Consider the following 144,179-nt stretch of genomic DNA (forward strand, 5'->3'; position numbering starts at 1 on the left):
GGTAGTTTTTTTCCACAGAGTCTCTTTATAACTGAAAATTAGAATACAATTTTGTTAAGATTGATTGCTGGAAGTATGGCAGTTTTGATTTCCAGACTGAAGAGTTCAAGTATAGTACAACTAAATGAAGCATTAACATTGGTGACATTAGTTTGTAAAATTTGAACTTGTAGTTTATGTCCTAAACTCTGTTCAGTTCTGGTGAAGAACAGAAATTGTGATATAAGCTAAATTTCTTGTCTACTCAGGCCAAGAAGAACTCAGAGCAATGTTTAAGGCTTATCTCTGTGGCACAGTTCCACAACTTACTGGATGGTCAATATTCAAAATAGAAGTGCTGAACTCAGAGGTGTAGGGAGGGGAACCAGAGCCCAGGGAAAAATGGTGCCCAGGCTGGTCTTCCTCACCTCCCTGCAAGGCCACGCCCCCCTCCCAGGCCCAAGTGCTTTAGAAGCCCAGACTACACACAGACCCACTAGCTCTATATGTTAATAAAGGTTGGGGTTTTTTTTAGCAGGCATGGTCCTGCCTTTGGGCTATCTTTTAAGTTATGGTGAGTATTTTTTAAAGTATGATTTTTAACTGTAATGTAGATTTAACATGTTGCTGCCGCCCTGAGCCCTTCTGGGATGGGCAGGGTATAAAACTAAAAATAAAAATGAATTAATTTTTTTAACAGCATACCCATGAACCTTTGCTAAATATGCTAATTAATAAATTTGCATATTTAGCAAAGGCTCATGGGTATGCTGATAAAAATTTTTAATTCATTTTTATTTTTAGTTTCACATCCTGCCCATCCCAGAAGGGCCTAGAGCAGCAACAACATGTTAAACCTACATTACAGTTAAAAATCATACTTTAAAAAATGCTCGCCATAACTTAAAAGATAGCCCAAAGATAGGACCATGTCTGCTAAAAATACAATATTAATGTACAGAGTCAGTGGGCCAGTGTGCAGTCTTGTTTTTTGAGGCACTCGTACCCGGCAGGGGTGTGTGGTTATGTGGAGGGCCATTTTGCGCTCACCCACGGCGCTTGGGAGAAATGTCCCCATATGTCCCCATTATAACTATGCCACTAGCTGAACTAAGTGTATGAGTCTGAACTCGGTAGTGTGTGTGGGTTGTGGCTTCAGGGACTCACAGTGACATCCTAAACAGAATTACACCCAAGCCCACAGAAGTGAATAAGAATAGAAGGGCGTAATTCTGCTTAGGATGGGACCTCGAATTATCAGTTACATTTTCTTTGTGTCTGGCATTCCAGTCATCTCCTTCTTCCAAACTGAATTAAACTGAAAAACACTGAAGATATTGTTTTTATTGTTTCTCATTGTTGGCATTTGTAACTGTGGCTATCCTTAACTTTGCTTTAATTAGCATTTTGATTAATTGTGAGAATTCTTGGGAGGGGTAGTAGGACAGTTACCCACCAGTAGGACAGTTACCCACCTGCTGAATGATTAATTTGCCTCTCAGCTGCACAGCAGTATGTACCTATGCTTTGCTTCTTAAATCTTGTTGCATGCCTTGGAAAGGCAGAAGTTTTGTGAATCAGATGCAGCGGGTGGACACTTGCCGCCCTAATCTTTACCTTTTTTTGCACTGCTTTCCCTAAGCCATGAGAACTGCTTATTATTACCACTTCAAATTGAAAAGGCATACAATTTGGCTAGTTAACAGCATGACTTGAACATCTATTGATTTTAAAGTTCCCTGCAGTCATGAAGACAAAGCTTCTGCATTTAGCATCTTGGTATCATAGACTTCTTGTTAGTGTAATTTTGTCTCATTGATCAAGACTGGGTAATTTGTAGGGATGCTTCCTTATTGATTGCTTGAGTTGACAGATTTCTTTTCTCAAAGACTTGGGCTTAGGTTCTCCCTTTCCAGTTAAGTTTTTCCTGTTTCTTTCTTTTAAAAAACATGTCTTGCTTGGCAGATTATTAAAGTCCATATCTGCCTGGCAAAAATTGGGATAAGATGCAGGTAGTTGAGGGCATCAGGCCCTTTAATCCCCAAATAATGCCCCTCTGGCAATTAGGATGCAGAGAGTAAAGTGGGATGTTTTCATTCATTTTAGTCCAGGGGGGATTGGCCATGAGACCACCAGGAAATGTCCCTCCCAATTTGCCTGTTTTAGTCCCATCAGATCTGGTGGGTCTAACAAGATCTGGAGAAAGCTGACGTTATAGGAGTTATAGGAGCTTCAGGGCTCATTGAGAAGTTGGTTGGAGGAGGCAGAAAGTACAGTCCTCTTGCTCTCTTCTTTCTTCCTGCAGGCTCTTCTGCCACTTAGGGCAGGCCCTCTGCTCTGCCAGGCTGTGGCCTTTGGCTGGTACTCATCCATATCAAGCACTGATGCTAGCTTTAGTGTCATTGCACACAGTCTCTTTATCTGGCTATTTATTCCTTGGACTGCTGTCAGATTGCATCTCAAAGCTTATTGAGTCCTGAAATAAATAAGGCACTCCTCATCCTTGTAATTGTGTCTCTTGGCACCCTTTGGAGTATGACACCAGGCAAGCAGCTGCCTTGCATGGCATATTCTCAGTATCATTAAGAGAGTCAGAATGGGGAGGGGGACCCTCTCTCTAGAGCAGTGGTGGCGAACCTATGGCACGGGTGCCAGAGGTGGCACTCTGAGCCCTCTCTGTGGGCACGCGTGCACAGAGTTCGTCATGTGATAATAGTGTAATTATTTCAGGGAGATTATTAGCATTAAACCTAAGACCTAGTTTTGGGGAAGCAGTGTAGGTAACCCTGTTAAGCGTTGATAAACCCTACTGATTTTCACAAAAGCATGATCCTTTACCTGGGAGTAAGCTTGGTTGCTGGCAATGGGGTTTGCTTCTAAGAAAACCCTCCTAGGGTCGTGATTCACCTATTTGAAGCGTTGCACAGTTACTTCAAAGCAAAGCCGCTGACTACCCCCAAGCTTACTCCTGAGTAACGCGCACCTTGGAGCCAACCGTTTTTTCTATACTAAAACGTCAGTATTCAGGTTAAATTGCCGTGTTGGCACTTTGCGATAAATAAGTGGGTTTTGGGTTGCAGTTTGGGCACTTGGTCTCAAAAAGGTTCTCCATCACTGCTCTAGAGGTACAGACCCTTCTCAAACTCTCCTGCAGAAGGCAAATTGAAAGGAATGGTATCAGTGAAACAGCACAGCGCTCTTGCACAATATTCAATCATGTCAACAGAGAACTTACTAGGAGCTGCTGCTGTAGGATGGCATCTGAAAACATGAGATGTAATCTGTGTGGTCTCCAGTTCAAATCTTGTTTCCCACAAACTCAGTAGGGGGGCTAAGGAAAGCCATTATCTTTCAGCTTCCATTGCCCAGCTGTAATACAGGATTGAGAACTCTGACTGACCGTTCAGGGCTACTGTAAGGTTACAGCAAGGTAATATGTCTGAAGCTTTTAAACAGTGAATGTACTGTACAAATGCTATTATTCCTAATGGATTGTGCTCCTTATAAGTCGTGGAGGGAGAAGCCATCTAATTTGGATTTTCTGCTTCAGACACCAAATGCCTGAGCTGATCCTACAGGGATTTACAAGCTAACCTCTCACAGATCATCCTTTCAAAAATGACTACTATTAGAAAGTTGCAGCCAATTATTTGGTTAGTGAGTTCAAATCTGCATGTGAAATTCATCACTCTTTCCCCAGACTCTCCCATTACATGTATTTCTGTCACAGCTCTGAGAAAGCAATGCATAATTCTGATTCAATGTCTCCTCCCCCATCTCTTCTGCAGTACATATTCTTCCCTAGGGCTGGCACCTTTTCTCTTGCAAGACTTCCATCATTAAGTAGCTGCATGCTAAATGGCCATTCAACAGGTGCAGCTTTTCACAGCACAAATATATGAGAATAATTTTTGCAGCTGTTAAAGGCACCAAAGGCATATATTAGAAAATTACATCCCTAATTTTTATACCTACAGACATATATAGACAGGCTGACTTATTTTTAATTTATTTTGATATTTATATGCTACTTTCTTCCTCAATAGTGAACCCAAAGGTAGAATTCTCCCCTCATCTGTTTTATCTTTACAGCCACCATATGAGGTAGGTTAGGTTGATAAATACTTACTGGCTCAAAATCACCCACTGAACTTCGATCACAGAGAGATGAAATGAAATGAACTGAACTGGGTCCTTGGTGCTACTGTGACACTCTAACTGTTGAGCTGTACTGCCACAGTGAAATGAGGATTGTGCCTTTTCAACATATTTAATTGTCACAACTGCATAAAGAATGATATTATAACTATACAAAACATATGCTAATGGTACTTTCTATGCCAGGCACTGTTAACAAAGGCTGGAGGAGAAAAGGAAGGATGGAGTCGTTATAGAGATAGAAAGGCTGAGTCACACACAGTGCTGCACTTCTGGGTCTTAACTTAAAGCCTCTATTTGTGGATTGTAATGCTGACAGGAAGAGCAAATGGTTACAGAAGAACATAAGAAGAGCTCTGCTGAATCAGACCAATGGTCCATCTAGCCCATCCTGTGGCGATCCAGTTCCTCTGGAGGGCCAACAACAGGGCATAGAGTCCAAGGCCTAGCCCAGTGTGGTAAGTTCTAACTGGTATTTGGAAGTTTATTGCCTCTGAACATGGAGGTTCCCTGTGTCACCATGGTTGTAGCCATTGATAGATCTATCCTCCATGAGCCTATCAAATGCCTTTTTAAAGCTGTCCGGGTATGTGTGGCCATCGCTACATCCTTTGGCAGCAAATTCTACATGTTGGTCACTCACTGTGTAAAGAAGTATTTCCTTTGTCCTGAATCTATGGCCCATCAGCATCATTAGATGCCCTTGAGTTTGAGTATTCCATGCAGGCATTCTTTTAGGCTTGGCCGTGCCTTTCCTGATTTGTGGATTGTTTTCTATCTGGGCTTCAATTGGTGTGGCTTTAAATAGTTTTGAAACATCCTCTATCGATTTTACTCTCTTGGGCTTATTTATTTACTTCATTTATACTCCTGCCTCCCCCTATCCCCACCCCCACTAATTGGAGCCTAAAGGGTTCTTCTCCATTTTCTACTCATAATAGCTCAGTGAGGTTGGTCAGGCTGAGAGAATATGTGTGGCCCAAGGACACCCAGCAAACTTCCATGGCAGAATGACCTGTAGTAGGATTCTGAGTGAACTCTTTGGAATTGCTCTGTAACTGGCTGCATCTACACAGTGACACTTTACCATTGTGCAAACACTGCTGTTGCAAATGCATTTGTAGCTCCAACACAACATTCTTGTAGCATCTTTCACTATGCTTTCCTCAGTTATCTTCTTACCCCTGACAGTGAGAGGAATATTGGGTGTGAAGATGGAAGCTGACTATTGTTGGCTTCACCCACAGGAATGCCTCCAGTATGCCCCTGCTAAACCAACAGGGCCAGTGACAGTGCAGGATTGATGGTGTGGTACACAGTGCTCATCCGGGTGCCCCGGGGGCTTCAGTGTCTACCCTAGGGTTCTGCAACCTGCGGCTCTCCAGATGTTCCAATTGGCCATGCTGGCAGGGGCTGATGGGATTTGTAGTCCACAAACATCTGGAGCGCTGCAGGTTGCAGACCCCTGGTCTACCCACTGGTATTTCCGCCCCTCCGCCAGAATAAGTGACCTGGGGAGGATGAATTCACTGGTGTATCCCTGTGTCACATCTAGATCCAACCCCCGCCCCTTTGGATGGAGTTGTCAGTATCATATTACTCATTTCAGTGAAGCTTACTCCACATAAAGTGTTCTTAGGATAATTCTAAGTGTTTTCTAACAAAGCCTGTTTGTTTAAGAATGCAGTCCTAAGCCTAGTTGCATCCTTCCAAGCCCAACAATTACCATAGGCTTAGAAAGATTTCGATTGGACAGTTAAAATCATATAGATGGTAGAAATGTTGGAGGTCTCAGCGTAGGTACATATAGTTGGTAGAAATTTTAAAGGAATTTGAAACTAGAGCACTGCAACAGTGACAGATAGCTATCTAGTATTTGCTTAAAGATCACCAGGAAAGGAGAATCTACCACCTTTAAAGGTAGTCTGTTCCACTGTTGAACAGCTCTTACCATTCAGAAGTTTCTCCCAGTATTTTAGCTGAAATCTGCTTCTTTTTAATTGGTATCTATAAGTTCTGTTCCTGCCCACTGGAGCAAAAGAGAACATGCATGTTCTGTCTTCTGTGCAGTAACCCTGCAGATACTTAAAGGTGGTAATCTTTTCTCTCCTGACACTTCTCCAAGCTAATATAACCAACCGTTTCAACTTCTCTTTATGCCAATAAAGGCTTGCTTGCTTGAACTTCTCTTCTCAGGACTTGGTGACCCTCCTCTCAGGCATATTTTAAGACCTGCATTACACAGGAAATTAATAACAAGGTCTAAACCGTAAAACACTTTTTAGTTTAAAGGTGTTAAGTATGAACTTGCACATGGAACGGATCAATCTTGACATCTGTTCCTGGTAAATTAGTAGAATCTATCATTAAAGATAAAATTATAAAACATGTAGAAAAGCAAGACCTGCTGAGAAAGAGTCAGCATGGCTTTTGCAGAGGCAAATCCTGTCTTACAAACTTACTAGAGTTCTTTGAGGGTGTAAACAGGCATGTGGACAGGGGTGAACCGGTGGACATTGTCTACTTGGATTTCCAAAAGGCTTTTGACAAAGTTCCTCACCAGAGACTGTTGAGAAAACTCAGCAATGAAGGAATAAGAGGGGAAGTCCTCCTATGGATTAAAAACTGGTTGAGAAACAGGAAACAAAGAGTGGGTGTAAATGGGAAGTTCTCACAATGGAGAGATGTAGGGAGTGGTGTCCCCAAGGATCTGTTTTGGGACCAGTGCTCTTTAACCTATTCATAAATGACCTGGAAGTAGGGGTGGGTAGCGTGGTGGCCAAGTTTGCAGATGATACCAAATTATGTAGGGTGGTGAGAACCACAAAGGATTGCAAAGAGCTCCAAGCGGACCTTGATAAATTAGGTGAGTGGGCTCAGCAATGGCAAATGCAGTTCAATGTAGCAAAATGTAAAGTGATGCACATAGGGGCAAAAAATCCAAACTTCACATACACACTACAGGGGTCAGTGCTATCAGTCACAGACCAGGAAAGGGATTTAGGCATCTTAGTTGATAGTTCCATGGGAATGTCAACTCAATGCATGGCAGCTGTAAAAAAAGGCAAACTCTATGCTGGGGATAATTAGGAAAGGAATTGAGAATAAAACTGCAAAGATTGTCATGCCCTTATATAAAGCAGTGGTGCGACCATACTTGGAGTACTGTGTTCAGTTCTGGTCAGCCGCGATCTCAAAAAAAAGGATATTGAGGAGATAGAAAAAAGTGCAGAGAAGGGCAACAAGGATGATTGAGGGACTGGAGCACCTTCCCTATGAGGAGAGGCTGCAGCGTTTGGGACTCTTTAGTTTGGAGAGGAGGCGGCTGAGGGGGGATATGATTGAAGTCTACAAAATTATGCATGGGGTAGAAAAAATGCTGACAGAGAGAGATTCTTTCTCTCTTCCTCACAATACTCACGCAGGAACCAGGGGGCATACATTGAAAATGCTGGGGGGAAGAATTAGGACTAATAAAAGGAAACACTTCTTCACGCAACGTGTGATTGGTGTTTGGAATATGCTGCCACAGGTGGTGATGGCCACTAACCTGGATAGCTTTGAAAGGGGCTTGGACAGATTTATGGAGGAGAAGTCAATTTATGGCTACCAATCTTGATCCTCCTTGATCTGAGATTGCAAATGCCTTAACAGACCAGGTGCTCGGGAGCAACAGCCGCAGAAGGCCATTGCGTTCACATCCTACATGTGAGTTCCCAAAGGCACCTGGTGGGCCACTGCGAGTAGCAGAGAGCTGGACTTGATGGACTTTGGTCTGATCCAGCTGGCTTGTTCTTATGTTCTTATGTTCTTAAGATATGGTGGCAATAAAATTGTGTCGCTGTTCATAAGGAGATATATTTTTTAAAATGCAACCTTGCCATTAATGTGGCATGTAAACATGAGATCTTTCAGGAAAGTTTGCAATAAATCAGATTTGGGAAAGATTATAACAAAGCAGGGAAAAACAGGGAAAGTAGAAGATGATGTTGTGTGAATACCGGCCCACTCCCTCAGAGAAGGAATCTGAATTTAGCTATTCACAACTGAAGCCCGATACATTAAGTACCACTCTGTGCCAGCTCTATGATTTCATGCAAGTAACTTTAGATTGAAGCTTTTAAGAATTTACATGTATACTTAATTCTGTTTGATTCAACCATCCATGTGCTTTATCTACAACTCTGATAATAATACAACTCTTTGCCTTGCTGGGGAAATATACCATCAGTTTATTGGGTCAGTTGAGCAGGCAATTGAGCTTGGCTTGGGAAAAACTGGCATAACAGCCATTGATCAGTGGAAATATTTCAGCTTAATAAGAAGAGAATGGTTTCCTGTATCCCTAGGAGCCTTTTTTATCGCACTCTGTGAAACTGGCAAATTAGAGAACTAAACAAATGCCTGACAAGGAGAATGTGAATGAGGGATCAACAGTGGCAGGATAGGATAGGTTCAGGGCTGCTAACAGCAACAGTAAAAAAACAACAATATTTACCGTTCAAAGTAAAATCAAAAGAGATCAAATTTATGTCATGATAAACAAAAACATTTATTCCCATACAGCTTCTTCAATTTACAATTTTATCTCCCAATAGTTATAATAGGTAACTGCCACCGACCTTTCACCCTCCTAGCTATTTGTGGCAGGCTCAGGCAGCTTCCTAACTATGCTGGGCAGATTTTCCCGCCTGCTTTGATGGTGGCATAAGAGGTGTTTTATGCTTGTCTCCTCAGCCTTAGGAACTCCAGAAAGGTGAAGAGAGCCTTTTCCCTATGGCAAATCCCCTTTTCAAGACACCCGAGAACTGAGGCAAGTTCAACAAACAAAAGTACAATTTATTGAACAAACTAGATGGGATCAGGAGGTATATCAGTGGGTGGAAATTAGGTCGGCATTAACTACACACAAACATCAGTTTTGGCACAGGCACGGTTCTTAATCAAGATTTATAAGTTTCTTCAGTTGCTTAGATGTTATGAGAGGTTCTTTACTTTAAGGTGGTACAGTTAGATGTTACTGGCCAATGGATTCATAATGAGTTTGGGTTCTAACAGGCTGGTACCCTTTCTCACAGTACACATACAGTCTTAATGCTGTTAGCTACCCTCTGAGTTGGCTGGTTGCTCCACCGATCAGGGTGCTTTCATGTTCCTAGGAAGTCCCCACCCACTCTGTTGTGATAGCACCTTGTTCCACTGACTGACTTGCACTTTTAATCCTCTGTTTTACTGTGCAATCTGTCACAGTAACCTTGCCTCAGACTCCAGAAATGGGCAAATTGGGACACTAAAAATAGCCCTTGAGCAAGCTGACCCAAGAGATCCCTGTGGCTGAAGTCATAGTGACAATAAGTGTGTAGTAAACTGTTTGGAAGGGGATAGCTATGGGATGCACATGCTAGCAACTGAAGTCCCATTATTTTATCTTTGTTTCCCAATAACTGCTGAATTGTAGTACTGTTCAGAGTTTTACCTCTTGTTGCCTGAATAAATAAAATTCCAGTCAAGATCATAATTGCTCTGAGGGTCTGTGGTTTGGGATGGAACACTTAATGGTCTTGGGTGTAACACTGTCGTTATTGTCATGGCCCAGATTAGAGCCGAGTGTCAAGCCCCGGATCTGGAACTAAACACAGACTCCGAGCTTGCAGTTTGGAAGATCTTTATTTGCCAGCCATCAGTGCTAGAGGGAAGAAGCTGAATTTACCAAAACACTCACACAGTCCCAATATATCAATCCCACACCCCTCCCACATCCCTAGCCCATAATACTATGCTCTACAGAAGGCATGAAGGACAGGAATGCAGAATGTGCTCAAGGTCAATGGCCAGATATGGTACCGTTATCTCGGGTGCTGCTACCTAGTTACCTAGGAAAACGAAAGGGTCCCATACCCCACAGAACTGCTCTGCTTGCTGTCAGGCCCCAGCCTGACACCGAGCTGCCTTCATGGCTCTGTCAGCACCACAGGACTGCTTGGCATATTGTTGTTGTTGTTGTAGATTTCACAGCTGCCAGATCTTTAGCTGGTTGTTGGTCTTCATTACAATTCGAGCCTCACCCAGAAACCTAGGAAATTGTAATGTATCGGCGTAGTATTTGTGCAGATCCCAGCAGGGCTGCCTTCTGAATTTGATAGATGTTAATGTTGTCAATTCGAAGATGTTTCAAGTGCTGCCCTAGTGTTTTTGGGATGGCGGCCAGCATGCCAATTACCACTGGGACAACCTCAGCTGGTTTGTGCCATAGACGCTGAAGCACGATTTTCAAATCGCGATATCTAGTGACCTTCTCGTATTCTTTTTCAATGACCCTGCTGTCACCGGGGACTGCTATGTCGATGATGGTCACTTTCTTGTCGTCGATCACGGTGATGTCTGGTGTATTGTGTTTCAACACTTTATCCGTTTGGATTCGAAAGTCCTACAGGATCTTGACCTTCTCATTTTCCATTATTTTCTCTGGACAATGTTCCCACCAGTTCTTAGCTGTTCTTATGTTGTAATTCTTGCATAAATTCCAGTGGATCATCTTGGCCACTGAGTTGTGTCTCTGTTTGTGCTCAGTCTGGGCAATCTTTTTGCAGCAGCTGAGGACATGATCTACAGTTTCATCAGCTTCTTTGCACAATCTGCATTTTGCATCATCTGAGGATTTTTCGATTTTGGCCTTGATCGAATTTGTTCTGATGGCTTGCTCTTGGGTGGCTAAAATCAGGGATTCAGTTTCCCTTTTCAGAGTTCCAGTTGTTAACCACAGCCAGGTCTTTTCGTTATCCATCTAGTCTTCGATTTTCTCCAGAAAGTGGCCATGCAGTGCTTTGTTGTGCCAGCTTTCAGTCCCCATTTTAATCACATTTTTTCTGTATTCTTGTTTGGTTTTCTGGGTTTGCAGCAAATGTCTGTTCTTCACTTCAATCAATGCCTGTTCTTGACTTTCCTTCACATAATCGGTCAATGCATGCTTCTCCCACTGTTTGCTGTACTTGCAGTAAGCCCCTGCCTCCAGATTTCTGGGGAAGGTATAATCTATCAGTATCTTGCGGACTATTGCACGCAGTTTCTTGCACATCATCATCATCATCATCATCATCATCATCATCATCATCATCATCATCATCATCATCATCATCATCATCATCATCATCATCATCTATAATCGTGAAATACCACTGACTGACTCATCAACAGAACTCCAAAACCACTGAACTTACAAAGTTGAAATTTGGCACACCGGTTCATTATGTGGTTTAGGTGCTCACTAAGAAAGGATTTTTCAAAATATTCAGTTTTACTTGAGTTATTACATATTTGCTGTTTTAACTGCTCATCTCTGGCCATCTGTGCGAACATTCTAAGGGCAAACCAGCCCCTCAGTCCACAGACATGCTGCACGAGCATTCTAAGGGTGACAGTTACACACCACAAGCTTCAACAAACAAGCTGCAAAAAAGCATGCTGAATGTCACCCCGAAGTGAACAGATAGGCTGTGAAAAAGTACTCCTCCACCCACCCTCATGTTAACAACACCGTTACAGCCAATACTATCAACATACATTACAAACCACACTATCACCTTGGACTACTAAACATTTGTCGGGTTTTGCATATAGACATCAGATTGATTACTGTGGAGACAAGTTTACTGCTCTTGGCCTCCGATCACCCTGTGCTTGGTGTCATGCTCTGAAGTGGCGGGATGAGTCCCCAGGAATGTGCTGCAGTGGCGGTACAGTCCAACTCCCTACCCTTCAACCCTACCCTGAACCTCTTCACAGCCTTCTCACTCATCAGCATCCAATGGCAGAATGCTTCCTTTCTGCATCCCGAAAATACAACAGCTGCTTCCACATGACGTCTTTTGGAGCCCACCAGGTGAAAGAGAGCAATAACACATTGCATTAGAAAAAGACAACTACAGGAAGCTGCTGCAAAATATGCGAAAGCAAACTCATCAGTCCACAGACAGGCTGTGAGGAAATATGCTGCATGTCACCCCAAAGTTCACAAACAGGCTGTAAAGAAGTATGTTGAATGTCACCCCGAAATTCATAGAGAGCCTGTGATGAAGTATACATAGCGAAGCACGGGTGCCCTGCTAGTTGTTGTTGTTGTTGTTGTTGTTGTTGTTGTTGTTGTTGTTAATTAAATTTCATAGACTGCCCAAACACAGAAGGGCATAGCTGTCTTCTTGCTGCTAATGGTCTTCCAGACAGTGGCTCACCAGGAACTTCCCAGTCAACTAGACATAGTATCTTCAAAATTCCTGGCTGGTAAAAGTTGGTCCATTATCTGTGACAAGTACCACTGGAAGTCTGTGACAAGCAAAGGTCTTTTGAAGCTTGTCACATGTTGTAGCTGAGGTTGTGGAGTTCATTGGGTGGACTTCCATCTGCTTGTACGGGCATCTACTATAGTCAAGAACATCTTTCCCAACAAAGTGTCCTGCAAAATCTAGATGTATCTGAAATCAAGACTTTCCTTGCCACTTCCATGGATGTAAAGGTGCCATTGCTGTTGCCTGTTGGTGTTATTGAACACATTGCTTGTTCTAAATCTTCATCCAAGTGTGACCACCAGATGTAGCTGCAAGCTAAAACCTTCATGCGAGAGATTCCAGGGTGGACTTCATGCAGTTCTTGTAGAAATTCTGTCTCCTTGTAAAGGAATAGCAACTCAGGTACCCCACAATACATATCCATTTTCTACACAAGTCACTCATCCTTCCCCAACAGGGACAAATTGCTTCTCCAGGATTCTGTGTGGGCCAGTCATGTAGAATGAACAGCGCTACTTGATCCTGCCTGGTCCAGACTCTGGTTCTAAGACGTTTGTACTGGGGTTTGATCAAGGAGGGGAAAGGGGGGAAGGGGGAAAGGAGGAAGGAAGGGGAAAGGGTCAAATTCAGTTAATTATTTACTATTCATTTTACTACAAATATCATCTTCTTTCGAATCCTTCCAATCAACCAAACCTATTTGTTTCTTTGTCAGACTCATCCTTTTGCCACTAGGTGTCACTATTCTATTCATATCTATTACACACATGCTCCTGTAATAGATCCATGTTGGAATAACCACCCGGAATTTTAAAAGAATGTATCTGGGAAAATATTGATCTTGAATTACGGGAAATCAAATCCCAGCCATCATTAATTTTTTTCTGTGAAAAGGTAGTTTAAAATGAATTTAGTTTGAGTGTCAGCCCTATCACAAGGCAACTATGTCAAGATTGTACTAAATGTGATGTAGAGATTCAGATTTTTTTTTTAAAAAAAATCAAAACAGTGGTTTGATTGGACAATCAGCACAGATTGTCACTTAACTTAAAAGTTACAAATATTTTAGATCAATAAAAATTAAGTGTTTAGCTTTGGCTGGATATAGTGTGTGTGAAAAAACATTTGGAGAATATATGAACTGTGTGTGTATATATATCAATAGAATACTTTCCTATACTACTGTCTTTGTATGGAGCTAGGCAGACTTTACCCTTTCAGATACCACAATGTTTTCTAAAAAGCTTATTGCCTAAAAGAGCTGGTTCATTCCACTGCTATATCTAAAGTGCATACATCTATTCACCTTGTAACACAGAAAACTAATTATTTCTACAATGGCTTTAGCCTGTATTCACCCCAGGCATTAGGAAACAAACAGACCAAATCCATCTTCCAAATCTTTTCTGGCTTCTGACCAAACAGACACATTTGAAATATGATACCAGATTAAACAATTTCCTCTTTTTTTCAAAGGAAGCTCCTCCAGTGGATTGTACCAGATGTTCTTCGGGATGTTGCATCCTTTACTGAACAGTCTATTACATAGCAAATGAAGCTTGTTTAGCAAAAATTAATACAGTCATAGTCACAACCATGTACCAAAGATGTGTGTGACAGAGGCCAGAATGCCACGAAGTGGGGAGGGGTGGGGTCAATGTGAATGAAAGAGTGTTTTCATCCAATTGTGCAATTTTCGAATCATGGGCTTTTCTGAGGCAATTCATAGTTGGCCTTAGATGATCAGCTGAGTGCTGAATGTCTGATAATCATGTCTGCTGCAGTTGACCTGTTGCTATAGGAACATAGCAGAGTGCAGTCACAGTTTTGTGGGCTTACTCTCATTCTCTCCTTAGTTGGAGAAGTGTCATGGAAAGCAGTGTATAACATTATTCTTACTTTTTTCTCTCTTTCTCAGCCATATCCCTGCTGAGATTTCTTAGGATAAACAGTGAAGCACTGAGACTGTGTAGTATGCCTTGTGCCTTGCTTCTGGCAGGGGAGAGAAAAAGGACAGTGATGGTGGAGGGAAGGAGAAAACGAGTAGGAATGCTGGGGAGGAGTGGTAGTGAAGGCTCAAAAAATAATTCATTGTTTGCTTTGTTGCCCTTGGCCCAAGACTTATAGATGTTATAAAACCAGGCCTGAGACTTTTGGGTGGTTATCACTACATTCTAGACGTTAAAGGTCAAGAGGGAAAATAAAAGAACACTAAAAAATGCTTGTAACATTCTTGGATTATAAAAGTTACACTTCATGCCATTGCTGTCCCCAAAGTACAAATTGTTTTATTGCCTTGACAAACCATACAAAGAATAGCAATGCCAGGCCAATTAACAGCCCCATTCACTTGTATTTTGCTTTGTACACCTGTCTGGAAATCCAGCAGTTAAAGCAGGACTTTGAAAAAGCATAGTGATTTGAATGGATTAGTCTTACAACACTTTAAAGGCAAATTAATTTATTATGGCATAAGATTGCATGAGCCAGAGGCACTTCATAGTTGCGTGAAGTGTTATATTCAGCTAGCAGTGATATCCACGAATATCCACAAAAATATATGCCATGATAAGTTCTTAATTGCTGTGTAAAGCTGTGATGGACTGCAGACAAAAGTGTGATTTTAAAAGTGCAGATCTGTCAGGAGCCTTGTTTACACTCAGAGTGTGTCATATAGGCCACAGAACAGGGAAGCCATCTGATTGGCTGAGGCAACGCTGTACTCTGGTCACAGAAGACTTGGTGTCACTGAGAAGGAGGAGGTTAACTCCCTGACTGAACCATCTGAGAGGTTTTTGGAGTTGGAAATTCCTGAAGTAAAGAGCTGTTAACCTTTGCTATGACAAAACATTATAACTCTGAGGAAAGTAGCGGCAAGCAGTGTGTTACTCTGTCTTGTCTTACTGTGTGACAGCCCTGTGTGCTGTGGGGGGAAAGCAAATTTACACAGACTAGGACCGTGGTGGCGAACCTTTGGCACTCCAGATGTTATGGACTACAATTCCCATCAGCCCCTGTCAGCATGGCCAATTGACCATGCTGGCAGGGGCTGATGGGAATTGTAGTCCATAACATCTGGAGTGCCAAAGGTTCGCCACCACTGGACTAGGAGAATTGGTGGTTAGATTATTGAGGACTTTGACTTTGAGGGGCACATAGTCTGTTATATTGGGTTTTGCTTTGAGTTTCCTCTAAAGAGAGTGTTTTATGTTTTTGGGGGGAGGGTTTTATCTGTGAGGGCTGAGTGAGCGTACTAAAGTTAATGTACCAAGCTTGATATAACTCAGTGTGTTCAATCCCTAAACCAGAACATTTTAAGTAACTGTACTATCTGAAGAACATCTCTGGTTGTTTCTGCACGGTCAGCTGAGCGGGGATGCATCAGTATAGTTCACGCCAATGCACCTCCCCAAGCCATTCACATGAATGACCCAGCTGGCTCCACAGCTGGCGGCGCAGCCTTCACATGGGCTGCCCTGCTCCCAAATGCCTCCTACCTCCTGCCACCTTCTGTTGCTTTGTGGAGGCCAGGGAACATGCCCCCATGGCCAGAGAGACACCTGGGCATCTGGGAGTGGTGTGGGAAATACGCCAAATCCCACCTTGTGCCGATCACTCGGCATTGGATGGAAACCGGCATTTTCCAAAAACCTTGCTCAGGGAGCAAGGTTCAAAAACAGCTGGGGGGGGGGGGAGAGCAACACTGCACCAATTTGGCAGTGGCACCTGTGCGAAGGCTCCCCCCCGAAAACGGTGTTTTACTGGGCCGAAATCAGTGATTTTGGCCCTTGTAGAAACGGCTTAAGTTTACTGAAACTGACCAGACTAATTTAAACCTATACCTGACAGCAAACACTGATTCTCTGCTGTAGATCTCTGTTGTAAATAGATATTTCTAATGTCTCATCCATTCCTTTCTTCAAGTTAGTTATCTCCCATTCCCATCTCTTGTTAAATAAACTTTCAATCTGTTTTAAGTTTTATATCTCTGCTTCAGTATTATTATTTTGGTGTGCCTTATAACAGGGGTTTGCCAAGGAAGTTTTTAAAATAATGGGCTTTCTTCACCTTTTCGGAATATAACAGGGCTGAGGGAAAGTGCTTCTTGTCATCAAATGCTGCCATTCCTGAAGCACCACAGCCCCTGACAGAAAATAGGCGGGAAAAATCTGACAAGCCTGTTCAGCAAATTTTTTCCCCTGCCATGGTGAAATTGGAAGGGGTGGGGGGTCCATCACAAAAACATTTTGCTGTTTTAGCATCAACAGCAGACTAACATCCCTCACTCCCAATTTCTGCGCAGTGTGAGGCAGGCCAAAAAGATTCCTTGGGATGTTGCATTTTTGTTTTTCTCTGACTGGTACATTGAGCAAAGGCACTGATTTCATCCCTTGCTCCCACAATGAGGGTATTATAGTGTGGATGTTGATTCAAAACAATATTCAACAAAGACAATCTTGTCCTACAGGGACGTGACTCAAATGGCCATCTCAAGGCACAGTCAGTTGTAACATATAAGTATCTCTAAATACAGTAATTTTATTTGCCACCCTATTCCCTTCTGTGCTGAAGCTCCCTCATTTCAACAGGACGGTGTATTTTTGCTGTACCCTTGAGATTATATTCAAGGGTTCTTGTGTATTTTGCTTTCTCTCTGAATCATTCCCTCCAGTTTGTGTATCAGGTGAATATGCGATGTGTCATGTGGCATACAAATGAGCCACTTTAGCCCAATCCTCTTTGATTGTATTTTTCTGGACCATAAGGCAAATTAAAATGAACAAGTGCCAAGTGAGTTAATAAAGATGTTTAAAATAATGTGAAAGATTTGTGCAAAAGAAGTACTGTGTCCACATCTTACGGAAAAATGGATTGCATATTTAATGGGGAATATAGGCATTCCGACACACGTGTCTTTTTTTATTTTGCTGATGCCGATATTTCAGTGAACTTAAACCTTATGGATCAGTGTCACATGATATTTCATTTAATTCAGAAAAACAGAGTCTGCAGTCATTTTTTTATTTTCTTCCTGCTAGGAAATGTAAAAATAGCAATGGTGTATTACCCTATTTTCTGCAACTGAAAGTGAGCAGATATTTGTAGCCATCTCCCTTCCAACCAAATGTTCAGATTGCATTCTGGATTCTCATATACACACAAATAACACAGTTGCAGCATGGGAGACAAGGTCAGTGTGTTGTACCTATGTTCTTATGTAGAAAGTTTTTCTGAGATCCTGCAGAGTTGCTGTCAATAGATAATGTAAGTTTAAGGAACCTTCATATTTTGCTCGGTAAACCGAACGTTGGCCTTTGAGTTTCTCTTTCCTCGGATCATGCAGAAAATTCTTTTAAAGAACACTTCCTAAATAACACTGTCTACTATCTGCAGCCTGCAACATCTGCAGGAAAACATGCCCTGCGTGATTAGCTGGAACTGAATCAATGCCCTCAGAGAGAGGGCAGGATACAGGAGGACAATATTACAACTTAGGTTTCCTGGATGGAAGTCTGGTCAAACCGGTGGTGTACATTCTTCTGGGGCTATTGTTCTTATTTTCTTATTTACTTGTATGGCCGGACCATCTGCTTGCATACTAATTTTCGTTTATTCCGTAAACAATTTCATAAACAAATCTCATTGTGATGGTGCTGCGTACACTCCAACTGTGCACTTCCTTACTTTTTCCCATTAATCTGGATTTCTTTTATCATTATATAGAAGAGTGACATGTTGAGGTTACTGTTATACTGATCTCTTAGCTGGAATGTTTTAAACATTTATAAAAAAGAAGGTTTACTAACAGGAAAAAAAAACATTGGGATTGCAAATGGATCCTAGCATGGTCACAGCAAGAATATGGAACTGAACATGATCTTTGGGTATCTAAGTTCAAATTCTTGTTTGGCCAGGAACTGAATGGTCAAATGTCTTCATCTCAAGTCTACGTGTAATGTGACAATATGATTATTTCTGTATTTAAACATGGATCTGCACCAGTCATATGGAACAAGTGGAAGGGTATGGTTTGAAAGCGTAAGAGTGCCTTGTTAAGGTTCATCATGGCTTATTTTCCCAGTTTGCTTTTCAAGTTATATTTCCTTTATCTAGGCTGATATTGTTAGGGGTGGTGGGGGTGGGGGTGGTGGTGGTGGTGGTGGTCCAAGACTAGTGGTTCAGAAAGATGAGATGTAAGAAGAGGAGATATTCAGCACTTCTCTGGCTTTCTTATTTTGATTAAATTATGACTTCCTCTCTTCTTTCTCAATGATGGGGCAGATTTGGGTTTCAACACATGAGATCGAATCCAGTGGAACATTTTTACAAACAGACACCAGTGCAGTACCACCTTACATCTGTGGCTCGAGGCATAGATAGAGGCTATAGTATGTGTATGTGAGCTGCCTCACACAAATGCTTTTTCTTGTCACCTAACTGTAGCCCAGTCAGGAGGAGTTGCTTGTTGATGCATGGAATGAGCAGTCAGGCACCTTGGTGAGATCTTTGACCATAGTCTGAGATCTTTAAAAGAAAAAGATCTTTATTTACAAAGATACAATCTCAGTTCACTAGAGCCCAAAGGCACTAGGAAACTATATTAAAACTTTACAGGGTGTCACAGAACAAAGAAAAGAAGTAAAAACATGAGACTAAGTTGTACAGTCACTGGTGTTACCTAGGTGTTCCAATCCCTGAAATGGACACACATTCACTTGAACTTTGAAAAGTAGGGGCTGATCAAGACAGACATCGCTCCATCTTCCCCACTTTTTCTTCAGTTCTTGGCTTGCATGCCTCTGAAAGGGTGACCAGACCTTTTAACCCCCTGTCCCAGCTGGCAGAGGTTTTCTTTGGCCTACCAAGAAGATGAAATTTGAGTCCTCATGTAAAGCTTTGTAATTTTCCTCCAATAGGGCTTTAGTGAATTATAATACAGCAGGGTTCGGGTGTATTCCTCTCCAAAACAATTCAAAGGGAAAGGTATGTATACTGTGGTATTCATGACTATGAGTCTCTTAAAAGATTTTAAACTATAAAGGTGTAAAGTCTTCAGATCCAGTTGTTTTGTTACACTAACCAGTTGACTAAACTAGCTATTTTGCTTCATTCTCTGTATCTCCAATGAATAGTATGATAAACTGCATGGTAAAATAAACTGCATGCATGCATGCATAGTAAAATAAACTGCATGGGTAATAGACAATAAGTTGATTTGTCAATAATAGATCTGCCCTGGGAAGATTTGTCTATTTAAAGAATATAGCCTTACCTCACATCTGAATATCCTAGTACAGGGAAGAGGATGGATTGTGAAACATAACAACCTGATTTGGCCAAGAAATATTATGTAAAAAGAGAAATATTAGAATAAAAAGGGAGCGAGAATAAGGGGTCCTCCAAGCCTGCCTGCCTGACCACACAGAGTATAGAACAGGGGTAGGGAACCTGCGGCTCTCCAGATGTTCAGGAACTACAATTCCCATCAGCCCCTACCAGCAAGGCCAATTGGCCATGCTGACAGAGGCTGATGGGAATTGTAGTTCCTGAACATCTGGAGAGCCGCAGGTTCCCTACCCCTGGTATAGAAGAAGAAGTGTTTGGATTTGTATCCCCCCTTTCTCTCCTGTAGGAGACTGTAAGGAGCTTATAATCTCCTTTCCCTTCCCCCCCCCCTCACAACAAACACCCTGTGAGATAGGTGGTGCTGAGAGAGCGCTGTAGAACTGTGACTAGCCCAAGGTCACCCAGCTGTGTTGGAGTGCACAAGCTAATCTAGTTCACCAGATAAGCCTCCACAGTTCAAGTAGCAGAGCAGGGAATCAAACCGGGTTCCCCAGATTAGAGTGCACCTGCTCTTAACCACTACACCACGCTGGCTCTCCAGCTGGGGAAGAGATTTTGCAGTTGGGGAAGAGATTTCGAAAACTGATTGCCTTGGATACTGGAACCAGAGGTCAGGAACACTCTATGAAGATCTAAGTTTGCTGGTTGTGGGGCTTGTATTCATCTTGCTATGAGATTAACAGTGACAGTATACTTTCACTGAGTGTGAAATCAAAGGATTTTCACACACATACAGTCTTAAGATTCTGATATTCTGTTCTTTTTTGACCTGCATTGTCTGCTTTGAACTTTTCAGTCCTCAGAGAAGAGAAGGAAACACAATATTATCCAAAGGAGGGGTTGTTTTGACAATTAACAAAAAAGGTTAAAAACCACAGACAACACCCAGCTGTATGCTTAAGTTTTAGCATTAGTCCACCCTGGCACGATGTCCACTGTGAGATGGATCAAAATGGGAAAACATGGGCTACAACATGCAAAAGGGCAACTATATAGTCAAAGTCAAGGTACTTCATAAGGTTACCATGCAAAGGAATTCACCAAAGCAGTCATTTTCATCAGGGGAAATGATACCTGGAGATTATCATCCTTAAACATAGTGTAGTGATTGGATTTTCAGATTGGGATCAGAGAAGCAGATTTATTTGATTAATCTATAATTTTATTTGTAGGTTGCCCTTCTCCTTCCAGGTTCTGCCATGGAAGCTTGCTGGGTAATCTTGTCAAGTCATTTACTCTCAGCTTAATATCACTGTGTTGAGGATAAAATGGAGGAGAGGAGAATAGTATAGTACAGGGGTAGGGAACCTGCGGCTCTCCAGATGTTCAGGAACTACAATTCCCATCAGCCTCTGTCAGCATGGCCAATTGGCCATGCTGGTAGGGGCTGATGGGAATTGTAGTTCCTGAACATCTGGAGAGCCGCAGGTTCCCTACCCCTGGTATAGTATGAACTACTTTGGGGTCCCCATGGGAAGAAACGCAAAGTATAAATGAAGTAAATAAAACTAAATAACATTGAAGACCAGGAGGGCAGGTAACAGGATGGCTGGTGCATGGGAACGAGAAAAGGAATCAAGGAAAGGGGAGATGATTTTGGCTCTGCCTGGAAGAGAGAAAGAGGAAATAGTGTTAAGAAAGGAAATACAGGGGGAAATGAAGTGGTCTCCAAAAGTCCTTTTGAGTTCCCTGCTACTTAACAGCCAAATAGAGAACAACCCACAACAGTTTTCAAGTAGCTACAGTTTTGTTTGGTTCTGCTGCAGTTGAAAAAAGTAATCTAGTGCAGGCATATAGACAAATTAGGAAAATAAACTATTGCTGGTAAGTCACAAAATGTGCCAGGATAGATGAGTCAAGAAAAGAGTGTAATAAAGGAGTCTGTGTCTCAAATTCCCCTAACTGATATTTGTGCATTAATCAAAATAATTTCAGCTGATTCACTTGTGACATGCATCTGCAAAGAAAAGTACTATTGTATCCAAGATACACTTTCTTTCTTGTAAAATGAGTCAAAGGTTTTTAGTTCCATTGTTAAATGGCCAACTGCCTGCAATCAAAATGTAAACGACAGGACAATGTTAAAGAGTGTTCTAGTGTAAACATTTATTTTTGTGATGTGATGCACAGGGACCTCATTTTCACATGGGTAGGGGTTCATGCATGCACCCATTAAGTGTAGGGATGCCAAAAGCCTGGAGGAAAAAAAAATCCCACCTGTTTAATAGAGGCTCAATGGGATTATTACCAGGTGGTGAAAAACTCCATGGTATGAAAAGTTTCAACTGCCTATTTCTACACATGACTCTGACATGCCCTGAGCTCAACTTTGGTGCGGGAGGACAGGATAGAAATGTAATAATCTTTCCCTGCACTTTACCATGCCAGTCAAATGTTGCAATCTCTGCCTCGGATGTGAGTGGGGAATGAAAAGAAACTGATGAGCAAATCTGAAACAGGAACATTACATGGTATGCATGACTTTCAGGCTTTCATCCTCATTTGGGTGAAAGCCCAGTTGAACTCTCTGTGTGAGAGTGTACTTCAAGTACACATGTACAAACTGGCCTGCCAGAATATAAAGCATGGATTGCTACTGTTTATAGGCTGGATGTAAGATCATAATCTTTGCCATCTGGAGAAACATATTTGGTTGTTAGTATTTTAATATGTACTAATTTAAATATATGTTAGCTGCCCTGAGCCTGGCTATGATTGGGATGGGCAGGGTATACATGCAATAAAATAAAATAACATTAATAAAATACTTTCCTATTAATGTTTGCTTCATCTTGCTGGAGGTTCTGTGCACTGCCACTGAATTCTATCACTTTGTAATTCTAGCAAACTGTAACAAAAATGTGCTAAAATAGCATCCAACCATTTGACCATGACTTGCTCACAGCAGAGACATCAGATCCTGATTAAAAACACAAAATGAGCATGGGTTTGTATCCTTAAGCAGGTCAGATTCATCAACTGGATTCTGCAGGTCTTAGAAGAAGAAGGAGAAGGAGAAGGAGAAGGAGAAGGAGGAGAAGGAGAAGGAGGAGAAGGAGAAGGAGAAGGAGAAGAGGAGGAGGAGGAGGAGGAGGAGGAGGAATAGTTTGGATTTATATCCCCCCTTGGCTACATAATGTGATAAACATTACAGCTACAGAGACACAGTGTGTGAAATACTTTTTTCTGTGATACACCTCTGAAGATGCCAACCCCAGATGCAGGTGAAACGTTATGAATAAGATCCACCAGACCATGGCCACACAGCCTAGAAAACCCACCAAAACCAATTACAGCTATCTTTTCCCTGAGAGTTCTTGACAACCAGGTCAAACTGATCTTTAACTTCTTTCTCTATTTTTGGAATCTACTTTCCATCTCTCCGCTCCTGCTGCATCCACAAATGCCCCTTACCCAAATGGTGCTCCAGCAGCACACAAAATTTAAAACAATTCCACTAATACATAAAATATAACTATCTTTAAAACTCAGAATGGTATCAAATTTAGGCTTATAAAAAAACCTGCCCAGCCCAGATCACACATAAATCCTCACAGGAGCCCTTCAAGCACGGGCAACTTTGAGATAAGTGAATAGAATGAGTTTCAGATTGCTGCATCCTTTTTGGCTATCTCAGCCTTTCTTCCTTTTTCAGTCCACTTCCCGAAACTGTTTCTGTGAAAACCATTTATCTTATATCGAGATTAGATTACTGTAATGTGCTCAACAAGGGGCTGCCCCTGAAAAGTGTTTATAAATTTCAGAGGGTGTAAAATGCTGTAGCAAGGACATTGACCTGGTTGTTGAGATCATATCACGCCACTCCTTGCCAATGCATGTTGGCTCCCATTCTGTTTCTGGTGATGGTGTTAAACTTTAAGGCTTTATATGCTTAGGGACCAGTATATCTGAGTTCTGAAGAACTGCCTATTCCCTTATGCATTTACTTGACTGTGGTTTCCTTTCAAGGTCCTACTTCAGGTGTCCTGCCATCTGAAATTAGAGTGGCAATCTGATCATGGCACCAAAACCCTGGAACTCTTTCACCAGGGAGATTCACCTGCGCCCCCCCCTCCCCCCCGTTGCCATCTTCTGGCCGGTAAAGACTTCTGTTTTGTTTGGCATTTCCTCAATGACTCTGCATTCTCACCCAAAGCTTAAATATTATTTTCATGTTTTAGTATTAGCTAAGTGTTTTAGCTCTGGTTTTGTTTAATGGGGTATTTTGATGGATTTAATGGTTTTTAAGATGTTAAGTTATGCATGTTTTTATTTTGTTATCTGCCATGTTGTCCCTTATGAGGGCAGCAAGGCAAATTAAATATTTTGTTAAATAAATAAATATATTTTTCCCTCTCAGGGCTTTATGAACAAAACCTTTAGTAAGACTTAGGCTGTCTCAGTAAGAGGCAAGCAGCTGTATTTTCTCAGTTAATTTACTTCCATTAATTTCCTATCCAGATTCCCACAAATCAATAGATTTTCAATTAAACCCTCAAAACATGTCTTTCTCCTTTGATCCAGCCAGAAAAGGGGGAAAAACCTGCCTTCTGTTTCCTGCTCAGTTAATGCAGCTCTGTCATTTCTTCTCACTCAGGGATAAACTGGCTACTTCACTTACAAGGAAAATTCCTTGTGGACCACTGTCTTCGAAATCTGCTTGTGAGCTGTGCCAGCACTGCAGGGGCAACTCATATCTGACTTGCAGTGCCTCATGATGGATGCTGGCTCAACTGTTGCCTCCTTCCACACTGCCACCATCTTTGGCACCCGTGGCCAGTTCTGAGCTGAGTGGATCCTGCAGATCTAGCTTGGAGTCAGCATCCAAGGCCATTTAAGCTTCCTAGAAAATTCCTCTCCTTGCATCTTCTTGGAGGAAGGTGTTGTGTTCTAAAGAACATGGGAAATACAGCTTTTCTAGACTTGGTACAATCTTGTCAAAATGCAACTCTGCCTCTGCCTAAGATCCCATACAGAGTCATGAATGAAAAAAAACCCTATCTGTTTCTGAAATTATATAAGCAGACATACAAGTTTTCAATTCACACTGCCTTTCCCAGGCCCCAATCCAGTGTCTCTGCAGCAGTGTGTTGTTCCTTGCCCCTTCTTGGAGCACAATACTGTTCTGTCTCATGTATGTCTACATCAATTATGAGTAGAGCTCAAAATAATGCTTTAAAAAACCTTTAGAAATCATAGCATTGGTGTCTGCAAATGTTGATAGCAAAGTTAGTGTGTCAGGCTAGAATCTGGGAGGCCCAGGTTCAAATCCCCACTTTGCCATCAAATATATCTGGGTAATCTTGGGACAGTAACACACTCTTTCAGCCTAATCTACCACATATGATGGTTGTGAGGAGAGAATGTGGAAGGGAGAATGATGTATACTGCCCTAGAAAGACAGAATAAAAAGTATTCGGTATATAGATGATGACCCTTTGCAAGAAGGATGAATGTCAGCAAGCAATTATTTCACGCATATTCCACCTTTCCTTTGCCAAGCACATAACAATGCTTTGCCATTACAATTAGTGGCTGATTGCAAATGTAAACAACATTTTAGTCAGGTCCTGAACATTTCATTTTATTGTTATACTGCTTCTCATGCAACAGCACATAGGATGGGGTAAAAAAAATTGTGTCAAAAAATTGACATAATACTGAATATGGTTGAAGTACACACGTTTGCCTGGGAGAAACAGTCCGATCCCCTGCCTGTTAACTTTGCAGCTATCTCCACTGAAATCCACAAACTTTTCTTCAGTCAGATATGCTGTGCACAGATCTGCAATCACAGCCTCCGTGAAATCCACACGTCTGACTCCTGAGTAAACATAGCTATGTTGAAATGACAATTTTGGAAAGAAGGGAAAATTTCACAATTCCAACTCTCCCTGGGTGGTTTTCGGAGTTTCTCCTCCACTCCTATTTTCTGGGAGACAGCAACAAAGCTTGCACTGAAAGGCGATAATTGGTGCTTAAGATCCCCACGGATCAGCGAAACAAGCAAGGTCCCTACCACAAACCCTCGTAAAAATTCTGAAGAAAAGAGGGAGGGGAAGTGGGACCAGCCTTCCTCGATTGCAACTTCCCACTCTTTCAAAAGTGGCGCTGTAGCTCTGTTTATAAAGGTGAATGGATCTTACACTGACACTTTTAGTCGGAAAAGTAAACGGATGAGATGCCTGGTAATAACTTCCCTAAAGTTTCAAGGGAGTGGGAGGAGTCTGGGGGCGTTGTGAGCTCTCGGAGCCGCTGCTGTATCCACAGCAACGGCCGCCGATTGATTCCAAATGGGGCTGTCAGCGCTCGCCTTGTTGGAAGGAGGAGATAATTGCAGGGTTGGCGCGTCTCCTTTGGTTGTGCTAACAAGAACTTGATCTCGAACTACAGAGCGATTTGCACAAAAGGCGAAGATCGACTGCTAGGAGAAGCAGACTGGGAAAAAAATCCCTTTGTAGGTAAAAGCTGTTTTCATTTCTGTTTATTGCGGCGGGAAACGCAGAGACGCGTCTGCTGCTCAGTCAAAACAAAACAAGAGCAGCTTCTCCATTTCTTTGTGCAGCTCGAGCACATTAGCAGGTTTCCTCGCAAGTAAGCGCCTGTGCTAATGCTTCGTCCTAAACGTACCCTGCACTGTGGCTTGGTTCCGTGCTTGTTTAATTAGTAATGCCCTACTGACTTCTGTAGCAGGGAGGATTGCAACCTTATACGACCCCAACCATTGCTACTTTAAATTCGCTTTCTTCTGCCTGAGCCATCCGCCGGCACGCTTCAGTTTTAGCCCTGTCCTCTGGGTGGAGACCCCGAAGAGACCCCCCCCCCTTTATTTTGCTAAATGATTTCAATTAACAGCGTGGCCGGCTGTGCTGAGACTGCAGATAGTAGACTAGCCTGGCAGGCTTTCCCCACTATTTTTTAAAAAATGTTTCCCCAGTCTGTGAATTCCCTTGGCTGGCTGATCTGATGAATGAAAAGTGGAACGTTTTTTGTTAATTAATGAACTGCTTCGGGTCTCAGTGCTCGGGAGATATTGATAACGGGAGGATTTAAATGCTTGATAGAATCTTAAACAAAAAGACATTCCTTTAAACAATCTATAGCTTTGGTTTCTTGGATTTCCCTTCTTTTAACAGTCTTAAAACATTTGCAAGTTGCAGCTTGGCTGGAGGCAGGCGGGATGCAAATGTATCTATGCAGATTCTGCGGCACAGCCCCAGGCGACACAGCCCTGGTGGGTTTTCCCCTTGCAACGCTGCCGAGTCCTCAAATGACTAAACACGGGAAACCTGCTGCTTATGTTTTTGTTTATCCCCAACAAGTGAGAAGCGTATTTATAGTTGGCTGTGTAATTTTGTGGCGTGGAAAGTTTCAATTTTGTTCAGCAAGCAGCATACCACAGTTGCAGGCGTCATATCTCTTCGGGGTTTGCAGAGGATACATTTTGCAGAACGAACAGCGACTGTTTAGGCAAGAGGAAAGACAAATGCAGAGTAGATCCACAGAAACACCTGGAGGGAAACTCGCGTGACAAAAACGGGGAAGGGGCGACACTTTAGCGATCTTCTTCCTGTACCCTTGGTACGAGCTATATAGCCTGCAGCGCCTGCTCTTGGGGTGGGATGGCTGTGCACTTTTCATCCTTCATCCCTCTTGATGGAGACCTTGAGGTCTTGCAGGGGCTGGTGCTGTTGGAGAGCATCGTCAGTCCTTCGGATGTCAACCGACAAGAAAAAAATTGCCTGGTTGATGTCTTATTTTTCATTTAGCACCAATTTAATGTGCAGAAATCATGGCAGATACATAATTGCCTACCGCACACCCACTGGTTGTTGAAACCGTAGTAACAGTGGTCATTTGAAAATTCGGCAATTCTTTTGATTTGTTTGTTGCTATGAGCATTACTGGATATTATGTGGACCTCCTTGTTTGCCACCCAGCAGTAAGAAGAAGAGGGTGCAGATCATCCATCTCCTCAAAAGGTCATCTCATAACTAACTTGCCTCTACATTAACTCCAGTGTTACGTGCCATAGACTCACCTTTTCTCTCTTCCCCAGTCAGCTCTGGAAAAAGGAGTGACTTGCAGTAAGGAAGACTGGAGACAGTGGAAGGATGTCAGAGAGCTCAAAAAAGGGCCTGGCCTTTCTGAGTTCTTTGAGAACTCTTGAAAAATGTCCATCTTTTCAAGCAGTTAGCAGACCTAGTTTACAGAATCAAGTTGAAGGGGGTCCCTGTATAATTAAACAGTCACCCCAGAATAGTTCAAAAGTAGCAAATGAAAGGGGCTTGAGGGACTTCCATAGAAACATCTTTTGTAGGTTAATATGATTACCGGTATATTAATCCTATGAATGACATACAACAGGGTTGGCTTCATAGAGTGTAGTTTTTGCATGATGGAGTTTACTCTCAGTAGTTTCTCCCCCCCCCCCCTTCTTTTTACTTTTTCACAGAGGGATTTACTTTGTTACAAACTACATATCTGGACAAAGGTCTATTAAAAAATCGACTGAAGACTAGCATGCCAAACAAGAAAGGTACAGGCAGAGGCGTTCCTCCCATTGGGCAAAGTGGGCAGTTGCCCTGGGCGCAGCCCTGTGGGGGGCGCAGGTTTGCTTGTGGGATTTTTGTATTTTCAGTTTTTTTCCATTTTTGGCCTGCAGAGGGCTCAGTTTTTAGGCTAGCAGCACCAAAATTTCAGGGATGTTTTGGGAGACTCTCCTGATGCTATCACCCAGGTTTGGTGAGGTTTGGTTCAGGGAGTCCAAAGTTATGGACTCCCAAAGGGGGTGCCCCATCCCCCATTGTTTCCAATGGGAGCTAATAGGAGATGAGGCTACACCTTTGAGGGTCGATAACTTTGGACCCCCTGAACCAAACTTCACTCAGTCCTGGTGGTGGGCCTACTAGGAGAGTCTCCTAAAGATACCCTTGAAAGTTTGGTGCCGCTAGCTTAACAATGATGCACCCCTGCCAGCAGGCACCCCCCCAGAATTTCCCCAGATTTTCCTTTTAAATCCCCCTGCCCTTGACATGGATTTAAAGGGAGAATCTGAGGTCCCCAGTTTAAACATTGTAAGTGATGCTGCTGTTGTTTCAGGGTGGGGAAAATCAACCCCAAAATAGCATCACTTTCCAATGTTGTTTAAACTGGGAACCCTAGATTCTCCCTTTAAAGGTAGATTTAAAAGAAGGAGAGATCTGGGCTCCCTAGTTTAAACACCATTGAAAATGATGCTGTTTGGGGGTGGATTCCAGCATCACTTGTTTAAACTAGAGAGCCCAGATTCTTCTTTGAAACATTGAAAGTGATGCTGTTTCCCCCAATTGGGGGTACTGGATACAACACCATAAAATGTTTTCATAGCAGTAATAAAACATTTTGAAAGCATTTTGAAAATGTTTTCAAAAAATTATTTCTGCTGTGTGGCATGGCTTATTGCTGTGCTCAGATTTGTGAGTTGGGGCATGTTCTATAATGTGATGGTGACTTTGAAACAACCTGGTGTAAAAAATCATTGCTTTGTCACAGTGGGGTAGGGTGGCTGACCATGGGGGACGCCAAACTCCTGTTTGCCTAGATACGCCACTGGGCGTAGCTACAAGGGGGGTGCGCGTTGCATTGGGCACGCGCCTGGGGGGGGCATCAAACTCAGGTTTTGCCCAGGGCTCCAGTTTGCCTAGTTACGCCACTGGGTACAGGGATACTTTTTTTCTTTAGAAAAGGGCATATTCAGATGAGATTGTAGCAAGTAAAACATACATTTATTGTAAAATGCCATTACAAAATTGAGACTGTATGTTAGTGACTGCCCAATGGCTTCTAATAATAACTTTGTTTGAGTTCATAAAAATCCTGTTAAGTATTCTATTAAGTTCACCTTTTACCCATGAAACATCCAGAGATGATTCATACATGCATGTTTATCACCCAGTGTTTTGTCAGTTGTCTCAGTGAAATGCCTGAATGATCTCTGATCCACACATGCAGTCACTAAAGATCTATATTCATATATCATTGCAAGTAAAAACAGAGAAAACCAGACCTTAGTATAGTAGAAATAAACTGGCCTGTCCTAATCCCTAATTTGCTAGTTTTCTATGTGTAGAATCTCTTTTTAATCAGAAGTGCATTGGAAATGTGATTCTTATATCAGCACTTTCTGCTCTACTACTTTGTTCTACACTCATGTAGACTTGACCAGTTGTTGATGATTAGCATAAAATTTAAAGGCTGCATCAGGCAAATATTGGGTTTATCCATAGTTTTCCTTAGGTACAAAAAGAAGAAAGGTGGTAGAAAGTGCCATCAAATCACAGCGGACTTATGGTGACTTCAGAGGGTTTTCAAGGCAAGAGACATTAGGAAGTTAGGGTGTGCAATACAATAATGTCCCAGAGACAATAACTGTCAGTTATTATTTCCAGGATAAATGGATTAAAGGATGCTAGTGAATGTTGAACAAAAGAAGTATCTGGGCAGGGAATAGAGTGAAACACTTTTGAGTCTGTAGTAATGGGAAGATATGCACTGATCTCTTGGACTGACCCAAGGTAACTGGGAAATTTAGATTGTGATTGCAGTACAACCCTTGCACATCAGAAAGCAGATGTGCTTGTTTACTGGATAGATGTTCTAGCACTTGTTTTATCTTAATAGAATCTGGACCTGTGAGATACTGTTTCCTGCACTGGAAATCCCAGTATCTCTAATCTATTTCCTGCATTGATTTTGAGAACTCTACCATATCAGTTCAGCTTGTTATGCTTTTAATACCTCAGTATTAGAAGTGAATGCCACACAAAATCTGGTTCTTAGTACTAGTTTGAGCATTGGTGTTAAAAACGTAGGGTTGTTTCCGCTAATCCTGTGCAACTATATTACAAAATTAATGTGTCTGCAATTCAGAGTTCTGTTAAAAAGCCCAAGAGCAGGGTATACTAAAACTTGTGCTGTGAGTATCCAGCCACAGTGAGGTTTCTAGCTTTTAAAACTATCCTTTGTTTCCTGTGCCCTCAACAGATATTTCTTCTGTGAACACTAGTTAGTGCATGTCTCTTTGCTAATTCCGGGTGGATCTATAAATTAATCTGTAGAATCAACACAAAATAAGAGTTGGAGCTCTTTTAGGTACTAACATCCATTTAGTTCAGCATAAACTGCTTATGACTCTGAAATTGACTCTTAATGCTGGAATAAATGCCGTTATTCTTTAAGGTGCCACTAGTCTCAATTTTTGGTTTCATCATCTTATAATGTCTGCAGATAAGGCTATTGTTAATAATTTTCAGGAAAGATTATTAGCAGTATATTTATTAATTTTATTTATTTATTTGATTTGTATACCGTCCTCCCCCAAAGGGCTCAGGGCGGTGTCCAACATGAGTTATAAAAAATTAAAAACAGCTAACAATCATCAATCAATAAATAAGAACCATAAATTATAGATGGCTTTAAAACTCCCACTCCTCCCCCTTACTTGTACCCACGGGAGGCCAGATGTATATTGGCGAGATGTCGATATTCTCCCGGCTGGCCAAATGCCTGGCGGAACAGGTCCGTTTTGCAGGCCCTGCGGAAACTCTGTAAGTCCCGCAGGGCCCTGATCTCACCTAGGAGCCTGTCCACCAGGTAGGGGCCAGGGCTGTAAAAGTCCTGGCCCTTGTAGAGGCCAGCTGGATCGCCTTGGGGCCAGGGATCACCAGCTGGTCCGCCTCTGAGGAGTGGAGGGGCCTAGAGGGGCAGTACATGGAGAGACGGTCCACCAGATACGCAGGTCCGAGGCCATGAATGGCTTTAAAGGTCAGAATCAAAACTTTCAACATGATCTGGTACTCAATTGGCAGCCAGTGTAGCTGATATAGGACCGGTGTAATCCGTTCCCTAGATGTAGTCCCCAAAAGGAGTCTGGCTACCGCATTTTGCACGAGTTTCAATTTCCAGATCATGGCTAAAGGCAAGCCTGCGTAGAGCAAGTTACAATAGTCCAGTCTAGAGGTGACCGTGGCATGGATCACAGTGGCCAGGTCCGGACGGGAGAGATACGGGGCCAGTTGCTGTGCCTAATGTAAATGGTTAAAAGCCGCCTGGACTGTCCGGGTGACCTGGGCTACCAGCAATAGAGATGGATAGTATAGTATAGTCCTGAGCAGAGTTACAGTCTTCTAAGCCCATTGATTTCGGGCAAGTATAACTGTGAATCACAAATGTTGGAGGGGGGGCATCATTTAAACCATATAAAACCACACTTTTATCATCATGGGATAACTTTGTATCTCATCACACATGTACAACCAGAGACAAATAACAGTTTTAATTTTAAAAACCTGCACATGTTATCACACGTAAATATTACTGGTTGAGAGACTACTTGTGATGTACTGGACTTAAAGAACTATGAAACAACCATCCTGAAAATAATTAAACTTGAGTTCAACATGATACAGTCCTGAGTTCAACATGATGCAGTCCTTCTGATCACATTTCCTGAATTTTAAAAAAGTTTGTTTTAATAGTTGAGAAGTGCATAGTTTCTATTAATAAGATCATAGGTTTGTGGGTTCTCTTATCTAAACTTGGACAGAAAGCAACAAGTTTTCTCATCCTTGCAGCATTATCTACTGAGATGAGGCTTGGAACTTCATAGGTCAGGGATATTGTAGACTTGTTGAGATAATGGGAATCCAGCATTCTTCATTTTAGTTCTTCTTCTATTAGTTGTTCTCCATTCTCAACCACGAATAAGCTCCAGCCTTTTGTAAGAGATTTCTGTCTCCAGATAGGGCAAACAAACAATAAAACTGGCAATGGCAGTAACATCAGATATTTTGAAGAACATTCTGAAAGCCACTTTGTAATTTTATTCTTGCAGGCTACTGCATGGATTGAATGGTCACAGTTATCCATTCCGTATTTTGCTTTAACTGTATTCAGTACAAATGGCTAATGTTCTACACTGTCTATCCACTGACAGGGCATGGCAGGTGGCAGTCCCACTTACTTTTTACCTCTTGGGCAAATAAGAAACTCATCAAACCTAATAATGGATGACATGTTGGGCCAGTATGTTGTATTATTAAAGGTTCATTGGAATGTATTGTGCCATTAGATCTGGAGATTTTCATATACTTTATATATTAACAATTTTCTTGGATGGTTTGAATAGACATTTAGTGGTACAGTGGTTAAGACTGGTGAACTCTGATCTGAAGAACTGTGTTTGATTCCCCACTTCTCCACTTGAGCAGCAAACTCTTACCTGGTGAACTGGATTTGTTTCCCTGCTCCAGAACATTGCTGGATAACCTTAGGCTAGTCACAGCTCTTCAGAATTCTCTCAGCCTTACCTACCTCACAAGGTGTTTGTTGTGGGAAGAGAAGGAATTTGTAAGCCGCTTTGAGACTCCTTTCAGGAGAGATAGGTGACATATAAATCCAAACTCTTATTCTTCAACTCTTCTATGGTATTTGTATTATTTATCTAGAAAGGGGCTCAACTGGTTCACAAAACCCCCTCAAAATACAATATAATAAAAGAACAAAAGGAGAAAGACGTCTGGCTGATCCTAGTCAAAGATCTTCCACAGAGGCTAAGAGCCAGAAGCCTTTTGACTTATGGCTCATTCCGCACAAGCCGAATAATGCACTTTCAAACTGCTTTCAGTGCTCTTTAAAGCTGTGCGGATTGGCAAAATCCACTTGCAAACAGTTGTGAAAGTGGTTTGAAAATGCATTATTTTGCGTGTGTGGAAGGGGCCCTATGACTCTGGCCCTGCCCAGGCTTTAAGTGTCCAAAACTCATTAAGTCCAGGCCCAGGTAAGCTGCTAGGAGGGAGATTAATTCACAACTGAAAAGACTATCTTCAAACCATCTGTCTTGAAACTGTTATATGTGGAAGAAGATTAGGACCTTTGGTTTTAGACCAGGTAGAAGTGATGATCAATAACAAAGCTGCTTGAGGATTCATTCTGTCCTGCAGGAGCTCACATTACCCTACGGAGCTGGTCCATAGCTTGGAGGTACTGCTGGATCCTGGCCTACAGTTGGAGACCTAGATATCCTCTGTGGCATGTAGTGGTTTTATCAGTTTTTGTTGTTCCTCAGATAGCATGATCTGGCAACAGTAGTTCATGCTGATTACTGTAATATGTTCTTCATGGGGGCTACTTTGAGTGTGTGGCTGAATCTGAACATGGCTTTTAAATCATCATCATCATCATCATCATCATCATCATCATCATCATCATCATCATCATCATCATCATCGTTTATTTACGGTCATTGACCAGCAAGATCCAAAAGAATTAAAATCGTAAAATGTACAGATATTACAAATATACAGATTAAAACAGTTAACAAAATGCAGATAATAGGCCTCAGGAACTCAGAACATCGTCTGGCTTTTAAATCGTATGTACCGTTACTTGGAAAGAAGTTTCATTGTAATCTGTAGGGCCTACTTCTACCAAAACTGAGATTAAAATCAAAAGGGGCAGATGTTGATGGAACCCTAACACCATTCTTCTGAGAAGAATGTAAGCTCTTTTCTGTGGTTTCATTTTTCATACATTCCTTTTTTATGCCTTGGCCACAGTGACTTAAAGCAAAAACAGCTTGATAACCAGTAAGTAAAATAGACATTTTAAATCAGCTGCTCCTGATTACAAGCTTGCTTGAGAAATGCTTTGTTATCTGTTTTGATGAATTTATAATTCCCATGGAGATCAGTTAGAATCAGTAAACAGGACTGTAGACTACAGACTACTGCCACAGATTTTTTTTCTTTTTTAAGAATACTTTAGCCTGTCCTATGCCTCAAGAACTCAGGATGGGTTACAACAAAAGACAAAAATTATTGATAATCTAAAAATAATTGCATTATATAACAATATACCAATAAAACTCATTTCAAATCCTTAAAACCTATCAAAATTAATAAAATCTGTTTACAATTCGTAGAATCTATTTTAAAATTCATATTACCAGAAGGGGAAACCATCTCTTCAGCCGAAGGTCAGGGAAAATAGGCGTGACTTTACTAGTTTTTTATATTCATGTAAAGAAGTTGCTTGATGCGCCCCAGGGTGGAGATCATTCCACAGTCTCGGGGCTACCACTGAAAAAGCCTTATCTTGGGTCTCCACCTTTTTTTACCATTGTAGGTGGAGGTACCACCAGGAAGGCTTCATCTGCTGATGTTAGGGCATGGACAGGTCATATGGGAGAAGGCATTCCTTTAGAATAGAACCCTTGACACTTTAAGAGTGTGCTGAGAAACCCAATGGTTGTAGCCACTGGCAGACAGTTATACAGTGAGAGGAAAAGCTTCCCTGCTGAATTTTGCCTATCATAGCTGTTGATTTAGAATAATGACGCTCTGGTCTGAAGATCTTTTGTAATATGATTCTTTCTGTCTTAATTCTAGCCCCTGTGGCTTGTCCAGATCATGGAATGCATTCATTGGGCCATTCCACATGTGTGGTTTTTTGTCAGTTTTGGTCCTACACAAAGCCAGCTTCCCCCCACTTTTCTGCATGTGTTTTGCCTCCTGAAAAAGTTGCTTTGATTTTTCCTCAGCTTTTCTTTGGCTGTTTAACAAGCACTTTTACTCAGACTGATTCTGAGTCCGCTTCACTCAGCATGCAGAAATTCTCCATTTGTTTTTTTATCAGCTACCCTTTGATGCTCACCCATGCCCATATCCAACTTCCTCAATTGATTCCATGCCCTCTTCTCACCTTGCTCTTAAAAAATTAAATCATGTAAAATGAGCAAATGAATGCTGAGGAATCAGCCTTCACATAGTGAGCCTTGTTGCCATGAAGCTGACAAGAAGTAGAAGGCACAAGTGTCTTTTCACTATCTCCCCTGCCCTGTGGAGCAAAGTGCTAAGCTGCTATCCAAGCTCTGCTCATGATATGATCCCAATGGAAGTAGATTCAAGTAGTTGACTCAAGGTGGACTCAGCCTCCCATCCTTCCAAGGTCAGTAAAATGAGTACTCAGCTTGCTGGGGGTGAGGTGTAGATAACTGGAGAAGAGCAGTGTAAACTTAAGGTGTTATATTCTGCTCTATAGGAAGGATTCCTGTCAGGTGTTTTAGGAACCTTCCTAATAATTAGCTTGATTTTCTTCGCTGCCACCAATATATATTTTACTATAGCCCACACAAACTGATGAAACGGTCACCACTCTTTTTGGGAACACAGACACAGACAAAAATAGAGACTGGAACGGATTTAACTGAACAAAAACTTAAAACGTTTATTTCTGGCTTAAAAGAGGCTTCTCAGGTAACTTGAGAGGATTTACGCTTGTTGGTTTCAGAATTTAATGATTTCAGAGCTTAGTGGTTGCAGAGTTGTTAATGGCACTTCACTTAAGTTTTAAAACATTACTAGACACTCGCAGGTGTCTCTTTAGTAAGATTTTTCTTCAGAAAAAGATGTTTCAGAAAAGATGTTTCTTTAGAGGTTTTACACACTCATTGACAGACTCTAGTCCACTGTGCCTAACCACTAAACCAAAACACACCCAGTCTACACCTGGTGGGATTCACCAGCTCTTGGCCTCCCTCTCCCACAATCCCAAATTTGGCCTCTCTGCCACAGGACTGGGCCTGCACCAGGCCATGGTGTTATTAACTTTGTGGAGGGACAGACTTTTAGACTTGTTAAGAAGTTTTCCCTCAAAACACCTGAGTGGCAGTCACTCTCCTCCAGACTCAGGGTTTCAGATGTCTTAATAGCTTCCTCAGCTATTAACAAACAACAGCAGTGAGAGATCTTGGCGGAATCTCCTCACTCTGCCACAAAACGTACCCGAAGGCACAAAAGCTCACAGACAGAGCCAAAAAGACCAAAAAGAACCCCTCAGCACTCTCGCTGACTCTATTTAAAGTACCTGCATTTTTTTTCTCTGGCCAATCAGGGCTGGCCAGGGCTTAACTCTTTCAGGGCAGACTCCACCCTGTAAACTGAATGCAGGATAAGTGCATTCGTCACAAGCAGCTAGGAAAGTGACCAAGTTCTGTAAGCTGAATATGGGTTTTGAGCTCTTTCTCCCCCCACCTCCCTTCCCCAGAATTCCCATTGCCATTTCGGAAGCAACTTTTGAAAGCCCTCCTATTTTGAAAAAAAAAAAGGCCTGCCATGTGGTGTAAGCAGTTTTTGTTCAATGCAGATCAAATCTGAATGCATGGATTTGCACTGTTCTGTGGATGGCTGTTTTTGATCTATGTGCTTTCAGCGTGTCATGTTATAATGGTTTTTTGTAAGTTAGGTTTCTAAATAGTTGCAAGATCTACCAACTTCAGTTTCTTTGCCCTGAGGCATGATCTAGATTAACATATTAGCAGACCATGATCTGAAGTGAATTCAACAGAATGAAAAGACTGATATATTGTTAGCAAGAAGGGGAAGAAGAATTTCATACTATTATAAGAATACTGCTATTTCTGATGTGCTCAGAGAGAAAGAGGGAGAGAGAGAGAGAGAGAGAGAGAGAGAGGCATTTCTCAGTATAGTGTTGGGGCTACCTCCAGAAATTCCCAGTCTATGTGACAAAGTTTGTGAGGATCTGTGAAATTTTCTTTGGCAATTCCTTGGTTTGGTGTCACATCTGATTTTAAAAATTAGCTTTTAGTTTAAATTTGCAAGTCTGTTCACTCTTACCTGTGAGTAGCTTGCATCTTGAGTGGGAATTTCTTGTAAGTAAACTTGCATAGGAGTTAGGTGCACATCTTCTCTAATGTATATGTATACATTTGTCCTTTGGAGATCCCTTCCTGATATCTGATACTCTCATTCTGCAGTTTTCACTAACTGCCCTCCCAGTTCCCAGGCTTCTTTTAAAAAGAAACCAGTGCTCCCCATCTGACACACATATTTGCAAAAAACCAGACTCTTAATTTTTTTGAGCAAATAGTTTTGGGGGGTGGGAGGAGTAAAATCTTCTTGATTTTAACATAATGAACTACTTCATGTATGATCAGGAGTTCTTTTATTCTTTTTAAGGGGTAAATTCTGAAGAACAGCTGTTAGGAGGGATGATTTGTTGGCTAAATGCTCATCTGGGGATAGTAACAAAATAAGCAGGTATTTCAGATACAGATAACCTTTAATGGAATAGTACAAAGATTTAAAATAAAATACAAAAAAATTAAAAGACAAAATACAAAGCAAAATTAAGATTGTTTGTTTATGATCGTGCATAAAAACCTGGTCATTTGCTCTAGAGCATCTCTGAATTTGTTGTTTAACTGTTGCTGGTCTGTCCAGCACTCTGAGCCCATTGATAAGGTTGAGAGGAACTTTGTTCTGGCCCGGTTATGAAGGGGGTAATAATACAGAACATGGTGTACAGTTTCTACAGTTTTCAGCGTGCAGATGCAAAAAGTCTAGGCAGCCATATGGGATGCCAAGGGAGAGGGGAAGAGCAGAACTTTTTTACATGAGCCATCAATTCATGATGTTCTAATTCAAAAGTTTAGATTTTATAGTGGAGAACATCTTGTTGGGAGGGAACATGGCTATAACATTGGAAGGCAGGCCCAAGGCATGGAGACTGTTTATGGTGGATGTTATGATCAGCTTTATTGTATTGCTATGTTTTATTGTACTATCTTATGATGTTGTTCACTGTCCTGAGCCCTTCAGGGGAGGGCGGCATACAAATTAAAAATCCTATCCTAAAAAGAGAGAGAGAGAGAGAGTGGTGTGGTGGATAAGAGCAGGTGCACTGTAATCTGGGGAACTGGGTTTGATTCCCTGCTCTGCCACTTGAGCTGTGGAGGCTTAGCTGGTGAACTAGATTAGCTTTTGTACTCCAACACATGCCAGCTGGGTGATCTTGAGTTAGTCACAGTTCTTTGGAGCTCTCTCAACCCCACCTACCTCACAGGGTGTTTGTTGTGAGGGAGGAAGGGAAAGGAGATTGTAAGCCCCTTTGAGTCTCCTTACAGGAGAGAAAGAGGGGATATAAATCTTTTTCTTCTTCGACTACGACTACTACTACGTGGGCCCACCATTCAGTAGCATGCAGAAAAGTTAAAGCCTGGGCAATAAGGCTCATGTCCTCATGCCTGAATAAGCAGGTATTGTAAATTTTAAACTCTGCCTATGAAATTGTGCTAATACCTGAATACTGATGCTATTGTAGGAGGAAAAAGGTAGGCAGTATAATAACAGGAGATGAGAGGGTTTTTTTAAAAAAAAATACAGACCAAACCCAGGAAGTAAAACTGTTTATAACTTTTTTAGTGCAAAAGACTTCCACTCTCCCACCTAGTTCCTTATAATTCAACTGAATTATTTTGCAGTAGCTCATTTTCCTTAATTAGAGCTGCAGGAAATCTGGTTGCTATTCTTTTCAGCACCAATGCAGGATCCTATATATCCCATTTTTTGTTATGGATGGGTGGATTAATGTTATCAGATTATTAGTACAAAGACAAAAAGGCAAATCTAGCATTCATAGACCTTAAAGAGACCTTCAATTCTGTAGATAGAAACCTCTTATGGCACAAACTGAAGAATCCCAGACTCCTCTCGCTAATTATGTCCCTCTACAGAAATCCTACCTGCCAGGTAAGAAGTAATTTATTGGGTCGGTTAACTTCTAAAATCCCGGTATCACGGGGTGTCAAGCAGTGCTGTGTGCTAGCTCCTCTACTACTCAATCTCTTTTTGTCTGATTTTGCTTCCACTCTGAACAGCATTAACTCTCACTGCCTTTATTTGAACGGTGTGCCCACTCCAACTCTTCTCTATGCCGATGACACAGTTTTGCTGTCTCACTTGATGATGGGTCTTAAAAAATTATAACTTAAATGTAATGAATGTTGTATTGCTGTCTGTTAGCCCTATTAAGTCATAGGTCGTGATACATTCTAAAATCTATAGACCTTTGAAATGCTCCATTCAAGGAGTGGATGTAGAACAAGTTAAACTATTTAAATACCTTGGCGTAGTTTTTCATTACAAGTTAAATTGGTCTAACCATAGAGATAATTTTCTGCAGGGCTGCAAAAATTTGTCCACTGCTTTTAAGTTTTTTAACTTTAATGGTGGCAAGTTTATTCCTGCAGCTTTGAAAGTATTTAATGCAAAAGTAGTGCAGCACCTTTTGTATGGTGTTCCCATTCGGATCCATCCCTGGAGGCCAATGATTGAATGGATTCAATCCAACTTTCTGTATAAGATCTTTAGTGTTCCTCATTGTGTCCCATATGCTACACTATATTGGGGCAACATCTTTTGGAATCTAGGGCATGGGTTGTAACTTTCTAATTCTGGGTGCGCCTCTGTTTTCACACAGACACTTGCAGTTTGACTCAGCTAGCAATGCGTGAGCTTCAACTCTTTGATTGGTGGCTTAATATTGAAGCCAAGGTCCTCTCTCTGGGTTTCACTTGGGAGTCTTTACGTATGCTTACTCCTCAAGAGATATATCTCCAATTAAAAAGCTTGATTATTTGAAGAGGAATATCAATTTCTCTAAAGTAAAGCAAACAGTTCCTGTTCTCCATTGTTCTTTGGGATTACTCCCTAGAAATTTTGCCTTGCCACCTATCTGGACCAATTGGTAAATCATAAATTTAGGTGGGTCATAACCAGAGCAAGATGTAAGTCCTGTCCTTCAGCTTTACTTCGAGGTCGCTTTTCTAACATTTCTCATTCTGAGCATCACTGTCTGTATTGTCCTCATGTTGCTGACTTCCCCGTTCATATTTTGTTTCACTGTCCAAAACATCTCAGTCTTAGATCTGATATGGTTAAATTATTCCCTACAGATTTTGTGTCTTTTCCAGATAAAACAAAAATAATTAAGCTATTGAATAATTCTGAGTCAGAGATATTGGAAGTTGTAGCCACGTTCCTATTACGCATTTTGAAAGTTCTGAAATAACGTTCTTCTTTTAATTGTAATCTTTCTCAGTTTAAATTCTTTTTGAATTTTTAATGCCTAATAAACATTTTTTCATAACCACAGAGACAGAGGCAGCCAAAGCAGAAGTTCTATATGCGGGGGAGCAGCAGCAATAGAAGCCATGGATCGCCCTATACTCACATGTTTGTAGTTTGGTTCAGCCCCCAAGCTGTAACAAGAAGGGTATCCATTCTCTTTCAACCACGGCATTAAGTTTATGTGTATTTGTATTCAGAAATTCTACACCCTTTCTCTTTAAGAAGAGTGCCAACTCTGCTGTGTGGCTTCCATAAAGTAAATAAATTATCTCACCCAATGGGTCTTTATTTTGTTTGTTTTTTAAAGGCCCCTTTTTATCACAGCCACACTCTCATCTGGTGTTCAACTGCACAACTGCAGTAGCAGCTTGAGTGAATGAGGCCATGGAAAAAATTCAGTACACTGGTCAGTTAAATTTTAATCGTGAAGGTTCTTTTGCCCTTGGATGTAGCCTCACTGAGGGAGTGAATGATATGGGAGTTAGTAGGGTTATCAACAGTGTAATGAAAAAATGTCCTGCCTCCTTAATAGGTGTTTAATGAGCAGAGATGAAAACCTGAAGCTTTTCATGGCCTGATGGTAAATAATATAACTGGGTACATAGCATACCATTAAGATTGTATTAAGGGATTAGGCCTTTTTCTCCATGGTTGTTGGCCACTCTAGTGGCAAGAGAATGCTGACATGACTGATCTTCACTGCAGTTTCTGTCCTGTGAATGTTTAAACTTTAGGCTCCACTGCTTGACTGTTTTCTTTAGTGCTGGTGTGGTTGTAGAATATAGTTCAGCAGAATGAGGGAAGAATGGAAAATGTCAAATGGTGGAAATTACCTTTTGGCTGATGTGTGTGAGTGTTTGTATGCATTTTAAGAACATTGGTTCCTTGCATTCTACAGTAAACAGTTAAACACATGTTGTGCCTGTTATATATTGTACGTTTTTGGTAGCCAAAGGTAACCAAATGCCAAGAGGGCTCCTAAAAGCCCTATTATGATACTAATCACTCTTAACCACAAGGATAAGAACTTGTTCTCATTAAAGAGTATGTGGCATGGGTGTGGTCAGCAAATGACTAAACTTCCTTTTGTAGTTGAACAGCACTCAGAAGGAAGCCTGGGAACTTTGGAACTGTGTAAGGAAACGCTATTGTCATTCAAGTTTTAGAAATGAAACATTCTGGAACTGGGTCGGTTAGGTACTTCAGAGAATATATGTAGTTTGCTACATTTTTTTAAAGATGCCAGGCTAAGCAAAAGATAAATGTTGACCTAAGGTCAGGAGAGTAGTGGCTTCTCCTCCAAAGGTGGTGGTGGTAAGAATGATTCTATTAGGCCTCTTATCTACCCTTGGATCTGGATGGCAAAGCTGTTTATCTCTCAGATGCAAGCTTCATTTTAGAGGAAACCCCCCCCCCCCATCTACCATGTCCCGGAAGACCTGTCAACCCTATTTTTCATACATGATACAAAAAAATAATACTGTTAAGCTGCTGTTGCACTCTTTTTACTGGGGGGGGTGGGGGGGTGGAATATGTTGTAGTCATCCCTCACACAGGGTGGAATGAAAGGGGCAGCCATTTTTCAAAGTGGATATAAAGTGAATGTACATCATAACCAGTGGAGGTGGTTGCTCAGAATTCAAAGTGTGGGAAAGATTTTTTTTAAGTACTTGTGAAAACAGTAAGTGCTTGGACACCTTCTGCACTTAATCATTATTCTGAATTCACTGGACTTGGTTGCAGTTACCAAAAATGTTACTATGATGCATTTCTCCAAGGACGTCATGTTTCAGTATAAAGTGTATAATAGATTTTTAGTATTCTCCCAACAGCTGTAAATTTCAGCAGCAGTTTGAAAATTGGTCTCCCATATTTAAACCCAATGCTTAACATGGTAACCTATTTTGGTATTTGTTTTAAAATAATTATACTCCACTCTCCCCAAACAAATGTGTTTGAGGCTTACAGAGTAAATTAAAAACAAGTAGAAACTGTATAAAAGACAGCAGCATAAAAAGAAATAGAAATAAAAAGCAGCATGAAGAAGGTGAATCCTGAAAATCCAAAACTCCATGCCTAAAAGCCATATCCATAAAAGCAGTAACAATTAATTTAAAGCCACTGGTAAGCCAGAGATGAACGACATACATAGAAGATAATCTTAGCCGCTCAGAGTGTGTCTACGTAGCTACAAAGATAACTCCTTGAAAATTAAAAAAAATAGGAAAACAGTATATTGCCGGAATTGGCAGGACCAGCTGAGTACAACTAAGTACTTTTGGGACTGAAAAGGCACCCAGGATTGGAGCCAGCACAGCAAATGTCCTGGAGCAGCCTTCAGCAAATGGCAGAAGGGAGAATCCCTTCAACTCCGCACACAATGTCCGGTGCAAGCTGAGGGTGAAACTGACCAGAGAGCAAAACGGTTGAGCAGGAAACATAAGATGCCTCCTGAGCTCTGCATTCTGCAAAGCCAGGCAAGAGACGTTTTGGAGGCGAAAACAGCCACATTTCTCCTCTGAAGACTTTGCTGTCTGGAAAGTACCCAGAAGTTGCTTCTTTTTAAGATGTCCCCCAGACATCTTATTTTGGGTTTATGGAGTGAAAAGAAGTAGTCGCCTCTTTTTAAGACATCCCATAGATGTCTTGTTTTGTGCAGTGTGGAATGGACAAATATTTTCCCTTTGGCCTAGAAACAGTCCTATGCCTGAGGCTTGTGTCTGAACTTCAAAGGAAATTTTTCACTGACAAATAATGGTGAGGCAGAGCCTTGATACTGCCAGGGTGAGACATTCTTCTAGGTCACAAAAGATTTTTTTTTAACAGAGGTAAAGATTGTAAAATCATTTGGAGTTTGAACATGAAATGATATGCTTTTTTACATGCTCAATGTAATGGGGTCGCTTATATTCAAGGGCAAGGGAGAGATATTATCCCACCACTAGCCACAAATTGTAACGGGGCGAGTGGCCTACAATCAAGGTTCCCACTAAACTGACCAGTGGGGTTTCCTTGCCCACCCAAAATATCCCAGGCTAGTGTTCAGGGATCCTCTTTTTATTCTGCTGCCACCATTAAAGAGAAGGAACTAGGAATCCCAGAACTGCTGCTGGCTGCCAAATATAATGAAGGATCCCACCTCATGTTCGCTCTTGGTTTGAGGGGAATGTCCTTCAGAGTCCCATATACAAAAATGGAGGGAACTCAAACTTGGCTGGGATTCTAGCCACACAAACCGGCACTCTTCAATCTCTCTCACACAAACGCAGGCTGGCACGAGGGTAACTTGAACACAACGAATTAAATTTATTTTAAAAACAAAAGAAAGACTTCTTAAACTGGCTCAGAGAGGTACTAACGCTTGATGGTTTCAGAAAGGTTCTTTTCACTTAAAAATTACAGAGCTTCAGATGTTACTTAGGTTTCACACATACACAGACACACACAGGTGTCTCTTCAGGAAAGATTTTGCTTTAGATCTACTAAATTTCTTCACAGACAGACACTAGTCCTTTCTGATCTACAACCCACTGAATACACACACACCCAGTCTATGCCCTGTGAGATTCTGGCATACAAAGCCTCCCTCTCTCACACTAATCCCAAACTGGCCTCACTGCCACTGGATTGGGCCTTCCCAAGACTGGTGTATACTGGGGTAGGACAGACTCTAGGTCTGGACAGTATTCACTGTCAAGCCACTGACTGGCGCGTCACTTTGCACCAAACTCAAGGCCTCCTTTCTCTGACAAGCCTCCTCAGTTTGTAGAGTGATTGGACTTCTGTCAGCTAACTCGGCTGAAACAGAAACCTTCAGCTTCAGACCTGACAGACCGCTCTCTGTCAAACTCTGGCTCTTCCTGAATCTCTCTCCCAATCTTGACTCCTGATCTCTGTATCAGAGAGAGAGAGTGTATCTCCTGACAGGCTCTGCTCTGTCTATTTATACTGCCAGCATCTTTAAAATGGTGATAGGGAAAATAACTCAGCTTGGCAATGCTTTGGGGAAACAGCTCACTTGGCAATGTGAGAGGCAGACTGGGAGGGGATCTTTTAGACTATGTATACGGGGAAATATAGCATGGAGCGTTCCGCAGAGTAACACAAGGAGTCCAAATTGAGTTTAAAATGTTTATATAAATTTGGTTTCAAACACACATACAGGAAGATATGGAGGCACATACACACAAGTTCCTAGAGATATAAAAAGGCGAGAAAAATAGGTTTGGATGATAGAGAGGGAATTGGGAAGACAGCAGGGTGATACTTTACCTAATGGTTCCAATGCAGCAGACGAAGTAGAAGGCAGGGACTCTATGCCAGCACAGAGATCCTGGAGAAGGACGATATTGTGTCTCAAACCAACTTGACCAAGGGAGATTCAGGTTACAAATGTGCAATGAGCTTAAGGTGAGCAGGGCTTTTATAGGGTGAATTGCTAGTTTGGCGGGAAAAGAGGCCCTTTGCATTAGGTTTCGTTTCCTACAGCTGTGCTGGTTTGCAGGGGCTGAGCTAATCAGCAGCTCTATCTATTGTCCTAAACCCAGGGGTTAGCAGTGAATTGTTTCCTTGATTGCATTAGCAACACCGTGAATAAGTGGTTGGAAGAGCGAGTCTCTGGCTATTGTAATTTAGCTGAGGCAGCGAGATTAAATCAGGGATGGGAGCACTTAAGAGCTTTTAGGAACAGCTGAAGGGAAGGAAGGCTGCAGCATCTCAATTCAAGGGATAGTTCATATTTACAATTCTATTGACTGTAGCTCTGGCTTGGGTGTGGACATCAAGGAGCAAATGAGTAGATTTATTTTCTACTGACTGTTTGCTATTCCTTAGGCTTGCTGTTAGCCCTTTTACCCTGCGCCACACCATATATATTTGTTAGCCTTAATATAACTCAAATATATCTCACATATATCTTGTATTCATAAATATCCTGGCTTGGATGCGTGTTTTAAGATGTGGGGTGGAAGGGGTACATAACAACACGTTTCTAAAGATAAAAGACTTTCCCCTAGTGGGTATTTTTTATCACACTTTCAAAATGATGTAAACCTCTGTACTCAAGTCAGTTGTAAAATACGCATAGTCAGGTTCCATTTTACACCAGTTATGTATTTCTTTAATTTCTACAAGCAACCCATTGGCACAGAAACTATATTTTAATGGAAACAACTGTTTGGCTTGACATTTGGTGAATCAGTGAGGTGGAAGTGAGCATAGCAGTTCTAACAAGGGGGATTAGTTAGTTGTACTATGTCAATAAGTTGTTTCTTGCAACAGAATGTAGGTGCTCTAGAACTAAGATGCATCATGTGCACTTTTTTTTCAAGTCTCAATATTAACCTACTCTCTCTCTCTCCATTGTTACAGGTTAAAGTCTGACTGCGAAGGAAAGAAAAAAGACGTCTGTGGCAATTCACTTGTATCTTTTTGGCATCTTTCAAGAAAACATTTTCTGGCCCTTCTCCATCTATGACTAAAGGTTCTATCATATCCTCACCTCTTTTCCAGTTTCAGAAGATGGGCTCATTCCGGAGACCTCGGCCTCGCTTCATGAGCTCCCCTGTTCTGACGGACTTGCCACGTTTTCTGGCAGCTCGGCAATCTCTGAATCTCAGTTCCAATTCTGCATGGAACAGGTGAAAAGAATTGTGTGAAACTATCTTAGGTTGAGTCACTCATTGGCCAATTTGTTCTCACAATGGTTCCTTTTCCTTTACAGTCCCCATTTGTTTGGAAGCAGGAGAAATTGAATGTGGTAACCTCTTCTTACAACCTAGGGATGTGCACGTGCCTAAACAGTAGCTCTGACCATCTTTATTTATTGGCATGGTTGTGTAGGCAGATTCTGAGGCAACTAGAAAGTATCCCATCAGTCTAACATCCCAGCCCTAAGATGCTACACGTATGAAAATATATTTCTTTGGATATAAAAATGTCAGCATAGTATAGTGGTTGGCACGCTTGACTAGGATTTGGGAGTCCAAGGTTTGAACCCCCACTGTACTATGGAGCTTCCTGTGTGAATTTGGGCCAGTCACTGCCTCAGCCTAACTTGCCCCACAGTATAGTTGTTATGTGAATAAAATTGTGGGGGAGGGGAGAGAACAGGGTCATAAGCTGCATTGGACACCCACTGGGGAGAAAATGGGGCATAAATAAATAGCTTGGTGGTAGCCTCACCTTTATACCATGGCTGGCATGTCTTGTAAGTGGCTACTCATTGCAATAAGAATGTAAAACATGGTGATCTTTTATGTAATGCCCAGCCCTTGATTTTCATCTTTTTCTCATAGTTGATAGTCCTCTTTGATAAACTTTCATGCTGATGGCAAAAATGTCAGTAGTGTTCTTGCTGATGAATAGGTTTGCTATCCTTGCAGCACAATGGTCACGTAAAGGCAGACCACTAATAATGGCAGTACATAACTGTGATGTAACTCCTGTTCCTGTGTGTATAAATATAATCATTGGGGTGTGTGTAAGTTGGTGCTTTCTGCTTTGCTACTGACTGGCAAATAGGCAAAAAAAATCTAATAGTGAAGGGCAGGAAGTAGGAGCAATTTAAGGACAATTAATCTCGTTCTCCCCTTTCTGATGTATTTACATGGGTCTTGTCTAGCATTTCATTGCTCAGTGTAAATCACACTGACATGCATTGCTTATGGCTGCCCTAACTGTCTTGTTTTTTATTTGGCAGTGTTCAAACAGCAGTGATCAATGTGTTCAAAGGGGGAGGCTTGCAGAACAATGAACTCTACACCCTCAATGAACATGTCAGGTAGGTTGCTCTATGGACTCTGCTGTACAGAATGGCCTGTCTGTTTCAAAACAGGTAGTACAACCGAAAGCAGCCTCACTGCAGTTTATTATATTTATATGCCACATTTTTACTGGAATGCTTAGAGCCACTGATAGGCTTACAAGAAGCAGTTGCACAAAATTTTTTAAAAATGTATCAGATATGAAAGTCTCCCCTCCCTCCCATACAAAACAGGAGGCTAGAGTTGGCCCTGCCCTCTGCTGCTGAAAGCATTATGCATCTGACAAATTGTCCACCCATCTGCTATGACATTTAGAACATGATTTTTGAATGTGAAGTCTGAGAAGGGTCTCATCAGGTCCTCAGTGTTGCATCCTAACAAATTGTTCAAATACTTTGAAAATGAGGGCCAGGGCTTTTTTAGCCTTGGCTCCAGCGCCTGGTGGAATTCTGTGTCAAATGAGACAAGGGCCCTGCAGGACATAGCACAGTTCTGCAGGGCCTGCAAGGCAAAAATGATCTTCGAGGCTTATAGTTGAGGACAGCAATGATTCTTTTAGCTGGGCTCCCATCCCCCACTTCCTTACCATCTCTTCTCCCTCCCTACCCTTCTTCTCTTCTCTTCTTTTCCCTTTCCCTCCCCCATTCCTTTTTCTCATCCATTAACTTCTTGTTGCTTCCCATGCTGTGTATGAATCAGAAATCGTACCATCACCTGGGTTCTATGATTATTGCATCATTTTTTTTTAAATTTTAATGTTTTAAGTAATGTTTAATTATATATGTTATTTTATATAATTTTATATCATTAAAACATTAAAATATATGTTATTTATGTTTTAATTACAAAATTTTATAATGTTAGCTGCCCAGAGCCCTGCTTTAATTGGGAAGAGTGGGATAAACTCATAACAAACAAACAAAAGAGCCACTAATGCCCCTGGCCCTTTTAAAGTCATTTGGTGAAGTGTTTTTTATCTGTTCCTGGTCAGAGATATAGTTCTGCAGCGTTATTTTTGCATGATGCAGGGTAGGATTCCCACTCAGCTTTCTATTTTAATTCTGTGCTTTTTAGGAAATAGTTATTTTGAGGTCCCTCTTCGCTTTCTGTCTCTGAGATGTTATATGCATTTTCATATGTTGATTAATTTACTACTTTCTCTGTCCTCTTTCACCAAATCATGGATTTGCAGAATCATAAAATCTATAAAAACATCATCAGGGCATAAAACAATCTTAGTCAGCAGGTAAAAACATCGCTGGTTGCTGTTATAGTAGAATGCAGAAGGAAGCAGCAGCTTGAATTTAGGGTTATTTTGTCTTCTTCTGCAACTCTCATTGTTAGTGGTATCTCATGAAAGGTACTTGTTTTATTGGGTAGTGTTTTGTGATGGGTTCTTGTTCTTGAAGTTTAACTGTTCTGAACTTCACTGTTTGATGATGAAGACAGCTACAGTTGGTAAACATTTGATAGAGATGACTTGCTGGGCTTTCTTACCGTGGGATGTCAGTACCTTCCTTATTTAAGTTTGACATCAGCAGTAGGAAGATCCAGCTACATTTCTCAGTGGTTAAGACATGCCATAGTTTGACATTAATAAACGAACTTGAGGCTTGCATCTCTCCTGCACTCTTGTTTAAAGCTAAGTATTTGCTTGCATAATTTTCTATTACTTCCTGAACTGAGTGCCCTGGAAGTTACAACATGTTCCTGATTTTCCTGAAAAGCTCATATTGATAACTTGGCAAAACCTTGTCACTACAGGTTATGATACAAGTGTCTAGCCTGATACACACAACTTCCCCATATGTAGACTGAATGTGTGTGATTGGGAGTATCCATGAGTGCATTGGTGCCACCCATTCTTGATTCTCTCTCTCACTCTCTCTGTCGGTCCGTCAGTCCATCCACCTATCCATCCACCTACCTATCTACCTATCTATACCGCCCTCCCCCTGAGGTCTCAGGGCGGTGTCCAACCGTCAAATACAGACATTTAATAGGCATTAAAAGCAATGGATGTGACTGTGTGGAGATGTGACTGTGTGGATGTGACTGTGTGGAGGAAGTGGCCATGTGTATGTCCTCTCCCTGTAATCATCAGTGCTTCTTCCCAAATATGCAGTCACACCCTGCAGATGACCAGGCTATGAGGTGAGGGCTGGGGCTAATGCACTCATATCTGCTTTTCTTCCCCATGAGGAGAACGACTATACTGATTGGTCATCTAAATTAGGCTTGTACCTCACTGATAGGATACTTGTAGTGTGTGGGTGCACTGAGTGTAATAGTAAATTACTTAAATAATTCATCAGATATATTTGTGAAATAATATTCAAGGCCTATTATTGCTCTGGATAATGAAAGCTAATTCATTTAGCTGTCTAGTAGAATTAATGCTTTTAAACTACTCCCCCAGCCCAGATAACAATGAAGGATAATCTCTTTTTTCTTCTCCATGGCGTCTCCCCTACCACTGCATGAACTTGACTTGAATATTGTCCCCAAAAGGTAAGCCAAGCTGTTTCAACAAAATGTTATCAGAGTCTTGCAAGTAGCTGCCAGTGGTTCTCAACATTCCTAATGCCGCGACCCTTTAATACAGTTCCTCATGTTGTGGTGATCCCCAACCCTAACATTAACCATTTTACAGATGGAGAACACTGATGCAGAGAGTCTTAGGCGACCCCTGTGAAAGGGTCGTTCGACCCCCAAAGGGGTCCTGACCCCCAGGTTGAGAGCCACTGTGCTAGATAAATGAGAAGCTCTAACATTCTCTTTGACAGCATAAAATTTTTTGTACTCGATCTGAAAACAAACCTGTAGGGCATAAAATTCCTCCTACCAGATCTTGATTTAGAGGACAAAGCATCATAAAATTCTCTTCACTTCTTTTTATGGGGATTGGATAAGAGAAATTTTGTGTGCTTTAACAAATTGTTTTATAACCTGTCTCAGGAATTGGAACTCCCCCAATGCTTTTTTTAAAAAAGTATTCTTTAAAACTCTCCTTTCCAATTCTGAATCTGATCTATGATGGTAAATGTGAGTGATGCTTTTAGTAGCTTTCAACATATAATATGCATTTTCCACATATAGTTAGTGCATACATACATAAACGACTGGAATGCTCCATGAAGAATAGAAAAGGCACATACATCACTGGATTAGAGTGATTCATCATCATTCTTCACTGACTATGACACTTCTGTTTATGCAAAGAATACGTGAAGCTTGGCCAGTTTTTCCCCTCCTTCCTACTGCACCCCCCCCCCCCCCCAGTTGTATGTCATGTGGTTCCTGAAGGCCTTGAGCCCCTATGAGCTACTGTATAGAGATAATGAGAGGTTGGAAAGGACTGTTCCATGAACAAAGCTCAACTTGTGAGTCTTTGTTACCAACTTATAAAAATAATTTATGTGGTCAGTTGGAAGAAAGAATTATACTTCAGTTGCTGTTGTCCTGCTGGTGACAGGGGATTCCCTATTCCAAGCCTCCTCTGAACCCTCTCCCTTTGGCACTATTCAATTGGCTGGCATGGGAACGTACTAACTGCAAAGGGAGACTGGTATTGACATGATGATGTCACTTCTCGAAGTGACATTGTGACATCGCTGACAATTGTGGGGACACTAGTATTTTTACTCTATGATAAAAATGACTTCTACCATGGAGTTTTTGTCAACATACCAGGGTGCCCCATGTTTGTTGGTGATGTGATGACATCAGTTCTGGAAGTGACATCATTGCACCGATCATGGCCTCCTTTGCAACTAGTAAGCCCCCCTAAACTCCTGTCTCTTGCCAGTTGCCTGGGGAGCGCGCTAAATTACACTGAGTTAAGATATTTACTTTGGAATTTTTACTGTGTTGGGACATTATTTCAGCATTCCCATTCAACCTTTCTCCTGAGAAATCTTACAGAAATTTCTCCTGAGAAATCTTACAAAATAACTTACAGAAATTTCCAAGCCAAACTAATCTATATAAACCGAAGAAGGTACAGCCTAGGCAGGTCCTACTTCATTAGGCTGGGTAGTGTATATCATCAGATTGTGAGCCAAGATCTGTTTGTCTTGTGACCAAGGGCTCATACCTTTGACCACACCCAGTCCTCATATGTGCAGGCAGGCAGGAAACAAAATCGTTGGCAACATGTTTTCCCCAGCACTTTTGATGAGTTTGCCAAGAAGGTTTTCTAGTGATGTGAATAAGAGCAAAACAAAAGGCTGGAACCTCTGAACCAAAAGGCATTCTGGAAGGTGGGACATGGGCTCGAGAATGACCACAGAGGAGCTCTCCATTATAGACCTTTTAGGATGGCAACTATGGGTGACAGCTCTTCAGGACTAATGCTTACAATTGGTCAAGCATCTGCAGTATTCAAATTTCATTCCAAAAACTGTTCCAGCCATGTGTATATTGGATCAATCTTTCTACTTTAAATCATTGTATGCCTTGAGTAAATAACAGGTTGTAATAAAGAGAGTTTTGGGGTTCTGTGTGGTTTCCGGGCTGTATGGCCGTGTTCTAGCAGCATTCTCTCCTGACATTTCTCCTGCATCTGTGGCTGGCATCTTCAGAGGATCAGATCCTCTGAAGATGCCAGCCACAGATACAGGCGAAACGTCAGGAGGGAATGCTGCTAGAACATGGCCATACAGCTCAGAAACCACAAAGCACCCTAGTGATTTCGGCCGTGAAAGCCTTCGACAATACAAAGAGAGTTTTCCCATAGCTCATGTACAACATTACAGACTAATGTTACTGACTGACTGACAAACTGATTAAACTAAAGTTAAGAAAGGACACTTGTTTTGAATAGCTGTTCTCTTGTGCTCTTGTAGTAGTAAATGTGCATTGAGTTTAAGGCAGTGAGCCACCTAATCTAGTGTTATTCTTCTGCCTAATATCACTATTACCAGACACATGATGAAACAAACCTCATGGGAAAGACCATGGTCACTTGAACTTTGTCTTGCAATATTTGTCTCTTTATGTGTTTTGGAGAGTTTATAAAATGAAAAGACCTTTAATGACTTTGCCAATAAAAGGTTCTATGACATGTGGTCTATTTCTTTTCAGACGGCTGTTGAAGAGTGAACTTGGATCCTTCATCACAGACTACTTCCAGGTAACATCTCTTCCTGTCAGTGGATGGTTACACTAAATCAACTTTATATTATGTTTTGAATATTGTGTTGAATATTATACATTTGAAGCATAATTTGGTTCTTTGTCTGTAAAAGAATTGAGTAAATTCCAGCAAATAGATTGCCGATACAATTTTTTGTTCAAAATCTACTTTTGTATATTGACCAGGTCACCATATGCAGGGTGAGTTGTTTAACAATGTGGCCATGAAGTTCAGCATAGGTAATGTGATGCACACTGGAACAGAACTCCAGCTTTAAGACTATGCCAGTGGGATCTGAACTTGCTGAGACTGAGGGGAGGAGAGAGTTGGGGGTTGTAGTGAAAAAGGCACCTACAATATATCAGTGAAAAAGGCAAATTCTATCCTGGGAATTATTAGGAAAGGGATTGAATGCCCATATTATAATACTCCTGTATAGATCTTTTTATGGTGTTTAGTTGTTTACAGTGTTTAGTTGTAACCTGCACTGAGTACTTCTGGATAAGGTGGGATAAAAATGTGAAATAATAAATAAATACATTCAAAAGGATGCAGGTGGTTTTTGATCATGCAGATCCTCAGGTTAGTACTCCAGTTGTTGCAGGAGATGATAGTTTTGCAGCCAGTTCTTGTGAGTCAAGCATGTAAAACTGTAAGTAACTGTATATATTTAATACTAATTAACATGCATCTGGAATGAGAGTGTGTATATATATTATTTCCATACTTCATATATTTGCTGTAGAAAACAAACGCCAGTGTCCTCTGAACAGTCAGAATGAGAATCAAGACTTCAAACCACTATAGCCTCACTGAATTTTATTCTCTCATGGTAAAAAAAGGAGAGGAAACGAAAGCTATAAAAGTTCCAAGGCTGACCAAAACTCCCCATATATTGTGCCAGCAATATAAAAATAACTGGTTGTGATCATTTCCTGTAGATATTTTATTGCATGACCTTTTGAAAAAGGCATTTTGTAGTAGAAATTTGAAATTGGAATTCTGGAAGCAGGGATGCTGTGCCAGTAAGTGGAAGTCAATTCACTGGTGAGAACTAGTTTTAATTGCTCTTTGAGTTGAGCTTTTGAAAAAAGTGCTTATGTTCTGGTATGTATTAGAAAATTGACTTAAAAGACAATCCTTACAACTGACTCTGTTAAATGTTGAGTTCTTTTACACTATCCAGAGCAGTATTTTTTTGAAATTTGGGTAATGTATATTTATTTATTTAAGCTATTTCAATTCTGCCTCTTTAGAGTCCTGCTCAAGGTGGCTTACAATTAAAGCATACTATTAAAATGAGTCATTGGACATTACATAAAAACTATCCACACAACAGAAGCAGGCTATTTAACAAATCAGTTGCATAAAGCCACTTAATAAGGCCTGGTGCCTAAAAGGAAGTAAAGGGAGTGCTAGGTGAGCCTCAGGGAGGAAGGCATTCGAAAGACAATGTGTAACCACAGAAATGCCATCTCTATTCACCACCTGCCTCACCTCTGAAGGGGAACACAGAGAGCAGGGCTTGACAGGCAGATGTTAATGGCAGGTTGGATAGTATGGGAGGCAAACTATTTAGGTCCTTAAAGGTAAAAAAAGCAGCACTTCAAACTGGTGTGGATCTTCCAGCACAGGGGTGATTGAGTCCCTGCAAGCAGCTTCTAACAATAGAGTGACTTCCACATTCTTGATCAACAGAAGTGTTTAGACTGTTTTAAATATCATTCCCACATACAGCATACTACATTAATTTAACTTGGATGTAAACAGAGCATGGATCTCTGTGGCCAGCTCGAGCTTTTCAAAGAATGATCATAGCTGGAGAACTGGCTAGTGCTGATAAAAGGTGCTGTCTGCCATGGAGAAGACCCTCTAACTGTAGGCCAGAATCCAGTGGCATATCTAAGCTAACTTTCTTATTCAGGGGGAGTGCAACCACAGTCCCTGAGTAGCTTCTCCACTGATCAACAGTATATCAATCTTGTTTGGTTTGCACTTCAGTTTTTTTGCCCTTTATCCATCCAACTGCCTTCTCCAGGCACCTGTCCAGGACTTCCACAGATCCTAAGTTATTGAGAAACATAGTTATTGACTAAATTATCCAGAGCTGGATGTCATCTGCATATTTATGTCATCTCACTTCAAATCTCTGGACAACCTTCCCTAACAGTTTCAAGTAGATGTTAAATAGCATCACTGACAAGGTGGCACCCTGAGAGACCCCATAGCATAAATGTCATAGAGCTGAACAACAATCCCCCAGCACCACCTTCAGGAATCAACCAAGCGAAAGCAGAAACACTGAAGCATAATGCCTCCCACTCTGCAGGCAGCCAGCCTCTCCAGAAGCATGCTATGGTATTGAAAGCTGCAGAAAGAGGAATCAACAGGGACACCATCCTCTTGTTACCTGGGGAAGAACATCTGTCAGGGCAAACAAGGTCATTTCTGTGCCAAATCAAGACTTGAATCCACACTGAAATGGGTCTTAATAATCTGTCAACACTGCCTGAAGCTGCATAGCTACCACTTGCTTGAGCTACTTGCCCACGAATGGAACATTAGCCGCTGGGAATCAATTGTTTAGATCATTTGGGTCCAGGAATGTCTTCTTTAGGAGGGGTTTGGTCAATTAATGATAACATAATATTCTTTGACTAGTTTTCTCTGCTTTTAATTTTATTTTACTATTAATGCAGCTGAATAAATATTTTAAAACATGTATGTGTTACACAAATTAAACCTTATTAAGCCTCCAGATGTTTTTAGACTTCTGAGAACAAATAGTAAGCATCTTCATGTGGTTAGCCTCAGTCTGTGTGACAATCAAAATACAGAAGATTTCAAATGAGTTTTCCCTGCAGATACAAAAGTGATGCCTCCTGGGTTCTTCTGAATCATTTCCTATAGCAATGGCAGAAAGGAGAGCCAGGATTAATACTTTGTTTTGGCAAATAAGGGCATGAGTGCCAGAAAATACATTGGTGGGATCCATGGTGCCCAGCTGTGCCAAGTTAAGGTATTGTTAGAGACCTTTCATATTTTCAGTTTATTTTGCCAAATTTGGCAATTCCTCTCCTGGGACATATATTTGCTTCCCACGTGATATCTTACCCCAAATACCTCCCTGCTGCCAGAAAGCCCTCTATAGGACTTAATGGACTTAAGTCCAAGACCTGGGCTGCCATCCACTTCCTCGTAAACCTGGGATTCTTAATCCTTGGAATGCCCTCCACCATGCCCCCACTGTGCTGACAGGGTTGGTAGTTGGTAGTTGGTAGTGGCATGGGAGTGCTGACACATTTCTCAGTGCCATATCAGGTGTCCTAAAGAGGCACAGTGGCCATCTCCTGGCATGTTTGCTCCTTTACTGAGGTAAGTGCACCAGGGAGGGCAAATACACCGGTGCAGCCCTGTGTCATCTCCATGGGGCAATTCCTCCCCCCCCCTCCAAATCTAGATTAGGCAGCAAGTCTTCTAAAATTAAGCAAGCCTCAGTTATCCAGTAAACATGTCATTGTGTAGATCAGGGGTAGGGAACCTGCGGCTCTCCAGATGTTCAGGAACTACAATTCCCATCAGCCTCTGTCAGCATGGCCAATTGGCCATGCTGGTAGGGGCTGATGGGAATTGTAGTTCCTGAACATCTGGAGAGCTGCAGGTTCCCTACCCCTGGTGTAGATGGTTACCTTCAGAACACAGCTTCATCCTGCCAATGCTCAGATATTTTTTGTTCTGGAGAATGAGATTCAAGCTGTAGTAAAATCACACTGTGTTAAAACCATCACAATGCTGCCTCTAACAAAACTAAACCTGATACTGACACTTTTTACGATAAAACTGGTATTGATTGTGGGCTAATATTATTCTGAAGAAGGTTTTCCTTTACTGTAATTAAGTGCATCCTTGTCTGGTGATTGATTATAAGCACAGAAACTCTGTACATCTGGACCAACAAGGGCCCCCCATTCACTTTAATAGTAAAGTGTGTGTGCATTTATATGCAATATAACATGTGCACTGTTGCTTTTATTAAAATGGATATGTCTCCATGGATCCATTCAGAGTGCTGGATCTGGCAGACTACAGATGAGAATACCAAGTAGCTGCATGTTGGTTGCCATAAATCAAAATCCCATGAAAACAGCTCCTGTGGCTTTATAGAGGTGAAGTGAGTCCCCAAGTAGAATCTCCAATTTTCCCCAGTACTATCCCTCCCTTAAGGGTAAGCATCTTGCAGAGGTATGGAGGAAGTTTCATGTTTCCACAAAGCAAGTAACTATTCATACTGTTTTAACATGTTTATGTAATATCATAATATAGCTCAACCCATAATATTTTGCTCCTCCAATGCAGTTATTTTGGCACATAGAGAAACTAGTACATGGCTTGCTATGGCATAAAAGTATTTTCTTATATTCTTCATTTCAGCAGGTTAGAATGCATCAGCCAAACACTTCTATACATTTGACTTACTAATGTCTGCCAGAATGGCTGATTAATAGAAACTTTTGCAAAACTGCTTTTCTGCTGTTTCTGAATCTTCAGCTGGCCAGAACATTCTAGAACCATATGTATATATTGGGTATATCTACAAAAAATGACAAGCAGTGAAATTATATTCCTCAAACATCTGACACCCATCTTTTAGATTGTTAATTGTACTGACACACGGTGTCTAATCTGCCTTGATTCCCTGTAAAAAAAGCAGACTATAAATAAAATAAACTATTAAAATCCTCCAGCAGCATCACTAAGAGTTTCACTTTCCACTTTGACCCCAAAAAATCTTCATGGAGACATTCAAGATAAGTGATCCCAGAGCCAATCCTGAGAGGACTGCCTCTTTTAGAAATGTTGGTTTCTTTGGTGTTCAAGACACGCAGCTGGAGCAGGAGACTTTTGGGCCAGCCTTTTTCATCTAAAATCCCTTCTTCCCTAAGCTCAGGATCCCTTGCTAGACTCTTCCAACTTAATTAGAAAGAGTATGAAAAGCTGCCTTTTCCCCTAGATTTTTGTCCCATTCAGAGACAGCATGAGCTCCATCACATTTATAAGAAACTCTTGGTGTTTCTCCATTCCTTCCAAGGGCAGTATCAAAGTCCCTTGTTAGATTTCAAAATACCACTGATCTCCTGTTCATTTGGACTGTAACAGATTGACCCAATTCCTGCCCCCCTGCCAATGATCAGCTGAATGTGACCCGCAGCCCCATTCAGTAAGAGGCTGAAGCTGCAAGCCTGTTTCCTTCTTTGCCATTCCCAGGCAGGATGTTCAGGAAGTGCTATGCTACAAAATAAGATTCAGACAACTACACATCCTGCATCTACAACTTGAGCTCCTCTGCCCTGCAAATGACCCATGTCCCCCCCCCCCCCAGCTACTCCAAACCAAAGAGTGAGAGTGCACGAATGAGAGGCAGGCAGAGAGAGGCATGGTCCTGCTTCGCCTTTTGAGTGGATCTTTCTGGGGTGGGTGGCTTTGGTCTGCCTGGCATCCCCCCTCAAGCAGTGCCCAGGGTATCGTGCCCGGCCCGGCCCCACCCTAAATATGCAGCAGTGTAATCTTCCAGCCCATACAGTAAACATGGTTTCTTCCTTCACTTTCAGAAAAAAAACCCATACACATACATCTGACCCGGATTTCAGAAAAGTAGGTGATGGAACAAAAGTATACATTTATCATTCTTAGCTCAGAAAAGAACACAACCCAGAACAGTGTAAACGTTTTTCAGCTAAGCCATTTGCTGTTGTGTTGTTGTCCAGTTCATCTGGCAACTGAGTCAGACCCTGAGGAAATGGAGGGACTAGTAAATGTTCTGTATGTGGCTGAAGTTAAATCAAAATAATAATTTCTAACAATAGTTTGATCTGATGGTTGTTGCCTGGCCAAGATTGTATGCTGTATGCACATGTCTGTAAACATACGCCCTTTACTATTGACTGTTATAGTGATCTTTTTCCAGCCCACTCTTGTCTAGTCTTTAGATTGCATCATTGTTTTACTCTCTGCCAAATATTTTCAGCCAAACCATATTCTTCATGATATTGCCTCAATGAATTGTGAAGCAATTTGGGGCAAATGCATTTCTAAAACTATGTTTGTGTTTCATGGACATTCCAAAAAAGTTACCTGAAAATCATGGAAAATAAGAAGGAAGAAATCTTTTGATAAGTTAAAGTTATAATTTTGTTAATTTTTGTTAATTTGTTAATCAATCCTTCAAGAAAATACTTGTGCCATATTAGTTTATTGCCATATTCCTAACCTATTTTAAGAAAGTCCCTGACAGGTAAGATTTTTTTAAAAAAAGACTACTCACTAAATCTAGCGATTTCTGTCTTTAGTTCCAAATACCACTCCCTTTAATTAGGCAGATAGAATCTTTCTGACCTTTCAGAATAAATGTAGACTTTTGAAAAGAAGACTTACAAACAAATCTGTTTTTCAATGAGAATAGCTTCTCTTCCGTTCAGGTTGAACATTTAGAGGGTCTGTCTGTCTTTTTCACTCCACTGCTTTTTGTTGACTTGTTCTAAAAATATAGAGAAGAGGTTTTGGGGTAATCAAATGTGTGTATCTCTCTTTGATAAAGATTTTGCTGGATGTTTGCAGGTAATCCTCTCTTTTATTTTTGCCATCAAGTCACTGCTGATTTTTGTTGACCCCATGGAGTTTTCTAGGCAAGATACATGTGTTTGTCATCACTTGCCTCTGTGTGGCAACCCTTGTATTCCATGGGGATTCCCTATCCATATACTGACCAGGGCCCCTACTAGGATTTGTGAATCAAGTCTAGGAGTAAGTTGCTGTGCAAGTCATTCTGATCCAAGATGGTGACTGACTTTGTGAAATGTTCTCAGATCTTGCTGAACTTGCACGATATGGCTTTATAGGTTGCAAAATTAGGATTTTTGCCTTAATTGCTCCACACCCAGTCCACATGAAGTCATAAAACTGATTCTAGATTTCACAGGGTCTGTAGTACAGAATCTACTTTGATTTCCTGCTGCTCTCATTTGATGGCTCAACTTTGTGAAATTCTCCCTGCAAATATTTGTTTTGTCATATACAAGAATCAGAACAGTAATTGTCACATGATAAACATATAGCTGTGTGAATCCATTATAAATGGCATTTTTATGTCTGGAGTATGTATTTGGCTTTTTCCACAAACTCAATTCCTTTTCTCTCTCTTTGGCAGAACCAGCTTCTTGCAAAAGGCTTGCTGTTCATTGAGGAGAAACTCAGTCTTTGTGAAGGCAAGTACAGAGAGACTATATGGAGGAGGGCTCTGGCTCCCACTGGGCCCTATGAGTCATATTTTTTGCCATTTGGTTAGCTGAGGTGAACTTGTAGAATAATCATCACCTCTGGATGATTCATATGACTGAATTTTCCAAGATCTAGCCATGTATTTGAAATACAACTGAATTTTGATGATGGTACAAACTAGAAATTATTTAGACTGAGCAAGGAAGAAGTGACTTTTCTTTTTCAAAACAGTGAATGTGCATCTGTTACCCCATTTTGGGTATTTTTTTCTGTAGTGGAATAAAATGAATTAAACAAATAAACATGAAATTACCAGTTGGGAAATGGCTATTTCTAATTACTGGCTAAACTGTTGGCCCTTTTAAAGGACCAAACTAGATGACTGGGAAAGCCATTCCTGCTGGGGTTTTATGGCCAATTGGCTTATGGCCAATTCAGAGCAGGGTCAAAAAACTGCAGGAGATGGTGTTGACTCTTTCCATCCAATTGTATTCCTGGAACTGCTGCATGACACTGGGTGACTGTACAGCTTTCTCTGCTGTATGGTTCACATAAATAGGGGGTGCATGTGTGATTTGCATCAGTGAAAAAGCCAAGAGATGGAGTGTCTTTCCCCAACTGTATCATCTGCCTTTAAACTTTAAATAACCCTTGTGATATCTGTGAATTAACATCCGTCTATCATGTGTACTTCAGACTTGTACTGTCGTAATAATTACTGCTGTCCTGAATTTCTGATCAGCTACAGAGATGTGGTAATATTTTATAGATATGAAGTGGTTATATGTGAATCAAGATTAGAATATTGTGGTAGAACATGTTGGCCAATTGATGTGAAGGGTTTTGGGGGACTCTAATCCCAGGCTTCTCAATGAAGTTGACCCAGAAAACCTGCAGGCCCACTGTGACACTCTTGCATTTCATTTTTTGGATAAAGTCACTTGCATCTGCTGAGACTTAGCTATGATGATTGGTTTGAATCAGTCTCAAGTTTCCATTGGAACACAGTCTAGTCCAGGGATCTGCAACCTGCGGCTCTGGAGCTGCATGCGGCTCTTTCAGTCTTATACTGCAGCTCCGTGTGGCATGGAGGTCAGAGGATAGCATGGACGTGTCCCTCTAGAGCAGCCACCATCCCCCTCTGTCATCCCCACAGCTGCCATCTACCCTCTGATCCGCATTGGGCAGAGGGGGTTTCCCTGCCCAGTACTACTGCCTCCCACAGCGCGAGAGGTGGCGGCATTGGGCAGGCCGCAGCCGCCATCTCCCCCTCTGCCCCATGGAGCAGGCAGCTGCCTGCTCCATCGGGCAGAGGGGGTTTCCCTGCCCGGTTCCGCTGCCTCCTGCTGCGGCAGCAGCACTGGGCAGACCGTGGTCGCCATCCCCCCTTTGCCCCATGGAACAGAGGGCAGAGGGGGTTTCCCTGCCCGGCGCCTCCATCTCCCAAGGCTGGAAGGAAAGGTGAGTGGAGGGGCCGAACCGGAGGCAGCTCTGTGCAAAGCTGCCTCTCCGGCTCAGTAGATCCTTGGGGCCATGGAAAACAGGTCCAAATGGCTCTTTGTGTGGTAAAGGTTGCCGACCCCTGCTCTAGTCTGAGTTGCACTGAAGACTTCAGTTGGTGAGGCTTGAATAAGTAAACAAACTGCATAGAAGGGTCTGTTACCCTGAGTCTAGGTTTTTATCCTTACTGATGAAACGGATGGTAGATATTGTGTAAATAGTAGGTATTGTGTGAATGCTTATAGCACCTCTAGGAGTAGAGCTTGTGAATTTGGTTACATGTTGTAGCAGTATATCCTGTGGTACTGTTCTCCCTTGCCACTGGGCAGTTGTTTTTCCCCTCTTTAATTGTTTGCCCTGAAAACATTTTTCCTTCATGTTCTAGAGAGGTAATCATGCTTGCAACATTGTGAAAAAGCCGTAATCTTTTCACCAGATTTTTCTTAGAAGCTTCAGTTCTTCATTTGCATCCTGCTATGTTCTAATTACTATCCTATTTTTAAGTCAGCATAGTCATAACAGAAACTGTAATTTTGTTTGGAAATTAGACTTTTTATTGCATGCTTGAAATTGTAAATAAAGTTTTATAAGGAAGAGCCATATTGACTGTTTTACAAATGAAGTCATATCTTGGGGCCAAAAATAGATAGTATTTAGCTGACTTGGATTGGTCAAGTGGGTCCAGGAATTAATAAGCATGTTTCTGTGGGAGAGTGTAGCTCCAGCCACTTTGAAAGAGACAGTCATAAGGCCCTTCTTGAAGAGGTTATCCATGAATCCAAATATACTAAATAACCGCTACTTGGCTGCCAACATTCCATTATTGGGAAAGGTTACATGTTGTAGCATTATACCCATGGTACGGTTGTTTTGTTGCAATCTTAAGGGAAAAGCCAAGAAATTTGTAAAAAAAAAATTATGTTATTTCACTATAGTGTAGTAGCAATTACTGATTTTTCTTTTAAAGTGCTGTGTTAGACCAATAGAGGAAAATACAGAGGAAGTGGCAACTGTACCGGTATGCATAAAATTCTTGGGCAGATGTTCCATGCCTCTGCATTCTCACGAACAATGATAGGGAAATGGAGAATCCTTGCCATGTGGATGTAGCTTATGTGGCTTGCTTTGAAATAGATAGCATAGCATCTTGTTTTAAATCACCACTCTACAGTGACCATTTGAGAGGTGCAGTGCAACTTGTGTGATACATATAGCTGTGTTTCATCAGCAAGTTCTCTGGAGTGGCATCAGGTGAATAATTTAAATAGAAATACTTAAGATTCTAGTGCAGTAACATCTTAAAGATAGACAAAATTTTCAGGGAGCTTTGACTCTCAAAAATGTGCCAAAAATCTTGTTTGTCTTGAAGGTGCTACTGGACTTGATCTAACTGTTCTACTGCAGAACAACATGAAATTAAATAAAATTGGTTTTAAGCTAGGGCATAGCTCTGTCCATGTACTCCAATAGCTTCTTAAAGAACTTCAAGCAGCTGGAAAATGGTGGTTCCTGACTGGAAATATGTCAGTTTCCCTGTTCAGACAATAACTCACTTGATGGGTTCAAGGATTTTATTGAAGACATGAGAAAGACAGCAGAAGACAGTTCTGGTGAAAAGGTGCCAAAGCAGTTGATAATATGTTGCAGCAAATCTCCACCCCCACACGTGTCCCCAAGACAGTTAGAAAGAGTCCAGCCTGAAGGCCCGTCCCAGCCGCCGAACTCCAAGGCCAGGGAAACAGATAAAGCAGCACCTGCAAATTCAGCTAACGCTCTCCCCAGCAATTCCCCCGTCCCAGCAATGAAATCCTGACAAAATAAAAGCTCAATTTGGCAGCTTTGTAGTGGAAAATTTCTGAATTATCCAACTTGATGCCAGTTTGTGGCTACTGACATTATTTTGCTGGAGAAACAAATGATTCTTCTGTTCCATAGTTACAGCAAATATCCTGCAGATGTTCTTTTGGTTTTGCTTGTGCATGTGGGTTAAAAAGTAGCTTGCACATGTAGCTTGTGACCACAGGAGTTAAAGTTGTGATCTCTCTGATGAAGAGGAGTGCTGCTTTGATAAATGAGTTGTGGCATTTTGTTAGCTGCCTTGGTGGTCCTTACAAGGTTAGCAAGATTTTACATTTTGTAAAATAATAAATAAAATAATAATGCTATCTCCGTTGCTGATTTCAGAAAAAAACACAAGACGTCCCATAGGGGAATGTGGAGGTTAGCCACCGTGGGGAATTAGTGCAGGAAAAAGACTGGGTAACCTGCCATGTCGAAGTCTTGTTTCCACTATGCTCTATCAGTGGTCATAGTAACAACAGGGAAACCACACAATCACATCTCTGTGTGGAAAACAACACTTTAAGGTTGTTGCTGATTCTTATTCTCTCTTAAGTTACTTAGTTTTTGCGTAACTTGTTTCCTAAGGAAATGGACAAACCAAAAAGAAAGGTGTTATTTAATAATGTAGTTTTGTTGCTCTCTTCTTAAGGAAAATGAAATTGCTTAGTGGATAGTAGCTAAATGGTCTAGTTAATAGTGACAATTTCTAAAAATTTCAATTTTCCTGTATATTTTAGGAGAGAATCGCATCCATATATTATCTGATATTTGGGATCACTTCTTCGCAGAGACTCTTCCCACACTCCAGGCTATATTTTATCCTGTTCAGGTAAGTCTAGTTAAAATATAAACTCCTTGGGGTAGACAATGAGTTAAAGCTTTTTACTAGTTGGTACTTTTCCATAAAGTTGTTGAGTTGCCTGGTTAAGAGGGAGAAAAAGAGACAGTTCAATTTTAAATCACAGATGCAAGCAGAATACTTCATAGATCTTCTGGTCAGAGGAGAGAAGAAAGAGGAGGAAATGATTACAAATCTGCACCACTATGATGCCATGAAGCTATCATTTTAACACTGAATCTGATATTATATACAGAATTAAACTTCTGGTTATTGTTGGTGAGAACATATTTGAAAATGTTTGAATGCTGCTATAAGGGCATACAAGTAGATAATCTTTTATGCCTCATTAAAACTGGTTGCCAATGCATAGACAATAGTAGTACATTCTGTTAAACTGAAGAGGAGACAAACTTTGAAACTTCTTGGTTATATTTCTATATTTGTTACTAAAGTGCAGTTCCCTTAGGAGTCCATATGCTGCACAAAGTTCAAAACACAGAATTCCTTTCTGGACCAACAGCTATGTGCTTTGTTCATTTTGCACTGCCCTATTTTGTTTAATCCTGTAGTGTTGTGCCCTGTTACTCCAGCCACTGTAGGCTATATAAATGTGTAAAATAAATACTCTGCAAAAAGGGTCACATTTTATTTATTTATTACTTAGATTTTTACACCGCCCTACTCCTGAAAGGCTCAGAGGAATAAAAATTCTTTTTGTTAGAGGAATAAAGTTATGCCTATGAAAGGAGGGAATGGGAGGTATGTCCTAAAGTCTGGCCTTTGCTTTTTAAATGTTAGTTCCAAGGGAGCCAGAGGTGCCTCTACTGAACTATTGATGGGTTCAGCTTATGCATTAGAGTAAGTGTATTTGCAACTGTTAAATTTCCATATTTCTGATTTCAAGACTATATTCTCCAGAAGAAGAGGAATAGGCAGACTGTCATTTTCCTTCAGTAAAGGGGCAATAATTCTGCATATTTTTGTTGCTAGAGTTAACAGCCTTTACTACTGAATAAATTTTAAAATGTCTGTTGCAAAAGAACCTTGACTCAGAAACATGAAGAAGGCTGAAAACTTCTAAGACTGTCTATGTCAATTTAAAAAATCACTTACAGTGTAATTCAGAGCTTGTGGCACTAGGGACGGGCTGCTTTCATGCAGCCACACTGCCTCCACAAGGGTTTATGGTAGTGTGGGAAGGTGCAAAAAACAAACCAAAAATATCTCTAGCTACCTGAAAAGCACCCATAGGGCAAAATGGACATGCCACACTTTTGTGTGACATAAGACTGAGACCAGGGAGGAAGGCATTCCTGGACTGTAAGCCTGGTGGAAGCTGACTAAAGTCAACTCCGCCCCCAGGAATGCCCCTAACCCACTCCCAGTCATGCCGGTGTCCTCCCCACTGCTCTGGGGGAGGCAGCCTTTTCTGGGTCAGGCACCGCAGAACAGTGTGGTGACTGCCCACCGCCATGTTCGCCCTCTCTACTGGCATAGGTGCCACTTACTCAGGCAGGGTGGGCAGATGTGTTGCTGTTGGCTTGTGCCGCTTCCAAGATGTGCTTCATGCCACCCCTCCCTATATTGGGCTGCCTGGGTCATGGTTGTTGTTCACCATGACATGATGTTTAAATCATTGAATAGAATCGGTGAGATCCAGGTTCCTATCCCTATGTTGCCTGTGGAAGCTTGTTGGTGGCCTAGAACCACTCACATGATCTAAATTACCTCATAGGCTTATTGTGAAGATACACTGGAGGAGGGAGAACTACGTAAGCCACGTTTGATCCCCATTGGCTCTAGCTCTAGCATTGTATTATTGTTCAAGACCTATATTCTGCCCTCTCCCATCCTGAAGCTGAGACACCTAACAGGGAACAACATATTTGAACTCAGATTGCCTGAAGAATTAAATTCTTAAGAAAGTCACTTGCTTTCTCACTGGTTTTGTATATCGTCATTTGGCAATTTAGGATTGATGGCTTGACTCTTTCCCATTCGAAATGTCAATGAATCGGCTTTAGTGTTTCTATTTGCTTGTGATATGTTTTCATTTTAATATGTCCTGAAGGGGCTATAAAAACAAACTTGTGTACAGTATACTAATTTTCTGTGATATGTTTTTTTGCTTTCTCTCTGCTTCATTCTTCTATCTCCTCTCTGTATTTGCTGCAGATGCTGGAAGGTATGTTTTGGAATGCAGGCAGGCAGAACCTTTGTAATAAGCATACTCATCAAGTTTTACACTCTAATCCCAAAGTGTGTACTTTACATGGAAGTGTTTTATCTTTTTAACTGTTATTATTTTAGCTGTATGTATTATCAAACAATTGGTTTGATATAATTGTTTTGTTCAGCAAAGGGTGGAACCTCTTCCTTTGTTAGAAGGTTCATTGTGTTCAGTAAGCTAGGCTGTCTTCATCTTCATGGGACCCATTAACGGTCCTTAGCGTGGTAGCTTTGGTCTTTTCATTGTTCCTTCCGTGACATGGAACTGGGATTTTGCATGGTGGCGAAAGCTGGAGAATGTGAGGGTGATAGCCAACTGAAAATGGATGATGTTGGGGACAGAGCAAAGCTGACGAGGTTTCCCTTCCTGTTCAGGGGCTGGAGCCAGCATATGGGCCTGAACAACAGAGTTCTATTGAAAGAACTACTAGGAAACATTTAGAAATTACAAAGGCAAGTCAGGAACACATGGAGCAAGGGTCGTATGTTCCTGGAATGTAACGTATTGTTTTGGGAGAAATGTGTTCTCAGGCAGAATTATAGTGATGTGTTGCAATATTACTTCTGTACCAAAGATAACTGTTTAAGCAGTGAAAGTGAAGTATGACTGCTTAATAAGCAGATAGTTTCTTTGCTGATTAACTTAATTTATTGCTGTGGGAACCAGTGGCCATAACTGCATGTCAGAGGTACTTTATTTTAAACAAGGGAACTGCAGCAGTAACGGAGCAGGTACACACATTTTTTAAAAGGGATAACTGTGCACTTGTCAAGCAAGGGTCAGTGGCATAGCTACAACGAGGACATCCGGGGACAAGGGGGGGTTGAAAATTGCGCCCCCCCCATGCTTCTGGCCTGGCTGGGCCTGGGCACAATGTGCATGCACCGCCCAGACAGGCCTTGGCCTGTCGGCCAGCCTGGTGGACCGTGGGTGTGTTCAGTGGTGTAGTGGTTAAGAGCAGCTGCATTCTAATCTGGAGGAACCAGGTTTGATTCCCTGCTCTGCCACCTGAGCTGTGGAGGCTTATCTGGGGAATTCAGATTAGCCTGTGCATTCCCACATACGCCAGCTTGGGCTAGTCACAGCTTTTCGGAGCTCTCTCAGCCCCACCCACCTCACAGGGTGTTTGTGAGGGGGGAAGGACAAGGAGATTGTCAGCCCATTTGAGTCTCCTATAGGAGAGAAAGGGGGGATATAAATCCAAACTCTTCTTCTTCTTCTTCCATCTGCTGCCCGAGGGGCAGAAAGGGCAATGCAGTGTGTGCAGGTGTGGGACGCGACCTTCACGCTGCGCCACCCTCTCTGGCTCAGCCCACCTATCGGGCAGCAGCCGGAGAACATGCCCACAGCCCACCAGGTCAGCCGATGGGCTGAGGATTGCCTGAGTGGCGCCCAGCTGTTCCACCTCCTCATTAGCTAGCTGGCTGGCTAAAGAGGAGGTCGGGCAGCCCGTCACTGGCTTGGCTGCTGCCTAATGGGTGGACCTAGCCAGAGGAGAGGCGCAGTGTGCTGCATGCTCCCACACCCCTCCTCCTTCCCCCCTTGCCTCGCCTTGCCAGTCCCCACCGCCGGCTAAGGTAAGTGGGGCACAGGGCAGGATGGGGGTGGGGGTGGGGCGGGAGCCCATTTGGGGCTCTGGAAAACTCAGTGTCTGCCCCAGGCTCCATTTTCTCTAGCTACACCCCTACGCATGGTACTTGGTTTTCTTGTGGTGACACTGCTAAAATGACAGTTATGGATACCAATGAAATCAAAGGCAAATTCTGGTTTGGTTCCTGATCATGCCTGTCCGCCATAAAGCAAGTGGACTGTTAGCCTGTCATATTTTTCAGAGTGTTGCATGCATATTTCATTTTGTTTGTTCTTTTATTTCCTTCGTTTTTTTAAAACCTAAACTTGTAGAGAACAAAGTGCAGAACTGCTCTGATGGAGAAGAGGTTCATACTGATATCACAAGTGTCAGTCAGTTAATTAACACTTGCAGCCTGTGTTGCATCCATCTTTTCTTCATGCCATGTTTAAGTTATGGAAACCTTTTGGTCAGTGATGCCAGTAGAGGTGTGCATTTGGATATGCTGAAGCGAAATGTCGAAAAAAAGGGTATACAAGCTGTATTATATATACAAGCTGAATTATATATATATATTATATATACAAGCTGTATTATATAGATAGAGATAGAGATATTATATATTATATAGATAGAGATAGAGACATTTTATATTTTTGACATTTTATATATATATAAAAAGCTGGCAATTTTCTTCTTTTTTGGCTTTTTTGAGTCCATTATGCCACATGGGGAATCTTTGCAGGGCTCTAGGAGTGGGTTTTTTCAAGGTAGAGGCACCAAATTTGCAGCATAGCTGCAGGTGACTCTACTCAGAAGAATCCCCAACTTTGTTAAAGACTGGGTTACTGGGTCCAATTTTATGGGCCTCTATTAAAAACAATGTAGAATCCATAGGGTCACCCTGTTTAAGGCACTTAAAATCAGACCCCCCTGACTCTATCTTTACCAGATTTTGCGGTGTTTCTAAGGAAAGTCACCTGCAGCTATGCTGCAAATTTGGTGTCTCTATCTTTGAAAAAAACACCATTTCTCAGAGCCCCACAAAATTTTTCTGTAGGGTTTAATAGATGCAAACATTTTAGATAGTAAAAAAAAGCAAATTCATCTTTTTTCAGATTTTCTGAAAATGTTCAGGTCTATTAAACTTGAATCTAAAAAATACTGAAAAAATTGGTGCACACTGTAGATGCCACACTCATTCTTCCCATTTCTTTGTATACAAAAACACTGGTGAAAATGTTTATAGGAATTTCCTTCATTGAAGTTAACTGATATTTTAAATGTGTCCCAAATTTGGAATAAAAGAGTAAGGACACACACACACACACACACACACACCCCTAGAGCAAGCACATTTATCACTTATTTGTGTTCACTTTATTGTGATTCTTTGGATCTTCCCTAGAAATAGGGGAAATGTAGATGGTTGGAGGGTAGATCTTCACGTACTATTTAGTTTAGAATTGTATTTCTCCTTGCCTGCACTGCTCTGTAAGCTTGCCATTGATGATAAGCTCAATGTAGACATTTACATTTGATCCTATATATATTCTTTTGTGTTGCAAAGATAAATGAAAATTATACTCTGATATTTAAGTCTTAAGATCAGACTGTGCAAGTAAATCCTGTTAATTTCAAGAGACTTCCTGTTTTACAAATCATTCAGGATAAGGTTTTAATTTCCATAAAACTGTGCGGCCAGTCAACATAAAACTTGGCATGGGATTATAATATTTACATAATCTTGAAAAGGGAATTAGGCTTTAATTTAGATTTGGAAAATTGATTTACTCCCCAAAAATTCATTTCAAGCTTAGTGTCATGAAAACTGGGAAGTACAATTAAAGAAGCAAGACTTTGATCATTCCTGTGTGACACAAAGGTTATTTTGAGTTAGCTGTGTTAAGGTTTGTAAATGCTGGTAGCAAACACAGTTATGGAATTTTAATTTTGGTTAGTCAAGTAAAAATAAGTTACAGAAATCACATTGGGAAACCGTTGGCTATGTATTAAACTAGAAGTTATGAGGAACTGAATATTATGAGGGAAAAGTGAGATGTTTAACTCCGCATTTTCCTTATAATAGTAATTCTTACCCTTTGTGTCTCTTACAAATTCTTCCTCAAATATGTTGTTGTTCTTCCATCAGACTCTAAAAATGAAAGTAAAGAATGTCTTGTGGGAAATAAAGATATTTGCAAACAAGCATAGATGATGTGGAAGGAGTCATGCCCACCTGTGATCTTTCCTGCCCATATGCCATCATCCCCAGCAAGTTATTCAGCAATCATGGGATTGAGGCTGTATGCTAGCCTAGGTGATAACACAGAGGACAATTCTGAGTAAATCCCATTCTTTAGTTTCCATGGTATAAAAGCATTCAAGATCAAGTAACCAAGGTGAATCAAATGAAGCTAAGATCCAGCCCCAACAGAAATTTCACCCTCCACCTTGTTCTGCTTTTGTCCCGATTTCCTTTCTGCCCATTAAAAACACCCTCTGTTAGTTAAAGAGGACAAAGCATTTTGCTACAGCAGACTGAACTTCAGAAACATTGGTTTTAGCTCTTATTTGCATTTTGATGAAGCTATTAATTGCAGCATTAACCCCATTATAAATTGATGATTAACAAACATTTCTTCCCTCGAGTTAGAGATTTGCTTCACTGCTTATGGTATGGTTAATTTTATGATTATTCCCATGGAGAATACGGGGCACAGTTTAACTTGGTTGTGAAATAAGAACATTTTTTAAAAGTATTGGGAGAAGAGTTAGAGAAAAATCCAGGCTGCTTAATCTTGGCATGAACTGGTTTGATGCAACAGTAAGTAACTGCATAGTTACCCATACATTGGGTAATCAAATACTGAATCTCTTTCAATTACAAGTAAATGTGTTGAAACATTGTAAACTCTTGTGTTACGATAGTCTTAAAATTGAACAAAAGGCAACAGAACACTAAAGAAATGTAGTGGCTTTCCCTCGTATTTTGATAAGGTTCAGAGTCTTTTGTGACCCTTCACAGGTATCCTCCCTAGTTTCCAATATTGAGGTTCCCTGCTTCTCACCCTGCATTCTTACTCTAATTGATATAAATATATCTCCACCCACATACTTGTAGCCAAGTTTATAATTCCTCAGGAGGGTCAGGTCAGACAGCTGCAATTTCTTTTTAATTTGTAACCAGTAATGTGCTTCATTCTGCCTCCCATTACTTATGCCCGTGTTCTTTTACAATATCGTGTCTTAACCCATGATGTTGCTTTACAGCGGTCCCACAAGATTTGTCAGTTTCTAAATACAGTTGAGTATTTCTCAATGCCAATAGATGCTATTTTTCATAATGTTTTGTATGTTTAGGGCCAAGAATTAACTATTCGCCAAATTGCCCTGCTTGGCTTCAGAGACTTGGTCTTATTAAGAGTGAAGCTGGATGAGATTCTTCCTCTGGTGCAAACCAAGGTCCCTCCTTCCATTGTCCAGATGCTGCTAATCTTACAGGTGGGACATGACCTATTTTCTGCTCTCTTATACTTGGAATGTGAAAATCTAGAAAAGTGTGTATACTTCAGGAGGCAGAAGGACCTGTGCGAACCAGAAAAGTACGTTTTTAAGGACACAAGGCTTCCTTGACTCCTGATGTGAAATTCTACCCCTGTTACTTTTTATGAATCTGAAACTTCACTGCACACAATTTATTAATTAGTCTTTATACTGTCATAGTGTGCATTTATATATATTTGTGTGTGTGTGTGTTCCATCTTAAAATCTGTGGGTAGGTATAGCTGAATGTGCTGCTTATTCATGTTTTGTCTACCTTCTCTTCAATTTCCTGCTCTAGACCCCTAATTGACACAAAGCCATGGCAACAGCTGGAAAGGGTTTGTTTTGCATTCTACCTCATATACCTTGGACTGTCCTTTTTAAAAGGTCTGAGTTGCCTTTGGCACAGTTGTCAAAGGGAAACTCCTCTCCCTTCAATTATGTGAGCCCATTGCATCCATCTTGAAGGGAGTTCCATTAAAGTTCCAGCTGTACGCCTGGTTTAGTTCTCTTGGCTACTTTACATGGAACACTTTGTCTATGAAAGTCCCTCATAGACTCATAGGAAAGTAAAGCCTTTATGATTTGAGCAGTTAGTTTAAGACTTGTCTCATCAGAGCTCTGTTGTTTCTCTTCTGTGACTACAGGATGCTGTAGTACGGTGGTTCTGATTACAGTGACTGATTTAGTGGATTGTTGATGTTGAGTTATTCAGGGATTGTAATGGGTTTATTTTGTTGTAAGCTGATTAGAGTAATCCTATGTAAATGGTGAAACTAAACATATTACTCTTTGGTGGTCATTGGTTCACTGCTCACATGGGGTAGTAGGTGAGTGGAACAGCTTACTTTTTTCTTACTGTTGTGCCAGTTACATCTTCATTCCTGGGTAAAGGATTCATAGGATTTTTTAAAAATTCCTGTAACTCCCAATAGTACAACATTGTATACATTCTAAATGCTCAGTCAAACACATGTATTAAGTTTCCAATTTTGTAGTTGAGAGGTCATATGTTTAATGTTAGATTGTCGGACTAGGCACTGGATGACTCAGATTTAAATCCCCATTTATTTATTTATTTATTTATCCATTCATTCATTCATTCATTCATTCATTCATTCATTCATTCATTCATTCATTCATTCATTCATTCATTCCCACTTTGTCATGGTAACTTACAGGATGGCCTTGGGCCAGTCACACACTCTCAGTCGGTTCTTGTGAGGATAAAACAGAGAAAGGAAAAATGACATTCTAATCTGCTTTGTGTCCCCATTGGGGAGAAAAGTGGGATATAAATACCTGAAATAATATAAAATTCCTATAACTCTTTCTTTTAAAAAGCTGAATAATTCTTCTGAAACTAATTCTAGGAGGGTGGCCCTGTTGGTCTGCAGTAGAGGTAGATTCAAATTCAGTAACCTCGGAGGTCAACAAGGTTTTCAAGGTATAAGCTCTTGAGAGCCAAATCACCCTTTTTCAAAAATGTTACTCTCTAAGGTGCTACTGGACTTGAATCTAGCTTTTCTGAAACTAATGATATAACAAATGTATATGTTAGATACATGTGATGTACGTGTATTGATGTTTTTGTTTCAGGGAGTCCATGAGCCTACAGGTCCCAGTAAGGCCTTCATGCAGTTGGAGGAGCTTGTTAAGCAGGTGGTCTCCCCTTACCTTGGTCTGTGTGAAGAACACTGCTTTCTTGGAAGCACCTGTGCCCTGGGTAAGATGCACCATGCTGAAGGATGGGGTCCATCCTGTCACTCAAACACTTCTAACCAGTGTAATCTGAAAATGTGTCCCGCCTGAATAAAGGGAATAGGGGGTGAAGGTTGAGAGTCGTTGTTTGTTTTAGAGTGTTAAAGGATACCAGTGTATATGTTTATCCCAGCACTGGTAAACAAATTACACAGAGTTTTGCATTTTTAGAAAATCAGTTTGGCCAGAAGCAGCCCATCAGGACAAAGGACACATGCATGTTCCACCACCCAATGATGCCTCATTTCTTGCCTTATACTTTGTCTGCAGTTGTTTCGTTGGCTATTGGTAAAAATCTGTTTTTAAGAAATCTTCTCATTTATTTTTAACATCTAAACTGCTGACCTGGGTTATCTTTGTTCAGTGTGTGAGCAAAGAACTTTCCTGCCCAAAGTTCACATGCTTTCCTGTTTGTGGATTCCCCTTTGTTTCAGCTGGTTCATCAGACACCACCCCCCCCCAACTGTTCACTGAGTTAGTTGGTTTTTAGTTTGCAGTGGTTGATAAGGACTTACCACTTTCATTCTATGTTGTGGGCAAGGAAGTGTCAGTAAGGACAGTAGATTAAGTGCTGGATTGGAGTCCAGTAGCACCTTATACACCAACAAGATTTTCAGAATATTTTATTGGTCTCTAAGGTGCTACTGGATTTGACTCTAACCATTCTACTGCAGACTAACCCAACCACCCTCTGAAACTAGCAGATTTATTGCCCATGTAAGCCAGTAGTATCTACTCTGTTTAGCAACAGTTCTTCAGGATCACTGGGAGAGTGTTTTTTAGACCTACTGTTTGACTGGAAGTGTTTAGATCTGAGATCTTTTGTACACAAACAGTATGTGTTCTGAGATACCCAAAACATTGGCCATAACTCCTCTTTAGATCTAGTTCTTCAGTGAGAGTACCAGTGCAGTTCAGTAGATAGGGCTTTGTGCCTACAACACATCTCTTCGATGCATCATTCTAAGCACATCTTTTTTTCTGGTATCTATCTTGTCTCCTTGCCCATCTCTTAGACATCCTACTTAAAAGAAATATATCCATGCCAGTTTACATAAAAGTCATCTGTGCTAACAGCTGTGCTCATAGCGTGCAAATACCAAGAGTCCATGGCTTGTGTATACCACTTCTGTGGTGTTGCTGCAAGAGTCATTAGCAGATCTAAATGTGATATGTGTGTAAGTCACATGGGTAAGCTACTTTTAAAATGACACATCACTTTAAAGTTGAGCCTTGCTGTAGCAAAAAGAGAAAATAGAAGCATGCCCTGTCTTTTTAATATACAAGGATTCTCCGCTGTCTTTGTAGAAAGAGAGAATGCAGATTAGCTGGGAAACAGAATGACAAATATAGATGTTTTCTTGCATGTTGAATACATTTAAGCAGCTACCCCTGACTTACTGTGATATATTTTGCATGGGTTGAATGGATGTGGTCGTACAGTGATTGCTGTTTGTCTAAATCAAAGATGTTATTTTCCCATTCTAGCTGTCTTCCTTCTCTTGAGGTACCCTTTCTTCTACTTGTAGTATGTTTCTAAATCAGTTGTGCCGGATACTTCTTAGATGCAGCCACAGTGTCCAATCCCCTACACATATTTACTTACAATCCTGGTGTAACTGAATTCACAAGAAACTTCTACATATGCAATCCTTGATTCATAGTTGTTGTCTTTGCCTTAAGAACTGTTTGTTAGGAGCTACAAATAAGTCTCTCCATTTCCTGTGTCTTTCTGAATGTCACCTTCTGGGCCTTCTGCTTTCTGCCTGACTTGTAAAAAAAGCAAAATGGTACTAGACACTAAGTTGTCAGTACATATCTCCAACCAGCTAGGTGTAGTTTTCACAGAAGAAATCTAATCACTGTACAGCTTGCTGTTCACAGTCAATAAACTCATGCCCTTTACCCCATAGAAGGAAAATAATCCAAAGAGTACAGGGACTTGCATGATGCTAAAATGGTTTGTTTGCAATGTAGCCATGTGATTCTTGTGAAACTCTCCAGCTATCTTCATGTCTGCCAATAAAACAAGCATTGGTGTCATAAAGCATAGTTTTATGTACTCTGTGGCCTTGAAAGGACTTGTTTGTTCAAAATCACATCGGGCTTCAATGCAGAAGTTGTATGCAGCTCCCAGTGCTAAGTGTATAGGTGCACATGTGCAGTGAGTGGTTTTCCTGGTGCAATTCTTAGTGAGGGCTGCAATTTGGTCAGCTTGACCTCACTAACTGTGAGACTGGAAATGGCCTGAAATGACCCAAGTGAAGATATTTGTCATGTTGAGGGGGCATCTTGCAAACACAAGTTAAAAAGACTAAATAACAGTGTGAATCAGTCTTTAATGTCAGCTGTCCTCATGTAGTCTCTTGGTCTCAAGAACACTGTTCAGGTAGATTGGGAGAGGTAAAAATTCTATCATTTCTTTCATTTGTAAACCATTTTTTTCCAAGCATGTTTCCCCATTTATTATAAAGCTTTATTTTGACAATTAAATGCTTTGATTCTGGAAATTTTTTTAAAAAGTTTTTCATTTCACACAGCAATGGCAAAACATCTGATTGTTTATTTGCAAGAATTCCCTGTGTAGCATTGTCAAAGTTGAGCTTGTTGCTACTTTGCAGGTGCCTTGGCAGATAGCTATAGATGCATCACCTTTGTTCAAGTTTACTAAAAAGCATGTTATTCCTGTGTTTCAAAATGTACCTGGATGCTACGAAGCACCTTCACAACTCTGTCCAGATGTGACCTTGCTTATCCTTCTTGAGTCTTCCTGTCATGCCTGGTCCCTTGTATATGCTCACCATTTAGGAAGGATTCCATGTGTGCTTCAGCAGCACAGTCAGGGGGTTAAATGAGCCAGTGAGACTAGTTTGCATAATTCACCCAGACTGGTTTGCCACTTCAAACTTAAGATTTGTGCAAAGAAAATGAGATTTGTTGAAGACAGCTTATTGCCATGCTACTGAATGAAAAAGGGCCTTGGATCATAAACAACATTCATGTACCTGCCTTACGCTAAATCAGACCATTGGTGTATGAAGCTTAGTGTTATCTATTGCAATTGGCAACAGCTCTTCAGGGTCCTGGACAGAGGTCTTTCACATAACCTACCACCCGCTCCTTTCAAATGGAGTCTCAAAGGTTTGAACTGAGCACTTCCTGTGTTCAAAGCAGGTGCTCTATCACTGAACCATAAGCTCCTACCCAAGACATACAAGCCTCCATCTCTGAATCCACTTGAACATACAGAACGTGACAGTTTCAACACAAGCCCCCCATGTTTCAATGTTGCATTTCTTTGAATCAAACCCATGGTTATGTATTTTTGCTCCACTTTGCCTTGTCACACTACATTTTTTTCGTGAAAGACATATACAGTTCTCATTGTGATTAATAAATCAGGCTTTGTACATTATAGATATGTAAGTATAAATTGCATGCAGAAATTATACTGCATGCATACTCAGCACAAAGAAGTCTACAAAACCAAGAATGACAATGGCAAACTGAAATGAGTGGTGAAAATATAAACAAATAGAAAAAGAAATGAAACGGCAAACATGCATTCATTGCTAATGCAAAGTAAAAAGGATAAAATGGACTGCTGTGTCAGAATTGTTCAGTATGCATATCACTGAAGGACAAAAGGCACCAGATTAACAGGCCTAGTTAATTCCCCCCATTGTCTTAACCATCTGTGTGAGGGTGCTGCTGCTCTGTATCTCCCACAGCATAAACCAGGTAGTGTTGGTGGTGGAAAGTGCTGTCAAGTCACAGCTGATTTTTGACACCCCCGCTTTAAGGTTTTCAAGGGGAGAGATATTCAGAAGTGGCTTGCCACTGCCTGCCTCTGTGGCACTAGCTTGGATTTCCTTGGTAGTCACCCATCCAAATACTAATTGGGGCCAACCTTGCTTCCATGATCCGATGAGACTGGCTAACTAGTCTGGGCTAACCAGGTCAGGGCAATACCTAGTAATATTTACTTAAAGAAGGACATAATGTAACTTAAGTGCATTTAGCATTTCCTTGTCCCTTGCAAATAGTAGTCAGTGAATTGGAGCAGGGACATTTTGACTGTTGCATGATGTTTCTTTAACTAGATGTTACTGGGAAAGACATTGAGTCTTTAGAGCCAACAATATTTCTGTTCCTTCATCGGTGGCATTCTTAACTGCAGAGCTGTACAATATTTCCACCTACTGGCAGACTGAAGACAAATATGCATTACACTTTTGTTCTGTGAATGGATTTTGAATGAAACCATCATAAATAGTCATATCTAAATAGTTCAGTATTTCAATCTCTGTGTATCCAATATTTCTTACTGAAGAGTCTCAACTATTGAAGGATCATTTGGTCTGAATGAAAATCCAGCTATTATCCCTGGGGTGACAGTGACTAGCAGCTACTGAAGGGCTAACCAGAGGAACCTTTCACATGGCTTGTTAATAAGATTCTAAGCTTGGACTTGGAAGTTCCATCTATTTTGCATCCCATGGGCAACATATATTATACCTTTTAGTAATAGAGTCTTAATAGCATCAGTTTAATTTTGCCTCTCAAGTTCTGGTTTGTTGATTTTTCTGTCTATATGTTTTCTTAGCCTTCTTCCTTCCCTGGACAGTTTTTCAGTATTTTGTCTTCTTGCCAGTCTTTTTGACCAGTTGTTCTGTAACTAATTAATCTGCTGTTATTGGTGTCTTTTTTCAAAACACTTTCACTTTTTTGCTTTTGGAGCTCCTCTTGCTTATCTTATCAATATTATTTTATTATTTGTTTGTTTGTTTAATTCATTCATTTATGTCCCATCTATCTCCTCAGCGGGAACCTAAAGCCAGAGGTGTATCGGGGGGAATGGTGCCTGGGGGCAACAACTGCTCCGGGTGCCACTCCTGTACCACCCCCGCAGCCCACTTGAGCTGGGGGGCAGCAGCAGCTGCCAACCGACCCCTCCCACTCAACCTCCATCAGTGCCGGCCCTGCTGCCTCACCTTTGAGGCAGCAGGGCTAGCACCAATGGATGTTAAGCTGGGGGGAGGCAGCAGCAGTCAGTGGGCCCGTGGCTTGCTGCAACCTGCCAGCTGTTGCCACCCACCCAGTTCAACCTCCAGCAGCGCTGGCCCTGCTGCCTCATCTTCAGAGGTAGCAGGGCTGGCATGAATGGAGGTTGAGCTGGGGGGTGGGGTGGCAGCAGCTGATGAGCCCGTGTCTTGCTGCAACCACTGGCTGCTGCCTCCCCCCTCAATTTCCATCAACGCTGGCCTGCTGTCTTGTCTTAGGCCTCTTGTGGGGCCAGGCCAAGGGAGACCCAGTGGGCCTGCAGAAGGCCATTTTGCACCTCCCACATGACCAAATTGGTGGCGCCTGGGGTCATGGGTGCCTGGGGGCACCAGGTCATTACTGACCTATGGGGTGACATCACTTCACAAAATTTACTAGGCAGACTATGTTTCCTGCATGGTTTGCCACTGCTTTCCCTAGTCGTCTTTACCTTACTTGGTACTCATTTTATTGATCTCAGAAGAATCGATGGCTGAGTCAACCTTGATCCAGCTACCTGAAACAAACTTCCATCGAGACTGAACTCAGGTCATGAGCGGAGCTTTGACTATACTACTGCAGCCTGTGCCATGGGTATCTCATAATACTCTGATTTTTCCTTTTGATAATTTTCTGAAGTTCATCTTTTTACATGTCATGCTGATTCTGATCATCTTGCTAGATCTTCTTGTAATCTTTTTTTCAGTGTTGGTCTTCAATATTCATTATCCATACTTCTTTGTGATTACACTGAGTCTTTTGATGCTGTTGCATTTCTTGTTTCTCGTATATGGTGTTTTAGTATTATATTCTTGCAGTGACGTAGTTCCAATGGGGTGGGGGGGTGGGCGCGACGCCTCAGGCATGCACTGGTACGGGGGTGTGGTGGGGGCATTCCATGGCGGGGGCAGGCAGGGGCTTGACAGGGGCACCGGGTGCACATGTCCCCCAGGCACAGTTCTCCCTCGCTCTGCCCCTGCATTCTTGTGAATTGCCATTCTGTGTCCTGTTAGTTCCAATTGCTTTTCTATGTCGTTACTATTTTTCCCATTCTATTGCTTTGATTATTTTTATATTTATCAAACCATTTGATTCCTCATTTTTTTGGACCATTTCTCTCTCTCTGATCTTCTCTGAGTTGGTTCATGCATAAGGCCAATGACTTGCTTTTGCAAATTGCTTCTTATGCAGCTTGTAGTTTTCCAGTTCATGGAACTGCAGTTGTGGTCTTGCATAAGTTTGTAGCTCCAGTGTTAATGTTCCTCATCTGTGCAGACTATTTATGTGAGAAATCATGTATGTAAGGGCACCAGAGGTAAAACACTGGAAGATGAAAAGCACCAGCTCTCAAATAGTCAGCCATTCCTTTTTTTTTGTACTCTGCTTTCTTTCTTTTCTTTTCTTTTTTGGCTCATCATTTCATCTCACTAATTTTATGAGAATGCCAGATCTTTTCGGAGGGATTGCTGTAAATTGCTATATATACTGAGTGTCCCTGAGCTGTAAACTCTTTGTGTGCAATGGCTCACCAACTGGGTCAAAAGCTTTTTCCTCATGCTAACATTTCTATTAACATTTTCTTATGCCAATAAAGGCTTATGAATGAAAGATATATTTTTCTAAATAAATATATAAATGGCCAAATGTGAGGAGAGATATTGTTCAGGAGTTCACTGTTACTCAGGAGACGTTTGCTTTGATGCAGTAGCATAAGGGAATAACTCAATAAGTGAGCAGAGAGGTCTTGCCGTGACTCTGGGGTAAAAAGTCAGAATAGTTTTTCCATCTGCCAAAGCTATGGTTCCAGGCCCAACCTGTTATCTATTTTTAGTCTACCTTATCTGATGAACCTATTAATCTATTTCCTCTGGTTGCTTAATTTGGAACGACAAATTACTGATTGTCTGGCTGTGGAAAAATATGTAGGCTGAAGGCCAGACTAGTGCAGGGTTATGGAACAAAGTCTTCAGTGTTTTGCTTTCTCCTGGCTTTGTTGCTTTGGTTTGACCATTACAGGGTTTTGGAAGAGATCTTCCTGGAATGCATCACCTTCAAGATATGCTTTTCCAGCTGGTTTTTATTACCTTGGTTCCAAGTTGGAAGGGACTGTTGGAATCACTGAGTTGAGACCTCTGAACAAACAAGATACATGGGAAACCACTGCAAAATATAATTTTGAAAAGTGGGATCATATGCTGGCTTAGCAGAATGTAGCTTTTGAATTCTTTCCTCATCTTGTCTGATTGAAGTAAATAAACTTGGCAGTTTGAACAGGCTGTAACCCATAAAACCTTAACAGCACAGGAGAACCTGGTTACATATATTAGACGTTCCAGTTCTCTCTCTCTTTCTCAGGCCCATAACGTTTCTGCCAACCTATATCCTCATACATTGCACTAGAGCAGTGGTGGCGAACCTCTGGCGCTCCAGATGTTGTGGACTGCAGTTCCCGTCGGCCCCTGCCAGCATGGCCAATTGGCCATGCTGGCAGGGGCTGATGGGGGTTGTGGTCTGTGGCATCTGTAGTGCCAGAGGTTTGCCACCATGGCACAAGAGGATCCTTGACTGTGTGGCAGACCTCCCTCCTGGGACGGACACAGTTGCTGCCAGTACGGGTGCCAAGGAGGGCCATTTTCTGCCTGAGCGCCGCTGTCGGTCAGAGGAGGGGGTGCTCTCCTCAAAAGACACCCAACAGGGGGCATTCCTTGAAAATGCTGGGGGGGGGGGAAGAATTGGGACTAATGAAAGGAAACACTTCTTCACGCAACGTGTGATTGGTGTTTGGAATATGCTGCCACAGGAGGTGGTGATGGCCACTCACCTGGATAGCTTTAAAAGGGGCTTGGACAGGTTTATGGAGGAGAAGTTGATCTATGGCTACCAATCTTGATCCTCTTTGATCTGAGATGGCAAATGCCTTAGCAGACCAGGTGCTCGGGAGCAGCAGCAGCAGCAGAAGGCCATTGCTTTCACATCCTGCACGTGAGCTCCCAAAGGCACCTGGTGGGCCACTGCGAGTAGCAGAGAGCTGGACTAGATGGACTCTGGTCTGATCCAGCAGGCTCTTTCTTATGTTCTTATGTTCTTACATTTCATTGCTACAACCAGCCTAATCCTATGAGCTGCCATGGTGGGTCCCATTATTAGGCATAAGCACATAATGTTAATCCAGCTTCAGCCCGCTCACAGGATAACAAGACTATTCTCTGCTTATCTATTAAGTATTACTGATGTGTTGCTGATGAGTGTCTGATGGGATGGAAGAGTGGCAGAACAGGGGTTTTCTATCCCCTCTGATTAACATCCTGTAGGGTTTTTTGCCCATAACTATTGAAGCCCAATTCATGCATATCTATAATAGATAAGGAAGACACAGAGCTTTAGAAATACTGCTTTTATCTGACCCATTTGCAGGGCATTTTAGGATGCTGTTTTTGCATGACGAGGCTTACTCATGTCCAGAATTGCATCATCCATTTTTTCCTAACATTGTCAGCATTGTCTTCTGCTTCATTATTTCAGGGAGTTAAAATTATTTTTGAAGTTAAATAGATTACTCTTCTGCTCTGGCAACACTTTGTGACCATTCTTAGCATGAACAATGACCATAGACCAAGAGCCCAGGAGTTCAGTGCTATGACACCTAAGGGAACATTTCCCATTTGCTACTCAAAATGTGATGGCAAAAGATCTATTGGTTGGAATGCATTCTGTCAACCTTACTGTAGAGTAACAGTGGGGAACCTCTGTGTGGGCAGAGACACTGCCTGCTGTGACTTTGTTCTTAAAGGCACAGTATGGAGTCTTGCTTTTGATCATAGTGAGTCTATAACTAAGCTGGAAAGCCTAGTCTTAGGAGAATTTCACTTCATAATCTTTAGAAGCAAGACCTTTTCTTTCTTGCCCTATTTCCATGCTTGCTTGCTCTCTATGTTCTCTACTTCACTGACAGATGCTAGAGCAGGTCCCTTTCTTAGCTTAAAACAAAAATGTTGAGGCTGGAGTGCTGGAGGTGTCTGGTGAGGGAGGTCAGACTTCTGTCGGGCCCCTGCAGGCCCAGCTGGCCTTTTTGGGTGGGTGGGGGGAGGGAGGGATGGGTTATGCTGGACCCCTACAGTCCCTTCTGACCTCTTTGGGTGGTGGGAAGGGAGAGGAAAGAAGGCTTCTGCTGAACCCAGGCCCTCCATGGTCCCCCACCCTCCATGGTCCACTTACCTTTACAGTGCGGCAATGGTCTTGGGCAGCCTGGCAGAGCCAGGCCTCCTTCCATCCTTGGCCCGCCCCCACTCCTAAGGAGCAGTCTGTTGGGGTGAGGCCTAGCTCAGGGGGAAGGGAGAGAAGTGTGGGGGCAATTTTGTGCTCCCACGTGACTTAATGTGGGGGTGCCTGGGGCAATTGTCCCCGGATGTCCCCATTATATCTTCGCCACTGCTTGAGAGAACTTTACTTGAGACCTGCTGCTTTAAAAAACTGAAATAAAGAGCTCGGCCTACTGGTGTGACTTAAATACAATCAGTTATCTCTCTTTGTTTCTTTAACGTTATGTTACTTCTTCAATGTTTTATTACTCCTTAACAACAGGAAATGATGAGGAGAAGCTACTTATCTTGAGAGGCATAGTTCATAATTTCCCATAATCTACATTTAACACTGATGAGTAGTAATGTTTGAAAATATATATCTTCTGTTTACATATTAGACATTGGCTTGTAGAGTCCGTTAGTAATTCCAGCACAGTCTTCTAGTAGAGTAGCCTATCTGGAACATAGTATGTTACCAGGCCAAGGGTGGTGGCAGGTGTGTGCGTGCGTGTGCGCAATGTGGATTTTGCAGCTGAGGAATCTGTTTTAATATTTGTGGGTTTTGCACCTTGATAAGTATTTATCATGTGTACTTATGAGCTTCAAAGCAAGCTACCCGTATTGTTAGCAGTCATGATACTGCTTATTTAAAATTCAAATTTGAATAACCCCCAACCCACAATGCAGCATTTGGCAAATTTACATTGTACCCAGTGACGTAGGTATAGATTTTTTATGGGGGGGGGGGTCTGACCCATTTGCCTTCCTCCCATAAAAATTACTATCCCCCACCCTGAAACAGCATCATTTTCAATGTTTAAACTGGGGACCTCAGATTCTCCCTTTAAATCCATGCCAAAGGGGGTGGATTTAAAAGGACAATCTGGGGAAATTTTGGGGGGGGTGCCTGCTGTCATGAGTGCAATTGTTAAGCTAGCAGCACCAAACTTTCAGGGTATCTTTAGGAGACTCTCCTGATGATACCACCCAGATTTGGTGAAGTTTGGTTCTGGGGGTACAAAGTTATGGATCCTCAAATGTGTAGTCCCCATCTCCTATTAGCTCCCATTGGAAACAATGGAAGATGGGGCACCCCATTTGGGAGCCCATAACTTTGGACCCCCTGAACCAAACCTCACCACACCTGGATGGTATCATCAGGAGAATCTCCGAACAAATCCCTGAAATTTTGGTGCTGCTAGCCTAAAAACTATGCCCCCTGCAGGCCAAAAACAAATAAACACTAAAAATTACAAAAAACCCACAAATGGGGGGGGCGGAGCTTTGGACATGTAATGGGGGGGTTGAACCCATGAACCCCCACTTACCTACGTACCATTCTGGATGATGTAAAGGTTTAACAGTTTTCACAGTTAAATGTCAGAATTCAAAAATCCACTGGATATTTTGACTGCAAATAGTGCAAAATGTATTCAGTAGCTACTGTAAAAAGTTAATGTTGGATATCAACTAGTTGGTTTTAATAATACTGACAATATTTTTGTGACAAACTCAGTTTTACGACTTCACAGATCAGTTTACTCAGTGCTATTTTGCATTTATAATCATGCTGATTTAAGTAATGGCAAAAGGTCAGAATTTTCTTCTCTTAAGTATAGACCAATGTGTTGTGCCTGATTCTGTAACTGTGAATGTACAGCAAGGGACTGACACTTTACTAATTAAAAAATTAAAGGTGATCACATTTTGCACTACAGGTCAGGACTAAAGTAGACAGGTAAAATACAATTTTAAAAACCCTAACTAACTCTGTGGTGATACAGTTCAGAATGATTTCAGAATTTGATTTTTGTAGTCCAGAATTCCCCAGCCCATCATGAGCTCAGTTTACACCTGTGCAGTTTTGGGCTTACCTGGTGATAAATTCATCTAGACTTCCATATTTGCTTTTCAATCCAAATTTGCCTGCCAACTGCAGAGCATCCTGATTACCTGGGATCTCTGAATGCACACAGAGTTCATCTCATATGGATCTGTACTCATGGAACACTGTTCTTAGCATGTGCAGTAGCAGCCCAAGCATAAAAATACCAAGAGAATGTAATTACTCCAATCCTTGCACTTGGGAAGTGCTTTGTTGGTGCTGAAGCTCAAAAGCTTTGCCAATACCTTTTTGTGGATAGGGGTAGTGATGAGAGGGGACTCTTCCAGGCACCATTGTACTTCTGATAACATTACAGTGAGATTGAGTTTCATTTAATGCGGACACGAGTTAACTGGTTTTAGTTACTGCATTCTATATCATGACTGGGGAACAGGCCAGTTAGTGTTCTACCAAGGCCTTACACATCTTGATCTCTAGCTTGTCTGCCTACAATTTACTGCCTACAATTTACTATCCCACCCCCCACTTCAACACCAGAAGCAATTTCTGAAGTGTTGCTACCGTACAATGTATGGCAGTGACTTTTTCTAGGTGTGTTGCATGTCTCTCATTGATGTTTACTTGGAATGTCAGATGACTTTTTTTACTTATACAGAACTTCTTGCAGAAATATGTTCTTTCCTGCAAGAACATGAAGTATCTCCTTAGGAGAAAAACAGATTCCAATTTTTCTGTCACAACTGGCAAGAAGAGTCAGAGTATAGTACTTTCCAAGTTTTAGCAAAATTTGAAATTTGAAAACTGCAAAAAAAAGTGGGAGAGGGGCAAAAACATTTGGGGATGAGAAATCTGGCTGCTCATGCCCCTTGCCTGGGGACTGGGGGCATGAATCCACCTGTGGAAGTGGCATGCAGTTGCTCCAGCAGATTTGTCCTCCTGGGCCATTAACTCTGGTGACCACCGGAATGTGGCAGCTGCTGCCTCCTCAACACTGAAATGTGGCACTGAATGCTGCTCCAGCGCCCCAGTGCCCCCACCCTTGGTGTAGTGTTACCGCTACTGCTCAGGTAACTTTAAGTGATTTCAGCTCAGGCAACGTAGTGAGGCACAGAAAGCTGGTGTTCTTGGAAAACAGAATATTTTATTCGAAAGTGGTCGCTACAGCTCAGGCAGGGGAATCGCGCTCTCGTAGCCAAGCGCAGAACCTTTTATACACAAAGATCAAAAGAGGGCAAGGGGGCAGGTAAGGGGGCAGGTCCCTTACCTTCCAACAGTAAAGAAACATTAACACATAAAAGAAAGGTACAGTTACAACAACTTTGTGAATGGGACCATGAGATCTCGCTGTCAGGTGTCTTCCCGCAAGACTTTAAGATAGTGCAGAAACAGGGAGCGGAGAGTGTCCATTCATAAAACTGGGTGAGGCTGTTAACGCACCCAGGTATCTGGTTATCAGATGGGCTGCTTCCTTGAGTCATGTCCTGAGGCTCCCGCGCCTCAGTCCTGCAACAAAAGAAAGTTCAAATGGTCCAATAGTGATCTTGGCGCGTTCTTCAGTGGCTGGAATATCTGGGGTGCCGTCATCAGATTCAATTTGTAATTCCAAAAGGGTCTTTGTTTTTGCTAAAGAGATTTACCGGTGTTGTCCCACACTGAATTCCAAGACTAACTTCCTTGGGTCTTATATCAGCTGCTACAAGCTATTACTTTTACTAACATAAAAATATCTAAAATAACATTTCTAATTTAATCACTAGATGCAATCCTACAGAACTTACAATATATTAGAAGAGCACAAACAAGAATGAGACCGTCGCCTTGGGCGAAGTCGCGCCCCCAGGTTTCGCGTGCCTCCACTGATCACGAAAACAGGGCCGGGGTGGCGGCGTGGCAATGCTCATCTGGGAGTCTATTCCTTTTAGGGCTGCCCCCGTCCCAGAGATCGCCGGCATTGAGTGTGTCGGCCTGGAGTGGTTGGCATTGGAGAAGTTGGTTGTCCTCCTGGTGTACCGGTCGCCTAGCGCCCCGGGAGACAGCCTGCCGCAGCTTCTGGAGGTGGTGGCTGACTGGGCATTGCGGTTCCCCAGACTTCTTGTTCTGGGGGATTTCAACGTCCATTTTGACGATGCCTTGTGTACGGTGGCTGCGGACCTGGTGTCATCCATGGCGACACTGGGCCTCTCCTTGATAAATTCTGGCCCCACTCATGAAGGGCCCGGCCACCGCTGGATTTGGTCTTTGGGATGGGTGTTGGCGATGAAGTGCATTATCCTCTATTGATAGAGAGTGCCATGTGGTCTGACCATTATGCTTACTGAAGGTCCGGGTGGACATGCCGTAGTTTACCCTGTCTAGGCGGCCAGGCGGTTATGCCGCCAGCGGAGACTATGGATCCCTATTGGATTCACCTAGATGCTCCTGCGGGACCCTGAACCCACCGGCACCCTCGATGAGCAGGTAGCGGACTGGAATGCCCGTCTATATAATGCCATCGAGGTTATTGCTCCCCGACGCCCTCTGCGCCCCTGTTCTCGGCTAGCCCCGTGGTATACTGAGGAGCTACGCTGTATGAAACGGGAGCTTAGATGGCTTGAGCGAGTGTGGAGGAAGTTTTGTGACGAGGCTGCACGAGCATCTTATAGGACGTTTATGAAAGCCTATGAGATGGCGACGAAGGAGGCGAAGAGGGAGTGTTTCTCCTCCTCTCTCGCATCTGCTAGCTCTTGCCCGGCACAACTGTTTCATATCATTCGGTCCTTTACCTCTTTATCTGAGGGTTCTAAAAATGATCAATTGGCTATTGGCTGCGAGGCATTTATGAGCTATTTCGCAGATAAAGTCGCATCGCTCCGCCAAGACCTTCCTGCCACCTTAGAGACAATTAGTGAACTGGAGGCTCCCTTGCCATCTCCTGGGCAGTGTTTGACCCAGTTCTCCCTGCTCTCTGAAGCCGCTGTTGACAGGGTCCTGGCTGCTGTTAGACCAGGGGTAGGGAACCTGCGGCTCTCCAGATGTTCAGGAACTACAATTCCCATCAGCCCCTACCAGCATGGCCAATTGGCCATGCTGGTAGGGGCTGATGGAACACCTGACTAATCTGGAGAGCTCACGGGGATTCCCCTACCAGATATCGATTGATCTTCAACTACCTGTCCTCTGGATCCATGCCCCTCCTGGCTTATTAAAGCCTGCTGGGTGGAGCTACGACCCCACCTGTTGAACATCATCAATAGCTCCCTTGAGCAAGGAGTTTTTCCAGGTGGGTTGAAGGAGGCAGTGGTCCGCCCACTCTTAAAAAGACCGCTGTTAGATCCTGGTGATCCGGCCAAATACCGCCCCGTCTCGAATCTTTCGTTTCTGGGGAAGGTAATTGAGAGAGTGGTGTTGGAGCAGCTTCAGGGCTTTCTGGAGGACTCAGCGACTTTCGATCCCTTCCAGTCCGGCTTCCGTGCTGGGCATGGGACGGAGACTGTTCTCATCGCTGTCACAGATATGCTCTGTATGCAGCTTGACCAAGGCGGATCGGCGCTGTTGGTGTTATTAGATCTTACCGCAGCGTTTGATGTGGTCGATCACGACCTTTTGACCCACCGCCTGGCTGCTTCTGGGGTGCGTGCACTGTCCTTCAATGGATTGCCTCGTTTCTCTGGGGGAGGAGTCAGCAAGTGTGGTGTGGGGACCAAGCCTCCCGGAGGTGCCTGCTTCATTGCGGTGTGCCTCAGGGGGCACTGCTGTCCCCGCTGTTATTTAACATCTACATGCGACCCCTTGCTCAGCTGGTATGGAGCTTTTGGCTGGTGTGCCATCAATAGGCTGATGACACTCAGCTCATTCTGTCGATGGAGGGGGGAGCAGCCACCGCCCCTGCAGCTCTCCAGCATTGTTTGGAGGCGGTTGCTGGTTGGTTGAAACAGAGCAGGTTGAAACTGAATCCCACGAAGACGGAGATCCTCTGGCTGGGCGGGGTGGGGGGCGGGGGAATTTCAGCCGCCGGTGTGGGAGGGGGTCACATTGGTACTGACCCCTTCCGTTCGCAGCCTGGGGATCCACCTGGATTCACCGATCTCTTTTCAATGGAGACCCAGGTGGCCCATGTAACTTCGAGGTTGCATTCTTCCATCTACGTCAGGCCCGACGTCTGGCCCCCTTCCTCTCCCAAGGCAGATCTGAAGCCCACTGTGATCCAGTCAGCTGTAGCAGCGGTCACCTCAGACTAGACTATTGCAGCTTCTAAGCTCTGCAGCGGGCCTTCCCACTTCGCGCGGCTGATCGGAAACTTAAACTGGTCCAGCATGCGGTGGCTTCGCCACCTGCTTACGAGGTAGTGCTGGTAGAGATCATATCCTACCTGTGCTGCACCGCTTGCACTGGCTTCCGGTTAATTCGGATCGTCTTCAAGGTTCTGGTTTTTTTTAACCTTTAAAGACGCTTTTCGCGGTCTGAGGGCACCCTCGTACCCTCTCTGGGACCATCTGCGGCCCCATATGTCCCCATCTCTGGCACTCTCGCGGTTGGCAGAGAGCCAATTTGCTGGTGAGCCCTGGCCTCCATGATGCGGCTGGCCTCCGCACCCGGGCCAGGGCGGCTTTGCAACCTGGTGGAACCCATACTCCCTCCAGCTGTCCGGGCCCTGTTGGACCTTAATGAATTCTGCTGGGGGGGGCCTGTAAGACTGGAGCTTTTCCGCCCGGGCTTTGGGAGACCAGCCCGGTACTTCGATTGGTGCCCCTCACTCACTCCCCTTTTTACCGTTTGGCAATCTGGGGCTCTGTTGTTCCCTTTTAGAGGGAGTTTTGATTACTGGATGCCATCCATTTTTCTGAGCTGCTGCTGTTGTTTTTTACGATTACATATTGTATTTTAAAGTGTATTATCATCTTTTATGATGTAACTATTGCTTGTTGTAAACCGCCCTGAGCCCTTAGGGGGAGGGCGGTGTATAAATTTAATAATAAATAAATAAATAAATGTCCTAAACTAACATCAACAAACCTTAAATCGACTGGAAAAACCTAACTAAGACATAAGCATACACATTGGGCAAACAATAAATCCAACATTGAGGGGCTTACACTAAGTCTTAACAGAAATAAAAGCAGGAAGAAAACCATGGAAAACATTGGCACAGCCACATGTACATGTCCTTTCCAGGCCCTATGGAGACTTTTTGGTAACACCGGTCTCTTTGCTCTGGCCTTTAGCCAGTGCAGTCAGGCAATAGGCTTAGGAAAATATTTTTCATATTTTCCTGGCGGTAACAGTAGCAGGGGTGGGTGGGGGCATGGCCATGAAGAAGCCAAAGTTAACTACCTTCTGGTCTTTGCTGGCATTATGCCACTGTTAGTCCATTGCAGCCTGTTGAGGCTCCTTAGCAGCTGGGACTTTTCCTTTTCCAGCCTCCCCACACTTCCGGGAAGCCTCTTTGGGGGTGGTGGCTGCGGTGTGGCTGCGGTGGTACAGTTGGACACCTGGCTTGTGTATGGAGCTTCCTGTCTCCTGAGGCTTCTTTAGAATATCTAGGTTGGATTCTGCCTACATTTCCAAGGATGCAAGTGGGAATTTTTTGCCAATTCCCCTCCAGCTGTTCTGGCCTGTGGGGCTGTCCCTCAGGAGCAACACTGCAGGGAGCATTTTGGGCTGTAAAAGGAAGAGAGGGATCACAATCTATGGAGAGAAGTTCTTCCACCCACAAAAGGCCAAGCCCAGATCTAAAACTTAAAGATTAACTTAGGAAAATTGTGGTACCCTTGTGAACCTTTGGGGTCACTTATGCAGACAAGTTAAGAGTAGTGCCTTTGATTATTTTGAGGTGTTAAAGTGCTGAAAATGTTGCATGTCCCAGTCTGTTAGTGCATTGTTATAATAGTACAATATTGTGAGAGAGATGCTTCAAAGTTATGGCTACAGGTGCATCTCTGATGGTGTAATTTTCAGCAAGACTCAGTCTACAATAACAGTGAAGTTTGAATGAATCTGAGCCCTATCTACCTAGCTGAGCTAATACCTAAGATCACCCTACCTCTGATTCCAGGCATGTGACCAAAATGCAACCAAACAGCCCCTTGTGCTTCTTCTTACCCTGATCCATAGCCCTGTCCCTGGGGAAGAAGAGAAAAAGTCAAGAATGCATGCAATTCCTGGAGGGCTCTTCAGTAACCTGTTTTGAAACAAATAGCATGGCTGTCAATCAGACATCAGACTTTGTGGCTTTATCTCTGCAAAACCCTATAATTTAGTGTACTGAAAGTTGCAGTCTTAAAAAATAGGCCTCTTGGCCAGAATGAAGGATCTGAGCTTGACCTGTTAGAGATTTAACAGAATGAAGGATCTGAGCTTGACCTGTTAGAGATTTAACTGTTTCTACTTTTTTCATTTCTAAGCCTGTTTCTAATGGTTACAAAGAGAGATTTCAATGTGTTTATATGCTGAAGGATTCTTTTGAGGGAGGGTACTCTTGTCTCTTTCTGCTCTCATCCCTTTCGAGACTTGGGCAAGGTAAGTCTGTGGTCTTCTTAAAGTAGGCTGCTGTTACACATCACTGGCAATCAGGCAACCTTAGTGATTCCATCACTACTCATCAACAGCAGTGTCACATTAGTCATTCACTGAGGGCGCTATTCAATGTGAAGTGGTGATGTCACAAAAAACAATACATCTCTCTTATGTTGCCTAATGTAGAAGCAGGCTACCAGGAATATATATATTCTCCACAGGTTAGTATTTGAGGGCCATCTCAAGTCACTTTGAGGAGGGGCCACAGCTTAATGGAAGAGCATCCACCTTTCATTAAAAGGTTCTAGACCAATCTCTGGCATGTCAATCTAAAAAAGATCAAGGAGGGGATGTGAAAGGCCCTGGAAAGTTGCTGCCAAGTCACAGTAGACAATACTGACCTTGTCAAAATCACTGGTGTGACTCAATATAAAGTAGCTTCATGAGTTCAAGACTCTTTCAGATAGTAGTTCAAATTTCCTGAGAAACCAAACACAGCAGAAAGCCTTTTTTTGTCTGAGATGTAGGTAGAACCAAATAGGGAAGGAAGGCATTCACTTCCCATTACAACATAGCACTGTGGAGAGGAGGCCTGCCAGAGGAAGGGCTGAGTGTGGTGCAAAGGCTATAGTAGTGACTGCAATGCATAACATTAGTTTAACTTCAGAATGGAAGAATTCAGATTACAGTGGCAACCACACAGGAGGCAGGGATGTGGGCTGGCACCTGAATAGAAAAACCATGGCAGTATAAAATGCCCTACTGGAACAAAAAGTTCCCCCTCCCCCAAGATTTGAAGTTTTCTCCTGCTGGTGGTCCTTTCCAGTGTGGGGAAAGGGGGGCACTGAACAGCCCTGCTTGTGTATGTGTTGAATGCATGCTTGTTGAGACAAGAAAGTGATTATGAGATCTAACTATAAGATTGATGTTCTGTGGTGAAGTACCTATGAGGGCTTGCTGAATTAGTCCTGGATGCCACCACTTGGTGATCTTCTGTTCTGTGTGGCTAGTTTCCCATTCTCACTGGTAGTCCCCAGTTTCTATATTGTTGCCCATTAAGACAAAGCTCAGACATCCTGACTAGGAATTGCAATGACATACTGTGTACCAGTTTCTGTTTGTTCTGCTCTGGGTACTCATATCTTCACCTGTTTACTGAAGCAGAAAGTGGTTTGGACCTCTACTGGATAGATATTTATTTATTTTATAGTTGCAAGTTCACCTGGTTTTTTTTTGGGGGGGGGAGGGTAGTCGTCAAAGAAGACAGAATTCTGATTGAACAGGTTAGTCCTCTTCTGTTGTTCATCTACCCCCCATGTGTTTCAGTTACCACAGAACACACAGATGTAATAGTTTGATGACATAACAATGACTTGGAATTATACCAGCAAAGTTACTTGATCTCCAATCCTATCCTTGTGCAACTAAGTAACTTGAAGATAACACTGCACTGGTAGAAAAAGTAGAAAGTGGTCTCTTTCTTTTTTCTATGCCATTTGTTACACAAATATTCCTTGGTAAAATGCTGAAACAGTAATATCTTACACAGATTGCTAAAATTTCTGTAAAACAATATCCTCTACAAAAACTGCATATATAAAATAGAACAATATCAGGGTATAGATGATGCATCATAATCAGAATGTAATGACCATTCTTGTTTACTGAAGTTAACACGTTCCATTTCTTGTGTGCTGCATCCAGAAAGCTGGTCAGAAACTGTATCTGGAACAAAATTGCTAGAAGTAGCACAGGGAAAATTCCTTTCAATTTAAATTAAAGTTTTTTACTTTCTGCTAATCCACATGCTTTCCTTTTTATTTTCCAGAGAGAAGATACTATAGACCTTACCCAAATGGACTGAGTTTCTCTTCCCATGCTGTGGCAGCCCGCCAGGTCAGTGAGACTGCCTTGACACCCCTGACAGAGCAAGAGGGTGAAGCATATCTTGAGAAATGTGGAAGCATCCGCCGGCACACTGTTGCTAATGCTCATTCGGATATCCAGCTCTTGACCATGGCTTCTATAATGCACTCGGGTATGGTGGTAGAAGAACCAGACAATGGTGACAAATGCCTTATTCTGCAGCCCAGCTTAAACCACAGGCAATGTTCAAGTGAGCCCAGCATAGCAGATGGGCCAGAAGGACTGGGGACAGTAACTATGCAGGAGCCTTCAGAACTCAGCTGTACATCTGTTTGCTAAAATGCTGTACAAGTTAAACCTCTTGGGAGAGGAAAAATAAGTGCACTCAACACAACAGTGGTTTGTTGTGTGCCGCTGTGAACAGTGGAGAACTGAATCTACATGTCATGTCAAGGGACTGGCCTAAAATTCTGACCTCTCTTTGGAAATGTTTTTCAGGTTGTCATGTGGCTTATTTTTCAATGGGGTACAAAGCTGCTAAATTCAAGTATACCAGCATTTTTTATCTGTCTCCTCTTTGGGGCGGGGGGGGGGGGTTTCCAGAGGTTTTCTTCATCAGGATTCCACCACCCTGGGCTGCTCTTTCCTTCTTTGACAAGTGCATTTCAGGCTCTGTGGTAATGTGTAAGTCTAGTTTGGTGGTGTAGTGCACAAAGGGAAGGTGAGAAGTGCTACGGGGGAATGCAGCCTCCTTGTACTGAATACAGGAATACAACCATGAAGCTTACGAAACCCCAAAGGGGATTGCCCTTTTGTACTGTAGGACAAGTGATGAATGGTGCATAATGAACTGTAGAGATGAGAGCACTCCAATTATTTAACATAGATTGATATAGGCTAATCTCATCTGTTACTACTTTTCCTCATTGTATAGCAGTCATCACAGAAGAAGCTGCAACTACCATTTGGTTCTTCTGTTGCTAGGTTTTAGGTGGTTTTAATGTGTTTGTACTCAGCATTGGTTTTCTCAGGAATAATTTCCAAAGAACAGTCCTAGTGTTTTGATTTCAGGGTCCACCTGATTTTAACCACTATACCATGCTGGCTCTCACCACTCTGTGGAAGAGGTGCCACTGGTGTGAGAAGCAGGCATAGTGACATCTGCCTGCTTTTATGTCCTCTCTGCAGCCATCTGCAATGGCTTACCTAATTGTCTACAAGTAGTGCTGTAGTGGTTAAGAGCAGGTGGATTCTAATCTGGAGAACAGGGTTTGATTCCTCACTCCTCCACCTAAGTGGCAGAGGTTTATCTGATTAATCAGATGTGTTTCCACACTCCTATAATCCTTCTGGGTGACCCTGGGCTAGTCACAGTTCTTCGGAACTCTCTCAGCCTCACCTACCTCACAAGTTGTCTGTTGTGGGAGAGGAAGGAAGAGGAGTTTGTAAGCCACCTTGAGTCTCCTTAAAGGAGAGAAAGGTGGGGTATAGATCCAAACTCCTCCTCCTCCCTCCTGCTCCTGCTCCTCTTCTCCTCCTCCCCTTCTTCTTTGCTTTCTGAGCTGTTGCTGTGGATGGTTAAGATGGGAAAGATCTGCCTCTGTAATTGCCTTTCATTGGTTCATAGGGGTCAAATCCATTAACTCCTGAAAGTAAGTCAAGTAGAGAACTGCCTAGGATGCATATCTTCTCTATTGCTATTAAAAAAACAAAAACATATTTAATTTTCTTACTACATATGGCATTGTGTTGGCTACATGAGCCCACTCTCTCTTCCTGGCTTTAGAGCATGTAGAGCTGCCAGTAGAGTATGTAGAGCTGCCATGGGGATTGCCCCAGCTCAACCTGGCAGTCCATCCCTGGCACTGTGTCCCTCGCTTCTATCTTGGGGCTTCGAGGAGCTTGCTGAAGTAAGATGGGGTGGGTGGGGCATGCAGGGCTAAGACCAGCCTAGGCAGAATTTCCTAGTTGCCAGGACAGCTGCTGGGCACTTTCCAAGCTAAGGGCCTGGCACTAGTGCAGAGATACTGAGATGCCATGCTTGGGGATCTTAAATCAGACTGTCACTGCATTTGAAAAGGGAAGACAAGCCTGTATCTTATTCGATGATGGGTACAAACCCCACTTCATAAGAGGCAGAGTTAGTTCAAGGCACACTTGTGGGGCAACAGCCACACTCCGTTATATCAGGAGGGAACATGGATACCAGCCCCACATGTGATCTCCATGCAACAACCATCCCAATTCAGTTCAGAAATGAGCCTGTACTTTTCACCCTCATGTTTTTCTTATTGTGTCTGCTGCCACCTTCACTGCCAGGTTTGAATCCTACCTTCCTAGAATTCAGGACTTTTAAATTTTTATTAGCAAATCATGCCATTTCTGTATATCTGTGAATCAGCAATCCTGTCAGAATTATTTTCTCAGGGTGATTTGGGAATCCAAATCACTGCTGAAGTGCAGGGGGGTAGGATCTCTTCCCCACTCCCATCTTTGCAAAAAGCCAGCTGATAACTTTAATATGTAAATTTTTATTTTTAAAAAATCCATCTTTATTCCCCCCCCCCCTTCTATAGGGTATGTAAAAGTAACACTGATATAGGCATAAACCATAACTCCAGGAAGCAGGTTCATCTTTAATGGGATTTATTCTGAAGGGTAATGGAGTTGCATAAGGTTTGAACTAATACTGCATCAGTGGCGGTTGTGAGGTGTCAGTTACCCACTATCAACTCAGTATAGCACATAAGGCCCAGTTATATAATTATTACCTCAATTCCATTATGATCAATGCAGCTTCTAAGCTGTAAAATTGCATCCTTTTATAATCATTGGGGGAAACTTATATACAAATAACCGAGAAACAACAGATATTCTTTAAGTTCCACACTAATTCTGTCCTGATTGAATCTTCTGGCCAGTAGGATGATTCTGTTGGTAACAGAGTGGAATGGAAGTTGTTCCTGGGCTTGACTTGATTTTTTCTGTCCCCACATTCAAAATCACACACGTTATAGTGGCTATAGCTCAAATCTGTGGCAATTCACATCATTAAGAGAGCTTTACTGTGGAAGCCTTGGTGTAGTATAAAATGATGCGAGTGGGAAGAACCTTTAACAAGCTTCACCCAACAGCACCCCAGGAATTTTCACATTCCTGCTTTACCCATGGATTACCAAGTATACCAGTATTGTTCCAAGAGAGATCTCTGCCCTCCGTATAAGCCCACCTACATGTGTGATTGTTTAAATGAAAGATAACCTAAATTGAGTAGAGACAAGATGATTTTTCCTTTTAAAAACTGAAGAGGAACAAAGTTTATTTCAAATGACATCAACTGAGGAAAATATTAACAGGAAACATGAAGACAGGGAATTTCATTTTATAAACTGTTCCTGGCCAATAGTGAGGTTTCCAAATTCCACTCTGAACAAGTTCATCAGTTGAACTTATGTTCAAGGTAGCAATCAGTAGTGAGTTCATCATTCACTTTAATTTTTCCCAAGTAGCCATTAATGCTTGCCATGTATTGAGTTATCATTGATTTCTTTTGCAAAACTACACATGTGCAAGGATGCTACTGATTCAAACTCATTGGCAGCCATTAGTGTCACTTTGAACGACTTAGCCAGATGCTGAGAAGTAGGATTTTATCGAAATGCAACATTTATTGATGACTGATTTAAATGATTCATGAAAAAGCGCACCAGGACTTACCCTGGGCGCCATTGCGGCAGGGGAGGAAGAAGCGATTGGCTCACCTCCCTGTCGATGGGATGCGGCAGATCGCGCGTGGCGGGGGGGTGGGAACCGATCCGCGCGTTGACAAGGGAGCCGGAGCGAGGCTATTTAAGCCCAATGCCCGGTTCAGCCAGCATGGCCTCCTTACAAAGGAGCTGCGGCAACGGCGGAACCCACCCTCACGCCCTGAGTTTTGGGCTGCATTGTTTTTTTGTGGTAAGGTTGTTTTATGTCAGACATTTGTGTCGCAGTGTGGGCGGAGTGAGGGCCTAGGGGCACATCCTTGGGGGGAGGCAGGCTTGCATGCCAGGCCTCCCTAGGCGGGGGCCTCAATAAGAGGTCCTGGGGGGGTAGGGCTGGGCTTGAGGATGCAGGCCTGGAAGCCCTGTTTCAAGCTTCGCTACCCACAATGGCAGGAGGGGTGTCACAAATGGGTAGGCCCAAAGTGACATCCCACAATAGTAACCTTCTGTCCCGGACCCCACTGGGGGACGGTGCCGAGTTCCGCGGTACGCTGCCCGAAGGAGCCGAGGAGAGTCAACTGTGGAGACTGACAGTGACCAGAGTTCAGCGGGTTGGCATGCCTGGTGGCCAGGAGTAATGTTGCCGATATGCCTGCCCAGCTTCCAAAAGAGTTGTGCATTATTTGTTAATAAACCGGGCTGCGGCCATTTCTTTTCCAACGAATTTAAGTGTGTGTTTGGTTTGTGAGGGAAGCGGAATCCGCACATCTGCCCGCAATGCTCTGATTGTCTATATAAACAACTGCCTGCTGAGCAGAGCAATTATGTAGCAAAAAAAGGGGCGGTAGTAGACCTCAGTCTGGCGCTGTGATACCTTGCATGTCCAAACAAACAGTTGTACTGTATTGCATGGTTAGTAGGGAATACAATAAAAAAAATGTCAAATCTCACAAACAGATCAATAAACTATCAATGGTTGATAATGTCTCTGTATGTAACTTCTGAACAGGATAGAAGTCAAATCAGTAAGTATTCATATATCTCCAGCCCTTTTGGGGTTGGGGCAGATTTTCCTTGTAAGGCTTCACTATTATGTTAAATTCTTGATCATAGTTTTAAAAACATACCCAGCACTCTGTTGTAACTTTCCTCAGTTCCAGGACAGCTTTGTGCTGTCAGTCACATGCTCTCTTGTTAAGCTTCACCGAACTCTCGACTCTTAACTTCCAACTGACAACCCTCCAACAGTGAATTTCTCTGCTTCCTGGCTCCCACTGGATGTTGGAATTCCAGTGGCTTCTCTGTTGCTGGGTGAATTTTCTCTGTCACAGTACACTTTTTGGAAATTTTGCAGAAAATTGATCAGTGATGGTATGAAAAATAGAAATGTTTAGATGCGACAGTCTGCTACTCACTGCTATTGTTTTATAATCATGCAAAATTGCTTGGGTGAATACCAGGGATAGAAATACAGAATAGATGCATGCAAACTGGACAAGGACCCCCTGCTTTACATTGCCATTGCCACTATTAACAGGAATCCTAACCTTTGCTTTATGCACAGTTTCATGGTTCTGCTACGAACAGTATCCCTAGACACAGAGTGTGCTAGAGATGTTAAATTCATACAGTCAGTCAGATGCTGCATGAGGCTGTGTAGCCTGCTTTGGAACAGTGCTTTTCGCCCTCTCTCAATCTTAGGCAACTAAGATGCCCAAAAGCAGTATGGAATTCTTTTGACCCAGCTTTATGCACAATTCTTTCTGTGAAGTGACAGTTACTTCCCTTATTTTAGAGAAGTAACTCAATTGATGCAGATTACAGATCCATCATTGAATTACTTAACTTTACAAAGTATTACATCTTAGGAATGTGCTTGCTGGACAAAACTGAGTATTTCTTGTGGTCCAAGATCCACCCAGGCTTGCATGTGCTTTCTGTCAAGCCATTCCCCCCCACCCACCCCCACCCAAAAGAACCAACAGGTTTCATTGGTACTCAAGTACAGCCAGAGTGCAGCACTAGTGGGTCTTGCTGAGATTGTAGTGGTCCCTTCTCTCCATTCATCCAGGCAAGTCTTGCACCTGGACTTCTTTTTTTAAAAAAATTCAAAAATGAACAAGAACAAGGAAAGAACCCTTCAAAATACAGCAACTGAACAGAATTTTTAAAAAGGGAAACAAGGTATACATGTACTACAGACAAAGAGATAATAGTGGTGGCAGATCGACTAATCAGTTTCTGTAAAAGTCTCCAAATATCTGAAAACAAACCTGTGCACAGTTTTTGCCTATATGCCATGTGTTCAAATATTAATAAAGTTCTAAGATCCTCAATACACTGATTTACTGGAGGTGGGCATTTATGTCTTCAGTGTTATAATACAAGTTTTCTAGCTATAGTAAGGGTACTGACAAAACACTGGCTCACAGACTAAAAAAGATCAATTTACATTCCAATTTTTAAAAAACAAAAAAGACATCAAAGACTGCAGCAACTATCAGACCATCACATTTATTTCTCAGGCAAATAAAGTGGTTCTCAAAACTTACAACAAAGATTGTTGCCATAAATGGAACTAGAAATGCCAGATGTTCAAGCTATATTCAGAAAAGAAAAAAGTACTATATCTTTATTTCTACCCTGCCTTTTCTCAACCAAGTCAGGCTCCAGATGGCTTCCAACAGAGAATGCAGAAATTCAGAATACAATATATAATATATATTAAAATAATAGCATTAAAATCATAATCACTAATTGAAAAGATATTTTAAATTTCATACCTACTCTATGTAATGGTGATTATTCCTAATGGTGAGTTGGTTTATAAATTATTGTAGACAGATGACCAACGACCCATGATTTGCAATTTCTCCAAAGAGTTGAGACAAAGAAACCACGTAAAGGAAAATAGAGCCAACAAAAGGAGGGTGGAATGAGAAAGAAAAAAGAAAGGAAGGAAAGGAAAGGAAGGAGGGGGAGGAAGGCCAGCTGATCTACTAAACTGTTGCTTCCGCAACTATTGGCATGGTATAAACCTCTGCCTTAGAAGCCCAGTGGGACTGAGCTAAGTCCTGCAGGGCCCAGGTCTCATGAGACAGAGAATTCCTCCAGGCTCGTACCAGAGTTAAAAAGGCCCTAGCCCTAGCTGAGAGCAGCTGGATAGTTCTGGGACTAGGAATCAATATTTGTTTCCTCAGGACTTTAAAGCTCTCTGGGGGAGGTGGTTCTGCAGATACAAAGGTCCCTGACCACTTAGGACTTTGACAGTAAGTACCAAAACCTTGAACCTGAACCAGTACTTGATTTGGAGCCAGTGCAGGTGGCACAGCACAGGTTCTATATGTGCCCTCCATGGGATCCCTGTCAGGACACACACCACCATAATCTAGACCAGCTGCAGTTCAAGGGAAGCCTTGCATACAGTGAGTTACAGTAAAGAGTGTCAGGAAGAGGATGGGACCTCACATACCAAGGAGTGTCATGCTGAGATTCTCTCCCCCAGCTCCACCCTCTGTCCCCAATCCTGGATAAATGAGATGAGTCATTGCAAGAATCCCCCGTAATGTGATGTTGGTGAGGCAGTGGGTCAACAGATTATGGCTGACTCTTTTAAATGCTGCTGAGTGATCTAATAACAGTAGCAGTGCAGACCACCTCAATCCAGCTGTCTACAGAGATCGTCTGTGAGAGTGACCAGCACAGTTTCTGTCCCATGGTCAGGGCAAAAGCCAGATGGAATAGATCTAGGACCAATATGTCGCTCAGGAATGTCTAGAACTGCTCCACCACCACCTATTCAACTACCTTAACCAAGAATAGACTAGAGCATATTGCAAATTTGGGGTGGTTACTGGTGGATACAGAAAAAAATCAGCTGTGTTTAATAGATTATAGCAAAGCTTTTGGCTGTGTAGATCATGCAAAGCTGAACAAGAGGCTACTTTTACAAAAGAATATGGAGAAACAGTTTCCAATTAGCAAAGGTGTCAGATAAGGATACATTTTATCTCTCTATCTGTTCAATCTGCATGTAGAATTTAATACATTGGATTAGATTTACATGGAGGGAAATGGTTGAAAATTGGTTGAAGGAACATTAATATTTTGAGATATGTAGATGACACCGGATTCCTGTCAGAAAATAATGAAGACTGGACCGACTCAAAAGTGCCAAAGCAGGATTATAGTTGAATATCAAGAAGACTAAAGTTATGATTACTAAGGAATTATACAACTTTAAGGCTTATGATAAAGAAACTGGAATTGTTCAAGATTTTCTGTTCCTTGGCTCCATCATCAACCAAAAGAGAAATAGCAACCAAGAAATCAGAAGGAGATTGAGACTAGAAAAGCAGCCATGAAGAAACTAAAGAAAATTCTTAAGTATGTTTTTGGTGACCAAGATCAAATTAATTCATGCCATAGTATTCCCTATAACGAGTAGCCAATAAAGAAAGCTGACAGGAAGAAAGTAGATTCCTTTGAAATGGGGTGTTGGAAAAGAGTATTATGGATATTGTGGACTGCCCCCCCCCCCAAAAAAAGTGGGTTCTAAATCAAATCGTTAACTTTCCCTATAAACTAAAATTATTAAACCTGAGGCTATTGTATTTTGGTCACGTTTTGAGAAGACAAAACTCACTGGAAAAGACAATGCTAGGAAAAGTTGAAGGCAGCAGGAAAAGAGGAAGACCCAACATGAGATAGACTGAGTCTATCAAAGAAGCCACGGTTCTCATTCTGCAAACCTAGCCAAAGCATTTTGAAGGATGTTAATTCATAGGTTGGAAGTTACATGATGGCATTTAATGCACACACAAGCACAGGGAGGGTCCATGACCATCAGTTAGCCTCCAAGAGAAGGGCAGATAGGTTAAAAGTACACCATCATCCTCAAAAATTAATAAACATTCTAATATAAAATCAGTATCAGTAACAATTTTTTCCCAGAAAAAAATGAATGGCAAGAACCCCAAAACCCAGGAGCAGCAGTGGCACAGGAGGTTAAGAGCTCGTGTATCTAATCTGGAGGAACCGGGTTTGATTCTCCGCTCTGCCGCCTGAGCTGTGGAGGCTTATCTGGGGAATTCAGATTAGCCTGTGCACTCCCACACACGCCAGCTGGGTGACCTTGGGCTAGTCACAGCTTCTCGGAGCTCTCTCAGCCCCACCTACCTCACAGGGTGTTTGTTGTGAGGGGGGAAGGGCAAGGAGATTGTAAGACCCTTTGAGTCTCCTACAGGAGAGAAAGGGGGGATATAAATCCAAACTCTTCTTCTTCTTAAGCATTCAAAACAAAAAAAAAGCAAAAAAAAAGTTTCATTCATTCATTCCTAGTCAGAGGGGTGAAACCTTCTAATGAGGTTTCAGTTCAAATCAGAAATGAGAGATCTCTTTAGCCTACTGAAGTGGCAGGCAAGGACCACTGCAAAGGTAGGCACAAGTGTAGAGGTATCTGTTTTACGGTAAAGACAGGTGACCTCAATGAAATAGATTTGTGGCACGTTAATGCTGCATTCCAAGGAAATTGTTTTTAAGGCAGAGAATAGATACCAAAACCAAGCTCAGCATCCTGGAAATTCATTGTTGTGCTTGCCCTAGTTAGGGCTTCAGATCCACTGTGCCTGCCCAGGCATGCTCCAACTTCCTACTGCCTGTGCCACTTGGACTGAAAGATAACTCCTGTCATTGTTCCATTTCATGTTGTGTTGAAATGGCCAGAAACTATAATCTAGAGCTAGAGAGCAAGCCTTGTGTGCAAAAAAATGTTTGGGGTGGGGGAAACAACTGTCAAACATCCCTTTGTACATGCTGTGTGGGATAGATCTACTGCATTTTTTTTTAAAAAATTGTGCTTAATTGATTAAAAGGTGCCTGTTTTTTAAAATAATTTTTAACGGGAGCAGAGCTCACAATTTTATTTATTCATCTTGTATTAGTATACATGCAGCGGGGATTTGCTTCTGTCTTCTTTGCACATTTGAATTGTGAGGCTTAAATGTCCAAAACAGCAAGAGCCACTTCTTTGAATTAATGGTGTGGTCTTTTACAATTGTTCAGTTTGAATTACTTTCCATAGTATTATTACTGATTGTGATTAGCTGCCTTCATTTCCCCTCTCCCCTCTAACTGGCTAAAAGATTTCTCAGTGCATCCTACAGTATAATTTGTAGATCAGACTGCTGTGTGTTCATACCAGGGAAAGGGGTTTGCATAGACAGTACCTTAGCCAATTATTGCAAGTTACTAACTACAAGCTCTATAAATTATACTGTAATTACTAGTGCAATTATTGATGAGCAACAGTTGAAACATTTATGAGCGCCCAGGCCCAGCCTTCATATTCATTGTGTAAGGTAACACCAAACTATCCTAATGCAGGTAAAGGATCACCATAGGCAAAATGTGCTAGAGGAAGGACAAACACCTTCTGAAAGTACTACAGATGAATAACAATCATACTAAATTCCTGCTGATCCCAGTATGTTTCATTGAGCTGTAACTGAAAGGACATCTCTTACTCATTCTTGCCCTGTGAAGTGAGCTAACTACTAAAAACTACTTTACCCTTCCTATAATTGCAGAATGAGAGTGAAGATACAGTGAAGATACAGAAGTAGCAAGAGGGATACTTTATTTATTAAATATTTATACCCTGGCTTTCTTATAGCTCAAAATGCTATAAAATCTTGCATAAACCCTGCCTGCTAAAAATGCCTGCAGCTTTCATCCCATTAAAACCCTATGGCAAACAGAACAGCTTTGCAACACTTCCCCTGCACTTTTAAAGACAGTTACACCCTTCCTCCTTAGCGAGCCTATTCTGTTTGATGTTACCTTACACCAGTGGTGGCGAACCTTTGGCACTCCAGATGTTATGGACTACAATTCCCATCAGTCCCTGTCAGCATGGCCAATTGACCATGCTGGCAGGGGACCTGATGTGATAGTCCATGGCTATCTGGAGTGTAAAATTCCTATAACCTCCAAAAGGTGGTCCCTTGATTGCTCCCCTGTTTAGGATAGCCCACCTGTTATCAACTACTGCCCAGGCTCTTTCTGTGAGAGTTCCCACATTAAAAAGAGTTCTTCCAATAAGTGTCTGCTAACAAGGCAAAATGGTGGTGCTACTGAAGGCATCCCTGTAGCGTTCAACTAAGAATATTTAAGGATTGCTTTTCTTCTCAGCTGTAGTGCTTACATCAATAGTTGGATTTCCATTTACCTGCCAATAGGTTAAGTGTACTTTTTGCAAATGCAAAAGGAAAACATTTAAAATCCAACAACTTTCAATCTATTTACCAAGGGCTCCAAGGGAGATTTTCATGTTTACAATGAGCGTGTATTCTGATAAACTGGACAGCTGTTAACTACCGAACAAAACTTTAAAACCACTTTCCAGCTGTTAAAGCGGCATCTGTGTCAGTCTCACAGCATTAAGGAAGAAACCCCAAGCTGGTCTGAAAACTGGGCTAATATTGCCCCCTGCTGTTAGTCTTATTTTCAGCCAGTAATAAAGATGTGGTAACCAAATCATCACCGTACAGTCTAATACTATCTTTCTCCAAACTTGGTGGACCCTCTCAGATCCGCAGAAGAAAAAAAGTTGGGTTTCATATCCTGCCTTTTCTCTACTGCAAGAAATCTCAAAGTGCTTACAATCACCTTCTCTTTCTTCCCCTCCCTGCACTGCCAACAGGCAAGGTGTGAAGTAGGTGTGACAGAGAGAATTCTGAGAGGGCAGTGACTAGGTCAAGGTCACTCAGCAGGCTTCATGTATAGAAGTGGGGAATCAAACCAGGGTAATCAGATTAGAGCTCCCCACTCATGTTTGGGAGTGGGGAATCAAAACCCTTTCTGCAGATTAAAGTCTGCTACACTCAAACACTATATCACATGGACTCTCTTATCTGAAAACTCTCCGATCTGAAAATCTGAAAATTTTAATTACTTGGGGGGTGGGGGGGTTATCCCACCACAAGAGTATTGTCTGAATACACACAGATAATGCACCCATCTTCTTGGTGTCGGGGAGATGTGTTAGTGACTGTGACCCTGGCAACCAAGCTTGGAGCTCTGATGTGCCCATCTGTAGAGACTATTGGTACAGATGGACCAGGCAGCTGAGGCAGTAAGCTGCATTGGGACCAGTGGTGGAGACTGGGAGACCAGGCGCTGTGATGTGCATTGTGGCAGAGGCCAGGAATCATGCCAGGCAATTTAATTGCTTTATCAGAATGCTCTTTAATTTTCACTAATCAGGGTGGTTCCATCAGGCTACTAAGTAGTGAGTAAAGTTCTGAGGGTGGGTGGGAATAAGTAGGAAGAGAAGCAAGAGTAAGAGGTAAGTAGAATGCCAGTGGTGGGAGGTAGGGAGGAAGGGAGGGGAGTGAAGGTGGTCGTAGGTAGGCAGAGCAATGAGGGTGAGGTAGATAGGTAAAGCTACACAGTAGCAGTACACGAAAGGTAGGAGAGGGTCAGAAGTCAAAGGACTAATAATCATGGACTTGGAAGAGATCACAAGAGTCATCCAGTCCAACCCCCTGCCATGTAGAACACACAATCAAAGCACTCCTGCCGAATGGCCATTCAGCCTCAGTTGAAAAATCTCCAAAGAAGTAGACTTCACCACCCTCTGAGACAATGTTTTCTATTTTTGAGGGAATTTTCCTGTGAGAGTATTATGGGTCCCCATTTGTATATTCTAGTAGTGAAGTAAGTCAAATCTGAGGATTCTTAAATCTGGTAATCAAACAATGAACAAACAAGATGAAAGAACCCATACCAGCTGAGCCCCATGCTAGGCAAGGCAATTCATATATCTGGCCAAGTCCCATATGAGGCTAATGCCTGCATGAGGTGAGGCAGATGGAGCCTAGCTGAGCCCCAAGCAAGGTAAGTCAGATGGCAGCATCCAGCCTGGCCAAGCCCAGTACAAGATGAGAGAGACAATGATTCCCTGCAAAGCCAAGCTTTCAAGGTGAGGCAAATAATGGTACTAGGCCCAGCTGAGACCCATGCAAGAGCCATAGTTTTCCTCAGTAGAAGGTGTGAGGGTTAGGGAAGGGCGGAAAACTGAGGATGGAAAAGAATTCAAAGTAGGTTGGATGGCGGGTGGGAAGGGTTGAAGGCAGCAGGAAAAAGGGAGAGGCTATGTGCAGTTTCAAGCAAGAGAAAGAGGAAACTGTAGAAAGAGGGAAGTTAGATTTATTCCACCAGTACTTGCAGGTTCCAACTTCTAATCAGAAACTCCAAAATTCCCAAGCTTCAAAGAGTCCTCAACAAAAAAATCTAGAATTCCCAAGCTTCAAAGAGTCCTCAACAAAAAATCCAGTGTCATATGTTAAAACGCCGCAAGTTCATGAACTCACTTTATGGCCAGTTACTCTAAGGACTTCTTTATTTCTATTGACTGCTGCAACTGGGTTGGCTCCATTATGGTTTTTTACAGAAATGGTGAAAAGGGGGAGGCAATTAAGTTGCATTCTATGGGAAAAAGCCTTCTGATCACAGAAACACCCTGGTGGATTCAAGCCGTTATCCTGCCTAACATACTATTGTACATTTTAAAAAATTAATTGAAGAGAGCCTGTTGGATTTGAAAGTGGGAGAGAAAAGACCAAAGAATAGCCTCTATGTAACTCTATTTTCCATCAAGTTTGCAACTAGCCATTCTGTTGATAATATATGGAAGAAAGAAACCCATTCAATTAGGCAACAAAGGCTTTGTCATGTGGCAGAGAATGTTCTTTTCCAAGCTGTTGATGTGCTATGTGTGACTAACAAATGCATAGTGGGTGAGTAAATTCTGCTCTTATTTGTAAAGTGCACTATGTCTATGCCTACTGCACCAAATAAATACTGCAGGGGCTCAGCTGGATGTGCACCAAGGAGTTTGCCCACTCGCAGGTTCTTATTCACTTCTTATGACAGAAGGAAACTTTTTTTGGGGGGGGGAGGGGAATTCCTAAAAGAAGAAGAAATAGAAAAGATTATTCACATTTATTTCATGAATTCCCCTAAATCCCAAGAGTCACTTCCAATGCAGTGATATATGGGATTAAAGTTGCCTTGTTAATCCACAGGAATATCCCAGTTACAAAAATTATAAAATACCTTAGATCCATCCAACACAAATACAAAAAAGTATACCCCTTTTTCTGATTCCCCCACTGCTTTGTTGCACTGAACATCGAGTCTGATGAAAGTGCTGAAAACCTAAATAGCTGCACAGTGTTTTGTGATATCAATAAGGTTTAAATTGGAGTCCATTGCACCTTTGAGAGGTAAAGCTTATACCCTGAAAATCTTGCTGGCCTCTAAGATGATAAATGAAATTAAATCTAACTCTTCTACTGAAGACCAATGTAGCTACCCTCTGAAGCTACTAGTAAAAAAGTATTATACAATTTTTGTTTTCAGAATGATCTGTAATGGCCACATGGCGTGGAACAAGCAGCTATAACTTTGGAGAGTTCACAGTACTTCACATCCTTCATCTCGTAATCCTTACAAACAAGCCTGTAAGATAAGTATTATCTCCATATCACTGAATTGGAATTGATGAGAAGGATTGCTTTGTGGAGAGGAGAGAACTTAGTGTTAACCACAATGCTAGCTACCTTTACTTGGTTCTCTAAGGGGACCGCCCGGAGCCCCTCGGGGATAGGGCGGTATAAAAATCTAATAAACAAACAAACAAACAAACAAGCAAGCAAGCAAGCACTGTTTTCATTTGGTGTTTATTTGCCACCAGTGCCCCAAGCAATCAGGAAATGTCCCCCTCCCCCAAATTGTAACCTGCAGTATTTAAAGCAAGAAACAAAAAGAAGGTTAACATAGCTTTTTAAAAAAACACTCATACTAGACCAAAATAACAATTAATTATTGTGAAATTAATAACGCTTTTCTGGAACAAGCATATACTTCATACTGAAAAAAGCTATTGGATAATTTATTGTCATCAGTACAGTGGTCTCAGTACAGCATATGACAATTTTTTTTGTAAGTCAATTCCTGACTTTCTGGAGGGCTGGCGCTACACTGTATTGTGATATATGTTATATATATATATATGTTCATCTCTCTGCCCTGGGGGGCAAGATCACTAGACAGAAGCTGACCTACTTTGGCCATGTGATGAGGGCAAATTCACTGGAAAAAGAGATGCTAGTTGGAATGGTCAGTGGTAAATGGAAACGGGGTAGGCCAATGACTCATTGGTTAGAAACCATTAAGAGGGACATGGGCATGAACATCAACCAATTGAAAGAAGTTTTGGCAAACAGGGAAGCATGGAGGGGACTGGTTTACAGAGTATCCAAGAGTCGGACATGAATAAATGGATAAAGAAGAGAAGAAGAAACTATTTTTAGGTATAATTAGATATAATTTGTGGTAGGCAGATAGTACTTTAAAAGGAGGGAACTATGGGGAAACTTTTTAACCATGTTCTCATATTTGGTGGGACTAGACTGAATCTGCATGCTTTCAACAGGGAATCTCTAGGTGAATTGTGTGGCAAAAATGGAAGATTATGAAGCAGGGCAACAGATCTGACCATAGTTTAAGGACCTAAAGAAATGTTTGAGAAAAAGCTGGGAAACAAATCTTAATAAATACATATTTGTTTTTAACAGGACGTGTAATAAAATGTAAAATAAAAATCACAATTTGATTTTTGATATTTAAACTAATATTACATACACTTCACTTTGGAAAAAGATAAAAAAAGTCAAATCCTTGTGACAGTTCCAATAAAAAGACATTTCCAATTGTGTTCCAAGTAACTTTATATTCTGAACTAGACCCATTTCTTAAAGACAACACAGAAAAAAGTGACTTCCAAATGATCAAAGCATTCATCGCTGTCATATTAAAAAGAATTCTAACACACTTGTAAAACTGTACAAAACAAAAAGTTATTAGGCTTTTTAACATACACCTCTTTATCTTCATATGCCATGCTCATGATACAGTTTGGACAAGTGACTTGCCGTCTTGGACATTCTAGCATTATGTGTTCTTGTAGCTGTTTCTTTTGGAAACAGCCTTGGCACTGAGAACATTCTTCTGACGCAAAGCCACAATGCAGCTGATGGTCCTGTGGAAGAGCAACAACAGACCAAGGCACCAGAAACAAAATTGAAAAAATTAGCTTAAACAATTAGTTTGCTTAAAGACAGCTTAAATTGACTTATATGCAGTATTTGACACATACTGAATTCAGTAGTAGCCCATATGACTGGAAAATGTCTCCTGTGTTGTAAGATGTCCAAAAAGTGCACTAGAAGTTGTTCCAAGTAAAAGGGTTTCCCAGCACCTCATAAATTACTTGCACAGGGTATGCTGGCAATCTTTTTGTAGGTTTATTTGAAAAGCAGCACTGAAAAGGAATTACCTGGTTAAGCCATTTCAAAATCCTATAATGACATTGACTACTCTGTACTGACAATGGATTTTAATATAACTCCAAACATAATAACTTGCTATATGGTCTGGGCTAGGGAAGGAAGTGTTCATTTCATAGGCTGTCAAGGATTTGTTCAGCATTAGTCCTAAAAGCCAAAGTCTGCTTTAAATAGCACAGATGGAAAACATTGCTGTATAGGAAACTGTGTGCCAGTACTAAGAAGCCACATTCAGCCTACTACATGCAGCTCAGCAGCCACAGTGATGATGTGCATTCAGTCTCCATACTATTTTCTCATAAAAATGCTTGCAGAAAGCTTATCCTGTTTGCACTGCCCAAAGAACCACTGATTTCTGGCTGAGAAAAAAAGGTTTCACAGCAAAAAGGCCACAGATTTGCATCACAACAAATATGTTTAGTAACTGCAGTATAGATAAAGGTTTACGTTAAACATTTAAGATGCATCCTATTAAATGTGGCAGAAAGTCTACTTTTCTCCCCAGCCCTATTTGATGGTGTCCTGTTCCTTTCTAATGCAAACTAACAACTTACAAAATGACTGAGGACCTCACACAGCAAAAATGCTATGTAATAATGATGGGAGCCATTGTATATCTTTATTCTGTTTGCTATATTTGGAGGCAAAGGTGACACTCCTAGACAGGCATTCATGATTCAAAATTCCTTCTTCAGGCAACACTGGATTTACATCATTTACCTTCTTCCAATGCAATTCAGGTTCTCCAAATAAAACTGTTGGAGCTTTCAGTCCCTCATCCGTCTCAGCTGCCACAGACGAAGAAATCATTGGTGTCATTATCACACAGTCAGACTTAGGCAAAGAAGGAGAAATTTTTGGGATGACATAGGGGGCTGGACACCCTTTCCCCTCCCCAACCTCTTCCTCAATCTTTCCCCGCTTTGGAGCACATGAGATCCAATTCTGAGTTACAATCCTGCTTTTATCATCACAATTAGATGTCACACATTTTTCCAAAGACAGGATTATTTATCAATGCGTAAAAGCAAGCCAGATAATTCTGTTCCTTATACTTACATGCCAGTCGACAAAAAGCATTCAGTTAAAGAATTAAATTGCGATCTAAAGACCCTTCTGCTGGCAAATGAACCCCTCCTTCCAAAACATAAAGAGGCCAATTCTTTTGACACAGTTTACAACATTTTTTCTTTTTCAGACAAGAAAATCCCAGTTTTTCCCAGTGTTTTAACACACATGCCAAAGGAGTGAGCACCTCTTGCTTCACTGCCTTATTTCCCATGGTCCTAAAGACCGCCTGATCTTCTCAAGCGTCCTTGAGAAGAATAGCTTCCTGCAGTCAGCCTACTGCCAACTCCAGAAGCTTCCCTTTAAACCAACCTTACCCAAACCTACTGGGTCCCATTTGGCTGGTTGCCAAAACTGTCAGGCCAGAGACCACCTCTGGTCCTTTAGTTTTAAAAGAAAGTCCTGCCGTGACTGTCGCCAAAACTGTCAGGCCTCACCCCAGTGTATGGTCCTGGGCAGTGGGGTTTTATAAAGACTGACAAGGAAAGAAATACAAGAATCAAAGTTTTGAAATCGATAAAAAGGTTTACTGTGCACAATTAGGTATTTCATACACAGGATGCTCTCGATGAGAGACACACCGACCACACAAAAGACCTCATCTTTTATACTTTCCAAGAATACATACATCATAATTCATAATCATACCTGCATATACATAACCCATACGATTATTTTCCAATGCACATGCTTTCTGTATGAGCATTAAAATCCGATTGGCTTGTCTGCCTATTTCTTTCATGTCACACTAAAGCTGCATGTCCTCTGCTCGTGTCTCCCTGCCCATTTGCAAAGGGGCTGCAATAAACTGAATTCTGTCTTTCGGGTTTTCAAAGATAACCAGTTTTTCCCACATTCCTAAGTTTGTTCCCAGAGGGAGAAATCTCTCCAAGCTAAAAAGATTTTACATACAGTCCCAAGGATGGGTTTGAATCATAAAGTTCCTTTCCATTTTAAAAAGGTAAAACTGATTTTAACAAATATACTATGTGATTCTAGTAGAATAGAATTATAGTAAAATACAAGTAGGTAAATATCTCATTAACATTTCAGTGTTCATTAAAATATTAGAAAAACACATTTTCAATTATCTAATCAAATTCCTTTCTATTCTAACCTTTGATTTCTTTATTGCTGTGTTTATTTCACGTAGGTATCTCATATAGCTAGTTTTGACAAACAAGTCTATAAAATATGTGTTTTCTGTCACATCTTTGGCCCGTAGTGACTATCTACCGTATAGATTTAATATTGTTTTGCCTGCATAACTGCTACATGACTTCTGACAAGTTTGGCCTAAAGAGAGAAAACCCTTTTGAATAATTTGATTCTTATTAATCTATCTTTCTTTAATATTAAATACAATTTTAGGCCTATGGTCCATCCTCACAGTGTCCATAGGCATTCTGTTGGGGTTCCCTGATATACAGCAATTAAAATTAATTAATCTTTCAGGGTGACAATTTCTAGTAACAAAACATAAACTAGCACACTGCCAAAATACAATAAACAATTTTAAAAACCTATGACAAAAATGTATATCCTGTTAGATCCCAGATAAATAGAGGATATTAGGTTGTGGTCACTAAGTATGACTTTTATCGTCTTCCTAAGGGTATCAAGATTGTTGAAGATAGCATCGGAGCTATCTTGCAAATTGCCATACCTTTCTGATATTTGTTGTATTTACATATCATACATTTTAATTTTAATTTAGAAATTTACACTGCAAGTGTGGGGCTTTGCCAGCAGTGATCTGTAGCTGTGTGCTCTGAACAATCAACACCCCAATCCCCCGCCCAATCTGATTTCAGAATACAATTTGTTTGGAAACTTCTCCCCACTTAAAAATGCAGAACATTTTCTTTTTCCAAAGTGGGATCAGTAGGGTACATGGGAGCAACTTCGTTAAATATCTGCCAGATACACAACCATGAATGCAATATACCCGAAACCTTCCCATTAATACAATACTGATCATTGTAATTTTTCTTGTGCAGCATTAAGGTCCTTTGCTACCCTACGGTTGTAAACATTTCAGAACTTCACAATCCTAGATTAATATCTCCACAAGCTGATCTTTACCTTATGGATTTGACAATGCAAGCTTTGCAGAAATGGTGTCCACATCGTGTTTGTACTGCTTCTCGCAGAGCCATTACGCAAATAGGACATTCATATTTACTTTTCAGTGGGGGATCAAACTCAACATCATAGCCCTGAATTTCTTCTACGAAAGAGTTTGAAAGTGTTCCATCAGTGCCATTGCTGAGGTTGCCAACATCACTCTCCTCTTTGACTCCAGAGCTGCAGGAACTGGCCATGGCTGCACAACAGCCACTGTCTTGATCACTGGTTTCAAAGCAGGTGTTACTATGTAGTAGACTCACAGTAGTTGGTAAGGTGCCAAGGTATTATCTGTGAAGAGAGAGAGAGAATTGAGCTCTCAGAGTTCAGCTTCTAGTGTGACAGTTTGCTGTAAAAATTGGGACCATTTTTTCCATGAGGCAGAAAAATATTTTCCACAAATCAACCATTGTTTTTCTTATGAACTATTTTCACATTTGCTCTGCTGCAACAGGAGTATTGTTTTTTCCACTGCTACCAAAGTTAATGCCTTTCATTTAATCTATACCTTATTTCAAGTTAATTTTCAGTTGCAGCTAAGGCTCTCTCTGTACCAGGCAACCATCAGGTTGTTTACAAATGTAGCTTGGGCAATCACATCACATTCTGTTTCAATGTCTAACTACTTCAATGTTTTAGAGCTAATCTTAGAGGTACTTTCTTCTTTGTCACTTTCACAATTACACAGAAGATTTCAATCTGTCCTAAACACTTAAAAAATTTTAGATCACTTTTCAGTGACATAGGGAAAATTTTTAACAATCTAAAACAAAATACAACACAAATAGCAGTCACTAATTGTAATCACAAAAATCTACAATGTAAACACATTAGGAACAGAAAGGAGCTATATATAATTTATTATTTCAATTTCTATACTGCCCGATTCTGGAGATAGGTTGGTAAATATATTGCGTGTAATGTTGAGAAGTTTGATACAGTTCTGTATAAACAGTATTTGGAAGGAAAGATACTTAAAAGAAAGCCCTACAATAATATTTATTAGTGGTTCCTCAGTTTCATCACTTTCCCTCTGCCAGACTTGTACTTGATATTCATTCTGACTCAATTCTTAGCATCCATTTCCAATTATTTGATAAGGACATTTTGGACTTGTATCAGTGAATAAGCTCAACTATTTCATGGCATTCTGGGGCTGACCTGCATATGTGTTATCGGACATCACATTTAGCAGGAGAGCTTTCAGTCAACCTACAAAATGAGATACATTCAAAATAAGTGAAGAGGACAGAAACGATAAATATGTTTTTCGGATCTCTGCTTTGTAAAGAAAAAATTCTAATAGCGAAAAAGAGTAGATTATCTTGTTTGTTTACAGCTGGGAGACCACAACTATGGAAGTCCATTTCTAAAATAAGCTCTGAAATGAACTCAACTTGACTTGTTTAAGAGAGTTTAGCTGAAAATTATGGGAAAATAAGAACCCTCTAACCAAAAAGGATTATTACAGGAACTATGAACTTATCTATTATAACCTACAGTTGAACATAATGTTAATTGAAATTAATGTGCCATCATTTTTCAGTATAGAATAAATCAAGCATGTTACTTGAAGAAGAAGAGTTGGATTTATACCCCCCCTTTTCTCTCCTATAGGAAGAAGAAGAAGAAGAGTTTGGATTTATATTCCCCCTTTCTCTACTGTAGGAGACTCAAAGGGACTTACAATCTCCTTGCCCTTCCCCCTCACAACAAACACCCTGTGAGGTGGGTGGGGCTGAGAGAGCTCAGAAGAACTGTGACTAGCCCAAGGTCACCCAGCTGGCATGTGTTGGAATGTACAGGCTAATCTGAATTCCCCAGATAAGCCTTCACATCTCAGGTGGCAGAGCGGGGAATCAAACCCGGTTCCTCCAGATTAGAGTACACCTGCTCTTAACCATTATGCCACTGCTGCTCATTACACCACATGATTCAACTATAACACATTACATGCAAACTGACAAAATAATTATTGTAATATGCATTGATATAGGACAATACAGTTAAAATTTAAAAAGTTTAGTGGAATGCTGTGTACTTAATTGCACAGTGGATTTATATCCCATTTTTCTCTCTTGGAAGGAGAGGCTTACAAAGAGGCTTACAAATTCATTCCCTTTCTCTCCTCACAACAGGCACCTTATCAAATAGGTGGGGCTAAGACAATTCTGAGAGAACTAACTGGCTCAAGGTCACCCAGCAGGCTTCATGTGTAGCAGCAGAAAAGCAAATCCAGTTAACTAGATAGAAGTGCATCACTCAGGGCATGCTTATTCCTGACACAACACTTTATAATCTAACAGCAAGAAAACAAGTTTTTGTGTTAAGCTGCTTAGAATCTAAAGACCATGTACAGAAGCTAACTGCAGAAAACACAGCCTAACATAAATACCTGAAATACAACCTTAATGAAAAAGGTTTTTGGGGGGGAGGGGCCTGAATATGAATGTTATTGTAGGCAGTTATAAGTTGAATGGGCATTAAGGAAGAAAATAATTTGAGGAAGAATGGGACTTTCATACAGCTGAAGAGAACAAGTACCACTACAATGCAAAATAGGGGAAAATAGAGATAAGGGAAAGCAGGATCAGGAAGGACTTTAATAGTAAGGACTTTTTTTCTGGACCAAGATGTAGACTGAAAAACAGTGCAGGAATTTAAAACAAGGGATGTGAGAGAAATTACAGACATAACTAGTTTTGGCAGCAGAGTTCTAGATGTAAGCAAGGGAGCCAAAGTGTGACAACTAAAATCCCTTGGCAATTATCAAAGCAATATTTATTCCTTCTTGGTCCTAAAAGTTTCTGCAAAGCTTTCTGACACTTTGCTTCCCCAATGTCTCAGGTTCTTGGCACTTAGCACCAGATCCATTCCCCTCTCTTTTTAAATAATGAACAGTACAAGAGCCCAGGCTGGAAGAGCATAACAGCTGAAATACTAATGCAGCAGAGCACACGAGGCAGCCCAACCCTTGTCTGAGAGAATCCCTACCTGGGTTCGCCCGTCAGGACCGCACACCCATTTCTGAGCAGCAGCAGCTCTCCCTTCTGGTTCAAACCCGAGAAAGCGGGGAAGCTAGACAGGAAAGCCTGGACACGAGGTGCTGAAACAGGGAGACTGCTGGAATGTGCACGATTCTGAACATGGCGAAAAGAAAAAGGCAGATCCCGCGAAGACAGAGGGCTCTCATCCAGCACCCCCTTCTTAACAACAACAACAACAACAACAACAACAACAACAACAACAACAACAATTTTACTCTGAAGATGCCAGCCACAGATGCAGACGAAACAAGAGAAAATGCTGCTGGAACACGGCCATATAACCCGGAAAAACCACAACACCCTAACTATTTTACTTCCAAAATGAGGGACCAGACTTAAAGAACGAAGCTTGAGCCGGCTGCGGAGCAGAAATCATCGACCCCCAACTTACAGAGAAACCCAACTCTCCGATCAAACCCGAAAGAAGAAGCGGCAGGGCACTCTCCCTGTGTCCGCACAGAGTAGCCAAGGAATGCCCGAGCCTGACGATGCCGAAGTGGGGCGCGAGGCTTGAGTTCAAGCTCCCCTCGCTGGGAGGCAGAATAGGGGAAGCAAGCGCCGTCCGCGGCGGGACGGTGGAGAAAGGCGAGGGTTATCATGGCCCCTCAGCAGCAACCACCCTACTCTTATGTTCTTACCCGGAATCGGCTCAAAGGACAGGCGAGCGCGCTTACCTTATCCCCGCCGTCACCTCCTCATTTGCTGCCGGTGGAAACGTCCTGATCGAGACAGGCTATTAACGGCGAAGGGAGAGGAAGCATCAGCTCTAGTGGAGTTTCCATCTCTGTCACCGACAGCCGAGAAGAGCAGGGCGCCAGAGGCTGCTGCCGCCGCGCCACAGCGCCCCTCGCCGGCCAGTCTTCCCAGGGCTTCGCCCGCCTCTTCTGACCTGGCTCTGGTATTTCGGTTTCATCGGCCGATTTCTCTTCAAACCAAATTGAAACTTACTCCATTCAGGCCAGGGGCTGTCCCCGGTGCCAGGAGGAAACGAACAGAAAACACTGCACGACTCTTCTTAGCGAAGGTGATGCTGTGCAGGTAAATAAACCAAATGGGGCAGAAGGTGAGGATGATTTTTGACCGATCGCAAAGGATGTACTGAACCGAACTCCAGTGAATGCCCATTGGGATTGGGAGATGCTTGAATGCCCCTAGGACATAATGGGAGCGAGGAATGCCAATGGACTTGCATGGCCTTCATTGGCTTGCCTGGAAACACGTTGTCACACACAAAAGTTGCTAAGAAATCGTGGAAAAGGTTTACAGAAATCTGCCCTGGGAATGGAATGATGATTCTGGGAGAAGAACACAACTATTCTGGGACTGGAATGACAGTCCCCACAGTGGAATAATGGTGCCTGGAACCTCATAAATTGTTGTGAGTTGGTGCACAGTTGCAGGACACATCATGTTCAGTGGATTCTTAACTTAATTTTTACCTTGCCTGGAAAATCTGTTTTCAGGAGTGGCTGGGAGCATTTTTCTTTTCTTTCTGTCAGTTCCTATGTAGTGAAAAGAGTGTGGTCTTTCCTGTCAGATTTAGACAGTAACTGTTGACATTCATACTTTTATAACCTTGCAAGACACAACCACCATAATACATTATGTTGCTTCAGATAACTGCTCTGATGGAGTCCTTGAAGCTTGCTTGAAGATTGTTCTTGGAGGCCAGTGGACAGGGGTGGTGGCCAACAGCTAATGGCTTGCCATCATTCTGGGAAAACCCAGAAGTGACAACACAAACTCTAGGAACTGGCAAGCACTCTATTATAAACCACAGAGTTTTCAACAATTCCTAGAAAGTAATGACCACTTCTAGAGAAAATCTAATAATTGTTGAGAACTCTATGGTTTTATTACATAAGTCATAATGAGAGGTGATGTCTCGTCTGGGTTTCCCTAGAAATGATGCTGCACTGTCAGCTAATGGCCATTTATTTAATTTTAATTTTCTCACACCACTGCTCTGAGTTGTCAAGCCTATTTGATGTTCTCATCCCTACACCTATACTACCCATTCCAAACCATCAGCAATCAAATAAATGGCTATTTATGCCCAAGGTGTATGGAGCCCCACCTTATCAGGAACTTTGTAATATATACCTATCAAACTTTGTAATAAACACCTTCATAAAAACTATGCATTTTATTTTAAGCGTGTCCCACTCATAAAACATGCTAAAAACATAATATGCAAAATAGCCCTGAGAGGCCTACTATTCAGTACTATGTGGCTACACAGAAATAAACTCTGTTATGTTAAATAGCGATTACTCTTAGGTGAAAGCACATAGAATTGCAGAAGAGAATTATCTTAATGTTTTTAATAGCAGACAAGCAATTCTGTATGTTCACACCACCATCTTGCGGCATTTCTTCTGAAAAAGGACCTCAGTGGCATACCTAGGCAAACTGGAGCCCTAGGCAAAACCTGAGTTTGATGCCCCCCCCCCTGGGCAGCCACCCTCCCCCACCGTGACCAAACAATGATTTTTTCCACCAGGTCATTTCAAAGTCACCATCACATTATAGAACATGCCCCAACTCACAAATCTGAACACAGCAATGGGCCATGCCACTGTAGCAAGAAATATTTTTTTTAAAAACAATTTCAAAATGCTTTCAAAATGTTTTATTACTGCTATGAAAACATTGTCATGGTGTTTACGTATCCAGTCCCCCCCAACTGGGGAAACAGCGGATCACTTTCAATGTTATTTAAACTGGGGACCCCAGATTCTCCCTTTAAAGTAGATTTAAAAGGAGAATCTGGGCTCCCTAGTTTAAACAAATGATGTTGGAATCCACCCCCAAACAGCATCATTTTCAATGGTGTTTAAACTAGGGAGCCCAGATTCTCCTTTCAAATCCTCCTTGAATGGAGAATCTGGGGTTCCCAGTTTAAACAACATTGAAAGTGATGCTATTTTGGGGTTGATTCTCCCCCACCCTGAAACAGCATCACTTTAAATATTTAAACTGGGGACCTCAGATTCTCCCTTTAAATCAATGCCAAAGGGGGGAGGGTTAAAAGGAGAATCTGGGGAAATTTGGGGGGTGCCAGCTGTCAGGGGTGCAATTGTTAAGCTAGCAGCACCGAACTTTCCGGGTATCTTTAGGAGACTCTCCTAATGATACTACTCAGGTTATGGACCCGCAAAAGTGTAGCCCCCATCTTCTGTTAGCTCCCATTTGAAACTGTGGTGCTGCTAGCCTAAAAACTGCTTCCTCTGCAGGCCAAAAACGGAAAAACACTGAAAATACAAAAAAATCCACAAACAAATCTGCAGTTTTTGTGCCCCCCACAAGGGGGCACCTTGGGCAACTGCCCATTTTGCCCAATGGGTGGAATGCCTCTGAAGTACCTTGACATTTCTGGCAGAACAATGCAGGGGACAGTGAACATTTGTAATTTGCTGGGAACAATAGGAGACATTTCTCTGACAGGATTTGGATATGATGAAATTATTTTGTTTGATATCACAGCTACAACAAATTACTTCAGTTAATTGCATCTAAAACCATATAAAGATTGTTCTTAATAAAAATCAACAAACCCAGTTTAAAATATCAGGTGTTTACCCTACAGAAAATCAAGCAAGGATGTACAAGTAGCAGCAGCCCAGGTAACAATTGAAAGGGCTAGTAGGGTGGAGAGACTGGGTGGCAAACAGCGGGGGAGGGGGGGGGTCCCATGGTCCAGGCTAGCATATGGTTCTAGTCATATCGACCATTGTTGTCCTTAACTATGAGCTTGGTGGAACATCTGTGTCTCACCAAACTGGTGGAACCGGACCAGATTTTTAATAGCCCAGGTCTCCTTCGACAGAGTTTTACCAGTTCAAGGGCACAGCCAAGAAGGCTCTGGTTCTAGTCCAGCTGGATGGTCTTCATGCCAGGGACCATCAGTAAGTTACAGAGGATGAACAAAGGGATCTTTGGGGAGTATATTGGGGAAGATAGTCCAAACGATACAAACCAAAAATGAAGTTAAGCAGCAGGACCTTGAACGTGATCTAGAAAACAACTCGAAACCAGTGCAGTTGCCAGAGCACTGGCTGTATATGTACTCTTCAGAGGATCATTGAAGAGGATTTGAGCATTCTCCACCAAATCTGTTACCTAGCTTAACAGGGGGAAGGATTTCTTTTGGGGTTAGCACTGGGGAAGAATAGCTCGATTTTGCAAATACGTTGGGGAAAGAGCTTAGCTTGGCAGAGCAATGGGGAAAGCAACTTAGCTTGGCAGAGCTTTGGGGAGATAACTCACTTGGCAATGCTTTTTGGGGAAGAAACAACTTAGCTTGGCAATGTGAGAGGAGGCTAGGCTGGAATCTTTGAGACTATGTACACGGGGAAATATGGCAAGGAGAATTCCGCAGAATAACACAAGGAGTCCAAATCAAGTTTAAAATGTTTATATCAATTTGGTTTCACACACACATACAGGAAGATATGGAGGCACATACACACAAGTTCCTAGAGATATAAAAAGGTGAGAAAAATTTGGATGATAGAAAGGGATTTGGGAGGCAGCAGATACGTTACCTAATGGTTCTAATGCAGCAGACGAAGTAGAAGGCAGGGACTCTATGCCAGCACAGAGATTCTGGAGAAGAACGATATCGTGTCTCACACCAACTTGACCAAGGGAGGTTCAGGTTAGAAATGAGCAATGAGCTTAAGGTGAGCAGGGCTTTTATAGGGTGGATCGCTAGTTTGGCAGGAAAAGAGGCCCTTTGCATTAGGTTTCGTTTCTTGCAGCTGTGCTGGGTTGCGGGGCTGAGCTAATCAGCATCTTTATCTATTGTTCTAACTCAGAGGATTGGTAGTCAAATGTTTCCTTGATTACATTAGCAACACCTTGAATAGGTGGTCGGCAGAGTGAGTCTCTGGCTATTGTAATTTAGCTGAGGCAGCGAGATTACATCAGGGATGTGTAACGACCCAAAGGACCCCCAGAATATTATTTATATATATTTCTGCTTTAAAATCATATTGGCAAAAGCCAGTTGCCAAAAGCACTCCTATGGGTGTAGGTAGCCACATGATCACCTGACCACAGCCAAAAGGTCAAAACTACTTTAACAAAAGCTAAGATAATGAGTTAATCCAGCATAACCTGGAGGTCTCATTTTGTTTGTGGGCATGAGCTTGATTACCTCACCTTGCAAAGATACTGTTAAAGACAAAGAATATGGAAAGCCAACTTGCTATCAGATACTGTCATTTCCCTATCTCTTCTGGGAAACCAAGTTAGCAACAAAGGGTTGCTTCTCTGCATTTCCTTCCCTTTGTCATGACTCTCCTAAATCACTCACCTTATCCTGATCTAAATGTCTCAGCTAAATCTGTATATCCTGGGCAGTGACTCTCAAGAGTTAATCTGCATGGAAGTCTTTCAGCATTTCCTCGTTTAGCTTAACAAAGCAATTTTGGCCCCATTGTCCCGGGTTTAGCAGTAGACGAGCTGACTAATTACTTCAGCACCCCCAAGCCCTTCATGGGAAGTTCCAGAGAATTTAGAAAAATGAAACTTAAAACTCACTTGTTCCCGCCCCTACCTGGGGAAAAGGGTATAAAAGTTTAGTTCACCCCAACACATGTGCTCTTACTAGCCTGTATACCTTCCTTGAGAATTCTGGTCAGTTTGAGACATGAATTCACAAATCCCTTCATTGGGGTTTCTGTGCTGTATGGAATCTCTGCCTTCTCCTTCTACCCTTCTAAGAATCGTTAGGTAATGTATTACCCCACAACAACCCCCATTCCCTTCTCTCTGTATCATCAATCTATCTTTTCAAATCTTTTTTTTATATACCAGGAACTTGAATGTATGTGCCCTTATGTCTTACTGTGTGTGTGTATTTTTGAACAAATTTATATAAAACGTTTAAACTCAATTTGGACTCTTGCTTCTCTGTGGAATATCCATTGCCAGAATTCCTTCTCCGTATTATACAGTCTAAAAGATCTCCTCTCGGCCCCTCTCGCTGCCAATGTGAGCGTTCATTCCCCATTGATCTACTTTTAAAAACTATATGTGTGCTGTTACACTTTTAGCAGCTGGTGGAGATTCCCTTCAATAAAATCCTTGCTCCTGTTAAGGCCGTAACAGATGGGAGCACTTAGGAAGTTTTAGGAACAGCTGAACGGAAGGAAGGCTGCAGCATCTCAATTCAACGGATAGTTCACATTTACAGCTCTATCAACTGTAGCTCTGGCTTGGGTGTGGACATCAAGGAGCAAATTAGTATATTTATTTTTTACTGGCTGTTTGCTATTTCTTAGGCTTGCTGTCAGCCCATTTTATCCTGCACCATACCATATATATTTGTTAGCATTAATATATCAGAAATATGTCTCACATATACATTCTATCCATAAATATCCCGGCTTGGATGCGTGTTTTAAGATGTGGGGTGAAAGGGGTACATAACAAAGTACAATGAAAAATGATCATTTCCTGTCACTGTATATTTTTGACAGCATTCTCAAAATTCTTTATTTCTCTTTTTGGAAAAAAAAACCCTGAAGTGTTCTTACAGCCATAAATGTGCATTTGATTACTATGGCCTTTAAAATCTCCGGGAAAAGGGGAAAAATCACTCAGTGTGGTGTATTATATTTTGTTACTTTATTTTATTACTTTAGTTATACTCTAACTCTCTCTTCAAAGGAGACTCAGGCTCTTTCTGCACAGCAAATGTATAGCAGGTTGCAGTCGGGATAAAGTAATCCGCTTTCCTTTTTTCATGTTCGCATGTATCCGTCTAGGCAGCGATTGCAGCCCACAGAAACAATGTGGGTTGCTGTTGCACCTTCGCATGGAGGCATGTATAATTTTTTAATTTACCTCCCACTGATGGGTAGCTTCGCAGGCATTCACAAATGAACTCCCCACAGCCATGCTGACATCTCACAATACCACGATATGACCCTTTGCGCCTGCGTAGCTACGCAGATGTTAACCCAGGAAAAAATTTTTAAAAGGGAAATGCAACCAAATAAAGTGCCTTCTGTCCGGTCGTTCTCAAGTGGCTGCAACCTGAAATTTTTAAAAAGATTCTTGGATAGTGCAATTTTCAAAAAAATTGGTTTGCGGGGAAACTGGGTGAAGTTCCCCCTCCCCCCAAAAGCAAGTTTTTAAACTGTCCTTAACCCGTGTTTATTGGCCTGTGTGGAAGGGACCTCAGAACAGTCTACATTGTTCTTCTGTCCTCCATTTCATCTTCAACAATCCTGTCTGGAAGGTTAGGCTGCAAGTATGTGACTGGCCTAATGTCACCCAGCAAGTTTCCATGGCAGAGTGGCGATGGGTCTCCTGATGTACACGACCCAGCCGGCTCCTGTCAGCTCCTCACCAGTTCCCCAGGCTGGGTGCAGCTGCGTGGCCAGGAGGCCTCTCCCCCATTGTGATTGCATCAGTGTTGTCTGGCTATGTTGGCAAAGCCCAGCACCCGACTGGTGCCAAGGATGGGCCCCACCATGTGGCTGGGAGCCCCTCTGCAAAGGGGGTGCTCTGGGCTCCTGCCCTCCCTGGCCTCCCTGCTGACATAGTTGGCAGGAGCTGGTCTGCCCCTGCTGTGCCCGCCAGAGCTGCTGCTGTAAGTGGGGTGCAGGGGCATGGAGAAAGGGCACAGAGGGCCTTTCTCAGTGATGGGATTCAGCAGGTTCGCACCACTTCGGCAGAACCGGTTGTTAAAATGGTGCTTGTAAACAACCAGTTGTTAAATTATTTGAATCCCACCTCTAGAACCAGTTGTTAAATTATTTGAATCCCACCACTGGCCCTTTACCAGTTAAATTCAGGCTTCTCCTATCATTTCTGGGCCCACACTGAGTTACACATGTGCACAGAATGCGGGATTAAGCCATAAAAATGTGGGTCCCAGTGGGGTTAGGTCCTCAGGGTTATCAAAGGTGTCCATCAGTGCAATCGGAGAGGGGAGTGCTCATGGAGCCTCACCAGTATATATTGGAGATATGTTGATATAGCAAATCCACTCTTGTGCTGCACACAGCCACCTGTGGAAGAAGACTGCATACCCTTGCTGAAGCACTGCCAGCATAACTGGGATAAGTTAGGGTTCAGTCATGTGAGACTCACACCAAAGTATGATTAGACCCAAGAGACCTCAATAAAGCATTTTCAAATTGCCAACTAGGGAGGAGATAATGGCTGTTTGCCAAATTTGCCAAAAATGCACATTTTTTTTTTGCAAGCTGGATACATCCCCAGGATTTTGTCAGTTAAAATTAACCAAACAGAGTTTGAAACTCTGTATGTCTAACACTCATTTTAGGCACTATAGATTTCTCCATGGCCCCTTTCATATTGTTTCTGCTCCGAAACATTACCTTCCATGAAACAGAGCCCACTTCATCAGAACCATGAACACCTAGGGCGTTTCCCCACTCAGCAAGATCCCCCCTATGCCGCGCGCCGGGCGTCCCCACGCAGAGCGCGGGGTCATCAAAAGGCGCCCTTTGCAAGAGCGCCAGGGATGCCATGCGCTGAGGGGGCGCGACAGCAGCAGCGTCGGGGCGGCTGCGCTGTCGCCGCCCCTCTCGTGTGGAGTGCTGGGGGACCCCGCACTTCTCTCCTCAAGTAGCGCGGGGCTTAAGGTAAGTAGGGAAAGGCCCCTAGAATCTGTAGTTGAATGCAATGTTCTTGACATGCTGTGACAACATATTATGTTGATTTAATCAATGCCAATATTAAGCATGCTTTAAAAAGAAACTCTAGTTGAAATCATATATTCACTGTATCCACAGGGTTTCAGCATGACCTGAAACACAAGAACCTTGCAACCTTCTCCATTAAACACACGGATATATTTTGTGAAATCTGGCAGTGCAAAGATTCTTTCTACCACATGAGGGTGCTAGCTGAATAGGAAAGGAAACATGCAGGCTAACAGGAACTCTTTGCTAACCACTGCAGTCTTCATGCCTTTTGTGGTTTAACCGAATTGGTGTCCAAGCTGCTGAAGCCAGAATGGTCTGCATCATGTTTTCTTGTAAAACTGACACATACACTGCCATTAACTGCAAGAAGATCCTGCCTGTACATACTGGTAAAACGCAACGTGAGAACGAGTGGGGAAGAAATTGACAAGTACAATTTTACTCACTCACATAGTACTGCAACATGTTAAGTAGCACCTGCTAAAATCTCCTCTTCTGTACAGTTCAAGTATCATATATCTGTTGTGTGTGATCATCCTACATGTGTGTGCAACTTGGAGTCTGGAGCCTAACAAAGGATCAATTTAAGCTGGGACTCAACTCCGGGTCCTGTTTTCCATTGCTAGGGCTGATAAGTCTTGGAACGTGCAATATAATACAACACTGCTTGACTCTTAATATGAACAGAATGCATTTATTTCAGTTCTGAAGTAATTACAAATTAGACCCCCAAAAATCTGGCATTATGGGTGATTTTCCCTACTTTTCACCATACTGGCTGCTGTCCAGTTCTATATACTTTTGCTTTAAAACCTCTGCTCTAACCTCTAACCTTAAAACCTTTTGCTTTAAAACCTCTGTGAAACTAATGTAACCTGTTCGCTATTCAGATCATAAGTCTTTTTCTTATGTAACTTTTCCCCACAGGCTTTCTTTTGTTGTTCCGTCTTGAGGTTACTTTCAAATGTCTCCACAGTCCCACTTCCAGTCACTTTCTTTGTATGCTGGACCATTGTTCTACTGTTACCAATCTTCTAGTTAACTCTAAAATCACCACTTCTCTATGCTAGAATGTGGTGGTGAATGCTGAACCAGCATCCCAGGGACCCTGCTGGCATAGCAGGATGGGGGCGTGGCCAAGGAAGGAGCCAACGTTAATTGGCTCCCTCCCAGCCTTTGCTGGTGTTATGTCAGTGAGCCGCAGTTTGGACTTAAGCCAGCCTTTTGGTTGGCATATGTCCAGTAGAGGCTTCTCAGCAGTGGGGAGCCTTAAAACCTCTCCACACCACCAGGAAGCCTCTTTGGGTCCGACAACACCATATCAGTGCCACAATCTGTCACCTCCAGTTTCCATCTTCAAACTCCTAATCATACTTACTGCTCTCTTCTGTAACTTCTCTAAAGTTTCTACATGCTTTCTATAAAAAGGCTCCACAGCTGCAGTCTGTATTCCAAATGGGGTCTGACCAATGCAATATATAGCATCCTAGATACTATTCATCTGTTGATCTGTTGAATTTGCCTTCTTTGTTGATGCATCACTCTGGCTACTCCAACTCAATTTGCAATTTATCAAAACCCCAAGATCCCGTTCACACATGCTATTACCAAGAAGGGTATCCTCCAATCAGTACATGTGATAAAATTTTTACTATCCAGATGCAAAACCTTGTACTTACCTCTGTTAAACTGTACTTTCTCACATCTGCCCATTACTCCAATTTATCCAAGTCTGATTGTGTTTTATCTCTATCTTCTAAAGTGTTTTCAATCAATTTGGTGTCATATGAAAATGATATTTGGTGTCATATGAAAATGAGCCCTGCAGCTCCCCACTAGATATTGCCTTCCAGTCAGACAAGACAAGGAACCATTAACTACCTCTTTTAGGGTGCAGTTATCCAATTCCCTAACCACCTAACCATCTTACAGTGTAATCCACAGTTCTCCAACTTGCTGATCAAAACATTGTGGGGAACCTTACTAAAGTCCAAATCTATATATATATATATAAAAAAGCTAACAGTGTTTTTGTTGATGATAGTATAACTCAGTAACTGCTGGGCCAATTCCTCTGAAAATTCCCAGCCACTATAGTCAGCCAGGTGAGAGTGTTTTTAGATGTTCATATACCTGAAATTTCACACCTGGCCCAGGTAAAACGCCTTTTTCCTGGCGCTCCCTGATGAAGGACATGCAGTTGCCTGTGTGTAACTGTCACCCTTAGAATGTTCGTGCTGCTTAGAATGTTCACTCAGACGGCCAGATATGAGCAGTGAACGAAGCAGTACATGAGGCAGGTAACTCGAGTGGAAGTGGAAACCTGCATGCACACACACCACATACTGCAACGAGGGAGAGGGAAGGGAGGGAGAGGGAGGGGTGGCATGCAAGGGAAGAGAGGGAGGGAGAGGAAAGGGATGGAGGGGGAGGCATGCAAGGGAAGAGAAGTGAGAGAGGGGAGGCAGTGAGGGGTGGCATGCAAGGGAGGGGAGGCAGGGGGCCCAGCATCTTGATATGACCCACCCTTTCCTCCTAGCGGAGGAAAGGGGAAGGTAAGGAGGGGGAGGGGTGGCATGCAAGGGAAGAGAAGTGAGGGAGGGAAGAGAGTGAGGGGCGACATGCAAGGGACAGGAGGGAGGGGCCAGGCACCCTAGATTCCCTGAATACTGCGGTTACAGTTAAAAAAACCAGGCACGCATTACTCAGGAGTAAGCTCAGTACAGCAACCGTGACATACTTTGAATGGCTGCGTCACGCCCCTCAGAGGGTTTCCTCAGAAGCGACACCCATTGCCACCAACCAAACTTACACCCAGGTAAAGGATCATGACCAGCCAGCCTAGATGTGTGGGAGGGGTACCTTTCCATTCCCCCCCCAAAGTGCGAGATCACCCGGACACACACATCAGGTGACATTGCAGTATCCAGGCTGCGTGTTTACGCGCCGAGCAGCACTGCTGTCTCTGCAATTGATTTGCTGCTACTGTTCCTTTCCTATTTCACCACAATAAGCCACAGCAACGCGTGGCTGGGCCCTGCTAGTATACAATATCCACAGAATTGCTACAATCCATCAAACCTGTCACCCGATCAAAAAAGGAAGTGAGATCAGTTTTATAGAACCTATTACAAACAAATCCATGCTAAGCACTTCTTATCACCAAATTATCCTCTAGATGTTTACTAATGTGCTCTGTTGACGTATCAGTTGACACGTATCAGTTGACATAAATGGGCATCCAAAGATTGGATTTTCATTATGTTGAAGGGAGTATCCTTTGTTATCTGTTGCTATGTGTTATCTGCCTTGGGTATGCCTGCTATCTGAGTTTAGACATGGTAGAAGCCAGAGAGAGGGCCTTCTTGGTTGTGATGTTGAAACTTTAAAACTCCCTCCTCAGGGAGATTCTTCAGTACCTCCCTAAAATTGTCTTCTGCCAGTGGATGAAGACTGCTCCCTTTTTGTGTGTTTTTATTCATTTGTATGCTTTAAAATGTTTTAAATACTATACATACAATTGTTTTTCAGAACTTTTTAATATTAGAAATGTTTTAATGATCACATTTTTCGGGTGTCTAAATTCAGTGGAAAGGCAGGGTAGAAATATTTTAAATAATATGAATAAATAAAGCTGCTATTGAACCAATGTCCGTGTAGCAATGACAAGTCTTTTTCCACAAGTGTTTCACATAAGACCATTCACTAATCTTGAGACAGCATGGCAGGCCAGTATGATTTTTAGGTATGCAGGCTTAGCTCACAGCTCAAATCAAACAGCAACACTCACATCATTCCATTAACTCTTACCATAATTGAGGGGGATGTCACAATAACATGTCACAATAACAATAACTAAGTTATTCAGTTCATTATAAAAAGATCAAACCCTTAAGCTGTCCATAACATTTGTGGGTCCCACAGGAAAGCATTGTTTTGATAAGAAGTATAAGTCTGGCATGGTAAAAACAAAACAGGTGTCAGTTGGAGTTGGAGCTTTTCAACTGTGGATGATTGTAAACCACTTGTGGTTAGTAACCACAGGGGGTTGGGAGGGATATGGCATGAGCAAGATCAACAACACCACAGGAGGCTTTAAAAGTACAATTTGGAGAGGGAGAAGTATGTGGATACTTGTAGGTGTGGGGGGATGAGGCAGACCCAGATGCTTTGTGCCAACTGAACAGATACACAAACAACTGGAAGTAGCAGACAGGTAGGCTGACCAAATTCATTGCAATTTTCCAGTTGTTCAGTAGACTTTTATGAATGCATTCAATTGTTTTCCTCTTCTGTTGGCTTTGTTTCTCTTATCAACATTGCAGTAGCACTTTCCTACAACATTGTGCCATTAAAATTGTGTCAATTTCATTCACACAATAAATGATCATGAGGCTCAGCTAGGGGTATAATTCCTAACAAGAATTAATGGACTATTGGCAGCTTTCTATTGCCCATTGGATATATGATAATGAAACACACTTCCTATAAAAATGCAGATCTAATTGTATCTCTTTAACCAAATTTCCTTGAGTTAAAATGTCTTAGAAGTTTTGCCTGGGAAATATTAATAATTAAAATGTTCACAGTAACAGCCTGCCTGAATTTAAACCATTACTGCTCCCAATTTGTAAATGATACTTTTACGTAGCTTAAAATATTTTTTTTCCTTCTGAGATTAAAAATAAAAGCTGCAAAACATTTATGTTGAGGTTATTTTAGCTATATATGAATTCCTGATGGGGTAAACATCAAGGGGCACAACACACTGAGAAGTTCTTCTGAAAACAACAACAACAACAGAACACAGATTGATACAGATGTAGTCTGGGAGGGACAACCCTTAATGGTGTTCTCAGTTCAATTCTTTCCTGAAAAGCAGAAGGAATGTATATTATTTGGGACCCAAGACTTGGAAAAAGTATTTGATGAAAGGGCCATTGTGAATAGGACATTTTCTCCTGGCATTTTAGTTCTGAACTTTTCAGTCAGGTGAACAAATCAATCTTAGGTAACACCTGAGCTGCACAATAATAGCAAATATTGGGGTGACACATGTGACATTATCATCATGGACACATTACCCATGGTGAGATGATTTTATAATAACCTTGTCTGAATGATATTGTGACTGTGTGGTTCACCACAATGACCTAGAATGGGAACAGGGCCCTTTTATGGATGCTGATTTTATTCTGTACTTCCAAGTCAGAGAAGTGCCAAACAAGGTGATGGTCCTTACTGCTTTAGACAGAATTTGAAGCACTTTATATACATTATTTATATACAGTATTATAATGCATACACTTGATATACATTATACAACAACTGAATAGGGAAAACTACACATTGCTAGAATTCTGGTTGGCATCAGTCTCTCTCTCTCTCTCTCTCTCTCTCTCCCCCCCCCGCCCCGCCCCATCCAGCAATATTTTAAAAAATGTAAGACATATCAACATTATCCTTTCTCTGTAAATAAGTCAAGGAAGAATGAGGAAATGCTGAAGGAGAGGCCATAGCAATTCCATGCTTTTCTTTTGCAAAATGTTTCAAGAGAGCTGCAAGCTGGTGACATCCACAAAACTTCCTCCCCCTCCACAAGTATTGAAGCCACTATTATGCATGCAATAGTGAAAGGAGAGGAAAGGAGAGGACTGACAAACTTGCTCAAGAATGTAGTGAACTGATGGCACAGGTGAAATTTGAACAAGGCTGTTCTGGCTCATATGCACTATTGTGAGATAAACTGGGACAGGCTGTGGTAGGCAGGACAGAATGCAGTAAAGGTTCCTTCTTCAAATTTTAGAAGCCCTGGCCACAGGAACAATTCAAGTCTTAGGTATTCAACTCAGTAGATGGTGACAGGGTGGTCAGATGCAACAGAATCTGTTGTTCTAGTACCTTTCATGGATAGAAGAAGGAATTTTGGCAGCTGCAGCTTTCCTTTCTCTCAAGTGCTTGGCAGAACAAGCAATACCTTCCAAAGTTCCTGCTCTTGCTGTTCAGTTCTGAAAGGTGCAAGAATACTGTTGTTCTCTATCCTATCTTGTTGCCCTATGTAACTTCATCCAGCAACCTTGTATTTTACATCTCCCTAATGCTGCTACCATTCAATATTTAGTGCCAACAGTATTTTATGCTAATTAACTTCCATGGGACTAACATCTGAGCCCAAGAGACAGGACTTCAATGGGACTAATATCCCAGACATAAGCACATGAAATGCGGGGGTTATTTTCACATAATGTGTTTGGAACTGTCAGATACAACAGCTTCAATGTGATTATGTGGGTTAGATGTCAGGTCTGACACAAATATTTCTTAGAATGGTATATTATCATTTAAAGTATTTTCATCTGTTTAAACCATGTGACTAAGATGCAGAATAAACTCCATAGAATATAGCTGGGACTAAGTGGTGTGAAGGTCGGGACCATGAGAGCAGTGAGCATGAAGGGCTTTTTTGCATTCTTGGGCAGATTGTTTATCATTGATAAATGACTCCATTGATCATTTGCATTTCATATTTTCTAAAGTGCACAATGCTTGACGTCAAGATACTCCAATTTGCTTATTCCCTATATCTCTTGCCAAGTTGATTTATATTCTAACACACCTCAATCTATGTGCATATTATGTATCTCAGATGAAGCAAGCTGTTACATATAAAAGCAAAGCTGTTCTAATTCTGTTTTTGAGGACAGGATACACATATGGACAAATTGTGCTGTTTAAGCCCCCCTATATGGTAAACAAACGTGCTCTCTAAAGCTGTCTTGAGTCTGTAGATTTAAAGTAGAACAGGTTGGGCTGGATCCAAACTAGTGTGTCTATGCGTGCAAGGACTTCTGCCTATGCAGTGTGATTTTCATGCCTCCCCGCTCCCATGAATCATACCCCCAAGTCCTGTTCCTGTGGAAAAGGGAACTCTGCAAGCACAGGTCTTGGCATCACAGAAATATTAATTTGGACCCAGACCATTGTTCTTAATAGCTTCACTAGCCTGTGGTCATAAACAGCATGTCCTTTGAAGTTAAACATGCATTTAGAAGGTAGAAAATCACTGAATCCAGACTGTGCCCAATCCTCTCTCTTTTGAACTGGTGATTAGAGTTGTCAGTTTGATGACATTAATTATCATTTAAATAGATTCATAAGTGTACCTTCTGATGTGCAGCAGCAAGCATGCAGTCTACTACTGCATGTGAGTTCTCTGTATTAGAGAACTTGCATATGAATAAGCACCAGTGGATACAGCTAAGTTTATTTTCAAGCAGTCTTTCCCAAAACTTGGCTGCCAGAATGCAATCTTGTACAACATTAGGCTACTTTGAGTTAAGCAGCTTATCTAACATGCAGGACTGGAGCCTAAAATTATTTTTTAAATAGCGGCATATTGATTTAAAGTCAGCATTCATAAAATACAGCCCAATTTGTATTGCTCTATCACAGGGGTAGGGAACCTGCGGCTCTCCAGATGTTCAGGAACTACAATTCCCATCAGCCTCTGTCAGCATGGCCAATTGGCCATGCTGGTAGGGGCTGATGGGAGTCCTCTGGATGTCAGCATGGCCAATTGGCCATGCTGGTGTGATAAGTGCTGGATTCCTGGTATCGTTCTCTATTCTTCTGGGAGATCATTCATCTGTTTTACTCTTCCAAGTGCCATTTGCAAAGAGAAGTAACTCTGCCTTAAAAAACAAAAACAAACAAAAGAATTATGAATTTTAGTAGAGCTTTTGACAGGGTTCCCCATGATGTTCTGTTGGGTAAACTAGAGAACTATGAACTGAACTCTAGGATAGTTAGGTAGATAGGAAACTGGTTGGATAACTCTACTCAAAGAGTAGATGTCAGTTGGACTTCACCTGAATGGAGGGAATTGTCCAGGCTCATTTCTGGGTTCAGTACTTTTCAATATTTTTTATAAATAATCTGAATGAATGGGTGGAGGGACTACTCATTAAATTTGCAGATGACACCAAATTGGGAGGAACAGCAAACAAGATCTGAACATACTGGAAAGTGGGTGGATATGAACAAGATGCAATTCAAAAGGAGAAGTGCTGAGTTCTACATCTGTGTACCAAAATGAGGAACACACATACTGGATGTGGCATACACTTCTGAGTATTAGTGAGTGTGAACAAGATCTTGGGATATGGGTGGACCATAAGTTACATATGAGAAGTCAGTGTGATGCAATGACAAGCATGGTGAATGTGGTCTTGGGGTGTATCAGCAGAGTCCTAACATCCAAACTGCAAGATGTCATAGTTCCCCTGTACACTACATTGATCATACTGCACCTGAAGTATTGTGTGCAGTGTGCAATTCTGGAGGCCTGACTTCAAGAAGGATATGAACAGAATGGAACAGGTACAGAAGAGAGTGAATGAGGATGATCTCAGGCCTGGAGAACAGGCCCTACGTGGAAAGACTGAGGGACTTGGGCAGTGGTGGGATCCAAAAATTTTAGTAACAGGTTCCCATGGTGGTGGGATTTAAACTGTGGCGTAGCACCAATGGGGCTGGGCGTGGCACGATGGGGCGTGGCCGGGCATTCCGGGGGTGGGGCATTCCTGGGTGGGGCTGTGGCAAGGACGCAGCCACTGCGCTGGTCCTTGGGCGGGAAACGAACGTACGCAGGCGCAGTCTTTAAGCAATGGCTGGGCAAATACTTGTTCGGGATGCTCTAGGCCAGGGGTCTGCAACTTGCAGCTCTGGAGCCGCATGAGGCTCTTTTGTTCTTGAACTGTGGCTCCACATGGCTTGGGTCCTCTCAGCCTCCTTCAGAGAGTTGCCCTAAGGATTAATGGGAAAGAGTCCCTGTTCCTAGAAAGGCACAGCCTGAGACGGCTATCCCAAGCCACTTCTGGCTTCCCCGTCCCAGCTGCCTGGTTGGCTGATGCCGGTGATGACAGCGTGGGGTGGGGGTAGAGCACCGCTGGTGTATCCTCTTGAACAGGTGACCAGCGAAAGGTGAGAAATGGGAGAGAGTTGCAGGAGCGCAGATTTTCAGTGCAATCCTAACCTCAGTCCACCTCCCCTTGAATGGAGGGTCAGGGGTTGACCCTGCTTTTAGTGGCCTCATTTCCCCCTCTCCCGGGTCCTTCTAGGGGGTGGGACCACATGGGGGACCCCAGCAGCGCCACTTTGGGTTGCAGCCCCCCCAGCAGCCCCACTGAGCTCCAAGGGCTTTCCTGGCAGATGGCAGCCTGGTTGAATCCAGGTGAGAAAGACAATGTCAGGTTTTAAAGGAGTTATTACCTGCAGCCATGCAAGGTTGCACTCGTCGGGGCTGTTTGATGGGGAGCTGGGGGTGGGTGGGAATTGTTTGCTTCTGCATTGCCAAGGAGGGCAGGAGCACATGGGGAAAGCCTTGCATGTGGATCTTGGAAGCTGTACTTCAGAGTAAGCCAGTGGAGGATAAGCTTGTAGATCGTGGAAGGGAGGAATGCCGGGAACACCCCCAGCCATTGTTGTTGTGGGTTGCCACGGGCAAATCCCAGGACATTTGGGGGTAGATTCTCAGAAGCTGTGGGGGCCATGCTCAGTGAGGAATATGGCTGTCGAGTCCACCCTCCATGGCAGACATTTTCTGGGGGGGGGGCGGAGAAGTTCAGCCCCCTCGGAAGTAGACAACCCCATTAGAGGCACCAATTGTGATCCCAGTTTTTTGCCCGTGGGGCAAATCCGTCAGGACATTTAGAGGGGTAGGTCTCAAGCTGTAGGGGCCATGCTCCAGTGAGGAATATGGCTGTCGAGTCCACCACCCTCCATGGCAGACGGAATTTGATGCACGCACACTGCTGGAGAAGTTCAGCCCCCTCGGAAGTAGACAACCCCATTAGAGGCACCAATTTTGATCCACCATCCAAGTGGAATTCAAGGGGGTTCTTTTTTGGGGGGCATAATCAGTGTCTTTCAACACAAGAAAAGAGAATTGTGTGAAACGGGGGTTCTATTGCTGGTCATTTAAATCATGTACAAAACAACAGGCTTTTTAACCCCACCCTTTTTTTTTTTTTTGCTTTGATGGATAAAAATGGGCCCCGGAGAAGGGAACTTCTCCCTGCAAGAGAATATATACAGTGTTATCTTCATTTTAGATGTCAGAAAGTATTTACGGCTTCAAGTGTTTTCTTTTCCATGGAAAATGGGTCCAAATGGCTCTTTGGGTGTTAAACGGGTCCAAATGGCTCTTTGGCTGACCCCTGCTCTAGGCTGATCCTGCACTGAGCAAGGGGTTGGATTAGATTGCCTGCTTGGCGTTTTCCAATTCTATGATTCTATTCCATGATTCTGTTTTTTAAAAATGTCAAACCCACTTCAGGAAGAGATATTTGGAATGCCACAGGCACAAACACTAATTAGCTGATTAGCATTGTGTGCAGCTGGATGCTGCTACACAGAAGCAAAAATGACTTTTCTCAAACTCATACCTTCTATGCACATCTGTAGTCACCATAACTTTCCTTGCTTTGCTCAGATCAAGTAGCCTTGTGTTCAGCTGTTCAGCTTATAGAGGCATGTTTATTTGTACAACAAATTTCCAAGACAAAACCACGAGTACAGGTCTTTTTAATGTAACTTTTTCAACACCTTTAGTTCATTTTACAAGGACTCACCCATCTTTCGACTGGGAATTTCAATATATTTTCAGTACTTGATGGGCAGTTTGGCTAGCTAACCAATAATGCAAGGAACTATCATTTACTAATGTTAATACTTAACATCAGGATTTTTTCCATTTATTTTCCTTTATAGCAGTCATTTTTCATCACTGGATTTCTTTTCCAACTTCTCATTGTCCTCTCCTTTTCCCCTTCTTAGGCAATTCAGCATCTGCCAACCATGGAGATGCTGGCACCGCCAAGTGTGAACTTGTGTTCCACATCAGAACAAAACCAACAGCCATATAAGAAATTTTCAGAATGGAAATTCAAGCTCTTCAAAGTGCGATCTCTTGAAAAGTCACTTTGTGAAGACAGCCATCTGGCTAAAGATGATAAAGGGAAAGTGGCAGCCTCTTCGGACAAAGTCAATGATGCAATGACTTTGATGCCACAAGAATCCTTTCATACAGGAAAAAATCTGAACAATGGAATGCAGACTGCAGATAAAGATGCCTTTTATGTAAATCAAATCGAAGTTGAAGCACACCGAGTAAACTTGCAGCACCTCTGCCGTATATGTGGTGGTTCGTTTAAAAATGATCCTTATAGGAGAAGCCACCCAGTCCATGGGCCAGTAGATGAAGAAATGCAGGCCCTTCTGAGGAAAAAAGAAAGAAGGGCCACTTCTTGGCCAGATCTACTTAACAAGGTTTTTAAGATAGATGTGAGAGGAGACATGGACACAATCCATCCAACTAATTTTTGTCACAACTGCTGGAGTGTTATCCAGAGGAAGTTCAGCAATGCCCCATGTGAAGTGTATTTTCCAAGGAAAGGTACTATGGAATGGCACCCACATTCAATGAACTGTGATGTTTGTGGCACTTCCTCCCATGGGATAAAGAGAAAGAGCCAAGCCCCCAATCCACAGGTGAACAAAAAGCTCAGAATCATGGCTGAACGTGCTAGAAAGATAATATATGCAAAAAGCCAAAAACATGTGAACAGCAAAAGCATCCTGAAAAAGATTACCAACTGCAAAAAGATCCATCTGAGTACAAAGATGCTCACAGTAGACTACCCTGCAGATTTTGTAAAGTCAATCTCCTGCCAGATTTGTGAGCATATTCTGGCTGACCCAGTAGAAACAACGTGCAAGCACTTATTCTGCAGACTCTGCATCCTTAAATGCCTCAAAGTAATAGGAAGTTATTGTCCATCCTGTCGCTATCCTTGTTTTCCTACTGATCTGGTGAACCCTGTGAGATCCTTCCTGAGTGTACTCAACACTTTGACTGTGAGGTGTCCAGTGAAAGACTGTCACGAAGAAGCCACTCTTGGAAAATATAGCCATCATCTTTCAAGTCACAAAGAGAAAAATGGCAAAGGGACTTATGTCCATGTTAATAAAGGTGGCCGACCAAGGCAACACTTACTTTCACTGACCCGGAGAGCCCAAAAACATCGCCTTAGAGAACTCAAGCTTCAAGTGAAAACTTTTGCTGAGAAAGAAGAAGGTGGAGATGTGAAGTCTGTGTGTCTAACCTTATTTTTGTTGGCTCTGAGGGCTCGAAATGAACACAGACAAGCTGATGAATTGGAAGCTATGATGCAGGGGAAAGGAACAGGACTTTCTCCAGCAGTTTGCTTGGCAATTCGAGTAAACACTTTTCTGAGTTGTAGCCAGTATCATAAAATGTATAGGACTATAAAAGCGATAACAGGAAGGCAGATTTTCCAGCCACTACATGCACTCCGGACAGCTGAAAAGTCCCTTCTGCCGGGTTATCATCAATTTGAGTGGAAACCACCCCTGAAAAATGTGTCTAGTAATACAGAAGTAGGCATTATAGATGGACTTTCAGGCATACAACATTTGGTTGATGATTACCCAGTAGACACCATTGCAAAAAGATTTCGATATGATGTTGCCTTGGTGTCTGCCTTGATGGATATGGAAGAAGACATCCTTGAAGGACTAAAATCTCATGATTTGGATGATTATTTGAAAGGGCCCTTCACTGTAGTAATCAAAGAGTCCTGTGATGGAATGGGAGATGTCAGTGAAAAGCATGGCTGTGGTCCAGCTGTCCCTGAAAAAGCAGTTCGATTCTCTTTCACAGTCATGAACATCACTGTGGCTCATGGGAATGTAAATATAAGAATTTTTGAAGAAAACAAGCCCAATTCAGAACTGTGTTGCAAACCCTTGTGCCTGATGCTTGCTGATGAATCAGACCATGAAACGTTCACAGCTATTTTAAGTCCTCTTGTGGCAGAAAGAGAGGCCATGAAAAACAGTGAATTGTTACTTGATATGGGTGGAATTCCAAGAACCTTCAAATTCATCTTTAGGGGCACTGGATATGATGAAAAACTTGTCCGTGAAGTAGAGGGCCTTGAAGCTTCAGGATCTACATATATTTGTACACTCTGCGATGCAACTCGCTTGGAAGCTTCTCAGAACTTGATCCTTCACTCCATAACAAGAAGTCATGCTGAAAACCTGGAGCGGTATGAAGTATGGAGGTCTAACCCTTATCATGAAACTGTTGATGAACTACGTGACAGAGTAAAAGGTGTTTCTGCCAAGCCTTTTATTGAGACAGTTCCTTCAGTAGATGCATTGCACTGTGACATTGGCAATGCTGCTGAATTTTACAAGATATTTCAGTTTGAGATTGGTGAAGTATACAAAAATCCTAATGCATCAAAAGAAGAGAGAAAGAGATGGCAATCAACGCTTGACAAACATCTGAGGAAGAAAATGAACTTAAAGCCTGTAACAAGGATGAATGGAAATTTTGCTAGAAGGCTCATGTCAAAAGAGACAGTAGAAGCAGTATGTGAACTCATGCAGTGTGAAGACAGACATGAAGCACTCAGAGAACTCATGGACCTTTACCTTAAGATGAAACCAGTATGGCGAACTTCATGTCCCAGCAAGGAGTGTCCAGAATTGCTACGCCAGTACAGCTTCAACTCTCAACGTTTTGCAGAGTTGCTGTCTACAAAATTCAAGTACAGATATGAGGGCAAGATAAGCAATTACTTCCATAAAACTCTTGCTCATGTGCCAGAGATTATAGAAAGAGATGGTTCTATTGGTGCTTGGGCAAGTGAAGGAAATGAGTCTGGCAACAAACTATTTAGGCGTTTTCGAAAAATGAATGCCAGGCAGTCCAAGTGCTATGAAATAGAGGATGTCTTGAAGCACCACTGGCTGTATACCTCAAAGTATCTGCAGAAGTTCATGAATGCTCATAATACACTAAAAACCCAGGGGATCACAATCAATCCAGAACAGAGTGTGGATGATTTTATTACACTGGAAGACTCTCTGCAAATTACTGATTCCATGGAATTTTAAATCTGTGGAAACTTTGCAGAGGTCCTGCAGTTGAGTTACTTTTCATAGGGTGGAGGAAAGCTTGGGGATATCATGTGGGGTTTTTTACACTGAATGGTAAAGAACTCTGTTCTTAGTCAAAAGGAATTTGATAGTGGTCTGTTCAGGGCAGTGGATCCCAGAGCCTGGTGATGAGTGCAGTTTACCAACAAGTTTGTTGAAGAAAGTCTGTAGGAGAAAAGAAGTGATATTTTTTTACTTTGGTTTCGGTATACTATTTAGTAATTGTGTCAAAGCTCATGAAGTTTTAGAAATGCTTGTAAGCTTCAAATGAGAATTATAACACGCAAGATGATGAAAATTTTTATTTCTTTATTTTGAACACTGGTTTGTCCTTTTATATTAGTTTCTGTTAAGTGTAGATTTTCTGCACAGAAATAGAAAGCCTTTTAGTATATAAAAGCTGAACTCCAAAGCTAGATCCTCTGCTGATTAAATATTTTTTGAATTTATAACTAGGAAGCAACTTTATACTTCAAACAGGTCCTAATGCATTAGATACTGCACAAGCCTAAAAGTAGGTTGAGATTTAAAATAATAATCTCTGCAATCTTTTTTTAATCAGAAAGTGTTGTTCAATCTGACTTTTAAAGTATTGGTATATTCCTTCAAACATTAAAATGTTATGATAGTTGGTAAGTTAGCAATGTTGTCTGTAGGGAAGTACAGAATATATTTAATTATCTTTGAGGTATTATAATAATATGGATGTATTTAACAGACATGGTCCTCAAAAGCCACGGTCAAGTTCCAATAAAGTTAATAGCAATAAAGCACAACTGACTTTCTTTGGATTGAGGACAGTCTAAGATACAGTTGAATCTTAGGCCCTTTCCCCATGGGCAGAAAGCAACGCCTTTAGCCTAGTAAAACACCATTTTGGTGGGGACCTTTTGCACAGGCGCCGCTGCCAAATCGATGCAGCGGTGCTCTGTTCCCACCAAAACAGTGTTTTCAAAACTCGCTCGGGGAGCGAGTTTTTCTGCAAACACTGGCTTCCATCCGCTGCCATGCGAACGGCAGCAGGTGGAAGCTGGCGTATTCCCCTTCCCGGCCCCAAACGCCTCCTTACCTCCTGCTGGCTGCCGTTGCTCTGAAGAGCCCAGGGGACACGCCCCCTGGCCTCTGTCGCTGCAGCCGTCGCTCTGGCCATGGAGGCGTGTTCCCTGGCCTCCTCAGAGCAACAGCAGAGTGATGGCTGCCAGCAGGAGGCAAGGGGGCTGCGCAGCTGTGTGGAGCCTGCTCCAACAGCTGCGCAGCCCATGGGGCCATTTGTGTGAACAGCCCCAGAGCCTGCATAGGCATGATGAATGCCGATGCAGGCTCTCTCCCTTGGCTGTGCAGAAACAGCCTTAGATACAGTCTAAGATACAGGTTCATTTGTATTAGTACAGGTTCAGTACAGGTTCATTTGTTCAAACTTGGATCCGCCTTGCTGGATTGGTGTTCATTCAAATACATAGGACATTCCATGCAGTGTCTTAGATCCACAAGCAGAAGGACTTCTGCCTACCAAACATGATTTTCTTTCCTCTGCCCTCATATTGTAGCCTGAAATGCTACTATCCAAAATGCTGCTCTTGAGAGAAACAGGGACACTTGGGAGCAGCATTTCAGGGGCATTTCAGGCTACATCAGGAAGAGACAGATGAGAAATATGTACTTTGCACATAGAAGTCCTTCAGCCCACAGAAATGCAGTGCTGGATTCAAGCCAATTCATTTGAACTGAGTTGTTAGACAATGTGAATACACTTTGATCATATTACTGAGTGCAATTACTGATTTGCATTATAAATATGATATGCTCAAGAGGATTACAAGGTTTGGGTAGGGCAGCAGATTCCAGTTTAGACAATTACACCTTATTGTGTAAATGGTTTATTTTTCTTTTAACACTGGATATGGTCATATTTTTCTGTATAGTTATTATTTCAATGTGTATGATTGATGTAGAAGTGAAGTGGCCAGAGGAGGGAACAAAATATGCTGAGTCTGAAATTTCAGGAGTAGATACTTGGACAGTGTTTCTGACAGTGTCAGAATTTCAGGGTCAGGGACAAAATTTCAGCATGGTTTTTTGGAACAAGTTGAAGTGGGAGAAATCCTTTCTCCTACAAGATTAAGTTTTCACTACAAAAAAGAAGCAATTCCACTGAATTTGTATTGCATGGCAAATAGGACACATTTTTTTCAGATATTTGGATTATTGACATTTGGAGACTCTTGCTTAACCATTATTGACATTTGGAGACTCTTGCTTAACCATTACATAGGCGACTATGAAAAGACCACATTTTATTTACAGTCAAGTAGGCTTGACAAAACCAGCACTTCTTTTTACATCATATATTTACTGTCAAACACTGATTTTGCATGATATTTTGACTGTCAAACATTGATCTTTCATATTTTAACTATCAAATATTGATCTTCCAACACACCTTTCTGCTTGTTTCCTGGGCTATGCAAGGAATGTGCAGAGAAATCTATCTATGGCTAGGCCAGGGGTCTGCAACCCGTGACTCCAGAGCCGCATGCGGCTCTTTCAGCCTTGTACTGCGGCTCCACATGGCCTGGAGGTCAGAGGATAGTGTGGGTGTGTCTCTCCAGCCCTCTAGAGAAGCGCTGGAAGGAAAGGTGAGTGGAGGGGCCGAACCAGAGGTGGCTCCATGCGTGAGGGAGCCACTTTTCACGTCCCCTCCACTCATCTCTCCCTCCAGCGCTGCTCTGGAGGGCTGGAGGGACACACCCATTCTGTCTTCCGACCCCTGGAGGTTGGAGGGTAGCGTGGGTGTGTCCCTCCAGAGCAGCCGCCATCCCCCCTCTACCATCCATGCAGCCGCCATCCCCCTCTGCCCCACGGAGCAGGTGGCTGCCTGCTCGTCAGGCAGAGGGGGTTTCCCTGCCCGGTGCCTCTGCCTCCCAGCACTGGAAGGAAAGGTGAGTAAAGGGACTGAACCGGAGGTGGCTCTGTGTGAAGCCACCTTTCCGGCTCAGTATATTTTCAGGTTCGTGCTGATTCACAACAAAATGAACGGTTTGGTGTAAAGTTTGAGAAGTGAGGCTGTGAAGGAAATTCAAATAGATGAAATAAATTTATAGGCCCCTTCCGCACATGCAAAATAATGCGTTTTCAAACCACTTTCACAACTGTTTGCAAGTGGATTTTGCTATTCAAGACTGCTCTGGAAGAGCAATTGAAAGCAGTTTGAAAGCGTATTATTCTAATAAAAGGAATGAGCCGTAGTCTTTTCTAATTTGGAAAATTGTATTTTTTTTTCTGGTCTAAATCCATTGGAATGTGGTCTAGCCAAGAAATTTTGTTGTTCAAGTGTTTTTCCCCCTTCTTTTCTGTAGTTTTATTGTTTTCTGTAAGGTGTTTTAACAGGCAGCCTGCCCACTGCCAAAGAACTTGGATTTGAGCTAAGTTAATTAATTCAGCAAATTCATTTAGCTGAATGAATTCTCCAATATCACTTTGATTTCATTGGCTTGTGGATCAGGAGCCTGGTGGTTGTGAAGAGACATTCTTGACATTTTGCCAATGGGCACTGTTTTCCATTCTACCTTATTCTTTGTGAGCATAATCACTATTGAAGTTAATGGAATTGTACTTGATTGGTGCCAGCCATGAATATTTTAAACTTTCTATTCATATTTTCGATCCACAGATTATGAAATTAATGTAATTATTATTTTTCAATGAGTACAAATATGGAATATCTGTTTTTTTATCAGCACTACTCAAGAGTTTAGAGAATCTGCAGTTCTGTATTAAAACTCTGAAATATGAGGAATGAGAGAAACAAGGAACTGCCAGTTCAACCTCAGTGAGTGCCTTCAACCCATTGGGAGCTCTCTGGGCTGGGTCCAAAGGTTGTTTTCCACCAGCAGAAAGAAAAATCATTTTTTGTCAATCCCCCTTCCTAATGCAGACCCAACCCCTGCTGCTCTTGAGTGTTCCGTATCTACCAGAAGCAGAATTTCAGGGAATTCAGTGAGTTGAACTGGGAGCAAGAATGGGTTACTGCCCTTCTTTTTCTGCTGTAAAATGCACTCATAAACAGAAAATGATCCCTAGATCCAGTTCCCTGCAGGGGAATTGCTGCATTAGAGTATTGCTTAATTTAAAACAACAGTGATTCTCATTCATTCATTCATTCATTCATTCATTCATTCATTCATTCATTCATTCATTCATTCATTCATTCATTCATTCACCTTTTCATTTTTAAGAATTCAAGCAAGTACTGAGTTCTTAACTTTGCCATCATAACAATTAAGGGACGATGGTGTCATGGTGAGAACTGGTAATTCCATAATGAGTTTTCAAATGTTATGTCAAACATTTGTCCAGGAATTTTATTTTTACTCTGGCTTATATTTTAAAACTATGTATTCTGTATTTTAAACTTTGAAAAAAAACTTTTATTCATACTTATTCTTTTATTCTTTGTGTTTATTTAGCTTCTCTGTATGTCTGCTGTATAAACCACATGCTCCAGGGAAAGGATATTTACTACACATTAATAGGATGTCCGTTTAAAACTTACAACATTGAATAGACAGGATAAGACAATGTTGAGGGGATGGAAGGATCCAAGCAATCCTCCTCATGCACCACTTTTCCATTTTCCTCTGCCTCATTTTCCTCCTTCCTGCCAAACTTGCTGCATACCTATTCTGTGCAGTAGCACAAACTTTTTTCCTTCCAGCCTTGCCCATCTTTCATTTGCTTCTGCCCATTCCCCAATATTCACCCTACCATTCCCTTCCATTCTCATCACTCTTTCTCTTCACACTTTCCCTTACGTTTCCACCTCTATTTCTACCCTTTTGATTGAGTGTTTCTTTCCGATCTCCCTGCTTCACAATGATTCCTGTTTCTTTCCCGTCACAACCATAAGGATCAAAGGGAAGACAAGGTAACTCAATCACAGCAATGACAATAGGGGAGAGAGTTAAATACCTTTTCTCTTCAGCACTACTTTCCCAAAATCATACCCTCACCCCACCACTACTTTTAATGTAGGAGTATTGGTAGAATGTGCAGTCAATTCTCAGCCAACTTATGATGACTCTGTAAGTGGGGTTTTCAATGCAGGAGATATTAGAACATAAGAACATAAGAAATTTAAATAAGTATATTAAAGGTGGTTTGCCACTGCCTCGCTCTGCATAGCAACTCTGGGTTTTTCCCATCCTAGTAGGTGCCAGAATAACCCTGTTTAGCTTCTGAGATCTAATGAAATCAAGTTAGCCTGGGCCATGCAGCTTGGGTCTAGAGAAAGAGATATCTTCTCATACACTTTGGCCCTAATTTGCAGTAATTTACCAAACAAGTGTTTTACTGGTTATGTTTAACATCATTTCATCTATATATATATATAAAAAGCTAACCATTCGTTTATTGGTCTTGCCCTAACACCGAAACAGCTGGACTGATCGCCCCCAAATTTTCACATGACGTCCCTTCCTGTTGGGGGCAGGTAATCAGACCTTCAAATTGCCAAAAGTCCATACCTGAGCCAGGTAAAACGTCTTTTTCCTGGCGCGCCAGGCCATGAAGCTGGCTCTGTTTAACTGTCACCCTTAGAATGTTCATGCAGCCTGTCTGTCTGTGGCCTGAGGGCTTAGAATGTTCATGCAGATGGGCAGAGATGAGCAGTGGAAACACAGCAACAGGTAGGTATTACTGGTAGGTAATACGAGGAGGGTATGGAAAATTACATACACACTTTGGCGTGCAGATATCAGGTGTAGTTCCCTCCTACACACACATGCAGGTAACTTTCTAATCTCTGTGCTCTCTATCCAATACTTCATCAGCACAAATACACATAATTTCATACACATCCATTCTCTCATCCTCACTCTGGGTTCCTCCCTCACATCCAACCACCACTTACTCCAATTCCTCACCCATATTCAAGCACCACAAATCTCTTTTACTAGGCATGCTGGAGTTTGCCTTTTTTCTTCTAAGAAAATCCATCAAAAGTGGCGAAATCAACACTCTTACTTCGGCTCTCTAAGTTTCTTTTGCACGTCGCAATTCCTTTAAAAACCTAGGGAGCTGGCTCCTCGATCTGAGGCAAGCCTCACTCACCTCCTGCCTTCTGCTGCCTGATAGTCTCCCACCCCAGCGTGTTCTTGCCCAGTCGCTGCCTTACCTGCTGTTAAGATAGTGTGTGCCAACCAGCCCCATGGCTACAGCCGGCATTCTTGCACTCTCGACAGTTCCGCTAGGGAGGCCTGGAAAGGGTTACCTTATACTAAAAACCAAGCCAGCACCATATAATAATGTGAATCTGAAAATGGAAAAGAGGGATTCCATTTGGACTGCACCCA

At 42.1% G+C, this 144,179-nt stretch overlaps 3 protein-coding genes across 7 annotated transcripts; 2 read left to right on the forward strand and 1 right to left on the reverse strand.

Moving 5' to 3' along the window:
• The first annotated feature begins 25,948 nt into the window (after positions 1-25,948).
• PRR5L (proline rich 5 like) lies at positions 25,949-94,077 on the forward strand. Of its 4 annotated transcripts, none has more exons than XM_048485145.1 (9): positions 25,949-26,227; positions 46,106-46,374; positions 47,436-47,516; positions 52,585-52,633; positions 59,841-59,898; positions 63,991-64,082; positions 71,258-71,398; positions 73,040-73,166; positions 92,712-94,077. In XM_048485145.1, the coding sequence occupies exons 2-9, from the start codon at positions 46,208-46,210 to the stop codon at positions 93,086-93,088; spliced, it is 1,092 nt and encodes a 363-aa protein (XP_048341102.1). In that variant the 5' UTR covers positions 25,949-26,227; positions 46,106-46,207; the 3' UTR covers positions 93,089-94,077. The 4 variants fall into 4 exon arrangements, with proteins under 4 accessions (XP_048341102.1, XP_048341103.1, XP_048341106.1 ...); XM_048485146.1 differs by having other exon boundaries at positions 25,949-26,223; XM_048485149.1 differs by lacking the exon at positions 73,040-73,166 and having other exon boundaries at positions 92,712-92,893.
• LOC125426624 (TNF receptor-associated factor 6-like) lies at positions 89,383-115,927 on the reverse strand. 2 transcript variants are annotated; one of them, XR_007243550.1, is made up of 6 exons: positions 115,783-115,927; positions 112,020-112,352; positions 109,587-109,701; positions 108,401-108,559; positions 97,581-97,788; positions 89,383-90,489 (listed from the first exon to the last, which is right to left on the reverse strand). XR_007243550.1 is itself a non-coding variant. In XM_048485150.1 (5 exons), exons 2-5 carry the CDS (start codon positions 112,256-112,258, stop codon positions 97,648-97,650), a joined length of 654 nt encoding a protein of 217 aa, XP_048341107.1. In that variant the 5' UTR covers positions 112,259-112,352; positions 115,783-115,927; the 3' UTR covers positions 97,238-97,647. The 2 variants fall into 2 exon arrangements, 1 of the variants encoding a protein (XP_048341107.1); XM_048485150.1 differs by lacking the exon at positions 89,383-90,489 and having other exon boundaries at positions 97,238-97,788.
• An 18,728-nt stretch (positions 115,928-134,655) lies between these two features.
• Positions 134,656-137,787, forward strand: RAG1 (recombination activating 1). Its single transcript, XM_048484591.1, has one exon. It carries the CDS (start codon positions 134,656-134,658, stop codon positions 137,785-137,787), a length of 3,132 nt encoding a protein of 1,043 aa, XP_048340548.1.
• Positions 137,788-144,179: the final 6,392 nt, after the last annotated feature.

This window comes from Sphaerodactylus townsendi, linkage group LG02 (genome assembly GCF_021028975.2).
Source record: "Sphaerodactylus townsendi isolate TG3544 linkage group LG02, MPM_Stown_v2.3, whole genome shotgun sequence".
Taxonomy (NCBI): Eukaryota; Metazoa; Chordata; class Lepidosauria; order Squamata; family Sphaerodactylidae; genus Sphaerodactylus; species Sphaerodactylus townsendi.

Excerpts from the sequence above, each read along its gene's own strand:
- PRR5L (XM_048485145.1), top strand. The coding sequence starts at position 46,208 with ATGACTAAAGGTTCTATCATATCCTCACCTCTTTTCCAGTTTCAGAAG. Across the intron at positions 46,375-47,435 it reads TCCAATTCTGCATGGAACAG|TGTTCAAACAGCAGTGATCA; the intron begins GTGAAAAGAATT and ends TTTATTTGGCAG. Across the intron at positions 59,899-63,990 it reads GAAACTCAGTCTTTGTGAAG|GAGAGAATCGCATCCATATA; the intron begins GCAAGTACAGAG and ends TGTATATTTTAG.
- LOC125426624 (XM_048485150.1), bottom strand. The coding sequence starts at position 112,258 with ATGGCCAGTTCCTGCAGCTCTGGAGTCAAAGAGGAGAGTGATGTTGGC. Across the intron at positions 108,560-109,586 it reads CTGAATTGCATTGGAAGAAG|GACCATCAGCTGCATTGTGG; the intron begins GTAAATGATGTA and ends GCTCTTCCACAG. Across the intron at positions 97,789-108,400 it reads TGGCATATGAAGATAAAGAG|TGTACTGTGACAGAGAAAAT; the intron begins GTGTATGTTAAA and ends ATTTCCAAAAAG.
- RAG1 (XM_048484591.1), top strand. The coding sequence starts at position 134,656 with ATGGAGATGCTGGCACCGCCAAGTGTGAACTTGTGTTCCACATCAGAA.